Raw genomic sequence first — 115845 nt, 5'->3', positions numbered from 1 at the left:
TGGGTCGCTAGGGGGAAGAAGAAAGGGGAAGAAGAAGAAGAGAAGAAGGAGGAGGAGAAGAAGGAAGAAGAAGAAGGAGAAGGAGGAAGAAGAAGAACAAAAAAAATTCAGGTTTTTTTAAAAAAAATATTTTACTTGCCACGTGACAAACATTTAGCATTTGGCAATCACGTCAGCATTTAATGGATTTATAGATGGAAAATGTAACGGATGTATTATTTTGAAATAAAATAGTACTTAAGATATGAAAGTGAAATGTTTTGAAGATGTTGTAAGGAATTGAAATAAGTTCCAAACCTGAAGTATGAAAATGTAATTTACCCAAAATTGTACATATTGCATGCAATAATTTCACATGATAGAACATTTTCAGTTATGAAATTTCTAAAAAATATCAAATAAAAGATCAATGGATGAATTATTACATGGTTATTTTAAAAAAAAGAGAGATTTTATGATATTGGTAATGAAGTTTTCATGCAACGTTGTCAAAACATGAAAATGCGTCGAGAAATATTATAATATGTTGTATGAAAAATCTTATGGTGCATTTCAGCCTCCCCTTGGCCACAAGTCTGGCTTCCACACCATAATGGGTTTTGAACTCGAGACCTCTACTTTTTAGTTTTATGTAATAATATATATATAAGTGTTTTGTTAAGTAAATTCTTGAGCATTTTAATTTGTAAATTTTTTGTTTGAGGATGCCCCTCTCTAGCTTTGTCCCTGACAAAAACCGAAACCGAAATTTTATATCAATACAGTACCGTTCAAGAGTCTGTACTGAATATACCGATGGTATCGGTTCGGTCTTGAGAATATTTCGGTTTCATACTGACATTTCGGTTTGGGATTGATTTGGGTTTCTTCAGTTTGGAGGTGATTTGGGTTTCTTAGAGATTGAGTCGACTACTCAATTTAATGATTTTTTTGGGAGATGGTAGCGGTGACAATAATGTGGTTCAAATTCACCTTTAGTGAGAATCAAACTTAAGATATTTTACTTACAAGTGAAGAGGAATACCACTTAACGTTAGTACCAAGTGGCCAATAAATGTTCCAAAAAGAATTTGAAATAAAAAATAAAAATAAAAAGCTTATAAATCTATTAGACCCGTAGAACCTTATAAAAAGCTCATCTATATCTTGATTTTTAATGAAGCCCATCTCTATGTTTGCAAGCAGAACGACGACGTCTTGCATAACCTAGTAACCTCTTCTTCTTCCTCCAGACTTCTCATCGCCTTCCGTCGTCGCTGCTGTACAATACACATGCTGCTTCCTGCCTCTTCTTCCATGCATTTGCTTTATTCGGTTTGGTACAGTTTTTTTTTTTTCAATTTTGAAAATTCAGAACTGATATCGTACCATTAAATACTCATTCGGTACTAGACGGTCCGTGTTCGGTTTGGGTATCCTGTTCCGAATGCCCACCCCCTAGGGTGGGGTGATTCCGGCTAGTGAGGAAGGATGATAAAGAGATTAGGGTTTGGAGATGAGAAGAACAAGGGGATTGAAAATAACTTGGGATAAACTATGTTGATTAAAAATAACAAATAAAATTATATGTTAACTCATTAAATTTAATGATGTGGCATTACATGTAAGCTGCCACATCATGCGTGGTCGCTCTACCATTTTCCTAAAAATTAAACCCCGTCTCATCCATATGTAGCAACATATCTTTCCCTCAAGCCCTCTCACTTAGGGCTAGGTTCGGTTCAAATCGGTTTGGTTTGGTTTTTTTTTTTTTTTCGGTTTTGGTTTTTTTGGGTTTGGTTTCGGTTTTTTTTTATTTTTTTTTGTTCTTCATTTTTGCCTCCAATGGTTGTGGATATGATGTGACCGGTCGGATTGCTACCGTCTACAACGAAAGCAGAAATTTCCTGCACAACACATAAAGTTAAAGTCTTTGAAGTAAACAAATTTACCACAAAATATATGGAATTCACCATTAGAGCCACCAGAAACATGCAAAACACACCACGGATCACCCCAAAAAACCCAAAAGTTTCATGAAACGAAATCCCTAAAAGATCACCCAAAACATAAACAAATATTTTGCTATTTTTTCACAGATTGGTAGCACATGATGTAAGTGCGATGCAGATTGAAAACTTCCAAATTTAACCCAAATTACACAAAACCTTCCAACTTTAATCTAATCTAACCCAGTTGATTCACATCACTATGATCTGAGCTAAAACTGGAAGTATCCCAATAAAAACCTTGAATTTGAAGAACCCAAGCTCATACCAAAATCCAGATCAGAGAAAAAGAAACAGAACTATTGCTCAGCTGAGAAAGTTTCTACCTTTCGCAACCAAACATAAACAAAAATTAGAGAAAGTAATGAGGGACTAAGAGAGTACCTTATCGTCAGCCATGATTAGATGGGAAGGAAGAGGTGAGAGAAAGAGCGAAAGAGAGAAAGAGGAAGACGAGAGAGAATCAAATCGTAAATTTTGTGGGGAGAAAGGAGAAGACCATGGTGGTGGCAGTAGTAATGGTGGTGATGGTGGATGAGAATGAAGAGGAACCTGGGATTTAGGAATGATAAGGGAAAAGTAACAGACTACAAAGTACAAAGGAAAGTTGTTGACCCTAAAAACTACCAAGTCTACGTGGTGCGCAGGCCGAATAACTAATGAGCTAACTACGTCATTTGGTTGATGCGGGGCGTGTCGACTCGTCGGCCGAGCTCGGTCGAGGAGAAAAATTTGTTGATGTTGTGTTGAGCGAGCTGCTGACTTCTTGAGCTTGCAACTGCGGCCGAGGAAGGAACACGCCTCGGCCTTCGGGTTCTAGAGCCTAAAGACAAGGCTGCTAGTTCTGCGAAGTTCAATAACAAATTCGGCTTTCAATGTGCTGAATGTAGTAACCTGTAACACCTCACTTCGTCGAGATGGCTAATGAGATGACTTCTGCCAATAAGGATTAGAAAATCCTTCTCGACCAAGAATTGGATAGGTAACCAGTCGGCCTCGACGCAGTGCTATTTATCCAAACTGAAGGTGTTCCAGGAACGGCTAATTCTACGGCAACAGTGTTGTTTATCCAAACTAAAGATGTCATCGGTTGCCTTCATAGTGCTGTTTATCCAAACTGAAGATATGTTGGCCAAAAAAAGAAAATTAAAAAGAATCTCAAGATGTTTGAGAGGTTTGCGCAGGGCAATTTGTGTGTTGAATTAGAGAGTCTTTCTCATTGTCACTGCTTCTGTATTTATAACATTCATATCTTCTACTAGGCATGGCCAGATAATTTTGTAGAATCTAACTACAACTCTAATTCGCAGAACTGAACTTGATCCACATCAGAAACCAAGGCATATCCTTTAAATTGATCCGTGGGATTTTTCCCTTGACTTTTCAAACCTAAAACAAGTTGGATTTATCACATCTCATAAGAAACCTAGCCAACCTAGGCTTCTTATCATCAAAACTCCATCAGTAGCTTTTAAACCCATCTGACAACATCCATCACCGTGCAAAAAGGCCTAGTCTACCTAGGTTCCTTATCTCATCATTATCCAAGACCACGATTTTAAGATCATCAAATCCCAAATGTTGATCTCCACTCCAAGCTATTTTAATCTACACATCCACTACCATACATCCAAATCAATTTGAACTGTACTGCTTGCTTCATTATCTGACGCCGTGCATGTCACAATATTCCACCATCATTCAAATTAATTGGGATTTAGACAAATATTAGGTTTAAATAATTTAATATATTACTAAGAGATAATATCTTGATTAAAATCACAATATTATTTCTCAATAATAATTGAAAATTATTTCAACCATTTGGTCATTCAATGGTCTAAAATTATGCTCATTCAACGGCCTCGATTGCTCGAGCCGATAGTGTAAAATCGGGTCCAAACATTACCCCCCCCCCCCCCCCCCAGTTTCCTTGGACTTCGGCGCAAGCCGAATGGTCAAGGAAATTAATTATTTTGTAGCCAGCAAAATCATGTATCGTCGAAAAAGAAACTTTGTTCCTCGGCAATAACATCTCTGTGTTGCCAACGTTGTGGTCTTCCTCGGCTGCCACAATTCTATACAAGGCTTGGCAAAAATTTGAGCCGAGGAAAACCAACTGGGGTCGAAGTCTCGAGGACTTGCCCACTGCTTCCCATGGTACTCAAGATATATATATATATATATATATATATATATATATATATATATATATAGGTAACCCGATAGCCTGATATGACTTGTCGGCCATGTCGTTGGCATATACATACATATATATATATATATATATATATATATAACATGAACTTGTGCCAAGCTCAGCTTGTGTGATGTGTGTGTGTGTGTGTGTGTGTGTGTGTGTGTGTGTGTGTGTGTGTGTGTAGGTAGAGCACAGGATTGCCTGAACCAAATCTCGAGGAGCTTGTCCTGAATATCAACGAATAATTCGATGCCGCACAAGATGACCCTCGACTCAGTAGAACAACCATTATTTAAACAAGTCTAGTGTGAATTGATCTACACGGCTGTCAATCACGTAGACTGACTAAGTGTGCCGCATGGGATGTTCCACAACCCCTTTTTATGTTCTTAAGCATCAGCCTGCACTGCCGAAAGATTAAGAAAATAATTTATTTTCGTTGACACTACCACACAAACCGACAAATGTTGCATAATATTTGTCCAACACCAAAACTCTATATAATATGTAGTCTTGGCAAGACTAAATTTTAATTGCCTAATCGTTGAACATATAGTGTGCACCCCGTTATTCTTATGTATCGGCCTGAAAGACCGAATAATTTTTAGCAAAAGAAAATGAAAATAGTCACCATAAGAAGGAAGCCAACGATGCTTTATTCCAAGTCAAGATCTTGTAATAACAAAATTTTCAAATTGATTTTGCTCCAGGCCGAATAAAGAATTTTCTCCAAATTTTTTTGACTGGGCAAAATATTTTTCATTTTCGATCGCCGAATGTGTTGAACAATTATTATGCCCTCCAGGCATAATTACTCCGTTAATTTCAGTTTTTGACTCGAACAACTTAACCAAATGAGATTTCTCCGTATCGGCTTTATCACCAATAATCATATCGATTGGCGTGGTTTCTTCGGCTAGGCCTATGTCTTGGCCTTGTTAGTTATTAGAGCACTCCTTTGACGAATCATTTTCTAAGTCGATTTGTGGCTTAGAAACTTGAACTTCTGCTTCTAGGCCTACCACAATTTCAATCTCGACCGAAAAAACAGGTGGCCTAGGTTCTTCTTCGGCCGTCTCGACAATCTTCTTAGGCCAAATGTTGGTTGTGGTCGAAGCAAAAAATTGCCCCCCGGCCTTCTGATCCAACCATTCTTCAAATGGAATTGATTTGAACCTAGCCTTTTTTTAATCAGCCACTCATAAAATCGAGCTCTATCTTTATTTAACCATTGATCTTGTAAGCTGTGATGAACCTTCACCTTTATCATTTGAGAGAAAGATTTTTGCCTTTCTTCATTCACTTCAACGATCCGGTCAAGGAGTTTTTGTTGCTCGACAATTTTCTTGAATAGGCGCCGGGTCTCATCCTAATTATGATCTTGATATATCATGTGAAATTCTTAGTTTTAGCACTGGGTCCCATTGGGCGTGCCAAAATGTTAACCCTAAAAATTACCATGCTTACATGGCGCGCAGGCCGAGTAACTAATGAGCTAACTATGTCCTTCGGTTGATGCGGGGCGTGCCAACTCATCCACTGAGCTCGGCCGAGGAGTAAAATTTGTTGATGTTGCATTGAGCATGCTGCTGACTTTTTGATCTTGCGACTGCGACCAAGGAAGAAACACGCTTCGGCCTCCGGGTTCTAGAGCTTGAAGACAAGGCTACTAGTTCTGCGAAGTTCAATATCAAATTCGACTTTCAATGTGCCGAATGTAGTAACCTGTAACACCTCACTTCACCGAGATTGCTAATGAGATGACCTCTACCAATAAGGATTTAAATATCCTTCTTGACGAAGACTTGAATAGATAACCAATCGGCTTCGACGCAGTGCTGTTTATCCAAACTGAAGATGCTTCGAGAGGGCTGATTCTACGGCAACGGTATTGTTTATCCAAACTGAAGATGTCACCGGTTGCCTTCATAGTGTTGTTTATCCAAATTGAAGATGTGTTGGCGGAAAAAGAAAATTAAAAAAAAAATCTCAAGATGTTTGAGAGGTTTGCGCAGGGCAATTTGTGTGTTGAATTGGAGAGTCTTTCTCGTTACGACTGCCTCTGTATCTATAGCATTCATATCTTCTACTGGGCATGACCAGATAATTTTGAAGAGTCCAACTACAACTCTAATTCGCGGAACTGAACTTGATCCGCATCAGAAACCAAGGCATATCCTTTAAATTGATCCATAGGATTTTTCCTTTGACTTTTCAAACCTAAAAAAAGTTGGGTTTATCACATCTCATAAGAAACCTAGCTAACCTAGGCTTCTTATCATCAAAACTCCATCAGTAGCTTTTAAACCCATCTAACAACATTCATCATCATGCAAAAAGGCCTAGTCTACCTAGGTTCCTTATCTCATCATTATCCAAGACCACGATTTTAAGATCATCAAATCCCAAATGCTGATCTCCACTCCAAGCTATTTCAATCTACACGTACACTGCCAGACATCCAAATCAATTTGAACTGTACTGCTTGCTTCATTATCTGACGCCGTGCATATCCCAATATTCCACCATCATTAAAATTAATTGGGATTTAGACAAATATTAGGTTTAAATAAGTTAATATATTACTAAGATGATTTCATGATTAAAATCACAATATTATTTCTCAATAATAATTGAAAATTATTTCAACCATTTGGTCCTTCAATGGTCTAAAATTTTGCTCATTCAACAGCCTCGATTGCTTGGGCCAATAATGTAAAATCAGGTCCAAACAGAAAGCCCGAAGGGTAAAAGGGTAAGGTGGGTCACCTTTCAGACTGAAAGAACGACACCGTTTAAGTAATAAAAATATTAATTTATAATTAATTATAAAAATTTCGGTTCGGTTCGGTTTCCAAATCCCATAAACCAAACCAAACACAATCAGATTCGGTACAACAATTTTGGTTCGGTTTTCAGTTTTTTGAACCCACCCCTACTCTCACTTCTTTCACGATAAACCTAGATCTTTCATCTCGCCTCTCCCTCGAACCTCCTAGCAGTGTGCAATCTCCTTTGACAACTAAATGCAAGGTTTTTGCGGCTTTGGTTAACACATACTTTTTTTTTCAAACTCAAAAACCTAACTAAAAGTTGTAATACACTCAAAAGTCTGATCGTTTCTTCGTCATATATGTCAATTTGTTCGTTCATTATGCTCTTTCATCACAAATTCACAATGTAAGTGGATTGTGAGTAAGTTAGGGTTAGATTGTTAAATAAATGGGTAAGTGAAGTTATGATAAAAACTGAGGGTTGATAGCAGATCATAATACAGGTTCATGTAACCTCTATCTCATTACGTAGTGCTGTTACACTTTTACTTTTTTTTTTTTTTTTTTTAATACAGTGATATTTTTACATTAAGGGGAGGAGAAGTTCGGTAAAGTCACATAATGAGCAACCTAATTTGGTGTCGAATTCGTCATCCATGAGATTCAAACCTATGATCTCTCACTTCTAAGTAGAGGAATACCATCAGACCGTAGTACTGAGTGTTGTTACACTTCTACTCTTAAGCATCCGTTTTCGCAATTTACTCTTTTACGTGAGTCATGTGATAAGAGAGACTAAAGAGGAGACTTTTTCATATAAATTTTTCTCCTGATTAAGAATTAAAAGTCTCGATTGGTTTATCATATTTATTCTTTAAAAGAAATTCAATTTCCACTAATAAAATTCAATGATACAACAAAAGCCATGAACAAATAAACATCATGGAAATCATTTTCTGTCACGCATCTTAAATTCTTATCGATGATAAAGTCATTTTTCCTCTATCGGGAAAAAGGACCATGTCCTTTATTGCTAGAAAATGGAGAGGTTTTCATGGCTGGAAAAATAGGACCACAATTTGCTAAGACTATTTCTAATAGTGACTTAAAACCTAAAATTATTTAGCCCAAAAAATTTAGGTTTTAGTCCATAAACAGCTTCTTTACTCCAACCCTTCTGGCCTAAAATTTTAGCCCCAGATTATCAAAGAATGAATTAAGGCTATTTTTTTTTTAAATTAACTTCTAAAAAAAAATTATGTAGACTATGCTAAATTAATTTTATGAACATTTTAACCTAAAAATATTTAAATTCCGATAAATTTTTGAAAAATCACTAAATCAATACATGAAAATCATGATAAACCACATAAACTAAAAAAAATAAAAAATAAAATAAAAAATGACAATTAACAAACCACATAAACTTAATACAATTGAAAACTCATAGACTACATAAACTTAATAATGATATCCACCATCTTGACTTGGTGATGGACTTGGGTGATAGTCTTGAGATGAATCATCATCTTGAAATATACTCCTTGTGGCATTCCTTCGTAAAATTTCCTTTTGCTTACCACGTAAGTATTTCTTCCTCTCTGGAGTGTATTTGTCGAGGTCTTCCATGATCAAATTAGTTTCGTACCTTTCTTGCTCCCTATCCCCTTCTTCCTTCATGGCCAAAAATATTTGGGCCGATTCTTCTCGTTGACGACACTGGTTTTCGTTTATTCTTGCCATTTCGCCAGCAAATTGTGCACATATTGGATCTTGGGACTTCCCTTTTCTCTTTGCTTCCTTTTGCTTATCTCTACCCGGGGGCCTTGGAAAAGAAGAAGTTGGGCTCATTTGGTCGACACCTTCATTGTCAGCAAAATTCACACCTTCATTGACATCATTTGGGGGTGTGGCTTCATTATAAAATAATCTTCCACATTGTTGGTTCGCATCGGTTCCCCACCTCGGACAATCCTTGAGGATGTTCCAAGCATGATGCAACTTAAAAGCTTGATTTTTTGGTGTAGTTCTTGTCTTGTAAATTGCCATTCTTTTGTCACCCTATGCAACAAATACATAAAAACAATTAGTTGCAAAATACTATTATGTACATGACAACTAAAATATTAACAAAGAAACTCACAATTTCTGAGGCACCCCTTCCACTAGGCATGTCAACCATGACTTTCTCCAAGCTTCCCTTCCACAAAGTGCACGCTTTGTTGATAATCTTCCACCGATCATAAACACCGCCAACTTCCCTTCGACCAGTGTTGGAGTTTTCATGGAACTTATCAACGATTTTACCACACAAAACCTTTCTATTTTGATTGGTGCCGACGGCACCATCTTGGTTAACCGAAATCCATGTCAAACATAAAGCAATATCTTCGTCAAAGGTCCAATTACGACCTCTAACATGCTCTTTTGCCATCTTGAAAATTCTAGAAATGAGAAGAAATGGTATAAAGAAAAATTGGAAGAATTGTAAGAATTGTAGGAGAAAAGTGAGTTTTGTGTGGATGTTTGAACAAATACATGGGTATTTATAGAGTTTTTGGTTGAATTTTAAGTTAAATAATTTTTTAAAATTATTCTAGCCGTTGGATTTAAATTTGGACCGTTTTATATTTAATTATATTTGATCTAAGCCGTTGGATTCAATAAATACATAAATATAAAACTAAAAAAAAAAAAATTGAACCTGGACTGTTGGATTAACTAACGACCCATTTAAATGTTGCTGTTGGATTATAAAAAGTAGCCGTTGGGCTACTTATTGCACTGACAAGCGAGGGAACACCCCCACGTGAGCTGTTGGTTTTCTAAAAATGCCTAGCGCGTGCAGCGCGTAGGCAAGTAGGGAAAGGGAACTGGGCTTCACATCCCCGGTTTTAGTCTCAGTTGGTGGGGCCCATTTTGATTTGTGGCCTAAAACTGGGATGGTATTTGACCCTCAAATGAGTTTTAGGTTTTAGGTTAATTTTGGGTTATGGGTTGGAGTGGATTTTGGGGGGAAAAAGGGGAAATTTTAGGTTATAAGTCACCATTGGAGATGGTCTAAGGGGGGTTGTGGGGAAGAAAGATAGTGATCAGAGACTTGAATGCCGTGAGGGTGAGTATGCTCATGTGAACTAGGAAGGATGGTTTTGTTTTCAATCTTTCATTCCCTTTGGGAAGAAGGGGAGATTTCTTATTAGATTAGATTACAATGACTGGAATGAGTTCCACTCTGGATCTTATTTGGACTTGGAGATTTAGACTATTCAAGAGAGAGGCACAGAGATTTGGGTCCGTTCAAATTTGAGTTTTTGTGAAGTAGGTCATTGAGATGAGCTAATGGGAATTTTAGAGTTGAAATTGAGTAGTCTAAATCTCTCAATCAGAATGGATCTCAATCCAAAATTACTGAGCTCTAAGTAACCTAAATAATAATGGTCCCAAAAATTTACAGGCACAAAATGGATTGTCTTATTTATTTTTTCAGCTATTATTGATGGTGCTGATTTTGTGGACCTATGAAATAAGCCAATAGGTGATAGAGTATAGGAATGTATGTGTCTCATCCCCTTCCATCTCTATTTTTTTTTTCCAAAACCAACAAATATAATTTGTTTCATCTACCACCACCACCACTCTTAAGTTTTAATGCCTTATATCTTCTTTTTAAGGTATTTAATAAGGATGTTTTGGGATTCAAGGACTTTAAGGTAAAAAAATTGGTGTGGTTGTGTAAACTAAACATGTTTTTTAATAGGTTGTCTTGTCACACCGCTATTTGGTATAGATGTTGTTTGGGTGCGAGTAACATAAGGTCGGGTGTGTGGAAATCATCGGCTCCACCGCCATTCAGAGAGGGCGGCAACCACCCTCAAGAACACCCAGCATGGCCTCTCTGAGAGCAGAGCCTCATTCTTAAACTGATGAGCCTTTGGTATAGATGAAAATAAGGTGATGCATCATGAATTTTGAATATAATATTCATAAATAAATTCACTTGATATAATGTAAGTAGATTGATAATGTCATGACTGCTTCTATTGTGACCCACAGATCTTTAGAGAGAATTGCATAAACATATCTACACTATTTGAGGTTTGAGGTGTGCGCAAATACTATCCAAACTCGTGTTTTAGTGTGAATGTACCATCTCCATTACTTACCAATTAAAAATTTAGTCAAAATATATATCATATGCAATGCACGTGAACTCTTTTTTTAAGATTACTTTTATAAAAATTCGATTGGCTAAAGCTCGTGAGATGCATGTTTTGCTTCTTCAAAGACGAGTTGTAGTCAACAAAATTCTTACTCCAAGCCATTTAAAGGTCTTGGACCGGTAAAGATACACATGAAAAATATTCTTACTTGCGCAACACATAATGACACTTGATGAATTCCTAACGGGGATTGACAGAGATGATACATCAACACTAAATTCAAGAGTTACTGTAGTAACTTGGCAATACTTCAGTTTATCTGGAAAACATTGAACTCATCACAGGATACAGATCCTCTCCGGATCTGAGTCTAGGGATCAATAGATCCGGACCATTGAAATTTGATCCAATGACTACAAAAGGGAGCCCTCCCTAAAAGTTATAATAATTGTAGTCGTTTGATCAAATTTCAATGGCCCGAATCTATTGATCCCTAGGCTCAGATCCGGAGATGATATGTGTCCCTCATCACATAAAATGTCAATATCTTGATCAAATTTTCAGATACCAGCATCTTTCATTGGCCGAAGTGGTAAAGATTTGCACTTTATTTCAAGTGAGAAAAGACCCATGAAAGCTTTGCTTGCTTAAACTTTGTGGATGCAAGTGGTACCACACCCATAATGCCATCTCCAGCAGATCTTAACTTGATAGTAAGGATGCATGTGCTCCCAGTACTTTACTTAAAACGACAACTGCTTAATTTAGTCAAGGTTTCTTTAGCTAAAATGATTTTTGACATTGACATAACTTTTCATTTTAGTCTTTGACATCGAAAATTGATAGATGTGATCCCTGAGTTCATCACTGAAATCATTTTGGTCATTTCATAAAAAAATTGTCAATATTCTCGTTAAATTGTCTAGTGAACGACCACGTGACCACCTTTTTAAGGGTATTTTTGTCTAACCAACATCTCCACTTAACGAAGATATTGACAGATTTTTCATGCTAAGATTAAAATGATTTACGGTGTACTAATTCAAAGACCGCTTCTATCGATTTTTGACACAACTTGACTAGGAATGTCCACCTGAACTCCGAATCGAACTGTGCTGGCCGACACCATAAAGGTGACGAAGCCATAAAGTGTAGTGATGTGAAAAATGTGAATAAATCTAACCCTAAAAATGACAAAATATAAGAGTACGCTTGTGAGCGGAAATGAACCCATTTCACACGTGATGTCAGAGCATAAGTAAAGTACAGTAGAGTTAGGATGAGAATTATACCATTGAAGGTAATCTTCTAAACCAAGATTTGCCAGGAATCCTCATCGACACGCAAACACTGCCACTAAAACTTGGAGGGGTGAAAAACAAAGGTGAGTGGGCCTAAAAATAAAGTTTTGTAAAAACCTTTTCGAAAACATAATAACCCCTCGTCGTAAAACAAGTATAGTTTCCAAAATAGTACATACTTCGTATAGCATGAAAATACTTACCGTAACCCGTAATATTTCAAGAATTCAATACGTCACAAAAATTGTAAATAAGCATATAACTTCTAGTAATCACAATATCTCACAGAAATAAACATATCATATCGAGTGCTCAACGACACATGCTGACACACGAGTTCATGCAAAGGTATTCTAACATGAACATGACTGAGTGTAATAATGATTTACGCTCTAATACTACAATCACGTGAAGACTGGTGCTATGCGCATCACATACGAGTCCTAATTTCCTATAGCAATCTAGGATAGGACTGGCACCTACAATGTATCCAAAGTGAGTGCACAGTGCGATGTGAACATACACGTGAAACTTGACCCTGGTCCGGGCGAATACTGACACTAGTGTAGCACACGATGAGTAGATAACATATATATAGTCATGCCATAATAATTCAAGTCAACATAATATTATTCATAGCCTTAAATCTAATTAAGATAATCTCGTAGGATTTATAATGATTTCCTAATTCTCATCATTACGACATTTCGTATAAATGTTAATTTCATTACGACATCACCTATAAAATTCGTTATTGGGAATATATATATATATATATATATGGAAACTAAACCAATAATATATATATATATATAAGAAAATACCCACTCACAAATACTTGCAAGTCATAGTCGTTCAGACGAGTAGATACGGATTGCTAATGCTAATCATACCTAAGCATAATAGAGACTCATTAGTTAAACTCAATTAAAACGTTTGAATTTGGAGAAATAAACGATGAATTTAAAATCAATGTGTCGAAATACACTAAGAAGGGTCCACAGCAAATTTTATAAAAAGTTAACGAAAAAGTCAACGGTCAACCTAAAAAGTCAACCGAGACACCCCAGCTGTCAACTATGTTAAAACTTCGAATTTTCACTAAATGGATGTCAAAAACGGACTCGAGGCATCAAAATTAGCCTAGGAGGGTTTCCGATAAAATTTTGAAAAAGTCAACATAAGGAATATTCTAAGAATATTTCAAAGAATATTCCAAGAATATTTTAGAGAATATTTGAAGAATATTACGAGCCCATTTTTGAAATGGGCTAGGCTGGAACAGCAGGCGAAATGTTTGGGCTTAAGCCTTTTTTTTTTCCTGTACCGGGTAGGGTTGACCCATTTGGACTCGTAGGTTGTTGGATCCAACGAAGGAGAAAGCCAAAAACTGGGAATTTTGGCCGGGAAACTTCTTTGGCTCCGTTTAGTTTCAAAACTCAACTAAAACTAGCATATAATATATGAAATTGAAGCTTAAGATGAGAAGAAGAGAAATATACCAGCACGAGGTCCTGTTGTGGCAGAAAAATGGCTCAATGTTGTTGGGTTTCTCGCCGAAAATTGGGGAAGTTCTTCCCAGACGTGGTTCTGTGTTCAAACATCACTAAAATCCTTAAAAAAAAACACTAGGAACATATAGTAAAACACGATCCCCGAAGATTTGGGTAATTTTCAAAACTTACCAACATCGGAGACGCCGTGAACTCACTGGGTTCTCGTCAATGTTCATGTGCAGTGAGCATAGAGAGGGGAAGAACATTGAGAGTTTAGGATCAGGAGGAAAAAGGGAAGTGAGAGGCGTGGTGAGGTTCGCCGAAGCGGCGACGCATGCGATTGTGTTGGTGCACATGGAGGAGAGAAAGGGGACAAAAGAGTAGAGAAGGTGAGGCGGCCTGAGAGGAAAAGTGTCGAGAGAAAGAGATGAGTGTGTGGGAGAAAGAACACTTGGCAAGACAGAAGTGGAGGTTTGGTATGGATGTGGGTGTGGGCCCCATGGCTAGAAAAAATTAAAATAATTAAAATATCCCAACAGAAAAATATTAAAATAATAATATATTAATATAATAATTAAAAGAAATATGTAAAACATAAAATAGTAATTTTATACAAAAGTATTTTCGGATTCATAGTTCCATAGAATCTTTATCGTGATTCCGAATTCGATTCTGCTTGCATCTACGCGTTCGTACCATCGAGCACTTCGAGAATATGATAAAATAGTAGCTCGTACAAGTAACGAAATGACGGTCAATGAAAGTCAACAATCTCGCCGCTACGGGCATTTTCATCAATTCACTCTTTTAAAATTAATAAAATCGTAAAATTAGAGACGAGTTGTCATAATTTTAGGAATTACTCCAATCTAAACAAAAATTGACTAAAAAAACTTTAATTATATATGATTTGCGACCATTACCAACAGCATAGATTTAGGGCACTTGTGTCTATCAATGCCTTCATCATATATCACTAGGCAACACACACACAAAAAATATATGACCAATAATTGTTAATTAACTTATCTTAACTGATAAACTAGCGGTTAGTTTAGTAATAATTCTCTCTTCACAATTAAAAAAGATTTTGTGTTGAACTATTCCTCATTCGTTGATTAGAAAAATATTTTAATCAACGAAGATGATTAGTCCAAGTTGAAATTTATACAGCTAAAAATTAGTTGGTGGAAAAATTAAAAGATTACAAAAGGATTCAACTCTAACTTCTAAAACTACAGAGAAATCTCTCATTGGAAATCTCAAATGTACGTGATATACATTTGGAACATCCATAAAGATTTTGCTTTTCAACAATTAATCGAGGTCAAACTTTTAAGTATGACATGTTTACTTAATCAAGGAGGTACCATATATAAGTATATACCTCACATAAATCAGCAGTACTCAACCTAGACCTAGTTTTTAATAGATAACCCACTAACGATACAATTTGTTAGGGTTGTGTCATTTTGTGTCCAGTTGATGGATCATGCAAAAAATTATCATGCAAAATGTCTAAATCAGGCAAAAGATATCATATTGAATTCTTAACAAGTGACCGATAACGATCCAACTCATTAATAGGTTCTTAACAGGTGACCCGATAATGAACTGATTCCTTAACGGGTTGATCGAAAACCTGTTATTTTTGTATTCTTTCGTGTCGAATTAATGAGTGGTGTAACAAATTACTAGAATTAACTCATCCGTAATACTATTCCAAATTTATCTCAATAATTTTTTTTGTGTCATTTTCTTGCAAAACAGTGTTATTTCCTTATTGAGTTTTCTTAGTTCATCAATATTGTCTTGCATCAAGGGCGGAGCCAAGTACAAGGCTCCCCTAGGCTATAGCATGGAGAGAGTTTAGTTCTTCAAACTTAAAAATATTAATTTTTGGGTTAGTTTATGATTTTTTAATTGTCATATTTTGCTTAAGACATGAATTTTTTTATTACTAAGGCTGTTTTTAAGAATAATAAGAGCTAATAGATGTTAAATAAACTCATCACTTTAACTAATATTATATTTAATAGTAATAAATTAAAACTTCCATATTACAAATGGTTCCTTATTTTATTCACTTAAAAGCTTTGAAGGCTAGAAACCTAGAAAACATAACATAAAATTCTTACTTCAAATTACTACATTCAAGTTTTTACTATTATATAACTTTATGTAGGCAACATAGGATTAAAAATTTGATTTTGTAGTAATAGTTTTAGCTTAGTTCAGCTATTGAATAATTTCTGGCTACGCTATTGTCTTGCATTATGATGGTCATGGCAAACATTTGACCTAGGATTTTGACGGCATTTCCCAAGGGTTGGTCAACCAATTTTCAGCTCAGTTCGCGTCATTTTCTTGCGTAGTTTTGCTCATTGCATTCCAATTTTATATGATTTTATAACACTGAAAAATATTTTTGATAGGAATCAACTTTTCTTAGTGAAATCTTGTCCTTGTTTATAAATTTTGAAAAGCTTTCTTCTTATTTAAGTTATTGATTTTTAGTATGTAAGCATGACATGACATAAGTTTTCCATCTAATCTAATTTTTCAGATTGAGGCTCTTCATCGAATCGTTTTTGTGAGGATTCTGAAGATTCTCAAATTACATTCGTTTATCATACATCGTGCGGTGAGAAATCATGGTAATTTTTTAATTTAAAATTGAATATAAATAGTACCTGACGAAAATTGGCCGCACGATGTATGATCTGATGGTATTCCTCTTCACTTGAAAGTGAAAGGTTTTAAGTTCGAATCTCATGGATGACGAATTCGATACCAAATTAAATTGTCTATTGTGTGATTTTTCCGAACTTCCCCTCCCTTAGTGTAAAAAAAATAGATGTACTTAAAAAAAAAAAAAAACTCAAAGGATACGAAAGCATAATACAGGTAAGACAACTTTTTATTTCGATATTTTGTAAATGATTGATATATAACAAATTCTCTTGGAAGTTGGAATTTTACGATTGCAAGCTACAATGTTTTTGTAAGAGTTGCCCTAAATCTTTGTATGTGACAATGATACTATATGGTTAATTGTAAGATTATGCTAATGTAATCTAAGAAGCTAAGAACACATGATTCATAGATAAAATACTCACTCTATAATATTTTAAACATGAAAAATCATAATCTATGTAAACATAAAAACTCACTTAAATAATCAACACGAGATGACTTATTGGTTGTGGATAAATTTTAGACCCGTATTTCATACGACACATTATGAATTCGATTATTGATGCTAATGAATTACATGATGGCCATGAAGGTTATTAGTAAAACTACCAACTGATCATTTAAAAAAAAAAAAGAAAGATAAAAACCCACTTCAATGAAAAGATAAAACAAAAGCAAGAAAATAAGAAAAAGAAAAAGCACCATTTCACTTTCAAACGTAATTAGCAAAAATCCGAAATGGATACCAAATTTTCTCAGTCTCTGAGTGGTCACCACCATGTCTTCTAGTTCCCAGTCCAAATCATAACTTCGAATTGTTACCGACTCAAACAACACTTTATTTATTAAACTACTTAACAAAGCAGATTTAAAAACAAAATCCTCAAAATCAAATCAATAAAACTAAAATAAAAACAAAATCAAATTAAAAAAATTTAAAAATTAGAAAATCAAAAGAAGTGCAGATTAAAGGCAAACAGAAAGATGGAGACAGAGCATGAAGTAAGAGCAGCTTTTATGATTCCTTATTAACCCGTATATCTATCTATCTATCTATATATATACACGCACGCGCAAACATGGAACTATATAAATCCAGTCTTAGTGGGTTTTCATTATGTTCGAGATCTAGCATCGGAAACCTGCAATTTTCGTGGAAAATCGTTCTGGGATTTCTCGTTTTCTGAGAAAAAAAACTTTCGACCACTTCCATCAAATTTTCGGCAAAAGTTACAACTTTTGAACCCGCGACTTTAATTAACGTTTTCAAAGTCCTTCCAAATCTCCAAAACCGTCCTTTGTTAATTCATCTGTTCTGTTCGATTTGAACCGCAACCCTGACAACCCGGGGCCTTTGCGTTAAAGCTTCAATCTTCACCGTCCATCTGGCGATCAAACTCGGTTTTCTTCATCTGGGTTCTGCTATAAATCCGTCCTCGAGTGTTTGAGTTCTTCACACACACTCACTCACTCACTTTGTTTTTATTTTTTTTGCGGTCCTCCAGTTTCTTTGTTTTTGCAAAAATGGCCAGCTTTCTGGGGATTTTTACAATAAGGAACTTGCTCGTGCTGTCTCTGGCTCTTAATCTGAGCTTGGTTCTGAGGGTGGTTTACGAGGGCGGGAAGGATGGGGGCCCACATGGGTTCTCTGTGGAGGAGCAGAGAGTGCCGTCAATGGCGGACATGGGTTTTGGGAAGGAAGCTCAGGCGACGCAGAGGACGCGTCTGTCTGTTTCTTCATCTTCTGATCAAGATGTAATGGAGAAAGTTATCAATCTCGACCAGTAAGTGCTTCAAGACTCAGTTTTCTTTTTTAACTTTTTAAATTTGAGGATGTGATATCCTCATATATATATATATATATATTTTTTTTTTTTTTCATATTTTTTTTATTTTTAATCGTCTGATCGGATGAATTGAAGAAGATCAACGGGTAAAAATTAACTATGAGTATGGAAGAAATAAAAATCCACACACCCTTAAATTTGTTTTCAATTATATCATCTAATCCCTCCACTAAGATTTCTTAAGTATGTTTTAAAGTTGTGAAGTGATTTTTACATACGCGTTTTCTTCTCATGCACAATTCTATTTATTCGAGCATTTTAAATTGTAAAAATTCGAGACCACAAACAAACAGGGGTCCATATTCTAAGGGACAAGGATTCTCTCCGTATCCGAGAGATTAATCATTCTTGACTGTTTATTGTGGGCCAATCAGTTTTCGTTAGGTAATATTTATATTTAATTTTAAATATAAAATTTAAAATAATTTTTAACTGTATAATTTATAATAAACGTACAATATATAATAAACATACATGATTAATTGATCTCTCGAATTCTACAAAAAGGATTCGGAGAGAATCCTATTCTAAATATCTTTTCACTACTTTAGTCTTTAATAGTAAAATTGCGTCATAATCAACTCAACTTACGTCATACTTGTTTCGAGTGTATGACCTCTGTACGGTTGTGAGGGTGTTTAATTAAGTAACAATTAAGATTAACACTATGATTAAGCACATTACAAATTGGGATGTGATATCCATACCCACCTTTTACTTCACATGCTTTTTTAATTTTTGATCGTCGTATTAGATGAATTGAAAAAAATCAATGAACAGAAATTAATAAAGATATTTAAGAAGTAAAAAAGAATGGATATATTAACACTTCATTTCCAAATTCGGGTCAAAATGAATAGCTCGACCAGGGGCAAAATTGTTATTTTGAATTTCGTGATAAAATGGGAGGCATGGGGAAGTGTCAGGTATAGCAAGTGTGTGATGGCATATGGAATCTAATAAAGGGGTGGGGGTCAAAATAATGGAATATTATGTCAGAAACCTCACTTGACGTCACTGATATTTTTGCGAAAAAGACCTCAAAACATTAGCAATTTTCAGTTTTTGACTCAAATATTATTGCTTTCTTCATTTTTTTTTTCTGATTATTTTTTGCTTACTGTGTACTGTGCTGACAATTTAGGGCTAGGATAGGAAAAGGCAGGAGAGGTCCTTGTTTCGGGTAGAGATTTCCCATGGCGCATGTTAGAGTTGGCCAACCCTTTTGTACTCGATCATTGTTTTTCTGTCAGTCATTTTCCTGTTCCCAAGCTATAGGGGTGGTAGTTCTTTTGTATTTTAAAGATCTCAAAATATAACTTTAATCCCGAAATTTAATTTTTTTTACATCAAAATCCGTCATAAGTTTTTTACTTAAATAAAACTCATTGATTGATTAGATTTCACGTCAGCAAATTCATTAATTATATTTGACTTTACACATTTAAAAGTTTTTGATGCCCAAAACGTCCCTATTTGAATGTTTGATGTACACAATTAGTTCCATACCGATTGTAAGGGGGAGAATTAATGGTTTAACGAAAATAAAAAAAAACAATAAATTTATTGCCTAATATATAATAACAACAAAACATGCCTAATATATGTAATAATATATGCTTAGTTAAGTCTACAAATTATATTTTACATATAAATGTAGGTAAATTATTTCACACACATATATATACCAAAAAAAAAACATGGTTGGTATACGTAAAAATTCATGCAAAATAATTTACCTACAAAAAATGTTATTTGATTCAGTGGACCTACTATTCGAATTTTAAAATGTTAGATTGCTTAAAAAAAAGCAAAATAATTTCCCCACTATATGTAAAATACATGCAAAATAATTTACCTATATAATAAAGCAAACCCAATGCATGCAAAATAATGTACCTACATAAAAAAAAATTATTATTTTATTCAATACTATTGTACCCATTATTTTGTACATATAATAATAAAATGTGCTCAATATATATGGTGATGCATACAAAATAAAATACCTACAAAATATATGTTATTTGCTCATCATAAATTTACATATAGGTAGATTAATTAGTATAATATGTTTGATCATATATGTAGTACTGTGCATACATACATACATATATACATACATACATACATATACATATATATATTTGAACGTGTGTGTGTATATATATGGGTAAACTATATATATATTGAGCTTATGGTAGTACTATATACATTTGAACGTATATATGTATATATATGTGTGTTAGGGGTAATAATATGCAATAAATTATTTGTTCATTGTAATTAAGGTGAGCAATAATATTTATTAATTTATTTTGAATATTGTGATACAAGTTGTAAATATTTTGTATTAATAGGTAAATTACTTTCCTACATAACAATCACTTTTAAATTTGGGTTTTATTTGGATGTTTATAATTATGTGAGTTTTTATATAGGAAATAAGAGTTGCAAGGGTCTATATCTAAAGAATTCTTTTAAAGATTTCAACATGCACAATATATGGTGGTAATTGAGACAAATTCATGTTGATTATCGGATTGTCGGAATATCACTGTATCGATATCTAAAGTTAATCACGTAATATCATGTGTTATAACTTTTCAAATAGCGTGTTTGAGTAATTTAAAATACCAACTTGTTTCACCCAAGTTATTCTCACCAAATTTTTTTAGAGTTTATAGCAAAGCTGCCAAAGTTGGAGTCCCCGATGTGCATGTTTTTTATGGCAACTCTTACCCCAAGTGCATGTTGGCATGAGGCACTACATGGGGCTGCCTTTAGGCCTTCTGGGAAGTGCATAAAAGACTAAAGTGCGCCGTGGGCTGTCTGAGATCTGTAAAACTTTTGGCCGCCCAAGTTGTAAATCTACTTTTCATGGCCTTTCATTTTAGTCCCCATATCAAGATTGTCTGGATCTTACCACCCTCTGGGACCCACAAAAGATTTAACCCATCTGATTAAGGTCTGACGTTAGATGGATACACTAATCATTGATCTGCTGCTGCTGATCTACCTCCTTGGCTCCTTGCAATTTTAGAGAATCTCATTGCAGTGTGACAGACTTTAATTTTTGGGACATTATGTTTATGATCATTGTTTCTACTCTTTTGTCGGTTTTATGAGGAGAGATTTTACCATATAATTGTTGAAGTATCTTCTATTTTTATGTATCTCATCATGTGACAGTGATAGATAATCATTCTATAGAAGAGATATTACAACAGTCACGCGCAATATTTTGCTTTTTGTGACTTTCATTATGTGTTTTTTTCAACCTTTTGACATGGAAAAAGGTGAATTTTAGAAAAAAATTGAAGACTTTACAGTGATCCCACATCAAACTGCCAGCTTTGTAGTTTGTAGTAATTTTATTTTGTAACCATGAGTTTACATGTTACTTTGTTTTTAACTTTTGGTGAATGCAGTGGTGACCCAACAATGTACGAAAATTACTGGCAGCAGATGGGTGAAAGAACCACGGTTGTGATCCCTGGGTGGCAGTCTATGAGCTATTTTTCAGATGTCAAAAACCCTTGCTGGTTTTTGGAGCCAGCGTTTGCCAAACAAGTTGTGAGACTACACAATGTGGTTGGCAACGCCGTCACTGACGGCCGCCAAATCGTGGTCGGGACAGGTTCATCCCAGCTGTTTTTAGCTGCCCTCTATGCCCTAGCTCCAAAAGATGGATCCGAGCCAATGAGTGTGGTTTCGGCAGCCCCATATTACTCGGTGAGCTTGTTTGTTACTTTGTGTTTAACCGCGTTTTGCTTTGTTTGGTGCTTTAAACTTTTAGATTTTCGAATTCTTTAAGGTCACTAGGAACTTGTTCACTTGCTGGCAAATCAAGGCAAAGTCAAATGCATCAGTGATGAAACCACATTGTTTATTCTCCTAATTTTTTGTTTGTTTATATAATCACTTTTGTTTGTGGACATGCTTTTTTTCAATGGCGTCCACTTTAATTAGAAAATTAATTACCATAAGTCAGATATTTAGTGTGAAAGTGATGGCGTCATCTTGCTTAATCTTTCGGCTTCTTGTGCATAATAAAGAGCATCTGCAAGAAGCTTGTAAGTTAGAGGGTGTAGTCAATTTGGATTTCATGGGATTTTAATAGACTTTTTTTTAAGTGACAGATTTCAAAGGATTTTAAAAGATTCTCAATTCTATATGGATTTCTATTATAGATTTCTATGGAATTGTATGGATTTCTTTCGTGAATTTCTTAGGATTTATTAGTTAAGATGTTTGAGAGGTTTACGCAGTGCAATTTATGTGTAGAATTGGAGGGGCCCTCAAATGTTGTCTGCGACTCTATATTTATAGTAGCTGTCTTTTGCTTGGCATGGCTTGATAGCTTGGTAGAGTCCAATTGTCGCTATAACTTTGTAGAACATCACTTGACTCAAACTTGTGTCCCATCACCTTAGCCGTCCAATATCTTCAAGATATGATAAAGGCTATCTTGTAATTTTCCTTGAAAAGATTAAATATATCTTCCCACATACGTGGCCTGACCAAATGAATGCATCCTATTCCAACCGAAACTTCTCTTTCTCCACTATATTGGTCCAAGTGCAACCGTGCATGCATGATAATTAAAATACCATTGTGGATAGTTTTGCATTATCTGCAAAACCATCCTAATCCCATCACATCACCTTATTTTAACTAATCCAAAAGACATATCCGCATGCTTATCATCCAATATTAATTGCATCCTTGTGGTATTGTTCCACGTGGTTCTGCATGCAAGATAGGACTCTAATGTTGCACGGCATTTTACATAACCTCTTCTGCATGGAGCTTTATGCGTATCACAACTTTGTACACTTTAAGGATATTTTCAAGATAATTACTATGATAAAAAAAAAACAATAGTAATGTTAAGAAAAATCTCTAATCATCCGACGACCTCGATTATTTGAACCGATGGTGTAATTTTGGGTCCAAACAACTTCACAAACACATCAGGATACATTCTATACCTTTGTCGGAAATCCTCTGGACGGTCCTCTTTCAATACTTTATGTATATAATTGTATCATTCCATAGTAATTGATCGTCGATTTAAAGGACGTTCAATAGGTTGTCCAAATGTAATTATAAGCTCTTTTAGCACGTGGACTACAGCTTGAATTGCCATCAATGAATATTTAATGGTTTCATAAAGTTCTTCTTCCTCAATTTGTTCTTCATCAGTTTCTTCTTGTTCTTTAATTTGTTCTTCCACCATTTGCTCCACTTCCATTTCTTCCCCACCTTCGGCTTTTGTGCTTGTTTGAGACATTACATAAACTACCCAATCAAATAAACAAAACCATAAAGAAGTTAACAAACTGAAACCCATATATATAATATCAACTATAAGAGATAAAGAAATATAGATAACGTCAAAGACACAAAATAATTAAGAACAGTAAGAAACCTCAGTTGCTCCAGCCGACCATAAATACAGTAAGCCCTAGTAATTCTTCTTTCCCATTATTCTTACCATCTAAAAAACACAAACCACAATTAAACCAATTATCAATTTTAAGGAGCTAAAAACACGTGATTTTGTATTCATGAAAAAATGCTAATCATAATAACCAAATTCATAAAACACCCAAAGACCAATTCAACCATGAATTTTTCATATCGAAAACATGATCTAATTTGGTAGCCAAATAAAGCAGAAGCTCAATACCATTGCTCAAGGCCTGCGAGCTATTTCAGGCAAACCAATTCAACCATGACCGTTATTATATCTTGAATTTTCTCGGCAACCAAACAAAAACCGAAGAATAATCCAAGTAGTTCATACTGTTAAACAAGAAACCAAGTCAACATGAAAGTCCTATTCAATTACTTAACAGCTTTGCATTTAACTGTAATTGTAGATAATTCAGTTTAGATATGTATCACTTTGTCTAGGACTCATCCTTTGAAATCTACATGTACCGTGAGTATCAGTGAAGAAAGAAAGTCTTCCACAAATTCTCATTTTGATAACATTGTTCCTTTATCTCTGCACTACATTTTCTACACGTACATTCAAGGGGGGAGGGTTGAAAATTTCTGCTTTATTAGCGCTGAAAGCTAACAGACCTTGGTACTGAATTAGATCATGGTATTGAAATTTCTGCTTTATTAGCGCTGAATTCCAATTGGTTTCTTGTTATTGTTGAACTTTCAATATTCTGTATGGGTTCCTGAACTTTCTCGGCAAACAAACAGAATGCAAAGAATAATCCAAGTAGATGAGAAATGGGTAAGAAAAACGTACTTGCAGGTGTGGATTCAGGATGATGTATCTTCAGTTTGCGAGCATGACTCTTCCTCTTCTGTTGTCTGGCGTGAAAGAAATCAGAGGGGGGGGGGGGGGGGGGACGGTTGGATTGTTGATAGCATTTGGTATTTAAATTACCCATCTTCAAATCCATTGAAATCCCCCATTCCTTAAAATCCTAGTAAATCTTTAGTATTCTCACTACACCTAGATTTGGATGAACTTTTTTAAAACGTAATTGACTACCCATGGATTTGAATGTATTATTTAAAATCCTGCTAAATCCTAACTTGACTACATCCTGATTTCAAAGTCCTTTAAAATCCTTTTTAAAATTTTAATTGACTACATTCAGATTTTAGAGTCTATTAAAATCCTATCAGATCCTAATTTGACTACACCCCCTTTAGTTAGTTACGAGTATTCATCCCTAGAAGGCTTGAGTTAGTTCACTTGTGTGACATTAATAATATGGTATTTAATTTGCCTGCCTTGCTTTTGAAGCTTTTGATTTTTGCAATCTTAAATATTTTTCTAATTTCAGCTTAACATTTCAGATATATATTTTTTGGAATCTTAAGCTTTCATATATATATATATATATATATATATATTTGTTTTTGTTTTAAATTTACATCACATTTTACAGTCTGCTATCAACTCAAATCCGTAACATTTTAGTGTGTCTAGTTTTAGCGAAGATCACACTTCATTTTTTCCTTGGAAACTAGAAAGATAATTCATCGCGTGCTGGCGATAATTTGAAATTGCATTCTTTGCTGCTCGTTTGTAAATGTTTCTAAGATGTAAGGTGGTTTCTTTGCAGTCTTACCCCTCTATGACAGACTGCTTGAAGTCTGGCTTGTACAAATGGGCCGGTGATGCCCGAAGCTTCAACAAAGAGGTGCCTTATATAGAGCTAGTGACCTCCCCAAACAACCCTGATGGATTCGTCAGGCATTCCATGGTCAATCGAACAGGGGGTATATTGGTTCATGACTTGGCCTACTACTGGCCACAATATACCCCGATTTCTTCTCCCGCAGACCATGATCTGACCCTGTTCACAGTCTCCAAAGCTACTGGCCATGCGGGGACACGCATTGGGTAAGCTCAATGCTGTAATCACAGAGTCTTAGTTCTTGTGTCCTGGTTGTGTTGCTCTACGAACACTAGTTTTCGCATTACGAAAAAATGATCTCTACTTGAATTTCTCTTCCAGGTGGGCTCTTGTTAAAGATCTGGAAGTTGCAAAAAAGATGATCAAATTCATAGAGCTCAACACCATTGGCGTGTCCAGGGATTCGCAGCTCCGAGCTGCCAAGATTTTAGAGGTGATGACCAACACCTCTGAAAACCTTGGCAGCTTTGATTCCCACGAATCCTTCTTCAAGATTAGCTACCACCTCATGGCAGAGAGGTGGCAGCTACTTAGAGCGGCGGTGAACAGGAGCAGAGAGTTTAGTCTGCCCGACTTTACACCAGGGTTCTGCCACTTCCTCAACCAGGACTCCCAGCCTCAACCTGGTAAGTGAAAAATCATGAAACGATTAATTAAGAGTCACCATACATAACCTTGTAAACATTTCTGAAGCGTTTAAAGTGAACTTTACTGTTTACCTCTTTTGCAGCTTTCGCATGGCTAAAATGTGAGGACGATCACGTGGAAGATTGTGAGAGCTTCTTAAGAGGATACAAGATATTAACAAGAGGAGGAAGGCACTTTGGAGTTGGTCCAAAGTACGTCCGCATAAGCATGTTGGATCGGGACAACAACTTCGACTTATTTGTTAAGCGACTGTCCACGATCCAGTCATGACAGAATGGAACGCTATGTTCTTCCTCATCATGTTCTATCTTTTGGCGCAAAGGTGGATGTGGACCTGTTGCAGAGGAAGGTGAGGGGAGTGTCACATATTGATGTGGACCTGTTGCAGAGGAAGGAGAGGGGAGTGTCACATATTCGTTCATATGTAGAGTAGTAACGGAAAGTAATACAAACTGTATTCATCTATTTAAATGATATGATTTTTCAATGAAATTTACGAGTCCAAATTCGTCGGTCCTTCGAAGAATGAAGTTTTTGGACTAAATTTGCAGAAAAACTTAAGCAAGAAGTCCATGATAAGTAAATGAATATACCTTCCAGCCAAGGAGGAGGTTGTAGCTCCTTACATGCCCACCATCAGATTCAGAGCGCATTCCCACTCTCCCATGCCACTCATTTCTACAATCCCAACTTCAACTCCCTCAAGTTTTCCTCTCTTTTAGGCTTTTCCTTCCCTCTCTTTCTTCCACTAAAACCTAGAAATCGACTCAAAGTTCTAAGTTGGCAACCATGACAAAAGTTCGACCGATAAAAACGATGGTGAAATCAAACTTAATCAGCTACAGACAAAAATTTTACTGATTTCACGTGAAATCTGAAATCACACATGTATAAACAATTGTTGATTGTGTTCAATCAGTGTGGTTGACTTACAAATCCCTTTTGTTCTTTATAGTTTAAAACACTACTAGAAAGTGATAACTGGGAACTAATGAATATTGTGTAAATGTTTGTTTGTTTGTTTTTTATTTTTTATTTTTTATTTTTTATTTATTTTTATCTTTTATCTTTATCAAAATTATGTAAAATGATTTGGGGATAAATTCTTTAAATGAGATTACGATATATGCAGAGACGAATATTTCACCAATTTTAATTTCATGTTGCTTACGCAAATATCAAACTGAATAGAGATACAAAAAAAATCTCGATAATTATCTGGTCCATGTCCTACGTCTCCCTCCTCATTTTAAACGTTATCCGCTCGCCATAACCGTTGCACATCTCTAGTCTGACTCCATGAAGTCAAGCATGCACTGAGTGATGCATGCCGCTTATATCTTGGTGATAGGATATCATATTGCTTGGCCTTTCTCCAGTTATTCATATTCATCATCAACAATAACAGCAAGATGCTTCATACAATTGAAGCCTGGCCTCCCAGGCTTCACTTGTCTAAAGCAAAACTCTTTTAGCATTTACCACAAGTCTGCGTATCCTCTTACCCCAATTTAGAAGAATTCAATTTAGATAAGTAAATTCATGAGCACACATCACCAGCTTGGGCTGCTTCATGTGCCTGCTGCTCGTCTGGAGTTTCTTCCACGATCCACTAGTTAGCAGCTTCTAGTCATAAGAATCATGCACTTTCCTGTTGGAAGTTGCATGATCGAAAATCTGCATGCATTGTTAACGTGACGGAGCCACCGCCGTTAACATAATCAGGCGATCGAAGAGCAAAGAATGATGTGCCTCAACGGTTTGCCACTTCAGTACTTCCACCAACTGAATCATGGTTCACGAATTCTGCCGGGGACTGAAAACTGCCATGGCAAACTTGGTCAAATTTCTCCCATGCCACTCATTTCTATAGTGAAAGTACGTTTCCATTACTTTTCTCAAATATATCTCTTTCTCAACTATTCTCACCTCTCTCCCTCTCCTTCTCCCTCAAAAACCTAAACACCTACTCTCTAAGTTGACGACCATGATAAAATGAAAAGACTAGTTGTGAACAGTATATTTATCACATTCCTAAAGAAAGTTGAGAGGTACTTATAGAAAATTGGACGATGAAACCTATATGGGGTCAAAACTTGTTTAGCTAAAGCTAATTAATTCTTTTTACATGTTTCATGTGAACATACTCTGAAGGCAAACGATGGTTACAAAACGTAAAAGCTAATCGAGACAGTTTATGATACATTTATTAATTTTCTTGTTAGTTCACATGATGTTGGTTATAAAATTGATTTACTCACAGACAACACACATTCACCAGTTTCACGTGAAATGACAGAGGAGGTCATGCATGCGTATAATAGTTACAAAATTTAAATAGCATTCACTTGTTTCACATGAACATACTGAGAAGTCAGGCAGTAGTGTCAGAAAGTAAAAGCTAATCGACATAATTTTTTACACACGTATTAATTTTCTTGTTAGTTCATGTGAAGTTGATAATAAAATTAGTTTGGTGACAAAAGAAGCATCAACAATTTCACGTGAAATGATAGAGCAAGTGACACATGCATATAACAGTTACAAATTTTAAATATCATTCACTTTCTTCACGTGAAGATACATAGAAGGCAGGCAATAGCTACATAAAGTAAAAGTTAAACGAAACAGTTTATGAGACACGTATTAATTTTCTTGCTAGTTCACGTGATATTGATAATAGAGTTTGTTTGACGACAAAAGAAGCGTCAACAGTTTCACGTGAACTGACAGAAGAGGTGACACATGCATGTAACAGTTACAAAATTTAAATATCATTAACTTGTTTCACGTGTACATACATAGAAGGCAAGCAATAGTTATATAAGTAAAAGTTAACCGAAACAGTTTTTGATACACGTATTAATTTTCTTATCAATTCATTTGATGTTAATAATAAAGTTAATTTGGCTACAAAAAAAAGCATCAGCAGCTTCACATAAAATGACAGAAGAGATTACACTATATATAATAGTTACAAAATTCCAATACGATAATTAATCGAAATGAATTATGGTAATTGATAATAAAATTTATTTTTATGTCACTTTCACGTGATGGAATCCTCCAAGTAAAAGTTGTTGAAAAACACCTTTAGAAATGAAAATTATATTTATATTAAGACAAGTGATACATGCTCATCTTTATCTTGTTGGCTTTCATTTGATTTCTTCAATCTAATGTCGTTTCCTTAAATTTATTATTCTCTGATGGTTGAATATTGATGCATAATGAAAATTTATAATCAAATTTATTGTATATGTGATATAGTTTTACTGGGTGTTGGGTCTCATATATGTTTTATGAGACAACCTATAAATTTCAGGTAGAAGAGAGAGTCCACAAGGGGGGACAAATTTTGAATTTCAAGGAGTACAACGGTAATTTTTGAATTATAGAGTGTAAAATGAGATTAAAATGGAGTTCTAAGTATTGTAGCTAAAAATAGGGTAAATTACATAATACCCCCTCAGGTTTGAGGTCTATTACAACCCCATACAACATCTTTAAAACATTTCGCTTTCATACATCCCATACCATTTTATTTCAAAATAACACCTCCGTTACATTTTCCATCCATTGGTCTGTTAAATGCTGACATGACATTAGTGGACCTTGTTACACGTTAGCCCTCTCCCTCCAAAACTTGCACACTTGGAGCCACGTGGATTGACAACATGGTAAATTTAAAATTAAAAAGTTTCTTGAATCTCTAACCCACTATTCCCATCCCAATAACCAACACAACCCCACTATCATCGAGCACACCACCATTCCCAAACCCAGAATCGAGAAGGATAAAGTTCTGGTAACCCTAGCCCCCGGTAGTGAAACCCTACTTCCATTGCGAAACTCTATTTCCATCACTCTCTACCCGTCGATGTCCTATTGGCGTCGTACTCAGTACCCATAACAACCTTTAACCCACGACCTGCAACCCACAACCCACAATCCACAACCCAGAACTAACTCCCGATTGCAACGATAATCAAGTGCTTCGAAGTTGAAGGTTGAAAATGACCTAGGAAAGGAGGGAGGATCCGTTGGATCCATTCCTAACATACGGTTAGTGCTTTTTGGTTTATTTATTTTGTGTTGTTCTATAATGCTTGGACTATTCGAAAATGGTTGGAGTGTTCGAAAATGTTGGGGATATGAAATTGTGTGTACTTTGTAATTTTGGATCTATACTTCCTAATTTTAAATTGCTTTGTTCGAAAATGGAGGGGAACTAAATATTGTTTGGTGTTGTCGGTTAATGGAGGACTTTTGTCTTTGTTTAATCATGTTGGAAAAAAGCTTGTGGGTTATGTATGTTTGGCAGTGCTTTGTTTATACCTTTATCTGTGTCTTGTGTGTATGATGCTTTATTTATGCCTTTATCTATGCATTTAGCTATGCCTTTATTTGGGACACCACATTGTCATTTGTAGTGTGTCTTTATCTGTGAATTGTTTTGTGGTCTTAGGTCTTGAATTTTAGGTTTCATCAATTTAAAATAGGAATTTTTTATGTAGAAATTGGGATTTCATTAGTTTATAATAAGGTTTTTTATGCTACAATTTCAGGGAATAATGAACTATTCACAATCAAAATGTATCACGGTGGATAACTTAGTGAAGACTTCTATGTTGGAGCGAATGTGGATTTCTTTGATAATTGTGACAAAGATTTCATGTCATTGCTTGAGGTTGACAATATGGTTGAGGAACTGGGATATGGAAATGTCTTCATGAGTTACCAGTATCAGATCCCAGGGATGGAAATTCGAAATGGGTTGAAGCCTTTGATGACAGATTCAGATGTTATCAACATGTGCACATTTGTGCCAAACCACACTTTGAATGATGTGTGTATTGAGAAGATAACACATGAAGAATATGTCTCTCAAGAGATGGAGTTTATGAAGTCATTTGAACCGGTTGCTCAGAGTAGGGTGGTTATTGAAGAACTTGATGGTAATGAGGATGACAAATGCAATTGATAGCGGAAAGGCCAATGCAAGTGAATAGAGGAAAGGCCAAGTTAGCCATAGAATATCCAATCAGTGGCCTTGGTGGTGAATGCAGTGTGCCTTCCCAATGTGTGACTCAAGTTGTTGAAGAAGTGCCTGATGAAATGGGTGATGGAGTAGTTGGTGAAGACTATGTGGATGTTTGTTATCCCAAGGTCATGTACTTAGAAATATATGGACACTTGATCCAGCCAATGAATAGGATGTCAATGTGGGAGGTCACTGAAAATCCACCTATCCAGCCCCTTCTATATACTAGACAACTTGGAAGACCCAAGAAGAAGAGAAACAAAGAGGCTGCAGAAAAGGAGAAAGAAGCTAATCCTACACAAAATGAGGCCACTAACATAAGTGGAGATATTCCACAGTCACAACAGCTCTCAAGGAAAGGCCAAGGGACCGTCAAATGTGGAATATGTAAAAAAGAGGGCCACAATACCATGACTCATTATAGGCATTTTCCTACAAGACAAGAGGTGACATATAACCTTGTATAAAGTTATATGATTTCTAAGTTGATTTAAGACTTTATTAATCCTGAAATCCTTTAATTTGTTTTAGGCATCAAGTTCTGCACATGGAGCATCTAGTAATCCAGGTGGTGTACCAAGGAAGAGAGGAATGAAACCTAAGGTAAGCACTGTTTCACTTGTTTTATTTACTTAGGGTTTGTAAATGAATTTGTGGCCTATATTGTGATAACTTAGGGATTCTTTTGTATGCATTGGATGTGCATATTCTTTTGTGATAACTTGTGGCCTATATTGTTGTTGATTTGGATATGTTGTACTGAACATTGGATGTAGGCATCAAGCATAGCTGGATGAGGTAATTCAGAGGTTCAAACAAATGGAGGAGTGAAGAAGAGAAAGAAAAGGCAACCAAGAAAGTGAAAAGTGTTGCTATACAAGAACAAACTGGGTTTTTTGATATTGGAATTTTTTGCTAGTGGCTGGAATTTTTTGTGAATGTTGGCAGCAACTAGGAACTGTTTTTTTGCTTAGTTATGAATTGTTATTTTGCTCTCAATTGGATTTGTAGCTTAGTAGGAACTATTATTTTGCTACTAGCTGGATATCCTTTTGGGAACATGCTAGCTTGTTGGGGTTCAGAATTGTTATTTCCAGTTGAACTCCTAGATGTTAGCTTTGGTTGCCAATATATGGAACATGCTTGTTATTTGGTTACCAAGAAAGTGAAATATATTGCTACTTTAGTTGCCTATTTGGATATTGGAATACATTTTTGCCTATTCATTGATTACCAGGCTCAATTATGTGGGAATATGCATTTCTGCATTTTGGATTGCATCTGATTCAATTGTTCATAATTTAGCTACCAAAACCCATAAAGAAATAGGAATTAAAAAAAAAATGGTGGGAAAATTTTGAAATTTGAAATTTTGGCCACATGGTACTTTTGCTGAGTTGGCATGACGTGGCAGATGGATATCCACATGTGCAAGTTTTGGAGGGAGTGGGTTGACGTGTAACGGGGTCCACTAATGCCACATCAACATTTAACAGACCAATGGATGAAAAATGTAACAGAAGTATTATTTTGAAATAAAATAGTACGTGAGGTTTGAAAGTGAAATGTTTTAAAGATAGGGGTGTGATATCCACACACCCCATTTTACTTCTCACACACATTTTCAATTTTTTACCGTCGGATCGGATGAATTGAAGAAGATCAACGGACAGAAATTATCAAGAAGTGTGTGAGAAGTAAAATGGGATGTGTAGATAGCACACCCCTAAAGATATTGTATGTGGTTGTAATAGACCTTAAACCTAAAGGGGTATTATGTAATCTACCCTTGAAAATAAGCAATGTAAATTCAATAAAGATAAATCCAAATCCACAAATATTTTCTCTCAACTAAAAGAGTTGGGGTTTGTAGGCCCAAATCCTGGGTCGGTTGTACGCCCAAATCCTTCTCGTGGGTCAACCAACTGCACAATTAACTTGAATTTTAAATCCATTCCGATCTTGGATTAAATCTAAATTCAATTAAAAAAAAAACCCCATCCAAAACCCTAGGGTTTTCAAATCCTCTTTTCTTCCTCTCCGTTTCCAAAACCCCGAGAAGCTGTGAGCGCGGAGAACGGCAGAGGCCACCATCCGCCGCCACCATGTCGATGTCAAAGAGCTCCAAGATGCTGCAATTCATAAACTATCGGATGCGAGTGACGATCCAAGACGGCAGGCAGCTCGTCGGCAAGTTCATGGCCTTCGATCGCCACATGAACCTCGTCCTCGGCGACTGCGAGGAGTTCCGGAAGTTGCCACCACTGAAAGGCAAGAAGACCAACGAGGAGCGCGACGACCGCCGGACACTAGGCCTCGTCCTCCTCCGGGGCGAAGAGGTCGTGTCAATGACCGTCGAGGGCCCGCCTCCTCAGGAAGAGTCTCGAGCTAAGGCAGCCAGTGCCGCCGCTTTGGCTGGTCCAGGATTGGGCCGCGCCGCTGGACGAGGTATCCCCACTGCTCCTCTCGCCCAGGCCCAGCCCGGTCTCTCTGGCCCGGTTCGCGGCGTCGGTGGACCAGCCCCAGGTATGATGCAGCCCCAGATCTCGCGTCCGCCAGTTCCGAACCTCTCCGCGCCACCTATGTCGTACCCGGCCGCTCCAGTGATTCGTCCACCAGGGCAGATGCCTGGATATCCCGGGCAACCTCCGATGGGTCGTGGTCCACCTCCTGGTGTTCCGCCCCCTCAGTTTGCTAGGCCTCCTGGTGGGGGTCCACCTCAGCAATTCCCTGGCCCGCCACAGATGCAGTTTGGGCAGAGGCCTATGGGACCTCCGCCGCCTGGGCAGATGATGAGGGGTCCACCGCCTCCACCTCGCCCCGGAATGCAAGCTCCCCCACCCCGTCCCGGAATGCCTCCTCCACCTGGCGGTGGAATGCATATGTTTGGACCGCCTCGTCCTGGAATGCCACCTCCACCCAACCCTCAGAACCAGCAGCAAAATCAGCAGCAACAGTGATTGGTACTTCCTCACTTCATTTGTTTTGTTTCAATTCTGAACCGTTGGATTTGGCATCTGTTTCTGAATGATGATATACATAATCTCCTGTTATGGTGTTGGATGTTTGGCATATGCTGTGTGTCATTGGTAGTCTTTAAAGTTAATGGTTTCTATAGCAATTTCAGTTATTGAATGGAACCTTATGACATTGCGACGAGAGGGACCATTGAGAACTACCAAGACTATTCTTGTTTTAGTTCTGCTGCCGAATTCTATGTTGTTTGTTGAAGGAGATTTCTTTCTCCTCTTTAACACCAAATCTCAAGACCTGCAAGCCTATTCTTTGTGTTGTGAATGCCATAATGTATTTTTATGAAATAGTATGATGTTATATTCTGCTGCACACAACTCATCTGGAACTCGATCTTCCATCCTATATCACTGTTCTAGTCTAAATACTCACAAGTTGACAACCTTTGATGTCCACTAATGGGAAAATTGCACTTATATGCGTAACATATATAAAGGATTTGTCATATTATAGTCTATAGAAATGGGGTATGATCGCATGGTATTGGTCGTATTGCTGTTGCAAAAAGTTGTGTCATTGTCCAACATCAATGTGTAGTAGTCTTGGTATGTTATTTTACTCTCCCTCTAGTTGTCACTGTAAAGTTTAGATGCTAATTTTACTCTCCTTTTTTGTAGAACCAGTTAGTAGATCCTGTTTTTAAGTCTTGGGCTTGTTCATCTTAACTTTTAAGTGATTAGAAAATAGAATAGCTGTTGGATGTCATGTTTAGCGAACGTTGCTGTACAATTGTCCCTCTATTTGCTGTAAGAATGTCCAGTCTTGGTAAAATGGGGGTTGGGGTGAAACACCCTAACAAACAAAAATAAATCATGATACAAATATCCTGATCCTTAGTAACCCGCAATATGTCATTGTTCAAGAGTCGAAACACACCACCCTCACAACTTCTTATCCTTTTTAACTCAAGATTCAGGCACTAAAATTGCAGTTGTAATAGTCATAACAAACTTCAGCATTTAGTTTTTAGGTTTATATAAAATTCTTGTGAATCTTTATTTTTACATAGGAGTGGAGGTTAGGACGTTTTGTTTTTTTTTTTTTTGTTTTTTGTTTTTTGTCAAACGATTTTGTTAGATTAGACGTTTTGCTTCTTTTAGCTTTACATTTTTTTTTTCCAAACAATCTCTTTTAATTGGAGAAATCAGTTGAAGTAAAGAAGCGCGATTGTATAACTTATATTACCATTACAATCATGATTTTGTAAGATCGTTTCTACTATCTATTTAACGAATTGCTGCTGTTGCCACTTTCATTTATGAAAATTACACTTTTTTGTCAGATTGATCTTTCATTCTCTTCTTGCTTGGAAGTTGACTTGAACCCATTGTTTGTATTTTTTTTCGTGTTGCAGGTTCATTAGATGTGACTTTGAGGAATGCTGCTGCCTTGCATATTGTTTCAGTTTTTGTAATGGGTTTGAGCCTGTGCGGACCTTCCTCATCCTGTAGCTTTGGAGTGCTATGATATGTAGCTAAACTACTGACCCTAAAAGATATTTGTAGGTTTGCCAATTAATATTGAAATGCCTCTCTCTTTTTCCTCTCTCTCTCTCTCTCTCTCAGAGCAATTTTTCGGTGTGTCCATAACGCGGCTTAATGGGGTTACTATTCCGCTGAAAACACGTGGAATAGTACATCATGTAGCTTGTATTCCAAGTAAGCATAACCAAAAACAGCTTCACATGAAAGTAAATAAGAGCTTTTCATTTATAATTCAAGCATGACAATAACAAAATTACTGAGTCAAAAACACAACTCTTCGACACGACGTATAACCTACTTTAGGAAAGCAAGTTTTGGGTCCGAAACAAAATCTCCTGCTATCGATTGTAACAAATTTGATTGAAGAAACTAGTACATCGATGCTGTGTATTTTTGGAAGAAAGATCACCGGATACGGGACTGTACCGGCAACAGTAGAAGGAAGTATCGAAAGAAAACTCTCCACGCAATGTATTCTATTTACGCGATTGAATGCAGCAAGATATGTAAGTTGCGTTTACATTAGTCTCAGTTCGTACTCGCCAGCCATTGTTATGTACCTCACCCATGGAAGAGCTTGGTAGCCACTTTTCTCGATGATCTTTAGGTATCGGACCTAAAAGATTCAAACGGGGGGGGGATAGGCGCATTAGTTTGAACCAATCACACCATGGAACCCATTTGAGACAATAATGAAACTCATATCGTACCTGAATTCCTGAGACAGTAAAGTACGGTATCTCAAACTTCACTCGAATAGGAGCTCTTCTTTCGGGAACCGCTTCTTCAGCGGTTATACTAGGGAGCATAAACTCAGCTCTCAACATGTATTCCTAAGCAATTTAATACAGAAACAAGGTCAAAATTATCTTTGCGAGCGTTTTTGCGATCAATAATACACTTAAGGGGAGGAGAAAGCATATGGAGGTTTAGACGAATTGTTACCTTATTACCGGGAAAAGACTTAATTTTCCAGACCAAAGCATCTCTTTCAGGAGCATATGCAGCAGATCCCATTGATGTCCGGACATTAGGATTTGTAGCATCAGCGGGCACAGGCAACTCAATTTCGACATTTGAAGCCGTGCTGTACGAAGTAACCATAGCTTACAGTGAGAACCGGATAGTGGCACTCGAGAATGAACTTTTGAATGTGTAAAAATGTTAGTTTTCATTATGCTGGAAAACCCAACAAATGTTCTTTTTACCTGCGCTCCTTGTACTGGCTCCTTGCTTTTACCGTGAATTCAATACGACTTCTAGAATGATTTTCAACTTGTGCTTCCACCCAGATAAGAGGCTTCACCTGAAATCATCCAAGGAACAAATGGTCGTTTCTGCTTCATATTTTGAGCAAATGTAAACGTGCATGTAATTAGGGGTTGGATCTCCGCAATTGATTAACTTATGCTCCCTTTAGTTACCAAAAACTTAACAAGAATCTATAAACATGGGGAAATAAGTATATTACTCGCGGTGAATATAACATGAAATGTACCTGAGTACTGAGTCTGTATGTCATCAGATCAAATGCTCCATCAGGGGGTATGAAGGATATAGTCCGGTCATTCTCAAATCGAGCCAAACGCACACACCTAATAGGGTGGGAAAAAGTAAAGTAAATCAAAAAGGTTGCAAGCATGTAACATGGCTTATGAATGAAGCAATAGAGACATGAATTAGCAATACAAAGCAAGTTAGGCAACATACTGATGGAACTTAATATCATCCAGATCAATTGCTTTTCCTTTCGTTGTTCGACCTTGCGCCTCTAGCAGCACTCTATCATTCAATCCCAGCTTACACTCGGGCATACCACTAAAAAAAATGGAGAAAGTTTAACCAGTCAGTTTCCGACATGACGTTAGTAAACATTACACTATCCCAGGGAAAAATCCAATAATCTTTACAAATTTTTAGGTTACTTTTCAATAATTACTCATTTTCCAGGCTCAAGTTAGCATCACTAGCCTTATAATTAGGTGCGATCTAGGTCAATCAAGTGACGTATGTAAAAAAAGGTCAATCAAGTGACGAACTCAAGAAGGAACATGCTAATAATTATGCTGGAGCTGCAATCTCCAAATCCTAATCATTTACGAAGGGTTGGTCCAAGCACATTTCATTCAGTGGGCTTTGTAGCAAATGCAGTTACTGCACCTCAAATATGTTCTCATCTTTAGGGCTCCTACGACATCTGACCGTATAATTTGTCCGTTGCTGTTGACAAGTATGTTCACACTTTCCACCACATCCAAAAAGACCTGATAGAAAATGAACGGAGATTCATGACACTGCAGTTGCAATTTAATAAATCAACGGTAAACATGAAAAGAGGATCAACCTACTTCATTCTTCTTGAACTGTATCCCTTCACTGCGCCAAGACACCGCATTTGTAACAGCCATGGGAGGACGTTGTGTCACCTCCATCCTGTAAGCATCAGTCTTGATAAACTCACTAAGAATCTTGGCTTCAGTGAATTGCGGGAAACCAAAGTCCATAATCTCATCGAGCAACTCATACTGTCAACAGACAAGGGTATTATTAGAAATTTCGCATACCACCATCAAAATTCTATGCATCATTCTACCTATAAACACCTTACAAGTCAATTACCACAACGACAAAGTTGTCTCTTAGCGATTCTTCTTCAAGCTCTTCAAAATAGTGCTTAAACACCTGAAAACATGAACAAACATATCGAAACACATGAAAACCTCCACACGGGCAATAATCTATGACGAATGGCGGCGACATTACACCAAATACAGCTAAAAAATCTAGCAAGAGAGAGTTTGAAGAGTGCTTACATCGATTACGCGGTGCAGAAACAGCAGCAAGCTAGCAGCATTGCAGTTCTGCCTCGATGCAATCATCAAGTAGATATTGTTGTGCTGTATAAACATGTAGCTGACTCCATTGTCGTACACCACTGGATCTTGCGACTGCGGATCGCCCTGAAAAAATACAAATTTTCCAGTAAACGCAAACGATTCAGCTACTTTTTGCAAAAGTTTGAAACTTTTTATTCCGATTGAGAAATTGATGCCAACCCAATTGCAATTGCAGCTGAATATATGCGTGTGTGCATATATATATATATATATATATATATATATATATATAGATATAGATATATATATATGCGTGTGTATATATACATATAAAAGATTACCTCTTTTTCGATGAACTTGGTGAAGAAGCGTTCAGCCTGAGCAGCAGAGACATCGCCACGGTAGTCGCGCCAAATCAAAACTCGTCCTTTGATGTCCAACAGAAAAAGCGCCGAGGCGGCGCCGGCCATCGGATTGAAGATCGAGAGATTTGGATCCGACCCAGTACTCACCACCACCCAAGGATCATTCAAACCAATCTATCTTGTTCTCTGGTTCTGATTTCTATGGCATAAACACTATACATATCAAGAGCAATGAAATTTTGGATATGAATTTTTGAAGCTTGAATTAATCAAGAGCTATGTAATTAATCAATTAAAATAAAAGTCGGGCAAATTTGAGCTGTTGGTGATGAAATTCAATGGATCTTGCCGCTTGTCATACTTTTCATATTTCAGTCTTCTGAATAGCCATATGTAGAAAAGCCCAATGAAACTGGTTTCTCTTTTGCCCAACTTAGCAAATTATGTGGGCTTTTATAGTGGGTTTATGCAAAAGTTTTGTGTTAACTTTTTTACATGGAAAAATAAATTACTAGATAGTATGACGGGAATCACATCCAGTTTCAAAACAATCAAATAAGAAAGCTTTTCTTGCTACTAAAGGTAAAGTCATGTCCCAAACATGGAAATTATTAAAGTTAAAAGCAATGTTAGTGACTGCATTCGTAACAAAATTTGTCTCCCTGTAAACATGGTTCAATGAAATGGAGTCAAAAGCGGTTGCCAACCACTTGATGTCTTCAACAATGTTTTTCAATCGGAAAGGGGTTGAGCAGAAGCCTTTAATCAATGACTAGTTTAGAGTCACCTTCCACACAAACGTTCCTGAAGCCCTTTACTTTGGCCAACCAAAGAGCATCCCTCAAAGCTAAAGCCTCAGCTACAGAGATGCTGTTCTCTCCCAGATTTCTAGCTCCAGCAACAATGGTCAAACCATCTTTATTTTTAACTATTTGAGTTATAAATTTATGGCGAAATTTTGTGTTTTTTTTTCCATTTTGTTATATAAGATGCAGACATCATTTTTTTTTTGTTTAATGGAGTCGGTGTTTTTTCTAATTTGAAGTTTTCATTTCTGGATGCTAATAAGAACACTACTCGGCTCATTCTCTAGAACGAGTTGTTTTCTCTTCCAACAAATCATTGTTTTGGCACTTACGCAAAAATTATGTCAAATTGTGATTGACATATAAGTAGTACTGGCTACTCTCAAAGGAACGAGACAAGTATTACATTTTTGTTAAACTGGATGTGACGTTAGCATTTCAGTTTTCCTTGGACCGTTGAAAAAAAAGAACGATACTTTCAACATATCAATTGAAGATTTTGGCATGTTTGAACATGAACGACCTTTAAACACTTGTACACCTCCTTCGCTCAAATAGTCAATTTGTACTTGACCTTCAAGTACTATCTTCCACTCATGAGTAAGCCACTGAAGACCTGGCTCTTCCCTCCAAGCAATGCTTCCCATTCAATTGAGAACGTCAATATTTGGGAGAGTGTTTGCACAATGTCTTTCATCTCTGGTCTATTTACTGGATCTTCACTCGCACACCTCAACACTATTTCCGCCCATCTGACATATACAATAGACGTATCATAAACTTGGAGTCCGTTTGTTAACTATTTCGTTATAAGTTTTTAGTTTTCGTTTTTCTGTTGCACAAACCTTGTAGACTTCTTCCATAGGGTAACTTCCTTTCATGTTACCATCTATTTGAGCTTCCAAAGCAGCTTCTGGATCTTCTTCTTTGAAAACTGCGTATATCTGCATAAAAAGCAGAAAAATGTTGCTAATTCCGAGTCACTTGGAACAAAGATTGGTTCTTTGATTAAGAATTTAATTAGCTGACTTACAACTGAGATGAGTGACTTCATCCTTTTCGGTTCTCGGTTGTCACAAAAAAATGCACGCTGACGGGTTATTAGCTCTGCTACCACCACTCCGAATGCATAAACATCAGTTTTTGCAGTCATTTGTAGCTCCCGCACAGATCTTGCAGAAAAAAAAAAAGTAGTGGTTTAGGGTGAGTTCATAGGTTTAATCCCTTGACAAGTAAGTACATAATTAAAACTACAACCACTAGCCTGCATTACTTACTCTGGAGGAATGTGACCCGGCGTCCCAACCAAGCGTGTTGCTACAATATCTTCTTCGTTTGACCGTTCTACTAACCTTGCTAGGCCAAAATCTGCTACCTTTGCTCTGAGTCCCTGATCAAGTAAAATGTTGCTCGTTTTTATGTCACGGTGAACATAGCGCTTCTTCGTGTGATCATGAATGCACTCAATTCCTCTTTCAGTATCCAGTGCTATCTGTGCTCTTGCTGTCCATGAAAGCGGTTGGTTTCCTTTCAGCAATGGATCATGGAGATGATCATCGAGAGAGCCATTCTGAAGAAACTCATATACCAAACATAGATGCTCACTTCCACTAGCATATCCCAGCAGTTCCACCTAAGAATAAAGATTCGGTTACATACTTTTCCTTTTACAAAATTTTTTGAAACGGTTAATAGCGTTTCTGACTATATTTGGCAGAAAAACTTAAAAGTGCTTCGGAGTTAGAAGCGCGTTTGGAGAAGCACCTAGGAAGCACTTCTACTCACAATCATTTTCTTTTTCTTTCCAAAAGTGCATCCTATGGAAGTAGACCCAAATGGGACCAAAATCTTTTACATTCTTTTTTCTTCTTCTTACCACATTGTTATGATGGATCTTGCATAAAACCTTGAGCTCAGCAAAGAACTCCTTTGTTCTGCTAGATCTCATCTTCTTAATTGCTACCTCCAGTTCTCCTAATACACCGAAATAAACACTGCCATATCCACCCTCTCCAATCTTCCTGGTGTCGTCAAAGTTACTTGTGGCCTGCTCGATTTCCTCCATCGTATATATAACTGGCCTTTCATTCTCAAAAGTTTCTGTAGCAAGCGCAAATATTGTGTCACATTCTTATGCTAATATATTAATCTAGAAATTGATATGAGTGAACCCAATAAAATTGTTTTCTGATGGAGTTGAGATATTTGTCTTACCTTCCATTTGCCTTTTGAAAAACTGTTGCTTCATTGAAAAGCGCCTTTTTGCATTTTGGTTCACATCTTCTTCTTCTTCTTCTTCTTTTTCCTCTTCTTCTTCTGTGATCTTACCTTTTCTGTATCTTATGAGAAGAAATATGAAGAATGTCGCCACCAAAAGAAACCCAACAACTGACACTATGCCTATAATTGCAGCCAAACTGAGTGTCTTCCCTGGTTCGACCGAGAAAATTGGTCAATTTATCGTACTTCATTTAAAGAAAATGAGCATTTATGACAAGAAGTTGTAATTGACACTTCAAAATAGTCATCATGCACTTCCCCTAAGAGAAATATCGAAGAACAAAGAGTGCAGTATGACTATTTTGGTGTGTCAATAGCAATTTCGTTACGATTTTGAAGCAAAACAAAGAGGCACTACCTTGCTGCTGGGCTTGAAGTCCATTGAGCTCCATTGGCACAAACAAAACCCACCCAACATCTATAAAATTAGGGGATTGATGAAGTTTTTGTTCAAATTCTGAATCTCACTCTCATATGCAGAGAGAAGTTTTTCAATATCTGATAAAGTGTCATGATCTTGAACAGTGTATGTCACAACCTCCTGTGATTTTTTCTCTACACACCCACAAACAAGGTGAAAAGTAGTCATGTTTCCCACAGTAAATAGCTGCTCCTCTCCCCCAATTTTCACTGCCTGCCCACTGTAAAACTCACTTACCACATTTCCAACAGTGTCTCCTTCTTTCACTAGGTAATTTGTATCATAGAGGTAAATTTGGGTGCCCCTTATGTTCTTGCAAGTGCAAGGAACAGAAAGAAGATAGTCTTGTGGGTGTTGGTTGTCATGAACAATTGGGTGGATGTTGGATGGGTTTACTGAGTAAAGGGTGGCTATTTCCTCCGTTGCGTGGCCTTTTGAGACGTGGTATAGAGAGGAATTGCAAGTCTGGGTGTGGTGAGAAGTAGAGCAAGGAAAAGGGTACAAATAGAGTGAACTTATTCCAGTAGTGTTGTCTGAGAGAACATTTGTGTGGAACAAAGTGGTCAGGAGAATTGAGAAAAAATGGAACTTTTGGTTTGAAGGAGCCATTTCCACGCTGAAATAATGATCTTTGGCATTGGAAATGAGGTGAGTAAGAATAGCTTCTGGTTTTGGCTTTACATGCTTTGTCATTTTATACTATGTTTGAGGTCAATTTTAAATGAAATGCGAAGACGATTCAATCACCTAGGTTTGAATTTTCCTCCTCATCGTTTAAATAAATTAGTATAAAATATCGCTCGTATAAAAAAAATACGAAAAAGCAATTTTGAGTTTCTTCGCCTTACTACTTAAAGTATTCAGCACTTTACACAAGAATGACATTCAATCACCTAGGTTTGAATTTTCCTCCTCATCGTTTAAATAAATTAGTATAAAATATCGCTCGTATAAAAAAAATACGAAAAAGCAATTTTGAGTTTCTTCGCCTTACTACTTAAAGTATTCAGCACTTTACACAAGAATGACATTCACACTACCACGTAGCAGTGTGGCAGGTGGGAGGCCAACTTCGAAAGGCAATCCGGCCACACCACAGACCAATTATATTTCTTGCGAGGATTTTTACCGAAAACAAAAATGACTTAAATTGCTAAATTTTTAATTGTTTAGATAGTAATGAAAAAAAAAAAAAAAAAAAAAAATCAAACGTGGTGTCTCCTTTTCAAAATGACCTCACACCTTAAAAAGTATTTTATAACAAGCACATCCAACAAAAAAGTTCCAAAGATATTAGGTAATAAAAACCATTAATAAAGAACTGTAAACTTGAACAAGTGTTCAAATGATGATAGGCTCTTAATGTCTGTTTGATAAGTACTCAGAGCCAAATCTTACTCACGAAATATTTTTAAGATATGTCCAACAGCAAGTAGTTGAAGATAAAGAATGTCTTAAGACATAGACTTGGGATTAATAAGGGATTAAAAAAGGAGGATTAAGTTCTGTGCTTTGTTTAATCGGTCTGAAAAAAGAATAAAGCAGGCTGGGTTTACATGGAAGTTTGTAGGCGATCATGCGTCTGCTCTCTCATTATTTGTCCTCTTTCATTTTCTTCCTTGTTATATATATATAATTTTTTTCTCTTACAAATGATATTATCTACATTAAAAAAAATCGCTAAGTCTTCCAATGACTAATAATACTATAGTGCATTTTTGGATTAGCACTAACGTAGTTCAAATACGCTTTTGACAAAAATCAAATTTAAAACTACTTACTTACAAGTAAAGAAGAAGTAAAGAAGAATACCGCTATACAATACCAAGTGACTGTTCCTTGTTTATATTATGATAACTGTAGAAATGTTAAATGTTAAAATATTGAGTAATGCAGAGGACCAAATATTTAAACTAAATTATGTAATTATTGATGATTGAATTATTTTGATTAGTGTGAGTAACGTTAACATCACCAAACGTGACTTGAGATACAAGCCAAAAATTAGTTGCATCAAAATCCATTAGCAAGTGACAAGGAAGAATTGGAAATTCATAATCCAACCAAAACAAAAGAACCAAGCGCTGAAAAAAAGAGCACGGCCATTTCTTACATCATAAATCCATAGAACCACAACTATCGACTCCAAACGGTTAGTACATACCGGTACCAGGTAACACAAGCACCAAAAAGATATACACATACAAACACAAACACCAAAAGATAAACACGTACAAAACAGAGAGAGACGCTAGCCATTGAGGCCCATATACATAATATATATATATGCATGATCAACTCTCCATCTTCATGTCCTGACTGTAACATTAACACCGTCGCGGCTCCGGCCACCTTCTTTTCCCCTGCCAGTTTCTGTTTATTAGATCCCTGCCACCTTCCTGGGTCATTTCAACTTCCTCGGCCTTTGTTCTCGATAGTCTCGCCCACATCCTGAGTCATCTGGCCCACCTGACCTCCAGTCTCCTGCATCTTATGGCCCACAAAGTCTCCTGTCTCTTGCACCTTCTGGCCCAAGTACCCCGTCGTCTCCTGCACCTTCTGGCCCAAGTATCCCGTTGTCTCCTGCACCTTTTGGCCCATCGTCTGGGGCAGATGAGACCGGCTCAAGTAATGGGCCAACCAAGAGAAAGACGATAGGGCCGTGACCCCTAAAGCCCCCGAAGTCAATATCCCCGTCACAGATAGGAATACGACCACAACAGCTGGGACCAAAACCGGGCTAAAGATAACAAAAAGCGGGGTGGTCACTGCCAGCCCAATGATGGTCCCGGCCAGTGTGAGCCCTGCAAGCAAGAGCAGAGTTCCCCCTACCGGAACCAGGGTGGCAATTGTCAAAAGATTTGAAGCTGAGGAGCCATTTTGTGGACGGAAGCTTTTCCCGACTTCGAAGGGGTAGCGTTGTTGTTGGTCATACTGGTAGTGAGTTTGGTAACCTTGGTGTTGTGGGTTGTCGAACTGGATGCGACTTTGGTAACCTTGGTGCTGCGGTTGCTGCTGGCGGTAGTGGTGCTGATCAGCCATTGTATGAGATATTGAGAGAGCTAGGGTTTGCTGGGTTTGGTTGATCGGTGGAGGATGTGAAATGAGAGACTGAGAGGAAGATAAGGAGGAGGGTTTGGATTTTAAAGGAAGAGAAAGACATCTGTGGAGGGGGGCACGTGGAGGGAGTGGGGGACACTTGTTGGATGCATGGAGAGTGAGGCTTTGCATGGTGAGAGAGGAGCTGGAGTGTTCGGTGGTATGTCATCAATCTTTCGTTGGTTTCTGCGTTTTAGAATTTTAATTTGTGAAGGATGGATAATGTGGTCTGGTGCAAATGGCAATGTGCGTTTTTGGCAAGGAACACCCAAATCTAATAGGGTTTGATGAACCGATTGGTTTATTTTCAACAATGGTAAGCATAGGAATCAAGTTAAATTCAGTTAGTGCTCATACTTAATTAACTTTTAATGACATGCAAATGGTGTTATATTACAGAGAAAAACTTCTGTTAAGTTCCCTAATTAGATAGATTTTACATTTAATAAAAATCAGAGATTGAGTAAGACCAAAATAGATGAATCTTATATTTTTGAGAGAGGTGCTGTATGAATTACATAGTTTGTCTAACCAAATTTTATTCACATTATGATGCATTGATGCCTTGATAGGTTGTTGATGTTTTTAGGTTTGCTACATTAGGTGTATTTACATTTGAATGCTTATTATTTTAAAAAATAAATAATTCAAGTCTTCTAGAAAAGGGTTAGGATTCGGGGACACGTGCTTTTGACATATATTTTGACACACGTTTGTGTGGACCTACTCCGTAGTGTACTTCAACGATCCAACCGTTTATCTTTTATGTCTTACTTCAAAGATCATATTTACCAAAAATCATTCAAATCCAAAATCAAATGATTGTCAGATTAAATTTAGTGTTTCTTCGTAGAACCATATTTGTATATTTTTTTCACTATAAATGAATGTCTAATGGTTTTGGATTTTTCTAATTTTTGTAAGGACGATCTATGAATGATGTACTAAAACATAGTAATTCAAATCGTTAAAATACATTATGAAGAAGACCTATAAAATACGTGCCAAATATATAAAAAAGCGGGCGTCTTAAGGATCCTAAGCCCCCAAGAAAATTGGAACGTATGAAGGCTCCAATTTGCTGGTGTGAAATTGGGGATTGGAATTGTAGAGTGTGCATTTGGAACTTGCATGTTTTTGAGCTTGGTGTGAAATTGCAAAGAATATCGAACACATGGTCTGATAACCGATGATTTTTAATCTCTTGTAAAAAGGAAAAAAAATCCCATAATTTTCATCAAATTGGTTTTATTTAAAATCAACAAGCCTCATTTTCAAACGAAAAAAAAAAAACAATGGTAAGCCTAGTACTCATATGTTAATATATTATGATTTATGAGTCATTGGATGTTGTTGTCTAACCAGATCAAAAGCACCCAGTTTTAAAACCTAAAACACGAATTGGAATGGGAAAAAAAAAAAAAAAAAAAAAACAAAATTGTTCATTGCCGGCGTTGTCCTTCTCTCATCTCTTAGAATCCAATACCTACACTTCGTATTCTCTCTCATTTCTGAATCTCATATTAGATATTGATACGAGATGGACCTGTTTATAAAAAATGTGAAAGCACATAAAATTGTGTTCAGATATGTGAAGTTTGCTAGCATTGGGTTCAAATCTAAAAACAATTTAGAAACACACAAATTTGGATTTTAATCTCTCCTTCAACTATTGAAATGTGAATTGATAGATCATCGTTATGCCCTAGTTACGCTCCCTTGTTATGAAGGCTACACAGTGGAGAAAATACAATTTGGGTCGGATCCTACTTCAACACAAGTCCGTCGGTGGGCTGCGTTTGGGAATGTACTTATTATCCAAGTTTAAGCATAATCCATAAACAGATACTGCTTGGCCCTCAGTACATGCCTTGACCTTTGCATAGTTCTTTTTTTATTTTTTTTAATTTTTTTTTAATGTCAAAAAACATTGTTCTCCTTTTGATGACATCAAATTGCATCACATTATTCTCCTTAAGATCGAAAATATATTCATGTACCACTCAAATTATTACTGTGTTTTCTTTTTATAATGGGAATATAACGGCTACTGAAAAAGTTGAGGTTTTACCATAAAATCAATTGGCAATATGGAAGTGGCCTAACTTACTTGTAAACCTATGCATGGTCCTTCCTCCTATTAATGTGAGATTCATTCTTAACACGCCCCCTCACATGTGGTGAACTTTCAAGCCTAGCACGTAGAAATCATAAATCGGTTATGTGGAGCACATGTAGTCGTTGAGCTTCACATATGTGACAACTTGCTTTGATACCATGGAGAAAATTGAGGTTTCACTATAAAATTACTTGGCAATATGGGGTCCAACCCAACTTCTTATAAGCTCTTACATGATTTGGTTCCTCACCGATGTAAGACTTTATCCTCACATTCTCACAACTAGTAATTATTGTTATGAATATGGACTATGTTGGATCTACTATTAAACTTGTAAATCTCTACACAATTCAAATATTATTAGATTGATGCAATTTTTATTACAAATGGTGTTTCTTTCCCTGGTCAAAATTTGATCCATAGCTATTCGAAAGTAACACTTAACGTACGACTAGAGTCTAGAGCTAGTATTCCTAATTCCCCTTAATTAACAGTAAAATTATAAAGGGATCAGCACTACTTGATATGTGTTATATACTTTGGAATAACGAAATATATACTTATATTCTTGATTAAGATATGAAGATATATCAGCTGGGATTCTTGTGTAATATCTAGGCATAAGATTACGGTTTGACTTGATAAAATGATTGCTCAAGGGCAGAATATGTACCCAAAGAAAGTGTAATTTTTCTTGAACCCACAATCTTGGGTTTATTTGTTTATAATCGCTTTGAAGGCCACCATATGATCATGGTTGCCATCATTGGTAATCTGAAACAAGAAGCACTTTTCATCCTATAATATTCATATAAAATAAACACCAGCATTGTAGGGAATAATGTAAAGATCGATCGATGTGCTTACAATTCAGTGGTTGTTAGCCACATACACACACCTCTTCTAGAACCTCGTGCATGTGTTGTGATATATGTATCCTAATTCCTAAATACACTTCTATGATTGAGTAGTACTATATATATATGTGTGTGTGTCTCTACGATCCATTTTATTTATTTTAGCTAGAAAAGTTAGTAGATTAATTTTAAAAAATTTCTTAAAAATCGTAGTTATATATTATCCATTAGATTCAGGCCATGATGCACTCGCGGCTCTAAATGTGTATGATTACCATTTTTTTTTATTAAGGAGAGGGAAGATAGTTCGAGACTTTTTCAATAATTTGGAAGAGTGGGGAGTTTCAAACTCGAGATGCACGGGTAAAAACCAAGCATCCCATATATCAACTTGGAAATTGTGATATTATGTTAACTGTATTTGGGTCTCACGTCTCTTAGTTCTTATTTCTTTACTTTTCCTTTGGTTTTTTCTTTTTTTTGTTTTGATTTTGAATTTAAAACGATTTCTGCATCCCTGTTAGATATTGAATATGGTTCTGTCGACAGAAGCATTCCATATAATTGCTTAATTAGTGGAAAATTTAGAAAAAGTGAGATTCAAACCAGTTGATTGCTGCTGATATAAGTTTGAAAAATTAGGTAAGACCATAGAAATTAATTATATTTGTTGGATCAACTGCTTTAACTGAAAAAGTGAAAGAAAGGGAAAGCATGCAAATATATAAATTTTTTTTTTTTAATAGGATGCAAATATGCATGTCGGCCTCTGGAAAACGCCGGTATATATCTTTACAATAATATTTGATTTTGAGCTTCTCCATCATGTTCATATGGCTAGGTACAGTGGCTACCCGGATAATTGAGCATGGAAAATAGGATTGGCTATGATTATTTGCATGGGCCACCCTTTCATGATCAAAAGTGAAGCTTGACTCACTTAATGGCATTTTTCTACCTTTATTTATTGCATTTTACTAATGGCATTTTTCCTGATTAAAATGAAGAAAAGAAATAAGTATTCAACATTTTGTGAATAGAGAAGTGCAAATGAAGATGATGAGTTGACAACGGAAATGAAATATAATTCACTGTTTTCGTGTATGGCAGTCATATATTCAATAATAAGGGTTAGGATGGGGAACACACAATTTTTGACACACATATTAGGCTCATCCCATTGTCCTATTTCTACACCGACGTTATAATCTCACCCACCATAAAAAATAAGAAAAATAACCTACTATCTTCCCACCCACCATTATCCCCAAAGTACCCTTCCAATCTCCACCCTTGACACCGTTCACCACCGCATCCTACCCCTTCCCATAGCCATTATTGACCGATGAGAAGCACAGAAACCGACATCCATATTGCTTCTCTAGCCTGTTCTCTCATCTATTTTTTTAATTATTTAAATAATATTTTAATATAAGGAAAATGATTATATTTATGTGATTGAAATAGAGGGAAGTAAAACAAACCACCCTTATGCACTTTTTACCACCATCCCGACGATCCCCATGGTTGACTACGGAGGCGATGCAACAATAGAACGAAGAATCAGTTGCTCAACCAATCATAGAATCAAAACCGAAAGAATAAGAAGTGAAATCGGTAGAGAAAGAAACTTTGTTGACATCCATATAAGGCTTGATGCATTCAGTGTGCTTGAGCTTTGTATTATGACGAACTCGACGAATACACAGATCAATTCGTGATTCAATAATTTAGGATCCAATAAACATAAATAAAAATTTAGAAGGAATAAAGTGACGACGAGACGTTTGGGAATTGAGATTACGAGTTGCTGGGAGTGTGGGTGGAAGTGAACAATATGATCTTGTTTTCCCTTAGTCCTTATTTGACATTTTACGTGAGTATAAATTGGTAATTAAATTTTTTAATAAAGAGTGGGTGTAGAAATAAGATAGAGGGGTGGCAATAGTAGCACTCTTTGTTTTTTGTAATATATTTTATTGATCTAATTGTCTATTTTTTAAGTATTCTCTTAAAAATCATGTATACCAAAAATCGTTTAAATTTGAAATCATATTACCGTTAGATTGAATGATAATCATTATAATGTTTCTTTGCAAAATCGTATTTATCCATTTTTTGCACTACAAAAGAATGCCTAATTAGATATTAATTTATCTAATTTTTTTTATAAAAATAATTCATAAATGATAAACTGAAATATAGGCATATGTTTAAAAAGAAATTACGAAATAAGCAGTACAAAGTGTTGTAAAAAAAATAAGTGTTCACCAATCCCAACCCTATTAATAATTGTTGATCAAAGACAAGGTCATTTTGTTTTATGACTCTAGAAATCGATATTGACGTGGCAAATTTTGACGCTAACAGTGATTGTACGGGCCGGGAATATTATATTTTGAATTTTTGGTATCCGTTTCTAGCCGATGATATCTTTTAGAGGGCACGACGAGACAATTCCAACTCGTTGTATTACTATAATATGAGATGGATTTTTAGGTTTTAGTTACGTTTAATAGGTCAGAATTAGCTTTTTAAATTTTCCACTAACTTCTGAATTCTTGGAAGGTCTGGGAATTTCTCATATTATTATGACTATTTAAACAACATTGTCGTATTTTAATGATCTTATCATCATTATTCATTAAAAGTTGAGAGTTTCTTTCAAACTTCTGATATTCTACAATCTTCTAAGAGAAGTCGTTCACGATCTCTTTAATCTAATAATCATTCTTGACCCTTTAATCAATAACTTATATATATCTGCAAAACATTCAAGATTTGGTAATGTGTAATTGTGTATGCCGTCCTTAAGGTGAAAAAGAAGTTACAACCTAAGTTAAAAGATACATACGCCGAGTATATTTATAGCGCTGTACCAGTACTTTCTTCGGTAAAACTCATGAATCGAACGGTAGGAACATGCAGAATTTTTGGTGGGGGCAGAAAATAGGAGCTCCACGTCCTGTTGTCTTCCTTGTCCTTTATAGCTAATAGTAAAAAGCCTCTCCTGCCATATTTCACCAGCTCCTTGCTTCTTTTCCACGTCTTTGCAGAGAAGAAGATTGATGGGTTGATGGATTCTGAAATAATAATTATTGCACCCAAAAAACTCCAACCCAATAAAAAAAAAGGCAAACAACGATTTCAGAAAGCCATACTTGTTCCCCACAGCGGAGGGGTCCTCTCAACCCACAGTTGACAGTAGCTATATCGATCAAGTATCATACCTACGTTGCAAATCTGTTATTTGGGAGATGATTTAAAATGGTAAGAAAGTGTTTTGATGATTACTTTACCAAACTCAGAAGCTGGTAACAGTTAGATATATATTTAGTTGATCTTTTATTGATCTTTTGACTATATTTGGTCAATAAACTAGTATACTAGTCAAGAAACACCTGAGTGTAAGAACTTCCCTGTCTATCACATAGAAAGATTAGTTGTCCAAGTCATTGCTTAGTTAAAAGATAACAGGCACGCATATGAATTAGCTAGTAACACCACGTGACATACAATATACTTGATTTTTTTCTTCTTCTACTTCTGTTATTTCAGTGGACAAAGTCACTCACTAATCATGTGATATTGATACCTTTACCCAAGTTTTTCTCTAACGTATTGTAACTTGATATTGGTATCAGGCTACCAGGTTACCAGCCAATTACTCATCTGTTGAAGTATAAATAATTATTGAATATGGGGTATGTGGAATTGAGATGAGAAGATTGGATTTGGTTGGCCCAAAATTTCCAAGGAAGAAAAAGGTGAGGCGACGACTATAGTTGGAGGACAATGGACGTGACTCTCACTGGAACCACTGCTGACCCACCTCCAGATGGTTCATTCATTCAGACTCTCTGTTTGTGTTTGTTCGTGTACATGTGTGTTTTGTATGAGAGAGAGAGAGAGAGAGATGACACGTTTAACTTTTCTTGATTTTAATGAGTGTAAATTCCTGTGGGTTTGTTTGTTCTAGAGAGGGGGGAGAGAGAGAGAGAGAGGACTGAGAAAAGTGGAGAGAAAAGAAAGATGGTGTGCGTGTTTTTTATGATGAAAGTTTGGTGCCGCTACAGAATACGAAAAACATATCAATGTATGCATGTGAGAGAAAGAGAGAGAGAGAGAGAGAATGGAATGAAAAGAATTTCACAGTAGTAGTCCAAGAATATAAGGAAATTCAAATCAATGTCTCTCTCTTTTTCTCTCTCTCTCCATCAGATATCATACAATATTTGGTCGAATCTCAGAAAGTTTAATCGTAATATGATGATGCCTTATTTTGCACTAGTTGATCAATTGTTGCCATACCCTTAATTTACTGAGTAAAGGATAGAATATGCTGCTCGTTGACTTCGTCAGTTAATTCGTTTTAAACCCTAACCCCAATTTCTGCTTTGAAAAGAAAACCTGATTGCTTTGCAGGGTTTCAACAGCAGCTTTGAAGGGTTTATAAATATTTTTTGATTTTTGCTTCCTACTGGAAAATTAGACATTTGCTTAGTGTAATTAACCTAATCATTATATTAAGAGAGAGAGAGAGAGAGAGAGAGAGAGAGAGGTATGATAATGTTAGTACTGTGTTGAGACTTTTTTATATCAAAGGTTTTACTGTTATGTCTGGTAATCTTTGGGGGCAGATGAGTGAGGGAAAGAGTCAGTACCAGTTGGTACTTGGAAGACAACAACTACAGTGATTTATGTATCGGATCCAATGAGGGAGAGACTGTACGTGCTAGTGTTTAAGATATCTCTGCAACTATACTTATTCTATATACAAAATAAATAATGTATTGAATTGATATTTGGAGGAGGAACAGATTCACATTGTCAATTACATGATAAACACTACAATTCAAACAAGTTGGAATATGCACGCACAAAAGGTTGAATTTCACACTGTTCCTCTTTCAAATATCCAAAAGGCTAATGCTTTTAAGAAGTTTCAACTAGCTTCGCCACATGCACACTACACACACACACACACTCCATGAAATGAAACTTGTGATCAAAAGATAAATAGGACCATGATTAGCTTAGTTAGGTTAATTATATTTAATATTGAAAAACCAGCGGCATGAGTGAGAGCTACTCAAATTATTTAAACATGTGAAGTGGTCCTCATCACAACATGCAATTAAAGGAGCAGCAGAAACAATGGTAAGAATATATAGGGTGAAAAGAGAACTAACCCCATCTATATACTTATAACCCCATCTATATACTTAGGCACACACACAAGAGAATCCTCTTTAATCCGTATGATCATCAATGGTTTTATTAAAAGAATTATCAATACTAATTAATGTTTATACAAACTTGTATTGTTGGTTATAATTAAGTACATATAAACACTTCATTTGTGACAGAGAATGTCAACCCTGCATGCCATGCGCATCTGCACATATATGTATAGTTGCACTACTATAATGACACAATTGCCATATTTAGATGATCCAATATTATTGATTTAAGCAAAGCCTTATTTAGGTGGAAGAATATATAATTCAGGTATACAGCTAGCAACGAACCCACCAAGTTATGCTTGGGAAACAATGAAACTACTAAAGCCATCTATTTGGCTATAAATATAGAAGATCACAGTAGCAGTACTACTACACGTGAGGCTAGGCATAGAGACCCTGCTGAGTTCTACTACAACAAATTATAAACATATATCTATAGTATACCACACATGACTGACACCACCAAACCCTAGCTAAATTGGATTTTATTTACCTCTGTCAATTATTTTGATGAGCTATAGCTAGGGTCTCAAACCTCAAAACCCCAAATCTCAAATCACATTCTGCCCTCTCCTCCTCCTCCTCCTCCATTCCATGGATGATAAGGTACTGGGAAACCGACTCCAGGAGCATTACTAGTTGTGGTACTTGTTTGTTGGTAATACTGATGATGATGATGAGGTTGATCAACAAACCTTCTCTGAGGATCCATATTCGGCTGAATAACCGAATATGTCCCGGCCATTGATGCAGTAGTAGGAGGAGGCAACACAGTTGTTGTGAGTTCATTGCAGGCATAGTGAATAAGATCAGCATTAGCGGCATCGAGCTCCTTCTGGAGCCTCTGGACCTGTCTTTGGAGGAAAGAAATGGCACCAACACAGCCATAGACCGGGTCCCTGACACGTGCCTCGGCCTCATAGGCCAGGGAGTTCACGGCGTCCTCACGCTGGTGAGGCAGGAGCTCGTTAAGAAGTTTGGTGACATTGCTAGCCCCGAAGATCTTGTGGACGTTTGCAAATTTTTGGGGCTCCTCTGGTGGGAAATACGGTGCAAAAATGCAGCCCGGCATGCATTTCCTTCTCAAGAACTTGCAGGCAGCGCATGGAGAGTTATAGGAGGAGCTGGAGGATGCCATTTTAAAATATTTCACTGCACACCAAAACTAATCTCTAAACAATTAACACCGTACACCATTATTTCTTAGGATAATGAAAAAAAAAAAAAACATGTATGCATTTTATTTTACTGAACATTTCTCTATTTTAATGCCAAAGAATTATTTATTTCATTCTTTCTTATTTTTGTGTGAACGTTTTGTTTATAACAACTAGATTAGAAATCTAACTCAGTTGAAACTTTTACTATATAATTTTCCTTTATTTTTCTGAGTTTTAACTTCCCTTTTTGTGTATAATTGATCCGTTAGATGCATCAAGGACGATCAGAACAACAACAAAAATAGGTGTGTATATAATCTATGTGCTTACTAGAGTTTAATGAAACACTAATATGAAAGAAATAAAAAAATCCATCTCATCCAACCCACCACACCACCACCGTCTCCCTTTTCTCAGTTTACTCTCTCTCTCTCTCTCTCTCACTCTCTCTCTCTCTCTCTCTCTCTCTCTCTATATATATATATATATATTCTACTAATTCATGCAACTTAGCTATCTCTTGAATCTGGAAATTCTCAATTAATTTCTCTTGGCTCTCATCATCTAGTCTTTTCCATTTTTTTAATAATAGAATTAAGGTAGTTTAGTTAATTCTTAGTTTCTTACATGTGATAGCTGCCTTGATCGCTCTACCTGCAGGGCCATCTTCATGTTTCCTTAATTTCGTTTTCCAATTTTGTCTTTTCTAATTATTAGTTTTACCCCCTCTCTCTTCTCCCACCATCCACTCAGCCACTTCATTAGACGCAGAACTGAAATGCGTGAGCAAATTATATAGGGTCATCAGCATATGATATCATAAATCCTTAATTTCCAAATTAATCAGTTAAACTGGGATCTGACTAGTGCAAACTCACCCATCATAGGTATATGTTTACACATCTTGGAGTTAAGGTCCAAGAACATGGAAATTAAGATCTAATTTAAGCTAAACCCAAAATTAAGATCGATCTAGTTATATATCTTTTTAATTAGCCTTCAGGCTCCGCAGGCCCTCCAAAAGAAATAGAAACCACAGTATGGAATTATGTAGAATATATATAATTAACATGTAAAGGGCAAGCTACACATGTTTACCTTTCTGGATCTACATGTGTTTCTTCTGATGAAAGGAATAATAAAAAGGGAAATTTATACCTTTTTTCTTTCCCTTGTGGAGCTCTTGCAAGTAATTAAGAGCTAGCTGTATGTGTTCTTTGCTCCTTCCAGGATATATATCTACTAGCTAGCTAGACTTAGCCAATTGAAGGGGAAAGCATAAAAGATTTGTTACTGGAGGCGAGATATACCTGAAAGAGGTGGAGGCGAGATATACCTGAAAGAGGAAGCCCTAATTGGAGGGAATAGAGAGAGAGAGAGAGAGAGAGAGAGAGAGAGAGAGAGAGAGAGAGAGAGAGAGAGAGAGAGAGAGAGAGAGAGAGCAGCTGAAAATGTAGTGACAAAAGGTAATGGGGGGAGAGGCTAGGAGTAAGAGGCAAAGAGTAGAGTATTTAGTGGATGTGAGAAGGAATGAAGGCAAAAAACAAAGTAATAAATGGGAGGTACACTAGAAAAGAATGACTATGACCTTGCATCTAATAATAATATCAAGGGATGTGAGGATGTCTCCAATTCCTCTCTATCTCATTCCACCCCATCTTTTAATCTCATTCATTCAGACAACGGTCACAACACACACATACAAAATATACAGACACATACAGAGACAAGAAAGGAAATATTTCAGTTATTACGTTTGGAGAAATATAAAAATGATTATCATAACTAAGCAATGATCTGTTTCTTTTCTTATTAGAATAAGATATATTTCATTCATGAAAGAAGCAGACAAAATATTTATTACAATTGAGGAACTTGACTCTAGGAGGGTAGTTGCAAACAAACATTGAAACTATACCATAATAATCTTGCATGATTCCATGTATAATAATATTGATGATCACCGAAGATAATCTATGTATGTATATATACTTATATACACTTGCTTTTTGGTTTGGTGATATTATATTGCTATTATGTAGTGTATACATGATACGCACACATATATCCCTAATTGGCTAATACCCACTGCACAATTAATTAAATTTATTTTATATACTAATTAAAAGGAGAAGTGTATATATGTGTGTAATTTTGACAAGAGGTCAAAGCATATAGTAAAAACTCTTCAGCATCAAGATTGATCTTTAAAAGAACCATATTCATTGGTGTATATAAATGTCTTGGAGATATATTTAGGGTTAGATAAGAGCAAAAAATAGTCCAATTAATGTAACTTTTCTTTGTTTGAACATCTGATATATATCGAACATCACCAACAAACAGTACAATAGTGAGTCCAACAAAATGGTTTTTTTAAGCAATAAGGCCACTACTGCAATTTTAAATATTTCTTGAATATCACATCTCCCTCAGTCCTATCCAATGTCATAACACAGCTGCATGCATGATACTCACAAGTATAATAATTGTGCACATTCTTAACTAAGTTTATAACTCAAACACTCATTAAATATGCGGCAGTTAACTGAATAATATTACTCATATAGCTTCAGCCCGAATTAGAAATATATAGAGCTTGTTTGATGCCAATTCTATTTTTAGTTTTTAGTTTTCATTTTTTGTGTTAGAAAGAAAAGGAAAGCATTTGGAAGAAATGAGAAATTAAAACTTGAAAGTGAAAGTTTGAAACAACTTTGAAAGTGAAAGCATTTGGAATAATATTACTCATACACATTTTTTCCGCCATCCTTACTTCGCCCTTATTCACTTCTTTCTCCGGAAAAAATAATTATCATAATTGCTGCTAACCATATTTTTAATTAATTACTTCTTCTTCAATTGAAATTGCAGTCATTATTCTATTATTAAAGGTATCAAAGCTAACAAAAGAAATTACAATCAGATTTTATTGTCTACGGTACCTTAATTACACTTGTTCGTCATTTTCAACGAATTGTGGGGATCTCCTTCTCAATTTAACTGCCACTAGTACACTAGTACTCCCTTCAAATTTATGTAGCTCGAGATTAAACATTTCATCAATTTTTTCTGCGTATTTTTCAAAGATGCCAAAAACAAAAAGGAAGAAAAATATGTACTTCCCAATAGTCAATGGACTAATGACGGTCCTTTAATATTGTATGGCACGAGTTCAGTTGCCTCATCCATTGAGATTCATGCATGTAATTGAGTACTGAACATGAATATATATGTCTTGAAAATCTACAGCTCTAAGTGAAATAGGATGGTCCAAGGTTTGCAGACTGGTTGCTTTCTGCAGGAGATCGATCGATCCAGATTTGTGACAATGGACGTGACCACATGATTGTGACGAGTACAACCCAATTTGCTTTAACCCTAAGGTAACATGCATGCATATACCTTAGCTAAATCTATATTGGGTGCTTGAAGGTTCAGTCATACCTTTGACTAGGTTAAAATGGTAGTTTTACAAGTGGTCTTCATATGTTGAAATTAAGAAGAAGTCTGACTTTAGTCATGCACTCCATTGTGGCTAGAATGTGCACTTTTCAAACAGGATCAGACAATCAATATCTAAGATTAAGTGATCTTAGTAATTTACTTATTAGAGCTCGTTTAGTAATTAATTTATTCTTAGTTTTTTAATTTTTAGTTTTTGAGATTGAGATATGATGAAAACATAGGTAGAAATGAAGGATATAAATAAGAATGATGGGCAGTGGCGGAGAGGTGGAGCCAAAATTTTATGAAAATGGGGTCATCTAATTTTAACATAAAAAACTTCATTGTATCATTTTGTCGAGCTTCTAGTGAGTACACATCAATTTATGTCGCATTATGTCTATTTTGCCAATGCTTATTGAGTGAAGTCAGTGGCGCAGCTAGAATTTCATGACAATGTGGTTATATAATTATAGCAAAAAAAAAATAAAAAATTCATTGGATCATTTCGTCGAGCTCTTGGTGAGTACATACCAAGTTATGCCGCATTATGTTGATTTTGCCGAGGGCTTATCGAGTGAAGTTTTTTATTGAACATGAGAAATAGGAGAAGAAAGACAAAGGAAAGAAGAAGAAAATCTACAAATAACAATACATGGGATTGCATAAAAGAAGCATCAGTTTGTAATTCAGTGTTTTTTACTCATTCTTTTTGTTTGTCGCAATTATGAATAGAGTTCATACAAAAATATACAGATAAATATACATTGAAGTTATGAAGTTATTGGGGTCATGAGTAACCAATGATCCCTATTGGCTCCGCCACCGATGACAGGAGAGAGAGGAAGAAAGAAAAAAACGATGAATGAAAACAAATCTTAAAAGTGAAAACAACTCAAAATAGTTTTTTATTTTTTGTTTTCATTTTGTACGTTTTTTCTTATACATTTCTTCTATATCACTCTCATCAAAGTAAAAATGACATGATTATTAACTATTCAGTCTCACATTTCTCTCCCCCCCACACTTCATTCTTCTTCTGCAGTAACTTGCATGTGTCCCTGTAAATAATATAGGTCAAACGGTGAGGGTTGCTATATGGAATTAGTTTAGTATGCAAATTACGTACCATAAAAGGACTGTATGCCACAAAGAAAAAGGACATGTAGACAGGCTTGTAGCCTCTCCAAATTGGCGGGGGCCTTAGAGTGAAATGTTTTTCGGACTATCCTTGTTGTTAGTCCCCATCAATTTGACAATTTCCAATTTTTGTCTCTTGATCTTTCTCATGTTTCTTTTTCTCAATATTCTTTAACTAATTGTATTATCTGAAACTTTGTTTTTGTTAATTTGTTCCTTTTTATAAGGGTGAAAATCGGTTTTGAAAGCCTGCCGCGGTTTCTCGATATTCAAACATGCATGTGGCTCATGGGGCCAATGGACTGATGGAGAGGGTGTAATACCTAACTTGAATATTTTTATCGGGGTAATACTAGAAGACCAAAATTTTAAATTAAATTTTGTAAATCAAATGAGATTGAATTATTAATTGAGTGTTAATTAACGTGCTTATTTCCTATTTATGATATAATATTTGGTTTGCAAATTTGATTTAAAATTTTGATCTCCTTATCATGATCCTTTTTATTTTTTGGTTATTATAATTAATAATTAAAAATGGAACCATAATGATTAGGGAGAGCTTACTGGCTAGTGCTTAATTCGTTCTCTCATTCGTTGATTTTTACATTAGGTTTAAACATTATACATATGCTTCTTTTATGATAGGAAAATACTGACTGCCCATAAACCCTTTCCAATTCTTTTAAAGATAAGATTCCACCATAAAAGTAATTGGCTATATGGTAAGTAGCTCAACTACTTATAAACACATGCAAGATTCATCCTCTCATTAATGTGATTCAAGCCTAACACGTGGATAACACATCAGGGTGACGCTGAGTGTGTGTGGTTGTTGAATTTCATACGTGGGACAACCTGCTCTGATACCATGAAAAAAGTTGAGGTTCTACCATAAAACCAATTTACAATATGGGAGTAGCCCAATTACTTATAAGCACATGCACAGTGCCTCATCTCATCAATATGAGATTTATTCTCAACGAAATCATATAGTCAAATACATACTCTAATTCAAAAGATTATTCATATTAAAGCTCAATCCAATTGAAAACGATTATTAAAATAAAACACCACTTTTGACCAAATTGCCAAATTCTCTGAATTTCAGTTTTATCCTTCACTCAAAACAACCCAACCATACACTGTGAACGAACAAATTCAATATGTTTAATCAAATTAAACATACTCTGTTTAATTGCAATTCAAATTTGAAAGAAATAAAGAAAGAACCAAAAACCCAAATAGTAGCTTTAGTATTTATGACCGTGAGGCTCACCTGAAACGGAAGAAACGGGGAGTTTTGGAAGAGCTCTGAAAAGGGTGGTATTTGTATGATGATGGCTCTGGTCAAATAGGTAGCTATCACCCCAAAAAAGGTATGTAGCTAGGGTTTGCACATTCTGTCGACAAAGATAGAAGGAAGAGATGGATTTAAAGGAAAATATAAATTTAGTCAGTGTAAGGTGCATCAATATGAAGAGAAACAATATATATATTGTGTTTGCCTTTTTTTTATCCGTATGTATTTAATTTCATTATCAATAAATATCGTACAATTGCTTAAAAAATAATAACAAAAAAGAAATATAAGCTCAATTACATTTAAGTTTTACTCATGAATATGAAGAGTTTGAGTTGAAGGGTTTCTATTTTTTAAGTCCTTGAAGGGCTAGGTAAACTTGAATCGTAAAGATGATAATAGATTCTAGATCCCTCCCGCCCAAAGCAAAGCCTATGGTGAGAGAAGGTTGGTTCACTCTTATTGAAATGATCGCAGATTTATATTCAAAAGGGAATTCATCGATCTATGACCATGAATCTCTATAAACTATTGTGGAACATGGGAGGCCTGTTCATCCAAAACTGTTTTTGAAAACAACAGCAGCAACAACAACGTAGGTTAAGGGTGGAGCCCCATGCCAAAATAGTGAAGATGAGAGCAGTCATAAATTGGCTATTTTGTTAGGGTCGGATTGCTTTTCTTCCCGAAATATATGAGAGCAACGGAAACCATGTACTTCAAATAAGAAATACAATTTTTCTAGAGAGTCCGGAGCAATCAAGGAGGAGAAAAAAAACCAAAAGCAAAGTAAGATATCACACTAGAAGAGTCCCTTTCAAACCATGGTATTTTCAACCTAGCATGTGAGTCAACTCCAACAAAAATTGATAGCATGAAGCTTCGTGTAGAAAAAATATGATGCCCCAAACGCTGTGAGGATAGGTATTCACTTTGATGTGTAATGTTTACTCCTATCTTTTTGATTCTTTGTTTTGCAGTCACATGCCCCCAATTTTTTTTTTTCTGGTAATTTTCTTGATGACTTATTTTTTACATATTCAATATATATCTAAAATCTCTCTCCTAAATAGAAGGCAGTTTTTCGTCCCAAATTTTTTTGTTTGGTCAGTTTTTCCTCCCAAATTGAAGGGCCCAACTAACCTAAGATAGGAGGCAGGTCGGTAGGAAGGCCATTTAATTATCAGGGTCGAATTAAGTCTATCATCCAAAAATGAGAATGAAAAATATCCGTTTTTGTGTTTGAAAATGTTGCATACCCATGTTTTAGTTTACACCGTAATGGGAACAAACATTTGTTTAGTTTTCTAAGAACACCCTTGTATGAATTAGATTGTATGTTAATTACAAAAAATTGTAAATTAGTCAACAGGCAATGCATTAAGTGGTATCCTTTGGAGGGGAATACTAATTTCTCAAAGGGGAGCCAAGGGTATGAAATTCCTTCCTATGTGGGAAGTTCGTACTGATGTAGCAGATTCTTGTGATAGTGTGTGTGCTTGTAGTGGCTAATTAGAGAATTATTATTATTGTTTGTTTGTGCAAATTACCTTTAGATAAAATATTTGGTTACTAGAGATTGGATTCATATAGCAGCCCCTGTAACTGTTATGATTTAGTAATGAAAAATTGCTACCGTTTTTTGTTAAAAAAAAAAACAAAAAATGTAGCATATTTTTAAGAATGTGCTTACCAAACATGCTTGGGTATTCAATTTGATTACTATTCTCATACTTCTAAACATTGAACGAACGGGCTCTTTGTTGTCCTACTCCATCCTTGTCCCAAATTAATTAATCATGTTTTAACTTATATTGTATAGAAAATTTTATATTAAATCTAAGTTTACAAAGCTCAACCATCACAAATTTGCATCCGTTACATCATGGCATCTCCGAAAGTTTCATCAAAACAGTTTGGATCGATGTATATGCTCTGTAGTATCCGTCAACTTGTTTGCTCTCCTTGAAGCTTTCTGAGAAATTAGTAAGAAATTAGCACGCTTTGCATCTATCACCTCTATATATTGCTATCTTTGTCTTCTGTATATGCAAATACAATTTGCAGAGCTCTATGGCTACTTCAAATACCACTGAATGAGAAACTGAAAAAAAAAAACTGTAACTGCGAAGAAGTTGAGACACGCGTCTGCTTCTTCTTCCTCTCTTCCATTGCAAACATGTTACGGAGGCTTACCAGATTTCTTCAACACTGCATAATGTATTGCTCCATCCTCTCCGGCCACTATGGGATTCCGAAAGGCAAACTTATTCGATTACTTGTGGCCCAAGGACTGGTACAAGAAAAATTAGGGCGGTTTATGGAGGATGTGGCAGAAGAAAATTTATAAGAATTGATCAGCCAGGGAATGCTTCAAATCAAGGAATTCCAAAGTTAGATGCTTCGGCGGGAACTTTTCCTCGGTTAACTTACAAGCAGAATGAAGTCACCATAACGACATAAAATCTAATGATTCTAGTAAAGCAAATGGACAGGAAGAACATTTCGCTTTTGCTTGGTTCTTGATAAAGATTGGTAACCTTGGAACATAAATTTGACAAAAGGGTTCCGATATTTTTGTCAAAAAATGGGAGTTCTCCCTGCCTAGCGACTTTCGGGGTCTCCAGCAGATGATTGCTCAGTTGCAATCTTTAGAATATTCTCTTCAAAAATCTGAGGAACAACACAAGGCAAGGTATGAAGCTGTCCCCCCGACGGTCATATCTTTGAGGATAAAGGCAATTTGGCGGAGGCATTATTAGAATAAAATTTAGGATGCTATTTTGTTTTTTAAACAAACGATATTATTTATACTAAAAGAGAAGGGAATGGGCTTAGCCGCTATTATTGGAGCTTAAAAAAAACTCATTTTACAGATTTTATAAGAGTATTTTTTATTTCTTTCTAAATATAGAAAGTTTGCTCAGGAAACTTGATGCGGACTTTTTAGTTCCATGTGAAAATTGCAGAGGTAAATGGACTATATAATAGTAGCCTTGTACGACTGCAAAGCCAAATGGAATTGGCACTCAGTTACAGAGTAAATACATATACTTTGCCATTAATATAATGGTCCATGTGACATTACTCAAGGGGAGTAGCAGTATGCTTGAACGGTGGCGGAGGTGGTGATTTGGGAAGGTAATTAACTGTCATGGTTGTGGTCGAGAGGTTTTTCAGTTTAGTCGAAACATAGGCACATACGTCATATGTCATTATACAATTGGAGGGATATTAGAAATTTTTTTTTCTCTCCAATAACATATGGCATATCGCCCTCATGTCATTGCAATGTCATTTTAAAACTACTCCGTCGCCGCTCCCTTGTCTGCTCTAAAAATTCACGACCATATTAATTCATCAAACATGGGTATGCAATTTCATAACCATTCCCTAACTTCTACACATTGAACCGAACGGGCCCTCACTGTTTCCAATCAAACCAAATGTAATTTATGGATGTGAGTCATCAATTCTAGTTTGAAAATGGTCTAATGTGAAGAAAATGGTGTTCACATTATATTTCCATATGAACCAAGCACAAAGTAACAAGAGTAGTTAATAATACTATAAAAAAAACAAGAGTAATTAATAAAAAATAAATAAATAGCAAGAGTATTTTTGGCAGTACATACTATCATTATCCTCTCCATCCTTGTCCCAAATTCATTATAATCATGTTTAATTTTATATTATTCATACACTTTATATTTAAATTAATTTTACAAAGCTCAACCATCACAAATTTGCATCTGTTACTATCTCAAAGTCACATCAAGTAACATGGCTGAAAGTTTCTTCAAACTAGTTGGTTTGAAACGCTGTCTATGCTTTGTGGTATCCGTCATGCTGCATATGCCTTGTGGTATCCGTATATGCTTTGTCCCTCACCTCGTTTGCTCTCCTCGAAGCTTTCTGAGAAATTAGTAAGAAATTAGGATGCTTTGCATCTGTCACCTATATATTGCTATCTTTCTCTTCTGAATATGCAAACACAGTTTGTAGAACTCAATGGCTAGTTCAAACACCACTGAAGGAGAGATGGAGGAAAATAGAAACTCCGAAGAGAGTGAAGAAGTTGCGATATCTTGTTCTTCTTCATCTCTTCCATTGGAAACTTGCTATGGAACCTTACCGGATTATCTTCAGCAGTGCTTAATGTATTGCTCCATCCTCCCTGACTACCATGGGATTCCAAAAGGAAAACTTATTCGGTTACTTGTGGCCCAGGGACTGGTACAAGAAAAAGCAGGGCGGATTATGGAGGATGTGGCAGAAGAAAATTTATATGAATTGATCAATCTAGGAATGCTTCAACTCAAGGAGCATCACTCTGACTCAAGAGGGACAAGATTTCAGGTCTCCTCCCCTGTACGAGAATTCTGTGTTTGTCAAATGGAGGAAGGTAAATTTAAAGTCTTTCGGGTTTTCATTTGTTCAGACATCACACAACTCATATCCCACTTGAACAATCATCAAGTTTCTTCTTTGTTCCTTCTTGGGCAAAATCTTTCTCAACATGAAGGTAACTGGTTACAGTATAATGGTGCAAACTCTTTAAGAGTGCTGGATCTGGAGCGTACCAAAATCAAAACGTTACCAGATGAAGTGGGAGACATGATAAACCTCCTGTATCTTGGCTTGAACCACACTGATATAGAAGAGCTTCCAGAGGGGCTAGGTAGATTAAAAGCTCTACAAACTTTTGATATCAGATGGTCTAGACATTTAACCGCCTTGCCAAATGATGTACTCAGTCTTGTTAGGCTGAGGCACCTCAAAATGTTCAAGAGCATGTCCCAAGATGTTCATGGGATGAAGCTACCTGCCGGAATAGGAAGCTTGAATGATCTTCTGACCCTTACAGGAATACATGCTGGTGGTGGAATTGCAGAAGAACTAGGTAATCTAATACGGCTCAGAAAACTTGGAGTGATGGATGTTGCTGAAGAGAATATCAGTGAGCTACTTGCCTCTATAACGAAGATGTCAGACCTCATTTCCTTGTCTTTAGAAGGAAAAGACACCTTCAGCTGGGGAAATCTTATGACCTTCTGTGGGGGAAATCTTATCCTCCCGGATTCATTCTCTCCCCCACCATTTCTCCAAAAGCTTCGCCTGGAAGGCGTTGGAGGAAAGCTACCTACTTGGTTCGGTTCCTTGGAAAGGCTTACAAATCTAAGATTAGGAAACTCTCATATATCTGAGGACTCATTATTGGTACTTCAACTGCTACCCAACTTGGAAATCTTAGCCTTTGGAATGCTTATGATGCTAAGAAAATAGGGAAAGAATTCTGTTGCATTGGTGGGTTTCCAAAGCTACAGGTTCTAACCATTGCTTCGCGTGTTCTTGAGGAGTGGATAGAAATTGAAGAGGGAGCACTACTGAGCTTGAAATATCTCCATGTGCGCAATTGTTTGCGTCTGCGGATGCTTCCTGAAGGTCTGCAGTTTCTCACCAACCTTGAGCTGTTGGATTTGTTGCCTTTGCCGGATGATCTTGCAGAACGGCTGAAACCTGATGGCGGAGAGGAAAACTACAAAATTAGGCACATTCCAGAGGTAACAATTATGACTAACTCGATGGTGAAAGAATATGCTCAAGCCAAGAGAGAGGGGAGCCAATGTGAGTGAAAGAAATAAAGTTACAGGGATTCGAATAAACTGTGTTTCTGCACACATTTCGTTGTTTATCAAGCTATGAAAGGAGTTTATGTTTTCTATTATATGCAACGACTACTTGATGAATGCCTTGAACCCTTTCTAAGTTTTATGATTGTTAAACCCTTCTCCACTTCTTCCAAATTGCACAGAGAGTAACAACAGAAATACAACAACTTTTTCATTAACTTTCCATCCTCTACAAATCTATTATTTATTCTACTAACAAGCAACTAACTACTAACAACCTTATACACATGTAACAATACCCCCCCTTAAAACTATTCTTGCAAAAATTTACAATTGAACAAGATTCCAGTAAAATCAACAAGGGAAACCAGTAAAACCAGTAACCATCACAATCAACACAACTCATCAAAGATTCACAATTTATGGAAATTTAAGCTCCAATTCATGGTAAGGTTCCCATGTAGCATCATCTTTGGAGTGGTTCTGCCATTGGACTAGGACTTCTGTAGCTGCTGTATTGCCCTTCTTGTTCAGTCTTCCATCCAAGATTGCAACTGGTGCATCTTGCAAAATTCCTGCATCTGTAATGACTGGCAAGGGCACTGGGGTCTGAGTTTGTGGTCCCAAATGCTTTTTCAAGCAAGAAACATGGAACACAGGATGCAGTTTAGTGTTTGGTGGAAGTTGGAGCTTATAAACCATAGCTCCAAGCTTAGAGATGATTTGAAAAGGACCGTAGAACCTGGGTTGTAGTTTATGGAAGGAATGTGAAGCCAAGGATTTGGGTTGGTACCAAATCAACCTCAAATAAACCCAATCACCTACTACAAATTCCCTCTCGGTTCTATGCTTGTCAGCTTGGACCTTCATCCTACATTGAGCAGCTTCCAGATTAGATTTCAACAAGGATAAAATTCTATTTCTTTCTCTTAGAGCTTGATCCAAAGAGTCCACCTTAGTAGTACCACTCTCATATGCAATAATGGCTGGTGGGGCTTGACCATATAATATCTCATAAATCTTAGTGGAAGTATGAAAGCTTGTATTGTAGCTATACTTAGCCCAAGGAAGCCATAATGCCCATTTCTTAGGTTGTAAGCTACAGAAACACCTGAGGTAGGTCTTGAGACATCAATTAAGGACTTCAGTTTGGCCATCTGTTTGAGGATGATAGCCTGAACTGAAACATAATGCAGAGCCTTGACGTTGAAAAAATTCCTTCCAGAATTTGCTTAGGAAAACTGGATCCCTGTCACTGATTATTGATGGTGGCATACCATGCAGTTTAAAGATGTGATCAATGACGTATTGAGCCACAATTGATGCAAAGTATGGATGTGATAATGCCACAAAATGAGCATATTTCGCAAAACCTGTCAACAACTACCCATATTATTGACTTTCCCTTGTAAGGAGGCAATCCAACAATAAAGTCCATAGAGATGTCCAAGGTTCTAAAAATGCTAGGCGCTAGTCGGGCGACGGCTGGCGTCTAGCGCCTAGGCAGCTAGGTAGGATCTAGGCGGGTGCCTAAGCGGCCTAGGCAGATTTAGGTAATTTTCTTGTATATCTTGTAAATAAGTGCATATTAATACTTACAAAAAATTATACTTGTATGAAATCCATAGATAAGATTTAGTCTCTCTAACAAAACTAACATTACCCATATACAACATTTTTACTAATGGAGAGGGTAACTATTTTTATTTTATTTTATTATAATTATAAGTTGGTAGCGAGTAATTAATTGGAGACTAAAGGTGGATAATTAATAGTGGAAAGTAGTGGACACTGGTCAAAGAGAGGGGATGGGTTATTGAGGCCTTGGAAAACATGAAAGCCCTTATCTTTTCCGTTTCCTCTTCCTTGTCTTCGATTGCTCTGCCCATCTTCTTCTTCCTTTGTAAAATTTCCCTGCTCCACCCATCTTCTTTTTCATTTGTAAAATTTCCCAAAACCTCAAGCGCATCGAAGAAAATTGCATGCTTGATCAAAGAAATCCTAACTGTCCAGGTCAATTTCTTGTTTATCCCTGCAATTGCAGATCTGTTATTCTAATTCAACATCGCTCTCTCTTACCTCATGCTCTCTCACTCTCTTTCTTCAATATTATGTGAATGCCTCCTCTTTTAGGTGATGTTGTGAAACAACGATATGTATATACATTTTTTTAACAAAACCGCCTAGTTGGCCGTCGAGGCCGCCTAACCTGCCCAGTCGGCCACCTAATACTATTGCCGATTTGTTGAACGCTTTTGGAATAATCGCAGCGGCAGCCCGACGCCTAGCCTATTTTTTAGAACATTGGAGATATCTGCCCATGCCTTAGATGGAATTGGTAAGGGTTGTAATAAACCTAGAGGTGATAATGTCTCATATTTGTTCCTTTGGCAAACTGAGCAAGTTGCAACTCTCTCCTTGATATCCTTCTTCATTCCCTCCCAATAAAATGACCTAGTGATTCTTTTATATGTCTTTAAAAACCCTTTATGGCCTGCAGTTGGGCTTGAGTGATGCATATTGAAGATTCTTTCCCTTTAAGAAGCTAATGGGACTTAGCACAATTCTGCCTTTATACTTCAAAAAACCATTATCAAATTGAAATTTATAATTTGCAGTAGGAACTGCATCATTGTCCATTGAACAAATCAATTGCCTTTTAGTAATCACCCAAGGATCTACCTCACTATGCTTGCGAAGATCATTTATCCATGCAGAGTATGGATATAAAATTGCATTCAACTGAACTTCTTCCAACAATTGTAGAGATGAAGAACTAGTGTTGGGAGGAGACCTAAATAGAGCATCAGCAGCTTGGTTGTCTTTTCCCTGTTTGAACTGGATTTCATAATCAAATCCTAATAGCTTAGTTATCTACTTCTGCTGAAACAGTGTATGTGCTCTTCCTTGAAGGAAGTACTTCAAACTATAGTGGTATGTTTGTATGATAAAATAAACTATAGTGGTATGTTTGTATGATAAAATGATTCCCCACTAAATATGATTGCCATTTGTGAATAACATGGATAATGGCAAGCATTTCTTTTTCATAGGCATACAATGATTGATTTCTTGGGCACAAAGCCTTGCTAGTAAAAGCAATTGGTCTCCCTTCTTTATTGAAGCACTGCACCAATACCTGTACCAGATGCATCACTTTCAATAATGAAAGGCTTAGTGAAATTTGGTAATGCAAGCACTTGAGGAGTGAGCATGGCTTGTTTCAAAGTGTGAAAGGCATCAATAGTATCTTGGGTCCAAGAAAAGTTGTCTTTCTTGGTTAATGCAGTCAAAGGCCCAGTGATCTTACCAAAATCAGGAATAAACTTCATGTAGTAACTAGTTAACCTAAGGAACCCTTTCAAAGCTTTAACAGATGTTGGAATAGGCCACTTAGCAATGGCTTCTAATTTGCTAGGATCTGCAGCAACACCTTCCTTGGAAACAATATGTCCCAAATATTCTACCTAAGACTTGCCAAATGCACACTTTGATTGTTTGACATATAAGCTTCTTCAATGTATCAAATACTGTCTTCAAATGAGACAAATGGAGAGACCAAGAAGAACTATACAGCAAAATGTCATCAAAGCAAACTAGGATGAACTTCCTGAGATATGGTCTAAAAAGCTCATTCATAAAGCACTGAAATGTGGCCAGGGCATTGGTTAAGCCAAATGGCATCACCAAGAATTCATAGTGCCCGTCCTGTGTTCGAAAAGCTGTTTTTTCAACATCATTAGGGTGCATTCGAATTTTGATGATAACCAGCTTTCATATCTAATTTGGAAAAAAAAATGTGCACTAAACAATTCATCTAATAATTCATCCATAAGAGGAATTGGAAATTTGTCTTTAACAGTGATGTCATTGAGGCCTCTATAATCCATGCACATGCGCCATGTTCCTTCTTTCTTCCGTAAGAATATAACTAGAAAAGAATAGGGGTTATTGCTAACTCTAATAAACCCAGCTTGTAGCAACTCTTTAACACATTTTTCTATCTCACTTTTCTACACTGGACCATATCCATAGGGCCTACTATTAAGTGGCTTACTACCTTCAATTAATGAGATCCTGTGATCTTGAATTTTGTGAGGGGGTGAACTACTTAGAGTGGCAAAGATAGCTTCATATTCCTTCAAAATTTGATGTAATTGCTGAAGTTGATCCATGTACAAATCCGAGTTAGCAGTCACCATTGTAAGATTCATTTGTTGGGTATTGACTTTTTCTGCTGCAATATGACATAAAACTGCTCCTATAGTGGTTTCTTGCTGTAACAGTTTACTCATTTGCAAGGCTGATATATTTTCCAGTTGCTTGGATGGTGCCTCTGGACTAGCAATGCAATAAGTCACTTGTCACGCCCTGATCCCGAGAAATGCCTGGAATCGACGCGCAACAAAAGGACTGTAATGGTACAATATAAAATACATAGAGTCGCTAAGACTCATACATATAATATACATCAGAGCATCAGCAGAATAACTTACAACAAAGGATGGAAATACCTACTCTCAAGTGCACTACCCTCATAGCTACACCACGTGAAATCTCTTCTCTAATCGCTACACTTATTACTCTGCAAAATAATCCTACGCCGTGGGAATGGCGCACTGGGTAAATCAAAACCCGGATAAGCTACGAAGCTCGTGTGAGTGACAATAATACAACATATGTAAATATAAATAAAAACAAATGATTAAATGTCAAAGTAGTGCTATGTCCACACAGGATATTTCTTCTGTATATCATATCCACTGCCAATATCATCACTGTCAATATCATTCCATCATTCTCTTCGAATTGTGACTCACCACTTGCCTTTCATCATTTTCCGAATATTCACAAGGGTCCAATTGCCACATATTTCATAATATAACCATTATACGCCTCATTATTACGTATAGGAATGGTTATTCAATTCTCAATCTCACCACACGTCTTCCAATAACATTCTTAATCATCACATAACCCGAAGTTATGTAGGAATGACACAACATCAATAATACAATCATGTGTAGGAATGAGATTGGTATCTTTTCCTCCTTGCATCTCTTCATTACGAGTAAGAATGGTCACATTTGAATCTGTTATCTTTTAGGCAAAACCATCATGTAAATTATTTCATTCAATCATCACTTTCTAGATTGAGCCACACAAGGGCTATAGAGAGACATAGTTCGGCCAAAGCCTACATTAGGGAAGCAGAGTCACTCCTACGAATACTATAGGTAGTGATCACCCATCACGGATTAACCAAGCATGATCACCCCTAAATATGTATGTATGGCCATACTTAAGTAACAAGGATCACCCATCACAGATTAACCAAGCATGATCCTAAAGTATGGTCCCCCATTATCGATTAACCAAGCAGGACCATCCATGTACCATTGCTACATGGGGCAGATTCTGATTTTATCCCACATTACCCCATGGACTGGGTTGGTGGTCCTCTATTAGCCCTCACAATCATTTCAAGCATAACATAAACATACATTTCCGATAGCACCATCAAGCAAACATAGCATAGTAGCACACAATTCTATATAATCATTTGGAAATCCATGTCATATCCACATAGTATATAATAAGGAATTTCATGGGTAATAACCATATCACATAATATTAGTGTCACTCACCTGGGTTATTTGCACTTCTAGATTCACTAACTTCACCTCAAGGGACCTAATACAACACACAAATCCCACTTAGGAAACTTAACAAAACCGACACGTAAAATGAGGCAAGTGCCACTTGCATGTAAGTTAAGACGCACGTCAACTGAGAACGACACGTCATCAAGATGGGTCAACTAAGCTCCATCAAGCCTCAATAACATTCTAAAAATAAACGACACTCTAGAATAGAAAACGTTGACTAGAGCATCAACCGTTGATAAGGTAGGTCGACTAAAGGTTAAAAAACCTAGGTTATTCAATTTGCAAGATCTGCACATAGGATTTCCGATCTGTAGGTTCTCAAAGGTCCAAAAACTAATAACTAGGGTGCTCACAAAATGGCATGACGATCCAACGGTTAAATTGTCGTCAATTACGAAAATCGTACGGTGGTACAATTATCCGAAAAATTGAATAATCGAACCATTGTATCAAATTTCAATGAACGGACTTTGGATATGGGCCTAGGACATTGAGAACGTCTCGCTGTCCAAAATCCATAAATTTTGATTATTCCCACGCGCCACCGCGAGTGGTGGTTTCTGGCGACCAGAAACCCACTTTTTTGACTAACTCCAAATTCTACCAAAATTTACAGGAAGATAGAACTCAATAAGAGGAACAACTTTTATACCTGCCACGAAGTCCAGAAGTGGACGAAAGAGGGTCAATTTTTCCAATAAAAATGAAGTGTGCCTAAAGCTTCCCGACGTTGATTTGTCGCCTACAGTGGTCCAACGGGGTCAAGGATGGTCGAGATTTACTCTTGGGATGATGGGCTACAAGTTTCAAGTGGTGGAGTAGGCCATCACTTTGCCGATTTGCCAGAAAAATGAAAAGGGTAGCCGGAGCACTGTTGATTTTTGTAGGTTTTTGTGGCCTTGCACGGCCACATTCGGTAGTTAATCAAGGTGGTTCTTAGTTGGATTTTGTAGAGAGGAGTGAGAACTTCAAGATGGTGATGGTGGCGTCGAAAAATACCACCGGAGTTGGCCGAAATCGGCGTCGGAAAATGGGAGGTCGTGGGGGTCAATTTGGGTGGGTTTCTGGGCTTTGGATTAGGGTTCCTGAAATGGAAACCTGTAATTTGGGCAGATTAGGTTTGGAAACTTACTACTAATAGTAAGTACACATGTCTAAAAGGTCCCACTACTTCCGAGGTTCGTAACTTCTCCGTTCTAACTCGGAATTAAGATCCATTTGCGCCTTCGTGCTCATGGAATTAAACTCTACCTAAACAACTCAAGAGTTGACCGAAAAGGTCGAGAAAATGTAAAATGACTAAAGTAACCCTCACTTTGCTTTTCTCAAAATCGAAGAATTAACGAACTAACTTTAATTAAATCTTCGTAATACATCAAAAATAAAATAAATAATAATTTTGGGGACATGATATCACATCATTGCCCTTTTTTGGAACTTCATATACAGTTTTTCGAAGTCCTAGAGAATTGGACCTAAGGTTCTCAACCACTGTACTCCAAGCACAACATCACAACCTCCCAAGTGAATGGCATACAAGTCTGCGATACAAGTATAGTTTTGAATCTTCATTGAAATCTGAGTCAATGTACCATGAGTCGAAACCTTACCCCAATCAGCTATTTTCACATTAAAAGTATGCCCTGTGTCCCTTCACCCTTTTGACCAAACCAAAATCTACAAAGTGATGGGAAGTTCCAGAATCAATAAGAATGGTAATAGGACAGTTCTTGATAAACCCATTGACCTTTATAGTTTTAATGGTTGGTGGTGTAGGTATTCCAAATAATGCACAAGTTGTGATTTCTAACTCTTCATTATCCAAATCTTCACTAACACAAGAATCAAAATCTTGGACATCAATCAAAAGCAGCTGTTTCTTATCACAAGTATGCCCCTTAAAGTATTTCTCCTTGCAGTGAAAACATAAACCATTTTTCCTATAGAAATCTACCTCTTCAGGAGTTAATCTTCTCACACTAGGAACTCTAGGTTTATTCTCAGGCATATCATTGGAATTCAACGTTTGTAAAGGTGAATGAAAAGTGGATTGAATTGCAGAATTCTTAGAGAAAGATTTCACCTTTAAGTTTGATCATTTGGCATCCAACTACTGCGCAATGGCTGAAGCTTCCAATACATCTTTAGGCTTCAAGATCTTAACATCGTGTCTGAATTCTCGTTTCAAACCCCCAATAAAGCAAGATTTGAGAAAAGTTGGACTGATTTCTCTCGTTCGATTAGCTAATCGCCTGAATTCGATCACATAGTCGCGTAAAGTTCCAGTTTGTCTTAGTTTCACTAAGCTTTCAGCTGTGTCTTCCCATTCCGATGGTCCAAATTCTTGACATAAAATTTTCGAGAATTGTTCCCATCAAGGATAATTCTCCAAACACATTGCCCACTAAAAACATTGTAATGCTTCGCCTTCCATGTGGAATGATGCCAGTTTCACTTTCCTCGAATCGTTAGTGTTGAAAAATTCAAAGTAGTGTTCTGCCTTGTAAATCCATCCCAATGGATCATCACCCTCCATGAATCTTGGAAATTCCATCTTCAAGAATGGTTGTCTTGGCTGCTGGTTGTAATTTTGCCCCAAATCTTGGTGATTGACATTCGCATTCATTTTGTCACGAAATTGATTGTCGCCGAGAGTCGCTTCAGAAGATTCTTCTATCGAACAGCCATTGCAGCGCGCCATAAGGGATTGAAGCTGATGAAGAATCAAATATTGTGTTGACTTAAATTCCTCTTGTGAAATGCTGAATTTTTCCTGTGTCGCTTGGAATTCATCGATCTTGGATTCGAGATTAGAAACCCTAGACTCCATGGTTCTTCAAAAATTAAAATAAAAAATTCTAATTCCCACCCCCAAACTTAAATCACACACTGTCCTCAAGGTGTGAAAAATAAAAGAAAATGAAAAAAATAAACTAATGCAACAAAATAAAAATAAATAACCTCCTTAAAATATCTAGAAATAGAAAAACGAAAAAGAAAATAGAAAATAAAACAAAAGACAAGCAAAACAAACAATAAAATGATAGACTTAGCATCTTGGGTTGGAATTTGAAACTATTGTGCAGGACAAGCGTTGGGCAGAGGAAAGATGACACAAGGGCCCATTAAAAAACGTTTGGGTTTGAACCCAATCCTCAAACTCAAAGGTCCAAGAAGAAAACAAAAGAAATGGAGACACACGGAATGCATCCGTACACCTCACACGCGCACGGGCTTGTGAAAAACTTTGGATTCCCTTCCGATGTCTGCACTTGTCACCTCGAGCCCAGAACCAAACGCTCCTCCACCCATTTTCTTTCATTGCTCTTCCTTGCATAAAAACCTTGGTTGCTGCAGTCAAAACCAAAGCTTTCTCTCTAGAACTCCCAGATCCGAGCCACAACGCCCAAACTTAATATCGACTCCTCCCCAGCCCCTGTTCTCTCATCTTCGTTCATCTTCTCAGCAGATTTCCTGTACCATTCCGACGCCATTTCTTCTCAATATCTTCTTGTGACTTAGAATCAGAGTAAAATCGATACTAATCTCTTGCATGTTTGTGTCATGTGGTAGGAACCTCGTTTGGTAAATGAAGAGAACGTGAAAAATGAAGGAATGGCCGAAAATCATAGATTCAACGGTCAAAATTGGGAGCGGAGATATGAAAGACCTGCGGATCCGAGATTATAAGGTGTATGTATGCCCCTTTTTTGTTTTACATTCGAGCGGGAACCAGCTTGATCTGTGAATGTGCTATATGCGTATGTTGGTTTTAAATTGCTGAACATATGAACCGTATGTATCCGTGTATGAATATGATCTCTGCATGCTCGTAATTTTCTTTTGTGTTTGTGCATGTTTCCTGATGATGAATGTTGAGCAAAATTTTGCATGAAATTTGATCTGCGATATGCGGACCCTTCTGCACACTTGGATCGCCGATTGTAGAACCGTGTTCATGGGAGAGACTGTGAAGTAAGTGGATCCAAGTAATGTAGAAGCTTCCAAGCAAACCCCACTGTACGCATTGCTGAATCTCAACTCAATTTTTTATTTTTTCCCGTATCGGCACTGCCTAATCCCATGAATGTAGAAGAATGGATGATGAATGTGCTGGGGTGAATGGATGATGAATGTGCTGGGGTGAATGAATGCAACCTGCAAAGATCACACATTAAAAATCTAATTAGAATAAAACCCAAAATAAAAATACTGATTAACTAAAAACAATTGCTGTTTTTGTGTTTTTCAATTGTCTGATTTTTTTTGTTCTTTTGTTTTTTTTGTTTTGTTTTTTTTTTTTTTTTTTTTTTTTTTTTGTTTTGATTTTGTTTTGTGATAAAGACTAGAAGGAAGAAAATAAAAAGAAAAGAGTTTAGAAAAATTGGGTTGCCTGCCAATTAGCACTTTCGTTAACGTCTATAGCTAGACGTATTTGAATGAGGTTGGTGATCACGTCGCTTGCTCCTTTATAGTCAACCATGCCTTTACAGCATCATAGAGCAATAGTAGGTGGGGATTGACTTGAACTGTGCATTTGAATTCATTGGTTGAATCTTTCTTGTCCACCCTTTTGTGTGAATTAGTCTTTGAAACCAAATAAAGTCCCCTCTAGCGAGTCTTCTGTCTCCCTTGAACTGACTTCAATCTAGTATTTAACACCCACAACTTTTGCATTGGCCGAATTTCGTGACGAAGAATTGGGCTGCCACTAAGCTTTTTCTTCCTTCCCTTGTAGATCTTAGCTTGCTCGTAGGACTCGCCTAGATTTTCTTTAAATTTGAATGCTTGTACTGCTGGACCGTCCAATTCAGCAACATAAATTGTATCAGCAGTCATCTGCCCTGTATCCAAATCGATCAATGTGTTTGAGAGCTGATCATGCGACATATTGGATGTTAAATTTGTGTGAACCTCCCCTAACATGTTAACACTCATGTCTTCCTGCAGGCTGTGTGGGAAAGGTTTTGGTGGCACATAAACATGGGTAGGACTCGGTTCTGGTGGGATTATAGGATCAACATGTGATGCTCTCTCCCCTGGACGTGAATAACAGGTAGATGGCTCCTCAGTTCCTACACCAACCTCTTGATCATCATAGATTGTCCCACAGTTTAATGCTTGAATCAGAAATCCTTGATTGGTTATTTCAATGTACAATTCAGATAATTCCAACAATTTAGAGAGCTTGTCCTCTACCGGAAGCTCCTGTGACACATTAAACTGCCCAAAATAGTGTTCAAGATGCTTTTGCAAACTTGGGGTGTAGAACTCTGAATATGGATTGTTCCAATTTCTTTTTGAGTTGTTTCTCATATTGATATGCTCCTGGACATAATCTGGAAAATATTCCTTTTGAGGACATTGTAAAATATTATGGGTCTTCAAACAGCAAAGTGCTCAAATTGTAGGTTTAAATCCATAAAAACCCCATTCTGCAGAGTTGACCCATAAGGGCAGTCTTCCTGGTTGTATATTGAATCCAGGAGGAGGAACAAATTCCATTGTTGCACAAATTGTAAATTAAAAAAAAAGAAAAAAAAAGGAAGCTTTAACGAAAAACTCACAGTATTATTTATTTTAACGAAAAATTATATTTTTACATTAAAAGGTCAATCCTAGTATTATTCACTTTACCCTTTATTTTGTCTTTATCATTAAAACTTAAAGTTTTCAAGCCATTTTTATTAGTTTTTCAAAAAAAAAATAAAAAAATAATAAAATCAAGTAAATGAAAAGATATATACAAAAATAATTAACGAGTTGATAAACACAAATTATTTAAAACAATCCCTGGCGACGACACTAATTTCTTGATAGAGGTTTTACCACTTGCAAAAGTAGGGATAAAAACACTTAAAAATTACTTGCAAGAGAACAAGGTAGTTGTAGTATAAACGGCTCAAGTAAGATCGTTTTTCGCAGGGATTGAATGAATAATTTATGCAAAACCAAATTCTTAGTTAATTATTTAAAAATAAGTATTGTAAAAAGTTGATTAAAAACGAATTTAATTAAAAAAGTTAAAGAAATTAGCAAAGTAAAGAAAACAAAAGAAAACGTTTTGAAAACCAAATTGTAAAAGTTTAGCTAAATTCTTCAGGTACGTTCCCCCAATGTTGCGTAGAGAATCCTAATGGCTAACAAGCCTTATTTATACTACTACAAAATGAAACCCTACTTTGAAAAGGTTTTAGAATAAAACTAGGAAACATAATTAAATGATAAAATAGAAAATAAAATGTTTCCTATTTGAACTAGAATTCAGAGTTCTCAGAAAATCACACTTTTGACCAACCAAATCAACTCCGATTTGGTCCCAAAAGGTCTCTTTTGAAAGTTGAAGACGTCTCCTACAAATCTTCAGAATGAATCTTCCTTAAAATATGCCTTCTTGACCTCCAAAAGACCCAAAACGTCTAGAAACGTCAATCTGGGAAAGTTGCGCGCTGGGCCTTTATTTCATCGTCACAATCTGGAATTTTGATACAATCATCTTGAAAGGCACACGAACATCTTTCAATTGGAATCACTCCAAAATTCATCTATTTGAATACTTTTTTCTCCAGAGGAAGTCGAATGTCCTATGTTGAAAATATAAAGCAAAATATCAAAATTCTACCAAAATAACTAATAAATTAAGACTAAAATATATGATATAATATGGATTCATCACACAATAGCTTTGTAAATTTTCCTATTGTTTTGGTATTACAACTAATTAAGAAAATAATAATTTGGGTCGTCCCATTCTCGTTGATTGTACAATATAGCTATCTTTTTCTTCTATGCAAAACACATTTGTAGAGCACTATATGGCTAGTTCAAAAACCATCGAAGGAGAGAAGGAAGAAAACAAAAACTTCGAAGCGAACGAAGAAGTTGATTGTACAAGCAAAACCGATCCGAGATTTTATAGCGTTCGATTTTTATTTTTGTGATGAATTATAGCTTTCGATTAACACAGAAAGTAATAGCCTTTTGACATTTCCATAATTTTATAAAAAAAAAAAAAAAAAAAAAAATCTTCGGTTCATAGTACAGATAGCTTGTTTTGTCACTGATTTTTAAATCCTACTACAAGGATTATTTTGATAAAACAAAAATTCACTACCTTTAATCCAGCTGAGCCCGGGCACTTTCTTCATTTTGCCTTCTGTTATATAAATATAATCCCTCAACTTCTTTGCATCATCCCTAGAGAGAGAATTTAAATTCTTTTAATGTCCACTTAATTATTTTTTCTCCTTGTGCTCCAAATACATAAAATTCTGGAATCCACTCACTCCGTTGTGTTGTTCATATGTTAAGCTTGAAAATTCGTCATACGAGATGATACGTGTTGAAAATGAGTCCTGCATTGATGGAAGGAGGGACATGGTGAACCTCAACTTTCTTTGCAGGGCAGCTTCTGTCCAATCAGCTTTTAAAACCTTTTATGATCCGAGGAATTTTCTTGTTGAATTTGTAATTCCAATCAGAGCTTCCAATTCCATCAATGAAGATTTTTTAGTTCAAAAAAAAAAAAAAAATCAGAGAGAGAGAGAGAGAGAGAGTAGGGTCTTGGTTTTTTGGGTGGGCGTCAAATGTTTGGTTTTTAAATACTAATAGGATTATATTATTTTCTGGATCCGCTAAGATTTGATGAAATAACGATATGCATGCTATTTATGATAAAAAAATTTATTAATATTATTTCCTGGATCTGTCACTGTGTCAAATGCTTGATTTTCTTTTTCATTAAACTTGGGCAAGCCGCTTCTGTACTTGGATTTGCTGAGATATTATATCCACTTTATGTAGATTCTTCATCAAGATGAAACTCCTTTAATGTACACCCTAGTCCTTGGGGAAGGAGTGTTGATTGATGCGACATCAGTTGTCTTGTTCAATGCAGTTCAAAAGATTGACGTTAGTAAGCTTAAGGGCACGACTGAACTTCGTGTCGTTGGAGATTTCCTATACTTATTCTTTACAATCACTGCTCTCGGAATTGCAGTAAGTTTACCATGGGACCGATAATGGTGATATAATATCGCTCAAGTATTATTCAGAATACTAAGCTCACTTTTCTGTGGCCTCAAATTGGTTTCGTGTTTTATTTTCAGTTTGGACTTGTGGCAGCATATGCCCTTAAAACCTTATGCTTCGGAAGGTTAGTAGCATATTCACAGATCCCTCAGGGCAAATACATTTGTGATAGATGTCGTAGGAAATGAAATCTCAGATGGTACCTGTACAAATCTTATTTTATTTCAAGCATCCTTGAGATTTCCGTAGTGGTTCTAATGGCTTATCTGTCTTACATGGTGGCTGAGGTGAAAAAGTATACTTTTAACACTCAAAATTTCATTGAACTTATGTTCCATCATTTATTCCAAGCTCAATAATTCATTTGCACGGGTGGGATTCTTCTCTTATCTGTTCTTGTGTATTTTGGAAAAGATAAACTTGGAAGCTTGTTTGTCATTTCGCCGTGTAGTTGAAAACAAAAATTCACCAGCAGATATATTAGAGAGCATGACCCTGTAAGCACTTTTCTCAGAGCTACTTTCAAAGAGCCTTTGGGCTACAATTTCTGCCAGCTCAGAATTTCCAGAGACATCACAGCACAATAAAAGGGCTCCCCATATGCCACTGTCCACTGGTTCAGATAAGGACAAGATTAGATAGTAAGCCTCTTCCAACGTTCCTTCCATCCCAATAAGTTTCGCTATATGAACTTAATGCTCCGTTCTAGCTTGAATGCCAAACTCATCTTTCATTCTTCTGAAAACTTTGTGGCCATCTTCGACAAGGCCGTCATGGCAGCATGCACAAAGGAGAGCAGAAAATGTAGATTCATCAGGTTTCAATTTGTTTCTGAGTATCTCATCAAACATTCTAAATATTGAGGTAATCCAGATAACTGAAAACCAATATCAGTAAACAATTGACATATCCAAGTGATTTCAGCAGCTGTATGAGCTAAAGACCTATATTCAGCTTTTGTGGATGAACGGTCAACAATGTGTTGCTTCTTTACACTCCAGCTAATGAGTGAAGGGCCAAGAAAGATACAGAAACCCCCAGTTAATCGTCTATCCCAAGAGCAATCAGCCTAGTTAGCATCAGAAAAGACTTTGAGTGTAAGAGAGGATGAAACCTTTGGAAACCATAAACCATGACCAAAAGAACCTTTGAGATATCTCAGTATTCGTTTGACAGCTTGAAGATGTTGATCTCTTGGAGAATGCATGAATTGGCAGACAAGGTTAACAACAAATGAAAGATTAGGCCTTGTCTAAGTGAGATATTGAAGAGCCCCAACAATTTGTCTATATTCTGCAGGATTTTCAAGCAATGCACCAGTGTGGTCAAGTTTGCCAGAACCTAGAGGAGTAACACATGGCTTTGCTCCATCCATTTTTGTCCTTTTAAGCAAGTCTAATACATATTTAGACTGATGAATAAAAATGCTTGCAGAAGGCCTTTGTACTTCTAACCCAAGAAAGTAATGAAGATCTCTTAAGTCTTTGACAGGAAATTGAGCACTTGACTGAGATATCACATCACTACAAGCAATTGAAGAAGGTCTAGTCACAAGGATATCATCCACATAGACAAGTATAAGGACTAGAACTGGTTTGTGAATGAAAAATAAACTGTGATCTGATTGAAATGCCTGAAATCCCATAGAAAGTAATGCAGACTGTAGCTTCTCAAACTAAGCTTTTGGAGCTTGTTTCAATCCATAGAGAGATTTCTTTAAATGACATACATGATTGGGGTGATCTTGATCAATGAAACCAGATGGTTGAGTCATGAACACATTTTCCTTCAAATGGCCATGTAAGAAAGCATTACTAACATCCAGTTGATGCAAAAACCAATTAGACTGAACTGCCAAAGTGAGTAGGATTCTAATGGTAATTGGCTTTGCCACTGGACAAAAAGTATCACTGTAATCGATTCCTTCCTGTTGATTATACCCCTTGGCCACTAATCTGGCCTTGTACCTGTCCACAGAGCCATCAAGCTTTCTTTTAATTCGAAATACCCACTTACACCCAACTAGATTTTGAGATGGGTTAGATGGAACCAATGCCCAAGTTTCAGCACTTTGCAAGGCGTTAAATTCTTCTTGCATTGCTGTCCTCCAATGGGGAAATTTAGAGGCTTGCAAATAGGTAGAAGGGACATACTCAAGATTCAGGGCAGATGGCAAGGGATGTTTGGTTGCAGTGTATGCTTTTGGTTTATAAATTCCAGATTTGGATCTAGTTTGCACAGGATGAGTAGAGGTAATGGGAATTGGTGGATGTGATGGTAAGGGTACTGTAGGGGAAATATTAATGGAGGGTGAAGGAACATGAGTGACTTGTGGGGATGGTATAGGTAAGGATACATAGTGTGATGGTAATGGGGACAAGACTGAATTGGAAGAGGAGGGAGACTCAGAGGTTGATGAAGGATATAAATTTGGAAAAGTAAGAGAGAAGGAAGATGATGAAGTGGTGGTTGTGGAAGGAATGTAGGTAGTGACATAGAGTTAGATTGATGAAAATGGAATGAGCTTTCATCAAAATAAACATGTCGAGAAATGTAGACTCTATTGGTTAAAGGATCTAGACATCTATATCCTTTGTGGACTAGACTATGACCAAGGAACACACACACTTTGCTCTTAGCCTCAAGTTTGGAGTTGGTATAAGGTTTTAACCAAGGGTAGCATGTACACCCAAAAACCTTAAGGTGAGTGTAATTTGGTGACTTGTGAAAGAGTTGTTCCCATGGTGAAGGCTTGGACACAAGTGGGAGTCTATTGATCAAAAAGACTGCAGTGAGAAATGTTTTGACCCAAAATTGATGAGGAACATTTGATGCAACCAATAAGGTTCTAGCTGTCTCTACAACATGTCTGTGTTTCCTTTTAGCACATCCATTTTGCTGAGGGGTGTAGGGACAACTAAGATGTTGTTGAATACCATGTTGAGCAAAATGTGTCTTAAAGGCAGAACTGAAGAATTCACCTCCTGAATTAGAGCGTAAAGTACCAATTTTGGTTTCGCACAAGTTTTCAACAAGAGCCTGAAACTGTACAAATGTATGAAAGACATCTGATTTATGCTTCAAAGGATACATCAAAGTATATTTCGTGAAATCATCAACAAAAATTACATAGAACTGATAGCCACTCACATAGAGTAAGGGTGCTAGTCCCCAAACATCAGCATATACCAATTCTAAAGCTCTAGAAGTAGTAAAAATAGAATCATGAAAAGGTAATCTAGCACATTTGCCCAAGATGCAATTTGAACAACGAAATTGAGTGACATTATTAGTAATAGGCAAAGTAGACTTTGATACAATAGATCGAAAAGTCTTGAACATTAGGTGCCCCAATCGTTGATGCCAGATTTGAGTAGTTGCTTTTATTGCAGGATTGGCAGAGAACCTTTTTGTAGAGGAAGAAGACATAGAGAAGGGATAAAGACCACTGCGAACAGGACCTCTAAAAAGCATCCTCCCCGTAGCAAGATCCTTCACATTAAAGTCAAAAGGATTTTGGGTTAAAGAGCACCAATTACCCAAAGGAAACATATTTGTAGAGATGAGATCATGTTGCAGATGAGGAACATGCAAAACATTGTTCAACTTAAAAGTAGCAGATGGTGTTTGAATAAATGAAGAGCCTGAGTAGAGAATTGGCAAACCTTGGCCATCTCCAATGTAGACTATGTCAAGACCAGTGTATGGCTGAGGATTTTGCAGATTGTGAACATTTTTTGTCATGTGAGAGCTTGCACCAGAGTTAAGCAACCATGGTGGGGAAGAAAAGGTGGTGGTGTTTGCACACATTGCAAGTTTGGCAGGTGGCATGCGCCATTGGAAGTTTGGATTCATATGATTAACACAATCGATAGCAAGATGACCAGGATCTTCACAAATTTGACAAGGAACAGGGTGTGAAGAATTGTAATTATTGTTGTAGTAATGTCCACCACGATTTCCTCCGCAATTGTTATTGTTGTAGCAATTGAATTTGGTGTGATTGGAATAATTGCGCTGTGAATTATTCCTCTAAAAATTATTCTTGTTTGGCTGAGTTTGAGCATTGTAAGCTTGCACTTGAGGAACATTTGGTGTAGGCAGCAGTGGAGGTTTATTGGATGCCTGGATGGAATTAAAAGCTTGATACGGTTCATTAGAAGAAGAACCTTGATTTTGCTTTTTTCTGGAAAGAGCCATCTTTTTATTGAGAAGAAAGCCATGAAGATCATCAATGGTGGTATTAGCCAAAATGGAATTGAACAGAGTCCACAAATGAGTCATATTCATCAGGAAAGCCATTGAGAATAATGAGGAGAAGATCATTGTCATCAACTGGCGCTCCAGCAGCAGCAAGAGCATCTGTAACTTCCTTGATATACTGTAAATATTCAGAGATTGAAGACGATCATTTTGTCACAGATTGAAGATTGGAGCGGAGTTGATGAATGTGTGATTAAGAGACTCTACCAAAACGATGTTCAAGATCCTACCGGGCAGATTGGACTCCAACAGTGAACGAAATGAGATCTTCTGAGAGAGTAGAATTTATCCAGATAATAATGTTCTGGTCTTTCTCATACCATTGCTCGAAGGCTGGATTGGGAAGAGAGGTGAGATTATTAGATGGATCAGCAAGAAATTAAGGAGGTGGTGGCTCAGATCCATCAATGATGCTGGTAAGCTTGTAGCGACGGAAGATCGAATCGAAAAGAGATTTCCAGACAAGATAATTGTGGTGTTTAAGCTTTGTTTGAACCATACTACCAATATTTTGGATTGTAATCGAGTTAATCGAAGCTTGAAATGAAGAATTAGGGTTTGAGATAAGTGGAGAAGAATTCGGATTTACGATCACATGAGGAGATCGAGGAGGTGCGATCACAGAAGAAGATGAGCCGGAAGAGTATGCTGCCGTTAAAGATTAGAGATACAGAATTCTGAGCAAGAATCGAGAAGAGGAAAGCGGAAGTAGAGCTGTCTGGTAAGTGAGAAAATTACTGTTTGGTAGGTGAGAAAATTTGGGAAAAGGATCAAGGTTGTTAGACTGAGGTGAAAGATACCATATTGAGGAAATGAAATATTTTCTTATTAACTCAAGATAATAATTTTACAGGGTATATATAACAATACCTAATTAAAGTTACCACAGAAGAAAGGTAAAAGAATTATTACTACAGTAACTCTGACTAACACTAACTAACTTTTGACTCTCTATTAGTCTCTTCACTAAAGGCCTCGGAGGCAAGTCCAGCAAACCAAGACCCAATATTAAAGAATTGTAGGAAACAGTACTCTTCTCTAGCATGATCTAAAAAACACGAGTCCCCATTGCCAAGAAGCCACATTTTGAATACATGGCTATAAGTGCAGAGGAAATCATGACATCGATTGGAGTCCATGTCAAAGAACACAAGCATGTAACCAGGCCCTACATGCGCCATCTGATGAGCAGCAGCAGCCAACACACTAGAAATCAAAACTGAATCCGGCTTCTTACCTTCCATGTTCAAATTCTTGAAGAAGAACAAGGCCTTATCATAATCTCCCATCTGCGAAAACCCAGTTATCAAAGCAGACCATGTAACTAAATCTGGCTCGAACAAACCACTAAAAACTCTACGTGCAGAATTCACACACATACATCTCGAATACATGCTGACAAGCACACAGCTCCCGTGATCATTAGAATCTAAATGCCATTTCAAACAAAGACCATGTATTCCTGTCCAATACTTATCAAGCTCGAATCCGATAAACCCGAAAGCAACCCAACAATTGTAGGAGACACATGGTTAGAGATGAGACATGTAGGAGACACGTACTTAGGGGACAGGAGACCTTGGTAGGAGGCCACTGCATTCGTAAAAATATAGCGACTAAGAAGAAGAGGGTTGTGGCCCTACTTTTTCATTTTCAGTGGAACGATGGCGTTTCACTCCTCGTTACTTTTTATGGAATAATGGTTATGGGTGAAAAAAGAATGTGAACTTAAAATGGGGCCCAAATTAATGTTCATCTAAGTCCAACAAAAAAAACTGTTTACTAAAAATGTCTAAAATTAAATTAAATTTGTAAGTTGTGCCTAGCTTAGGATGCGCGACCACAAATTTATAAATTACACTTGGAGTTCATGTTCGTAAGTTACTCGTGATTAAAAAAAGTCTCTCATACTTGGGTATTGACAAGTCAGTATCCAATTTTCATTGACCATTTATACGGTCCAATAGAAATGTTTCATCTGTTCATTGAAGGGAATTTTAACGAAAAATTCATTTTTACAATAGAAATGTTACATCAGTTCACTTTAATGAAAAACATTTTTACACTAAAAAGTCAATCTTAGTACTATTCACTTTATCCTTTATTCTGTCCTTATCGTTAAAACTCAAAATTTTCAAGCTATTACTCAAAATTTTTAAGCTATTTTCATTAGTTTTCCTTATCTAATTGACCCAAACTCTTGCTATTTTGATAACCAAACATCTTTCTTGCTCCCATAACCTGATAACCAAACAACACTCTTCTTCCTCCCATAAACCCACTAGCCATGGCTGACCAACCCTCACCTCCTGCAACCTCTACTCTCCTGCAACCCCACCCTCGTCTTCTCTACTAACCTCTTCCCGCCGAACCCACCTCCTCTCCTCCTCCAAGCTTTCCCTCCGGCCACCCACCCCATTTTCTCCCCCAATCTCTCTCCGACGACGACCCCACCCTCAATCCATCCTCTTCTATCCCTAGGCAGCCATGGTAGCAGGGTTTAGAGGAGAAAGGTGGCAGCGATTCTCCAAGTATTCTGTTGGAGCTTCCATGAATTCCTCGGAAAAGAAGATACTAATTGGGTGTGGGATCGACGACGAAAGGTTAGAGGAGGAGATGGGATGGGAGACCTAAAAGTTCTTGCTGGTTTGGGAAGTAATGCAGTGAGGTTGGACAATAGAATAGTGAATGTTTCGTAAGCAATTTTAGTTAAGTGATAATGAGTTCAGGAAATACACGTGTTGAAATTCCTTTTTTTTTTTTTTTTTTTTCCTCAAAGGATAAAATTTATTATTATAATCAAATAGACAGTTTGATATCCTGTACCAGGATATTAAACTGGAAATCAAGACCAATACAATTCCATACAAAATACCGCGGTTCCTTGAACACATACTTAGCCACCGAATGCGCAGCACGATTGCACTCTCTAGACACAAAGACAAACGTCACCGACCTCAACCTTTGCGCTAGAGTCTCACTGTCGCCAAGGATACATTCAAGACTGTAATCATGCATCAACTCCTTCCTAATCATTTGAATAAGCACCTTTGCATCAGACTCAACAATCACATTGTCAAAACCATTGTCACCACAAACCTCCAAAGCTTGCCGAATTGCTACCGCTTCCGCCGCTAATGCAGAGTGACAGTGCATCTCTCCCGAGCCTCCCGCTGCCTGCAACACGCCTGCGAAATCACGAGCAACCCAACCCACTCCCACACGCAACAAATCCTGGTTTCTGCCACCGATCAGTCTTTCATCCCAAATCCACAGTCGACATCCCGATTTTTGGGCACACACCTTCAGCACCCTGTACCTTCGCGTCTTTGAATTCAGAAATACTCCTCCTCCATGCCTCCAAAACCTCTTAAGGCTGTCGATAAACACCGTTGAAAACCACCTCATTTCTATTTTTCCATAATCTCCATAAACCAAGGATAAACTCTTGTATTATCTCGCCTGCATTTTCGTTTCCCTTAACACGATTCCAGAATTTCTCCCAACTTTCTAAAAAAAAAAATATCAAAAAAGTTCAATTGGAGCGAAGAACAAAACCAGAATAGGTGACTGAGTTCGCATCGGAAAAATAGATGGTTTTCCGTCTCATCGATCTGGCTACACACCCCACATACGTTATCAACCCTCATATGTCTCCGCAGCAGATTTCGTCTTACGGCCAACGCATTATTGCAGCACCGCCATATAAAGAATTTCATTTTATTAGGAACCTCCAGACTCCATATCCTATTCCACACTTGGTTGTTCTTCAGTGTCGCACTTGGCACACCCCTCCCTTTCCTCCCCAGCACACCATTTTCCATAAGCCCCAAAGCCACCCCATAGCCAGACTTGACCGTGTAAACCCCACTTGTAGTGTGGTGCCACACCAACCTATCCCGACAACCTGTTTTAATATATGGTGAGAACCTTCGCAAGGACCTTATAGCGTACATTACATAGAGCAATAGGCCGATACTGGGTCATATTCTTCGGACATGTCACCTTTGGAATGAGTACCAGATTTGTATGATTAAGTTTCTGTAAAAGCGAGCCAGAGTGCCAGAAAGCTTTAACAATATTCACCACATCCTTCCCAACCACCTCCCAATGGTCCTGATAAAAACTACCCGAAAACCCGTCAGGTCCCAGAGCTCTCGTAGGAGGAATTTGAAAAATAGGATACCGCGATGGAACCTATGGCAGTCTCGCTCTCTTGCCACACCCCATTCGAATCCTCCAACCCCCAAACTTAGTTAAACCTTCACCGTTTCATCGTTTGCTCATGAAAAAACTTTGTGTTCTTGTCACCCTCATTAAGTCATTGGACCCTCGACTTCACTCCCCAATAAGTCTCTTCTTCCTTATACGCTTTCCTAAGCTCCCTTTCCTTTAGGTACACCTCATCCGTGGCAAACCGAGTGGATTGATAAGCCATCCTGATCTCTCATTTGAGTTGGTCAATAGCCTATTTTGAGTTCCTTCCCCTCTCTTTATACCAGACCTTGAGACTCCCCCTCAGAGATTTCGATTTCTCGCAAAACCAATAAGCATGTGAGCCCCTAGCCTTATCATGCCATTCATCAGCCACCAAGTCACGGCATTCAGCTAGCTTCCCCCATCGCGCATCATACATAAATCTTCTCCCCCTCATAGCCCTTATCTTTTCCGTAGAGAGAACAAACATTGCATGGTCGGACCCTTCCAACACCACACGCAGGATTTTTGTATCCGGATAAAGACCATGCCACCCCATACTGACCAACCCTCGATCGAGCCTCTGTTGAATTGGTTTGGCCTCCCTATTATTCCTCCAAGTAAACGGATAGCCCAGATCCATAAGTTCATTCTGTCACATCCTGATCTCGACATACGTCTAGGATCGACATGTGACATTACCAAATACCCATCTCTAACATACCCTGCCTCCGGAAAAAGGTAAAACATAACTTAAGATCCAACTACGCAATAATTCTTCGTAGACTTTATGGTTGCATCTAACATCCTCGTTAGACTGTCTACACCCTAAATAGGGATCAAGCCATTCGTAGTTCATTACTTCACTACACTCGAACATTCATCACATAAGTCATTATCTCCCAACAAAATACCACAATGCATATCATGCAATATTTCAAAGAACAAACGATGAAGCACAATCATATTCACTCGCCATATTTATCAACAACTCTAATCATAACAATAACAATGATATTCAACATAATAATCCCACATGACGAATAACATTTCCACTTCATCCATCACATAAATCATCACATTTCCACATAAAATCACAATTCATAGCGTGTAACATATTAAAGAATTAACAATGCACAATATTATTCTCTAGAAACATTAATCAACTAAAATAATCATAATAACAACACTCATATCCAACGTCATTCCACAATCCCGTCAATTAATCGATTCGTGAATCAAGGATGCACAATCTTAGCATTTAATTACGTTAATTAAACAATGTGATAACAAAACATTTCACGAATTAACCAAGGAACTCTATATAATTCCCCACTTGGATTATGAGTAATAAACATGGTAATTCTAATTTATATTCACAATATCTATTGTGGGTAATTCCCATCCACTCGAATTTAGGATTCTAAGATAACCTTACGGAAATGAACAAGAGCAAAGATTCCGGACCACTCAACGGAATCCAACAACATCGGGTTCCAGACCACTTAATAGAAGCAAAATATCAAGCAATTTCTCGTAATCTACCCAGACCTGTCACATGTAAAATCATTGCCTACATTATAGGAATGGTACACTGGCAAATCAGGCACTCATATAAGTTGTGAGGCTCAGGTGAGTGACAATAATACGAGTATGTGATATTCAATAAAAACAAACCAACGATCACAATCTATAAATATCAAGTATAGAATTATACTTTATGGAATCATAATCAAGTCGCTGAAAACTCCGTAGAAGTCACTCAGACATCCAACAGTTTTTCCAATTCAAACTACAAGATTCCCAAAAACCATCGTTCATATATACATTAAAAACTAGGGCTAGAGGAACACAGTTCGGCTGAAGACTACATCTCTGGAAAAAAGGGATTTCGGACCACCCAACAAAACCAAGACACCAAAGGGGATTCCAGACCATCATTCAACGAAATCCAAACCAGTATACAATTCCGGACCATCACTCAACTGAATCCAAACCAGGATACGATTCCGGACCATTAATCAATAGAATCGCAGAGTAGAAGGGATTCCAGACCACCACTCAATGAAATTGCGGAGTAGAATGTATAACACCAATCAATGAAACATGACATGGATCAAGTTAGGTTACTCAAGTTACAAAGACTCACCAAAACAAGAAATAAAATAATGACACGAGGGGTGAAACATGTTTCGAAGCAACAAACCCCATGCCAATGGGTTAACGGTCCACTACTAGCCTTCACATTTCATCACATCAATCCAATTATACAATTCAAACCATATTTCCAATGCACAAGTCAAATCATACTTAATAAAAATAGATTGATGGCCAGAAATAAAAATAACACTTCAATAGAAAGCACATTTAATAAACAAGTATAACTCAATATGGTGCCACAATACATATAACGAGACACATGTCAACTGGGAACGACACGTCATCATGATAAGCCAACTAAGCTCCATCAAGCTTCAACAACAAACTAGAGACAAACGACACTTTAGAGTAAAGCATGTTGACTAGAACATCAATCGTCGATAAGGTAGGTCCATTGGGTTAACAATCTAAGGTTATTCAATCCGGAAGATCCACACATTGGATTTCCGATCCGTAAGTTCTCAAATGTCCAACAACTGATAACTAGGGTGCTCACAAAATTGTACGACGATCCAACGATCGGATTGTCATCAAAACACACAAACAAGTAGTGGTCCATTTTGATCACCACACCAAACAATTGAATTTCGAGAAACCGAGCTAGACATAGGTTCATAGGGTCACTAGAAGGTATTTGGCACTTAGACAACAATCATGGACGGTCCCATGCACCGCCACACTTGGTGGTAGCCAAGGTGAAGGGTTTAGAAACCCCGAATTTTCATCATTAACTAGATGAGCTCAATTTTATGTGGTAGCTAGAGCTCAACAAGGGAAACACTTTTCACAACTAAGCCGACGATAAATTCTAACTGGAAACCATCCAAATTCACCGGAGAATACCAGATTTCTAAGGTTCTAAACACCCAATTCTAAAATGAATACGAAAGCACAAACTAAGCATACCAACTCGAAGATTATGAAGAGTAGATGAAGTTTCATACCTCGTTCAAAGGAAATGGTTGCCGGAATCACCAGAAAAATGATAAAACCGTCGGAAAAGTCGTGGGCTTTGTGCCTTCGAACTGCAAAATGGAGGAAAAAAAAAGGGAAATCTAACACTACAGAGATATAGGGCTCGTCAAGAGCTTTCCATAGGCACCAAGATCACCCAAAACAGAGCTCGGATGAAGGAGATACAAGCGGGTCCAGTTTGTGGGTAAACGAGTCCAATTAGCCCCTAAAACGGGTGAGCAGCAGCCCCTCTTCGTTTTTCAGAAAAACTCCCTCCTTTTCTGGAGGTTTCACTCCAATTATATCATTTTGGTAAAATTACCAAAATGCCACCAACTTCAAACGACTCTAACTTCTCCGTTCTGAGTAGGAATTAAGATCCGTTATGCCTACGTGCTCATGGAATCGAACTCTACCTAACCAACTCAAGAGTTGACCGAAAAGGTCAAGAAAATTAGAAATAACTAAGGTACCCCTCACTTTGATTTTCTCAAATTTGGAGAATTAACGTACTAGTTTCAATTAAATCTCCAAAATACGTCAAGAATAAAATAAAATACTAATTTTGGGGACGAGATGTCACACATTCAGCATCACAAACTCTCTAAAATCCCTCATTCTAGCCCTCGTTCTGTAGTTTCCACCTTCTTTTTCTTCGTTGCTTAGAATATCATTTGTGACATCCCACATCGCCCAGGGGAGTGATCCTTAAATGTATATTCCCACTCTACCTAGCACAAGGCCTTTTGGGAGCTCACTGGCTTCGGGTTCCATAGGAACTCCGAAGTTAAGCGAGAAGGAGGCTAGAGCAATCCCATGATGGGTGACCCACTGGGAAGTTGCTCGTGAGTTCCCAGAAACAAAACCGTGAGGGCATGGCCGGGGCCCAAAACGGACAATATCGTGCTACGGTGGTGGAGTGGGCCCGGGAAGTGGTCCGCCCCGGGCCGGGATGTGACATCATTAAAATTCCCTATTAAAAGGCACATATCACTTTCCTTCTCTAGCCTTTTACTCAACATCATCCATTGGTTTCGCCGTTTTTTTTTTTTTTTTTTTTTTTTTTCCATCAGTGCTAGCATAAATAGCAAACAACCTCAAAAAGCACCGTTGATTATCATCCCATATTTTAACCTCAATCATAAAGTCCGCATATTTCACCAATAGTACATATGAATCATCTCTCCAAAACAAGCACAAACCACCACCAATCCCTCTAGGTTCGACTGCATGCATAAACTCCATTCCTAGCTTCTTTTTTAGTTAACCATAGCGTTTGCTTTTCTTCTTAGTTTCAAACAGGATCACTATGTCGAGGGTATGGAGCCCATTCTGCTCCAACAAATTGTCAACTATCAGGTCACCCCAGATACCCTGACACTTTCATGCTATTAACTTCATGGGGATTTGGGAGACCCCTCAAGGCTGGTCTCCTCCACCTCTATAATAGTTTACCAATCGGTGTCGAACACTCCTAGACTTCATTGCCATTACATCTTCGAAACCTTCTACCTCTGTTAATCCCCTATTCTTCGCCTTCCTCTCGAGAGAGATAGCCTCAATAATTGGCCCCAAATTGAAAGGATCAGAATCTTGGGTGCCCATCACCGATACCATCTCTCAAGCCTGTAAAACCCCTCCCCAAATTTAGTTTGTAATTTTACTAAGTTTTGGGTTTTTATTTAAAAAATTGTTTTTGGATCTTAATTGGTGAGCCCAAAGGGCCCACCCCCTGATTTTTATTCCCCGAGCCTCTCATCTCTTTTCTCTCTAAGTCCTCTCTTTCTTTCCTCACTCTCCTATGTCTCTCTCTCGGACCTCCCTTTCACCTCTCATTCCGAGCTTGACGCGCACACACATAGACATACAACAATGATCACATCAGCATCACCATCTGAAAAATCCTCATAGACATAATCTTGATCCCAGGCTAAAACTATGGAGTCTCGATGCCCCGACAGTGGCTACGCCACTCTACATCCTCTTCCCCGGTGGGCTCTCACCCTCCCAAATGTAAGTAATTGCCTAGAATCCTCTAGGTTGTATTTTAAGGATTGTTTGGGGTAATTTTTAAGTCATACTTGCTTGTTGAACACAGAAATGGCTTGGGAAAGAACTTCCTAGTTCCTAGCGAGAAAACCAGGCAAATTTTGTGAGGATTCACGGCCAACTTCGGTTGTGTCACAACCTTTTTTGGGTATTTTTCGAACCTATGTCTTCTTACCTTTATTTTGGTTCTAAAATGGAAATCTTTAGTTGAGTTTCGAGCTTGAACGGAGCTTGGAGGAATCTCCCAGCCGAAATCTAGCATTCTCCTTTAATTGGTTCTGGCGACCCACATAACAAACGGGCTAAAGAACCGGCCGGAGGTAGCCCAATCCAAACCAGAGCCGAGCCTAGCCTAAACCAATTCCCTAAGCCCAAGCAAATGAAACCCAAACCCATTAGCCTAGAGCCTAAACCCATTAACCCTAAAACTCTAGACCCAACCCAGCAGGCCAGGCCCAAGCCTAGCTGCCCTCCAACCTAACCTATCAGAAACGCTTGAACCCAGCCTTGTTAGGCAGCCCAACCCTATAACCTTTTAAACCCAAAACCTTTTCTAGGCCTTGAGCCTTAGACCCCCATGACCCAAATCCTTGTAACCCAAGTCCAAAACCCTATACCCTAGCTGGCCTAAACCCTTTATGTGGAATATTCCGTTAGGGAATATTCCATTAGATAATATTCTCTAGAATATTCTTATGTTGATTTTTACGAAATTTACCCGGAACCCTTCTTAGGGTAATTCGACATCCTGAATCCATTTTTGACGTCCGTGTTCCCAAATTCAATTGTTTGAGTATAGTTTTATTACTTGGACCCTTTATGTGCTTAGGTGCTTTTATTGTGGCGTTTTCGTCTTCGCTAGTTTGTGTGGCTCTTCGGTAGCTAAGTATCTCTGAGTGGACCCCTTCTAAAATGCATGTTTTATTAGTAGAAATGCATACATGAAAATCATGATTTACTGAATACGTTTTATGAACGTTTTATGAGAAATTGATTATCATGTTATACTGAGCTTATTTTGGAATACCAGATTTTCTATTGAACCCATGTTCTTGTAAGGTGTCTGATGGATGGCGATATACTATTTAGAACATATTTTCGCACTTCTTTATAGTATAGATGATGGATGACTTTATACTGTGAAGATGCTTTTGAGATATATGTACTTACGTTTGGAAAGATTATTTTCAGTGGTTTTATGCTTATCTAGTGGTCACTTATATTGACCTTTGGATTGGGTGTTGTAGGAGCCTGCAGGCGATGATACTTATATTGACCTTCGGTTGGGTGCTGTAGGAGCCTACGGGCGATGATATTTATATTGACCTTTGGGTTGGGTGCTGTAGGAGCCTTCGAGCAATTGATACTTATATTGACCTTCAGGTTGGGTGCTGTAGGAGTCTATGGGCGATTGATACTTGTGAAGGAAGTTTCTGAAGGAAGAGTAGAGTCTATATACCTTTGGGCGATACTGATACCACTAATTAGCACACTATATACAAGATACGTTTTATGAAAGGTTTTATGGCATGCTAAGGTTTTCGTAAGACCTATTACATATTATGTTATTAGTTTTCATTAAACTTTGGGGGTTAATATGTTGATAACTGTTTCAGTATTATATATATATATATATATATATATATATATATATATATATCAACTTGGTCCACTCATGTTTGTTTTGCGCCCCCTCAGGACTTAGATTTGAGGCGTACAATTCTCGCGTCAAGGCACTTTCGTATCGGTATTTTCGAGTCCTCTCGGTGTAGGACCCATTCCTTATTCATTCAATTTTTAATATTATTTCTTTTAGTGTTCTAGATTAGATGTGTGCTCTGAACAATTTCCTCATTCGTATATTAATTATATTTAAATTTATAAGTCTTATTTATTTCTTATTCTCAACATTTGCATTCAATAAATGGATTACGTCACCCTTGGGTGTCGGCCAGCACGTGCATATCCTGGTGTTTAGGGAATATCGGAATCGGGGTGTGTCAAAGCCTCAGATTGCTTATCCTTCCATCGTTCAGTTTTCCCACAGGTGCCTGGCAAACCTTTTTTTCCTCACTGATTCATCTCCCTCCCTCGGCATGAGGTTTAGGTCAATCTCCACCCTAGTTCTCGCAGTCTCCACCACTTCCGGACTTCCCTCCTCCACCTCCTCCAAGCTAAGTAGCACCACATTCTCGATACCCGGCGCCACCTTTCCTCCTGGCCCAATCAATCCCTCATCAAGGGCTTTCTCCGTAGCCCTTCTCTCTTCTTCCTCCCATTTCTTCCTTGCTCGGATCTTCTCCGCTAGCATCAACCCATTACTATCAATGACATCACTAGATTTCTTCTTTATTGGCGAGCTAGTAGTATCTTCCGTTGCATCATCCCCCTCGACTCCTCGATGAGATTCGCCGCAATGGGCTTCACTCCCCGTTGTAACGCTATCAGTCTCTTCACGTTTTTGTTGCATTTTAAAGCTCCTGCTACCTTTACTTTCCCCCGACCCCTAGACTTTACGATTAACAGGATGAAGTATATTGCCTTGCAAGTCGGACATCGCATCAAGACCTTTAAAAGCATATATGTGATCCCCATTCATCCCATTGCCAACCCCTATACCAGCCCTCACCGTGTTATCCTTGCAAGCCATAGTCGAGTGCCCTAAAATTCCACAGATCAGGCAGTAGTTTGGCAAGCACTCATATTTAAACTCCACCCAAACCTTCCCCTCATCAGGGAATTGTATAAACGTTCCTCGCATTAGTGGTTCCTTAACGTTAAAGCGGATTTTTATCCTCATAAAGTCACTTTTACCTTTCTCACACCGTGTTGAAATTCTATTATGATACATAGATTGGGCAGTATAAAGAGTTCTCACTGTTCAGGACTCAAGTATTGTCCCTATTTATATATTCAAATAATACAAAGTTGAGGTAACAAAGGGATATGAACTATCAACTATGAAGCTATCCACTACCACATTTTTTAGAATCCTAACTGGATTGGAGACTGACCAGCTTTTAAACTAATCACGATTATATTTTGATTAGTTTGAAAATAACCTAGATCTCCTCTTATCTAGAGTTATTTCCTAAAATAAGTAGGATTACAATTGAATTCTTCCGTCCCCGATATATATTTGTTAGCCAATCCACACAACTATAAAACCCTAGTTTACACTTCTTCTGAATAGAGATACAATTGCTTATTTAACAGCGGCTTTTCGAGTACAGCCATGGCAGTCAAAGGGATTGAAGGGATTGAAGTCCATCACGAAAAGGATTGCTTGGACTTTTACATAGCAGCGCTTGACTACAACAACCTACGTGGCTACGAGCCTTCCCCGCCGTCGGTTCAGTATATAGTGAAGTTTGACTAGCATGTCAACCACGCATACTTCGATGTTCATTCCTCGGCCGATATCAGAACCCATCGTCGAAACCTAATCGACCAGTATCATGAACAAGAGGAGAAACGAGTTGAAATCGACCGAATGGAATTAAAGAGCTCTGACAAGGAGCTTCTTTCCGATGTAGTTTCCTCATTTGGAATCGAAAGATCAGGTGAGCATGGTGAGTTGCACAATGATATAATGGGATATGATTAGGAAGCGGGGTTGCGAAACTGAGCAACATAAGATTTCGATCGCGGATGTAGAGGTATCGAGGTTGTACGTTTATGTTGGAAAATCCCATGACATGTATCGGTGTGGGGAGTGTAAGCTGAAGAGGCATTTGGAGGATGCAATTGAGGTGGTTAAAGAGAGAATAAGAAAGGGAGATGCAATTATGGCAAGTGAGGATGTGAAGGAGGAGGAGGAGGAGACAGGTAGCGATCCGACGAACAAAGAAAAAGAGGAAGGATATCCAACCAAAAAGGAAAAGGAAGGTAGTGCAAGAAAAAGAAGAAAAAGAAATAAGTACTACAAACCTGCTCGCAAGAGAAATATTAGGGTAAAGTGATGACGTGAAGGAGAGCTTGCTCGCATGTGTTTCAATGGCAACTTTTACTGTGCCTATCGATTGAAATCTTTGCTTAATAAATATTTTCTTGATCATAAACTACAACAAGAAGCATGTCTACCAGCAATCTAAACAATAGAGATAGTAAGAAACACCGATAAACATGCCGATTGCATGAATGCAACGTGGACAAAGTTTCGCTCATGCCCTTTTGCTTTTCAATTATATCTCTTGGTCATCTTGCTTGAACATTATGGCTTAATTTCTTGGTTGGTTGGTTTGTTCCAATAATTATGATAATATACAGTTTCTCTTTAATTAGCCCTTAGTTTAACATCATATTATATATCCAGAAACTGTGAAGTATTGTTGACCCTACTAACTACCAAGTTTACATGGTGCGCAGGCCGAGTAACTAATGAGCTAGGCATGCCAACTTGTCGGCCGAGCTCAGTCGAGGAGTAAAATATGTTGGTGTGCGTTGGGCGCGCTACTGACTTCTTGATCTCGCGACTGTGGCTGAGGAAGGAACACGTATCGGCCTTCAGGTTCTAGAGCCTAAAGACAAGGCTGCTAGTTCTGCAAAGTTCAAATATCAAATTCAGCTTTCAATGTGCCGAATGTAGTAACTGTAACACCTTTTTTTGTCGAGAAGGCAAATGAGATGACCTCTACCAACAAGGACTAAAAAATCATTGTCGACTGAGACTTGGATAAATAACCAGTTGGTCTCGAAGCAGTGCTATTTATCCAAACTGAAGGTGTTCCTTGATCGGTCGATTCTACAGTTCCAATGCTGTTTATCCAAATTGAAGATGTCACTGGTTGCCCTCATATTGCTGTTTATCCAAACTGAAGATGTGTTGGTAGAAGAAAGGGGAGAAGGATAGAATCTCAAGGGTTGTTGAGAAGTTTCGCGTAGAGCGAGAGTTTGTGCAGGGCAATTTGTGTGTTGAATTGGAGAGGCTTTGAATGTATGCAACCTCCTCTATTTATAGCAGCGAAACCCTTCATAGCCGGGCCACAATCATACTCCGATTATAACTTCTCAAGGTCTCGGCCAATCCTATTTCCCCTACGACTTTGAACTGAACCAATTTAAAAACCAGGTTTGTAATACCCTGAAAATTTAAATATATGAATTATATATTCATAATTATGCATATGTGGAGAAAATCGAAAATAAATCGATTTATGGTTGTGGAAAAATTGAATTGGGAACTTTTAAAGTTTTGTTTCCAGGAATTATTATAATTTACGTATTTGTGTTATTGAGATTTTACGTTATTTTTCAAGAAATTATTTTAATTTATTTGAGTTTAGTTTTAAATTAAACTAGTTATGAAGTTTGAAGTTTGGAAATTAATTATTTAAAATCCGTAGACCTTTCGAGGTTAGAAATTATATTTTTAAATAAAGCCTGATCTCATAAACGCATAGGCGCAAATCATTCGTGAAACGAGAAGAGAATGCTTTCAATTATATTGTATTCTTCTCAATAAGAGGTACTTATAGGTGTACAACCCTAACATAAATGGAAAGAAAACTAATTACAAGTGATTACATGAGAATACACGGAATTACATATCAATCAGGGATCCTACCTAAAACACAAAAGTCAACAAAACAGAGTTATAACGAAGAAGTTATTAACATTTAAAGTCGGGGATATTTTGGTAATTTTACTTTCATTTAGAAGGCTCCAAAAAATCTGGAGCAATGAGTTGTGCCATGTGTGTGGCTGTGATGAAAAAAAAAAGATGGATGACTGTGATTGATAGAAAAGAATAGAAAGGAGAAAATGAAGGAAGGAATTAAGAGAGGGGGAATAATCAGAGGGAAAAGAAATGAGGGAAATGAGAGAAAGAAAATGGGGGAAATGGATCGGGTCTGTTTCGACCCGTGTACCCCGGAGACCAAATCAGTCATTCCGGCCCCTTTTTCTGGTGAAATTTCATCGGGGGAAATATTGAGGAAACACCCCTGATCCCTTTTCTTCCCTTTTCACCCATAAATTTAGTGACATTGACCTTGATTTCTCTTAGAGCTTGCCAACGGGTTCGTTTGGGGTGTGGTATCAATCGGTCATTTTTGCAGGTACCACCATCAAGTACCACCATCAATCAACTTGTTTTGGTCCCAGGAACAAACCGCAAACATAATTTGGGGCAACGGAACACTGGAAATATCGAATTGAAGTGGAACCATTACTAGGGTTCTTACGGATTTTAGTGGAATTGAGGCTTTGCATGCCAAATTGGACTTGGAAGCAGGTATGAAAATTGTTCCCCTCACTGAAATTAATTATTTAAAATCCGTAGACCTTTCGAGGTCAGAAATTATATTTTTAAATAGAGCCTCATCTCACGAACGCGTAGGCGCAAACCGTTCGTGAAACAAGAAGAGAATGCTTTCAATTATATTGTATTCTTCTCAATAAGAGGTACTTATAAGTGTACAACCCTAACATAAATGGAAAGAGAACTAATTACAAGTGATTACATGAGAATACACGAAATTACATATCAATAACGGATCCTACCTAAAACACAAAAGTCAACAAAATGGAGTTATAACAAAGAAGTTATTAACATTTAAAGTCAGGGTCATTTTGGTAATTTTACTTTCATTTAGAAGGCTCCAGAAAATCTGAAGCAATGAGTTGTGCCCTGTGTGTGGCTATGATGAAAAAAAAATGATGGACGATTGTGATTGATAGAAAAGAATAGAAAGGAGAAAATGAATGAATGAATTGGGAGAGGGGGAATAATCAGAGGGAAAAGAAAGGAGGGAAATGAGAGAAAGAAAATGAGGGAAATGGATCGGGTCTGTTTTGACCCGTGTACCCCCGTAACCAAATCAGTCCCTCCGGCCCTTTTTTTCCGGTGAAATTTCATCGGGGGAAATATTGAGGAAACACCCTTGATCCATTTTCTTCCTTTTTCACCCATAAATTTAGTGACATTGGCCTTAATTTCTCTTAGAGCTTAACGACGGGTTCGTTTGGGGTGTGTCATCGATCGGTCAATTTTGCAGGTACTGCCATCGAGTACCACCATCAATCAACTTGTTTTGGTCCCAGGAACAAACCCCAAACATAATTTGGGGCGACGGAACATTGGAAATATCGAATTGAAGTGGAACCATTACTAGGTTTCTGATGGATTTCAGTGGAATTGAGGCTTTTTTAGGCCAAATTGGACTTGGGCGCAGGTATGAAAATTGTTCCCCTCACTGAAATCTACTTTCTTGTAAAATTTAGTAATTTTTTGAAATAGTTGAGATTTTTCGGCGATTCGGCACGGCCAACCACCACTCGCAGCGGCGTGTGGCCAGTAGGATGACGTTGCCTTTTTCATGCAAATTTCAATGTTCTGACTCTATATTTAAAATACATTTAATGTGAATCAGTTGTTTGGATCGAATTTGTGATTGTTAATAATTTAAATGTCGACGATAATGAGTAGAAAGTGGAATGTGAACTACGAAAGGCTTGATCCCGCTCAAAGGTACGTAGGCAATCTAATAGTGTTAGATGCAGCCTTAAATAACCGAGATTAATCATACGTTGGAATTTGTCTAAGAAGAGTAATTGGGAGATTAATTTACAATGTATACCTTATGTTCTTGGAAAATGAAATGGGTTATAGACTTTGTGAGTAACTCATAATTTGATAATCAAAAATTAATTTCTGTTCAGAAGTTGAGTTAGTAGAAGAAATTTTAGATTTAAAAGAAAATCTAAGCATATGCCTTGGTAATTAAGACATGTTTATGTTTAATGAGAAGGAATTAAGGAATTTTAAATAAAGAATCGTGATTTAAAATTAACTAAATAAAGCGAAGTTTATTTTGGGCCGTCACCAATATCATTTCCCGAAATTAATATTTCGGGGCGGGGCGTTACAAGGATCATCTCCTAAGTCTCAACATCTTAAGTCTCCTCATTGCACTAGGTCTCGACTACTCCATCCCTATCTAAATCAATCCATCCTTCAATAGGATTCAGCCAATCCTGATTAGTCGGTCTGCGATGACTAGACGGTTCATGATAATTCTAGAAGATTACTAGGCCGAGAACAACTCCTAGCTCGGCCCAAAATAATATTTTGGGTCCAAACAAGGACATAATATGAAAACACTCGATAAGGATATAAAATTTTGCAGGTTTGAACAATTGAGAGATAACATGAAAACATTAGATAAGGATATTCAATTTTTTTTTTTTCGGTGACAAGGATATTCAATTTTGTTTAACATACTAAACCCAATATTTTTCAACTCGCGTAAGAAAACGAAAAAACTGACTAAACAAATAAAACCGAGCTCTAAGTAGATTGTACAAAGACTCCAAGCCTAATACAACTTAAAACTTGGCAAATAACTTACAATACAACACTAACTTCCTTTAGCGGTCATGTATTGGTGTAGTAGCTTTAGTAGGTGCAGGTGGTGGCCTCCACGGATTGGATCTAAGGCTGCGGCAAACATGCATTACTTTCTTGCTCAAAATATCATTTTGACATTCAAAGCAACCGTCTTCAACCATATGAGAAAATCACAAGCAAGAAATTAGTTACCAAATAATCAAATCAATAAATTAATGAAGGATATATAAATTAATAAAACTAAAATCACTATAAGTGGTCAGTGCTTAGAGATCTCATAATAGGAAGATAATCATTAATTACCATGAGGAAGTAGTCCACAAGTTGCTCGGCATTCCCCCATAAGAAGCAACACTGATATTGCAATGACCACCAGGTTTGCTGAAGAACTATTCATCATCGGAAGCAGAAACAATAACTTCGACAATCCTATCACCATAATATGAATGATGATAAGATTTATAGACTTTTAACTTGCAGGGATTCGGAAAAGAATTACATGCTTTGAACTTTTAAAAGGTTGACCCCTAAGTCTTCCATTCTTTTCGTCCCATACTTACGTAGCTTTCATTTATTCTCTGCCATACAAGATATTCTTTGGCGGGATGGGGCCTAATGCCTAGGCGGTTAGGCTAGGGTCTAGGCAGACTAGACGGGTTTAAGTAAATTTATTATATTTTGTATAAATAAGTGTATTTATACTTAAAAAAACATACATAATTGTATTGAGATACATAAATTGCAAAATAAAATGACATATAGATTATAAAGTATTATACCATATTGAAAACACGGGAAACAAGTATATAATGAGCGTTTATCCAAGTATTTAATAGTCTTTTACATTTTCTTGAAAAGTTAAAGTGCAAAATGAAAGTTATCGATTTTCTGTCTAAGTGAGAGTCGCGACCTAAATGGGTACCTAGGTGGGTTTAAGCAAGCTAGGTAGGCGCCTAGATAGACTCCTAAGCAGGTCTAGGCGCACTTACTTAATTTTCAAATGCCTAGGGACTAATTGGGATGGTGATCAACCCCCTAGGATGGGTCGTAGGCGGTGCTAAGCGGAGATTTTTAGAATAGTGATTTTAACATATTCGGAATGTTAAAAAAAATGAGAGAAAAATCTTGAGATTAATCCACAATCAAGAATCTGAAAAAATAATAATCCTTATAAAGGCCATATACCATAGTTGACCAGCCAAAAGTTTAAGTGAAGTGATTGATATCAATTTATTCATTGTTGATACTATATTTTCAAATGGAAATTAAGTATTCTCACCAGTGGTAGTCTCTATTTCCACGAAAGACAATGCTAGCAAAAGTACTCGTAGATACAATGGATGTGATAAATTTTTAAGTCTAGCATGATCCGACATTAACATCATCGAGATTGTCTTTAATTTGATTATTTATTATTACGTGTAAAATTAAATTTTTAGTGTATAGTAAGCGTGAACCTCCCACATTGATCATTTTATAGCCTTTCAATGGTTCGGGGGATGAAGAATTTTATGTTCTTGAATAATTGGTTTAGATTATTTAATGGTACATTTTTTTTTATCTTCCACACATTTTCGGTAGTTTTGTCCATTAATCTTTTTAAAAATATTTTGTATGATTTGATGATCGAAAATTAAGAAGAGCATGTGAGAGACCCTTATTCAAAAGGTTGACGAATTTTGGGCTAAAAGTGGTTAATAAATTTGGCTTCAACTTAGGCATTTTAGTCCCATAACTTTCATTCTGTAACCCTCAATAAGCGTTTGCACACCTAAAAGTTATCCTAAAAGAGAGTCTATTGTGAATTTATTTCATATTATATCTTGGATTGTGTATTTACAATATCAAACATAGATCACTTTAGATTATCCGCCACCCAAATCAAATCACTTAAAAAACACATCAAGAAATAATAGTGCTAGTGCATAATAAAATGACATATTGATTATAAAGTATTAGTCATCGATCGAGTTTGAATTCACTTCGGGATGAAATTCTTTTAAGGGGATAGATTGTAACAACCCGTCTCAGGATTTACGTAAGAAAATAGGTATTTTTATATTTTCACTAAGTTTGGGGAATACCTTCCTTTTTAAAATTGTTTTTGAACCTTAATTGGTGAGCCCAAGGGGCCCACCCCCTGTTTTGTTCCCCGGTTCTCTTTCCCTTTTCTTTTTTTTTTTTTTTTTTTTTTCTTTCTGAAAAGTCTTCTCTTCTCTCTTCTCTCTTTCTTCCTCCGTGCTCTCTCTTTCCCCCCTCCTCCCGGTGCTCTTTCCTCCGACAAGAACACACACACACACACACACACCCATGCCCACACCTATAGCTCTTTTCTAACCCCGTGGTTGTGTTTTGGACGTCAAACCATGAAGAAACCACCTCGGAGACATTTCCCAATTTTCCGGCGAGCACCGCCCCTTTCGAGGAAATTTCCGGCCAAACCACGGCGATTTGGCCGGCGTGCAAAGTATCAATCTTTTCGTCTCGCTGAGTACTACAACTTTCCTTTTTGTTTCACCCAATTTCATTGTGTATTGAAGAAGTTATACTCATTTGAATCTTACCCAGTTTCCGGCGACCTCAATGACTTTCGAGGCAATTTCCGGCCAAACCACGTCGAGTTGGCCGGCGTGCAAGGTATTAATCTTTTCGTCTCGCTGAGTACTACAACTTTCCTTTTTGTTTCACCCAATTTCATTAAGTATTGAAGAAGTTATGCTCATTTGAATCTTACCCAGTTTCCGGCGGACACCCGTGGCTTCCAGGCTATTTGCCGGCCAACTCCGACCACGATGACAGGAACTAAGGGTATATTTCGATTCCTTACCTTCGGGGCTTCAATTTGGTATATTGAATGACATGTTTTGGTTGAGTTTTGAGCTCCAACGGAGCTTGGGAATTCTCCGGCCGAAATCCGGCCTTCTCCCTCTTTGGAATCCGGCGAACTCCAAACCCAAGGCCTTTGGGCCTTTCCTGCCAAGCCGAAAACCCTGGTTGCAAGCCCAAACCCATTACCCTTTTTTTTAGGCCTTTGGGCCGTATGGTTTCTAACCTAAAACCCAACCCACCTAACACCTAACCCAATAACCCTAGCCCAAAATCCTAACCCAAAACCCTAAGGCCCTGACCCGTTGACTTGACCCGTTGACCGTTGACTGGGTCAACATGCAGCGTTGACTTTTGACTGTGACCAATCAACGGTGAACTTTGACTTTGATCGTTGACTTTTTGGGTTTTCGTGCGGGACCCCTCCTAGGCTAATTTCGACGTTTTGAACCCGTTCCCGATGTCCGTTTTCCTAAATTCAGTCGTTTGAGTAGAGTTTGACTAAATGTACCATTTATGTGCTTAGGGGCGATTATCTGTGGCGTTTCCTTCTTCGCTAGGTGGCGTGGCTTTTCAACGGCGAAGTACTGTGAGTGGATCCCTTCTAAAAATGCATGTTTTGATAGTATAAATGCATACATGAAAAGCATGATTTGATGATTATGTTTTATGAAACGTTTTACGAGATAACATGCTTACTGAGGCTAGTTTGAATTACTACTATTTTTCCTATAACTCATGTTCTTATAGAATATCTGATGGATGACGATATGATATTTAGAACATGTTTAGAACACATCTTTATAGTATAGATGATGCATGACTTTATACTATGAAGTTGATTTTCAATATATGTATGTTCACTGGTTTTATACTTACCTAGTGGTCCTTTCCGCTACGGGACGTAGGGATAGATCCGGTCCGTCCCGGGCGACGGTTTGGTGTTGGCATAGGGCCTGGAGTGTGTTTTCCATTGACTGTCTGCTCAGAGCGGGGAGCCGGCAAGGGGCCTGAAGTGTATTTTCCTCTGACTGTCTGCTCAGAGACAGGGAGCCGGTATGGGGCCTGAAGTGTTATATCGGACATTCACTAGTGTTTATTATTTATTCGAATTATGATTTGAGATATTGCACGACATGCTAGGTTTCGGAAAACTTATGTTTATCATTATATATGTGTTTTCATAAAACCTGAGGGTTAGTATGTTGATAACTGTTTTATTATATATATATTTATATCAACTTGGTCCACTCATGTTTGTTTTGCGCCCCCTTCAGGACTTAGAATCGAGGCATACAATCCCGACGTCCAGGCACTTCCGCATTGGCATCTTCGAGTCCTCTCGATGTAGGACCCACTCCTTTGTTTCATTCAATTTTATATTATTTTCTTCTAATGTTCTAGATTAGAGGTGTGCTCTGAACACGGTCCTTATTTGCATATTCATTATTCTTTTATATTTATAAACCTTATTTATCCCTTGTTTTCAGCATTTGCACTCAATAAATGGCTTTTGTCACCCTCGGGTGTCAGCCAGCACGTGCCTATCTTGGTATTCGAGGAATATCGGGATCGGGGCGTGTCACACACCGTCATACAATGGCCCAATTTGTTTCCACTAAGCCACTTGCCAATGAAAAATCCATTAATTTATAAATACATTTAAATACCTTAAAATCTCAATTAAATACAGCCATCGAAATTTATGGAGTTCTTGTGCATTTAGCCACCTATATAAAGGACGAGGATCCTCTATGGATATTTTTCGTAAGGATCTGGGAATCAATTAATCTTGTTCGTTTATCGTACATCGTGCAGTTAGTTTTCGTTAAGTAATATTTATATTTATTTTAAATAAAAAAATTAAAATGATTTCTAATCACATGATGTACGATGAACGGACTTTATTGATTGATTATTTAGATCTCCACAAAGAGAATTCGATGAATATCCTATTACCTATATAAATTCGAATAACAGTATCAAGAGGTTGACTTCAACGTACTGGCATTTGCAGAAGAATTACCTGCAATCCTGTTTTTGTTTGGACTTTCAAATGGTTGAGTTCAAAGTCTTCCGCCTTTGGAACATGGATTCTTTAGCCCAATGTTCATTCCATTCATTTTCTACCATATACCCCTCAATTTGGTTCAAAAGTCTTTCACCTTTGGAACACGGATTCTCTTAGCCCAATATTCATTCCATTCATTTTCTACCATATACCCCTCCATTAAAGTCTTCCACCTTTGGAACACGGTTTTTGTTTGGACTTTCAAATGGTTGAGTTCAAAGTCTTCCACCTTTGGAACACGGATTCTTTAGCCCAATGTTTATTCCATTCATTTTCTACCATATACCCCTCAATTTGGTTCAAAAGTGTTCCACCTTTGGAACACGGATTCTTTAGCCCAATGTTTTTTCCATTCATTTTCTACAATATACCCCTCAATTTGGTTCACGGATTCTCTTAGCCCAATGTTTATTCCATTCATTTTCTACCATATACCCCTCAATTTGGTTCAAAAGTGTTCCACCTTTGGAACACGGATTCTCTTAGCCCAATATTCATTCCATTCATTTTCTACAATATACCCCTCAATTTGGTTCATGGATTCTCTTAGCCCAATATTCATTTTCTACCATATACCCCTCAATTTGGTTCAAAAGTGTTCCACCTTTGGAACACGGATTCTTTAGCCCAATGTTTATTCCATTCATTTTCTACCATATACCCCTCAATTTGGTTCAAAAGTGTTCCACCTTTGGAACACGGATTCTCTTAGCCCAATATTCATTTTCTACCATATACCCCTCAATTGGGTTCAAAAGTCTTCCACCTTTGGAACACAGATTCTCTTAGCCCAATATTCATTCTGTTCATTTTCTACCATATACCCCTCAATTTGGTTCAATCACCAGTGCGCCGGCCGATGTTCGAATTCACTTGTCACAAGTCTCATAAAATAGGAGAGACATCTTAATTTGGACGAATAAGTAACCATCACTTCATTAGGTGACTCATTTTAAATTTCTTCAGACTAGGAGTCGATTTGGAATTGTTGTGCTTTTTTGAAAAATTGTTTTTTACTGTGCTTTTTTTAATAATCAGCCGTGAAATAAAGGAAATGAGTGTTTGGTTAACTGTATTTTAAAAAAGCTTTTCTAACTTCCACTATATTAGAGAGTCGGCTCGTTCCTTTAATTATATAAGGCGATTTTTGAATTACATTATTACTAGCCCATTGTGAGACTAAGCTCATCTTCATCTCCCTTAGTATAAATGATATTGTTTGTTTAAAAAAAAAAAAAATAACTAATTTGGCTTCAATTTAGACTTTTATTTTTTTTTATTTTTTATTTTTTAGGGGACTTGTGAGTCTGTGACAAGTTAGTTGCCACAACGCATATTGGTGATTGCACCAAATTGAGGAGCATAATAAGTGAGATCCTTTTTATGTAATCAAGTTTTAGTCTGAGTGACATTAAATTTTTAAAGAATTAAGATGTACACTACCGTCAATGAACGTATGAAAGAATATGGTATTAGAATAAATGAAAGCTAAATATGGGACGAAAATAATGGAAGACTTAGAGGTCAACCTTTTGAAAGCTAACAGCATGTAATTCTCTTCCGAACCCCTGCAAGTTAAAGTCTATAAATATCATCGTTATTAACGTTGCAGTGACAGGATTTTCGAAGTTTTTGTTTCTGCTTCCAATGATGAATGGTTCTTCAGTAAACCTGGTGGTCATTGCAACATTAGTGTTGCTTTTTATGGGGGATAGCCTAGCAACTTGTGGACTGCTTCCTCACGGTAATTAATAATTACCTTCCTTATTTTTGAGATCTCTAAGTATGTAAACTTTAATTGACTTTAGTTTAATTAAATTTAAATATCCTTCACCAAATTATTGCCTTGATTTTATTTGGTACCTAATTTCTTGCTTGTGATTTGCTCATATGGTTGAAGACGGTTGCTTTGAATGTCAAAGTGATATTTTGAGCAACAAAGTAAAACCCGCTCGCCGCAGCCTTAGGCCAGGGACTGGGTTCTTGAAGCCACCTTCACCTGAGAAAAATCCACCTCGTGGACATCCAGTACCAGGAATGGGCCATTAGAATTTAGTGTAGTGTTGTAAGTTATTGGCCTAGTTTTACCTTGTATTGGACTTGGGAGTCTTTGTACAAGCTACTTAGAGCTGGGTTTTATTTTTTTAATTTAGTCAGTTTTTTTCGTTTTCCTACGGGAGCTGAAAAAAATTGGGTTTCTTATGTTAAACAAAATTGAATATCCTTATTCAACGTTTTCATGTTATCTCTTAATTATTCAAACCTGCAAAATTGGATATCCATATCGAGTGTTTTCATATTATGTACTTCACAGTTTTTGAACGTTTTGAATAAATAATATCAAGTTAAACTAAGAGCTAAAAGAAAAACTGTATATTATCAGAATTAATGGAACAAACCAATCAACCAACCAAGAAATTAAGAACACAAAATTAAGCCATAATATTCAAGCAAAATGACCAATATATATAATTGAAAAGCAAAAGGGCATGAAAATACAAGACTCAATCGGCATGTTTATCAGTCTCTTACTTTCTCTGTTGTTTAGATTTGTCGTAGACACACTTCTTCTTGTAGTTTATGACAAAAAAGAAAAAAATTGTATTCAGCAGAGATTTCAATCGATGGGCACACTAAACACTTAACATTGAAACACGTGCGCAAGCTCTCCTTCACATCATCACTTTACCCTAATATTTATCTTGCGAGCAGGTTTGTAGTATTTATTTCTTCTTCTTTTTCTCGCTCTACCTTCCTTTTCTTTTTTGGTCGGATCTCCTCCATCTTTTTCTTTGTTCGTCGGATTGATACCCTCCTCCTCCTCCTTCACATCATCACACGCCCTAATTACATCTCTCTTCCTTATTCTCTCTTTAACCACCTCTATTGCTTCCTCCAAACGCCTCTTCAGCTTACACTCCCCACACCGATACATGTCATGGGATTTTCCTACATAAACGTACAACCCCGATACCTCTACATCCTTGATCCAAATCTTATGTTGCTCAGTTTCGCAACCCCGCTTCATAATCATATCCATTATATCATTGTGCAACTCACCATGCTCACCTGATCTTTCGATTCCAAATGACAAAACCGCATGCGAAAGAAGCTCCTTGTCAGAGCTCTTTAATTCCGTTCCGTCAAATTTGACTGGTTTCTCCTCTTGTTCATGATACTGGTCGATTAGGGTTCGACGACGGGTTCCAATATCGGCCGAGGAATGAACGTCGAAGTATGCGTGGTTGACATGGTAGTCAAACTTCACTACATACTGAACCGACGGCGAGGAAGGCTCGTAGCCACCTACGTTGTTGTAGTCAAGCGGTGTAATGTAAAAGTCCAAGCGATACTTTTCGTGATGGACTTCAATCCCTTTGACTGCCATGGCTGTACTGTTAAATGAGCAATTGTATCTCTATTTGTGTAAACTAGGGTTTTATAGTTGTGTGGATCGGCTAACAAATATATATCGGGGACGGAAGAATTCAATTGTAATCCTACTTGTTTTGGGAAATAACTCCAGATAAGAGGGGATCTAGGTTATTTTCAAACTAATCAAAATACCATCCTAATTAGTTTAAAAGTTGTTCAGTCTCCAATCTAGTTTAGGATTCTAAAAGATATGGTAGTGGACAGCTTCATAGTTGATAGTTCATATCCCTTTGTTACTTCAACTTTGTATTATAAGAATATATAAATGGCGAACTCTTAGCTTTAATTAATTAATTAGCTTTTCGTCATGCGTGTGAAAGGTTTTTTTTTAATCACGAGCGACTTACAAACACGAATACTAACTGCAATTTATAAATTTAAAATCACGCACACTAGATTAGACGTAACTTACAAATTTTATTTCATTTTAGACATATTTAGTAAACAATTTTTTTGTTGGACTTAGGTGCACATTAATTTGGGCCCAATAGAGGGAGAAGATGAATTACGTACCGTCGTGAAAATTTTCAGATAGCTGACATCGCAGCTGCGATGTAGTAGTTTTAAAATGACATTGCAATGATTTGGTCAATCCTCAGTTTCAAGCAATTCGTAGCGGGCTTTAAAGCACATTTTATTGGAAGTAAGAATTAAAAATCCCATAAAAGTTCCAAGTCATTTGCTGTAAATTTCCCTACTAATCTTCGTTTTTTGAACAATTTCAACGTTTCTAAAAAGCACTTAACTTAATTGAGGGGGTAGACGCAGAAACATAGAAAATCCGTGGATTAATTTCAACTTACTTAAGGTTGAAATCAACCTTTGAACAGTTGCGAGTTGTTAATAACGTGGAAATGGAGTTCAAATGAATATTTTATGGGATGGAACAACTTCACAACTCTGAATTTCCTTTTGCTATTGTGGCTGTTGTGGAGAAATTTGAAAGGTCATTCAAAAGATTGTGAAAAATGAAAAAAAAAAAAAAAAAATATTTGAATGCATTGGGAATAAATATATTTGAAGCTTTCGTGACTTCTCATCTCTTAAAACCTTTGCCATCTTCTCTTATTAATGGGGTTGCCTAGTAACTATAATATTTCTTCTCTTTATAATTAGATATATTCTATCTATATATCTCATGTCCCTATTTAAAGGGCTCTAAACCAAAAAGAGAGTGAGTTTTCTCCTCCTTAAGTCAAGTGTTAGGCTTAATCGTGTTAAGCAAATTCACAAATAGGGACGTGAGTAATTTCGTTGCCCGTCCTTGGTTTTTTATTGTGTCACCGAACTTCCATATGATGATCCTAATTCTCCAGATTATGAGTAATGTTACTTATATGTGATATTGATGAGAAATTAGATACGCGTAGAAGTTTAGTTATTGTTTGCTTTTATTAGTTTACCAAAATCAAAGGGTGGTTATGCACCTCCACTACCAATTATATGACGATGGATGGCTCTACCTATGTTGATTTATATATAGTCCATGGATGTTGATGACTTCTAGGGAAGTTATAGTACATGTTTCAACTAGCTTGTTTCCGCATTTGCAGGTCCATTTGGCTTTGAGTTCTTTCTACAAGCTACTAACTACTCAAAAGTAACTGTGTTCAAGAATATTTTCAGTATATAGTAAATTAATCGGTGCAATTTTCACACACGTACGTAACTCGTATCGAATTTCCTGAGCAACAGGGGAGGGAAGACCAGGACATCATGGTTTACTGTGGCAAAATATGTAACCATCTATACTCATATCCGTTGTAAACTACGAGTATATGTTTTTATTATGCTAGCATTGTTTTGTTGGAAATAAAGGCTAAGACAAATCAGATGTGGTACCTGTACGACATATTAACAATACATTAGCATCACAGATGAATAAACTAAGAATATAAAAAAAAAAAAAAAAAAAAAAACTTATCTCTTGAATTCTAAGACATTGTTGGGATTGATCTCAGGATTGTCCTCTACTCTCTACAAGTAAATGCTCTTACTAGTTAATATGGTTTAGCATTGGAATTAGGGATTGTTGTAAATTGAGAGTTTCGATATTCACTCAAATTGTAATGGTACAAGTGACCTAGGCAGAATATATGTACAAGAGTAAAAGGAACCGAAACCTATGGCTCCTTAATTTACTCCTAGACCTAAACAGCTAGATACAATCCCTTGAAATAAGGGCAACAGATAACAAGAAGAATCCCTACAAGCTAAAAATGAGGACGCCATGCCCTGAATAATGATGCCATGCTGCACAGTGCACAGTGGGTGGATATAAGCCTTAACTTTAGGTGACATTTTTCTTCCAATACTCCCCCTCAAGTTGGATCAAAGGGATTGATTGATCCAAGCTTGAACAATATGCGTTGAAATGCAGCAAAAGACAACCCTTTGGTAAAAATATCCGCAAGCTGATCATGGCTTCGTGTGTAGTATGTGTGGATGACTTTGGACTGAACTTGTGCGCGAACATAATGACAGTCAACCTCTATATGTTTCATGCGTTCGTGAAAAACTGGATTTGATGCAATGTGCATCGCGGCCTGATTATCACAGTACATAGGCATTGGTTGACAATGGGAAAAGCCTAAATCCAAGAGAAGACCCTTGAGCCAATTAAGTTCGTAGGCTGTAGAGGCCATGGCACGATACTCAGCCTCGACGCTGGACCTTGCAACAATGCTTTGCTTTCCAGGTTACCAAATTACCTCCCACAAAGGTGCAGAAACCAGTGGTGGATTTACAATCAGTGAAGTTACCTGCCTAATCAGCATCGGTATATCCAGAAATCTGTGTATGTCCATGATTTCTTATTAATATTCCACGTCCAACAGAGCCTTTTAAATAACGAAGGATGTGATGAACAATTTTGAGATGAACCATGGTTGGAGAATGCATGAATTGGCTAACAATACTCACATCATAAGAGATGTTAGGACGTGTAATGGTCAGGTAGATGAGTTTGCCAACCATTCTCTGATAGTAGCTCAGATTAGTAACTTGATCACTATGAGGTTCCAGCTTGAGATTGGTATCCAAAGGTGTTCGAGCTGGCTTACAATCTGTCATTTCAGCTTCTTGAAGAAGATCAAGAACATATTTGCGTTGATTAAGGAACAAACCTTTACGAAAGTGTGCCATTTCAATTCCCAAAAAATATTTGAGATTGCCAAGATCCTTAATGGCAAATTTGTTGCTGAGATATTTTTTTAGGGAGGTGATTTTTGAAACGTTATCACCTGTCACAATAAGATCATCCATATATATAATCACCACCAATTTTCCCACTAAGCTAGTTTGAACAAACATTGAGGAATCAGCATGACTCCTATGAAACCCAACTTGTTCAAGAACAAAACTAAGCTTAACGTACCAAGCTCGAGGAGACTGTTTTAGGCCATAGATTGCTTTGTGAAGTTTGCACACCAAATCTGTGTCATTGGATTGAGAATAACCTGGAGGAAGTTTCATATAAACCTCTTCTTCAAGATCACCATGCAAGAAGGCATTCTTGACATCCATTTGAAAAAAGAAGCCATGCATGATTAATGGCAACTGACAATAACACCCTAACTGTGTTCATTTTTGCAATCGGAGCAAATGTCTCCTTATAATCTACACCATAAGTTTAAGTGAACCCACGAGCCACCAAACGTGTTTTGTGTCTTTCAATGGTGCTATCTGAATTAAACTTGGGCTTGTAGACCCAATGGCTTCCCACTGCTTTCTTACCCTTGGGAAGCTTGACAACCGTCCACGTGCCATTCTCATGGAGAGCTTGAAGTTCGTCGGCCATGGCTTTTCTCCACTCAACATGGAGATTAGCCTCTTGAAAAGTTTGTGGCTCACAGACCCCAATGATAGTACTTAAAAACGCAGCATCAGTAGGTGAGAATTGATTATAATCATTGACATTCATCAAGGGATACTTGGCTGTATAGGTTACATAATCAAGTAACCTAGGTGGCAGGTGCCCTTCTCGAGCAGAATTGTGACAGACAACCTGGGGTTGATCTGAGGAATGAACTATTGAAGAAGCCTCAGGATTTGAACTGGTGGTACTAATAGGAGTGGCGGGAACCTCAAGTGTTTCTTGTGCATTGGTGACATCTTGCATTTGTTGGGATATTGGCAACGCATGAGCACTAGGAAAAAAAGTTGGCTCATCACAACCAGAGTATGACATAGGAAAGAGCTCACGTAGGTGCTCCCCCTACCGAGAATAGTTTATAGGTTGTGAGAAATAGGGAGTGCCTTTCATCAAACTTGACATCCTTTGAAACCACCAATTTTTGAGTTGTGGGGTTGTAGCATCGATACCCCTTCTGAGTGGATAAGTAGCTTAGAAACACACATTTTGCAACTCTAGGATCCAATTTGTCGTAGTTGAGAGCTTATATATGAACAAAGCATGTACACTCAAAAACCCTCAAATGCTCCAAATTAATTTTTCTTCCTTTCAAGACTTCGAAGGGTGATTTGAAGTCCAAAACTTTACTAGGTAATCTATTAATAAGATAAGTGGCTGTGAGCACTCCTTGGGACCAAAACTTCTTTGGGACATTCATATTGAACATAAGTGCTCTAGTTTTCTCAAGAAGATCCTTATTCTTCCTTTCAGCTATCCCATTTTGTTGGGGTGTTCCAACACAACTTTTTTGGTGTAGAATGCCATGCATGCTCAAGTATTGTGACATGTTATGGGACATATACTCGGTGCCGTTGTCTGATCTTAAAACATGAATGTGTGAAGAAAATTAAGTGGTGACAAATTTATGAAAGTTTTTAAAAACATTCACAACTTCACTTTTAAGTTTCAAAAAATACAACCAAGTGATCCTTGTGAAATCATCCACAAAGGTTACAAAATATTTGTATCCATCAAAGGATTCCAAAATGGGTCCCCAAATATTAGAATGCACGATTTCAAAAGGATTACTCTTGACATAGAGGAAGAAAATGGTAACCTAGCAAACTTAGACAAGTGACAAACATCACAAGGGTTTGTAATTTTACATAGGTTTGGGAACAAAGTGGACAAAACTCTTCCAGAGGGATGCGCTAGTCGTTGGTGCCAAAGTTGTTGTTCTTGTGCTATACTTGAATTAACTTGAAAAACTTTGGAACTTGGGTGTCTTTGGGTAAATAGTAGAGACCATTTAAAAAGAAACCCTCGCCAATCGTCTTCTTGGTGGCTAGATCCTGAAAAATAACATTGTGAGGAGAGAAAATAGCAAGACACTTTAGTGAATTTGTGATTTTTCCAACAGATAA

The 115845-nt window shown here is 37.1% G+C and overlaps 6 protein-coding genes and 3 pseudogenes across 6 annotated transcripts; 3 read left to right on the top strand and 6 right to left on the bottom strand.

Annotated features, from left to right (window-relative positions):
- Positions 1–17686: 17686 nt before the first annotated feature.
- LOC137713221 (tryptophan aminotransferase-related protein 2-like) lies at positions 17687–26822 on the top strand. The gene is made up of 5 exons (XM_068452498.1): positions 17687–18400; positions 21895–22198; positions 25567–25847; positions 25963–26267; positions 26372–26822. The coding sequence occupies exons 1-5, from the start codon at positions 18141–18143 to the stop codon at positions 26557–26559; spliced, it is 1338 nt and encodes a 445-aa protein (XP_068308599.1). The 5' UTR covers positions 17687–18140; the 3' UTR covers positions 26560–26822.
- A 6494-nt stretch (positions 26823–33316) lies between these two features.
- On the top strand, positions 33317–35915 carry LOC137712548 (uncharacterized). Its single transcript, XM_068451626.1, has 2 exons — positions 33317–34296; positions 35721–35915. The coding sequence occupies exon 1, from the start codon at positions 33439–33441 to the stop codon at positions 34291–34293; it is 855 nt and encodes a 284-aa protein (XP_068307727.1). The 5' UTR covers positions 33317–33438; the 3' UTR covers positions 34294–34296; positions 35721–35915.
- A 136-nt stretch (positions 35916–36051) lies between these two features.
- On the bottom strand, positions 36052–39451 carry LOC137712547 (AP-1 complex subunit mu-2-like). Its single transcript, XM_068451624.1, has 11 exons — positions 39029–39451; positions 38664–38810; positions 38470–38532; positions 38199–38375; positions 38011–38114; positions 37561–37668; positions 37349–37445; positions 37059–37156; positions 36796–36937; positions 36561–36683; positions 36052–36466 (listed from the first exon to the last, which is right to left on the bottom strand). The coding sequence occupies exons 1-11, from the start codon at positions 39155–39157 to the stop codon at positions 36368–36370; spliced, it is 1287 nt and encodes a 428-aa protein (XP_068307725.1). The 5' UTR covers positions 39158–39451; the 3' UTR covers positions 36052–36367.
- A 990-nt stretch (positions 39452–40441) lies between these two features.
- Positions 40442–43252, bottom strand: LOC137712357 (lysM domain receptor-like kinase 3; annotated as a pseudogene).
- Positions 43253–44968: 1716 nt separating this feature from the next.
- On the bottom strand, positions 44969–45649 carry LOC137712075 (oleosin H2-like). Its single transcript, XM_068451221.1, has one exon. The coding sequence runs from the start codon at positions 45599–45601 to the stop codon at positions 44969–44971; it is 633 nt and encodes a 210-aa protein (XP_068307322.1). The 5' UTR covers positions 45602–45649.
- An 8454-nt stretch (positions 45650–54103) lies between these two features.
- Positions 54104–55018, bottom strand: LOC137711863 (protein LATERAL ORGAN BOUNDARIES-like). Its single transcript, XM_068451020.1, has one exon. It carries the CDS (start codon positions 55016–55018, stop codon positions 54437–54439), a length of 582 nt encoding a protein of 193 aa, XP_068307121.1. The 3' UTR covers positions 54104–54436.
- A 9769-nt stretch (positions 55019–64787) lies between these two features.
- Positions 64788–67176, top strand: LOC137712356 (disease resistance protein RPM1-like; annotated as a pseudogene).
- A 2503-nt stretch (positions 67177–69679) lies between these two features.
- Positions 69680–70765, bottom strand: LOC137712355 (uncharacterized mitochondrial protein AtMg00860-like). Its single transcript, XM_068451447.1, has 2 exons — positions 70624–70765; positions 69680–69984 (listed from the first exon to the last, which is right to left on the bottom strand). The coding sequence occupies exons 1-2, from the start codon at positions 70763–70765 to the stop codon at positions 69680–69682; spliced, it is 447 nt and encodes a 148-aa protein (XP_068307548.1).
- Positions 70766–78660: 7895 nt separating this feature from the next.
- LOC137712354 (putative pentatricopeptide repeat-containing protein At1g64310) lies at positions 78661–86945 on the bottom strand (annotated as a pseudogene).
- Between the last annotated feature and the right edge of the window lie 28900 nt (positions 86946–115845).

The sequence above is a fragment of the Pyrus communis genome, chromosome 13 (genome assembly GCF_963583255.1).
Source record: "Pyrus communis chromosome 13, drPyrComm1.1, whole genome shotgun sequence".
In the NCBI taxonomy this organism is placed as follows: domain Eukaryota; kingdom Viridiplantae; phylum Streptophyta; class Magnoliopsida; order Rosales; family Rosaceae; genus Pyrus; species Pyrus communis.
This window is presented reverse-complemented; position numbering and strand designations above follow the sequence as displayed.

Coding starts and splice junctions, on each gene's coding strand:
- LOC137713221 (XM_068452498.1), top strand. CDS start 18,141: ATGGCCAGCTTTCTGGGGATTTTTACAATAAGGAACTTGCTCGTGCTG. Junction 18,401..21,894: donor AAAGTTATCAATCTCGACCA/GTAAGTGCTTCA, acceptor TGGTGAATGCAG/TGGTGACCCAACAATGTACG. Junction 25,848..25,962: donor CATGCGGGGACACGCATTGG/GTAAGCTCAATG, acceptor TTTCTCTTCCAG/GTGGGCTCTTGTTAAAGATC.
- LOC137711863 (XM_068451020.1), bottom strand. CDS start 55,018: ATGGCATCCTCCAGCTCCTCCTATAACTCTCCATGCGCTGCCTGCAAG.
- LOC137712547 (XM_068451624.1), bottom strand. CDS start 39,157: ATGGCCGGCGCCGCCTCGGCGCTTTTTCTGTTGGACATCAAAGGACGA. Junction 38,811..39,028: donor CCAAGTTCATCGAAAAAGAG/GTAATCTTTTAT, acceptor GTATTTTTTCAG/GGCGATCCGCAGTCGCAAGA. Junction 37,446..37,560: donor GATGATATTAAGTTCCATCA/GTATGTTGCCTA, acceptor CCACCCTATTAG/GTGTGTGCGTTTGGCTCGAT.
- LOC137712355 (XM_068451447.1), bottom strand. CDS start 70,765: ATGGTGACTGCTAACTCGGATTTGTACATGGATCAACTTCAGCAATTA. Junction 69,985..70,623: donor CAGGATCTCATTAATTGAAG/GTAGTAAGCCAC, acceptor GTGTTGCTGCAG/ATCCTAGCAAATTAGAAGCC.
- LOC137712075 (XM_068451221.1), bottom strand. CDS start 45,601: ATGGCTGATCAGCACCACTACCGCCAGCAGCAACCGCAGCACCAAGGT.
- LOC137712548 (XM_068451626.1), top strand. CDS start 33,439: ATGTCGATGTCAAAGAGCTCCAAGATGCTGCAATTCATAAACTATCGG.